General features: G+C 35.7%; 4 protein-coding genes, 3 long non-coding RNA genes, 1 other non-coding gene and 2 pseudogenes across 16 annotated transcripts; 2 read left to right on the plus strand and 8 right to left on the minus strand.

The window, feature by feature from the left end:
* Positions 1–13967: 13967 nt before the first annotated feature.
* Positions 13968–15863, plus strand: LOC115981313 (annotated as a pseudogene).
* Positions 15864–31815: 15952 nt separating this feature from the next.
* On the minus strand, positions 31816–37979 carry LOC115982975 (protein DNA-DAMAGE INDUCIBLE 1-like). The gene is made up of 13 exons (XM_031105745.1): positions 37900–37979; positions 37657–37765; positions 37155–37271; positions 36822–36887; positions 35814–35876; positions 35646–35690; positions 35375–35431; positions 34192–34221; positions 33657–33822; positions 32868–33046; positions 32541–32756; positions 32239–32337; positions 31816–32126 (listed from the first exon to the last, which is right to left on the minus strand). Exons 1-9 carry the CDS (start codon positions 37962–37964, stop codon positions 33811–33813), a joined length of 564 nt encoding a protein of 187 aa, XP_030961605.1. The 5' UTR covers positions 37965–37979; the 3' UTR covers positions 31816–32126; positions 32239–32337; positions 32541–32756; positions 32868–33046; positions 33657–33810.
* A 3235-nt stretch (positions 37980–41214) lies between these two features.
* On the minus strand, positions 41215–42547 carry LOC115982976. Its single transcript, XR_004089800.1, has 3 exons — positions 41957–42547; positions 41496–41586; positions 41215–41381 (listed from the first exon to the last, which is right to left on the minus strand). It is a non-coding gene; the product is annotated as an uncharacterized LOC115982976 (long non-coding RNA).
* Positions 42548–42564: 17 nt separating this feature from the next.
* LOC115982977 lies at positions 42565–49814 on the minus strand. Its single transcript, XR_004089801.1, has 3 exons — positions 49701–49814; positions 48001–48112; positions 42565–42720 (listed from the first exon to the last, which is right to left on the minus strand). It is a non-coding gene; the product is annotated as an uncharacterized LOC115982977 (long non-coding RNA).
* A 10714-nt stretch (positions 49815–60528) lies between these two features.
* On the minus strand, positions 60529–62553 carry LOC115979677 (UDP-glycosyltransferase 74B1-like). Its single transcript, XM_031101740.1, has 2 exons — positions 61839–62553; positions 60529–61474 (listed from the first exon to the last, which is right to left on the minus strand). Exons 1-2 carry the CDS (start codon positions 62478–62480, stop codon positions 60743–60745), a joined length of 1374 nt encoding a protein of 457 aa, XP_030957600.1. The 5' UTR covers positions 62481–62553; the 3' UTR covers positions 60529–60742.
* An 11292-nt stretch (positions 62554–73845) lies between these two features.
* On the plus strand, positions 73846–76023 carry LOC115982333 (annotated as a pseudogene).
* Positions 76024–100485: 24462 nt separating this feature from the next.
* On the minus strand, positions 100486–115768 carry LOC115982980. 8 transcript variants are annotated; one of them, XR_004089806.1, is made up of 9 exons: positions 115564–115766; positions 112739–112815; positions 110292–110418; positions 109140–109257; positions 108762–108970; positions 108330–108589; positions 105515–105918; positions 104373–104433; positions 100486–100572 (listed from the first exon to the last, which is right to left on the minus strand). It is a non-coding gene; the product is annotated as an uncharacterized LOC115982980 (long non-coding RNA). The 8 variants fall into 8 exon arrangements; XR_004089803.1 differs by lacking the exon at positions 100486–100572 and adding an exon at positions 102124–102565; XR_004089810.1 differs by lacking the exons at positions 100486–100572; positions 105515–105918 and adding an exon at positions 102124–102565 and having other exon boundaries at positions 115564–115768.
* A 4419-nt stretch (positions 115769–120187) lies between these two features.
* LOC115982979 (UDP-glycosyltransferase 74B1-like) lies at positions 120188–122107 on the minus strand. 2 transcript variants are annotated; one of them, XR_004089802.1, is made up of 3 exons: positions 121457–122107; positions 120268–121049; positions 120188–120221 (listed from the first exon to the last, which is right to left on the minus strand). XR_004089802.1 is itself a non-coding variant. In XM_031105748.1 (2 exons), exons 1-2 carry the CDS (start codon positions 122096–122098, stop codon positions 120318–120320), a joined length of 1374 nt encoding a protein of 457 aa, XP_030961608.1. In that variant the 5' UTR covers positions 122099–122107; the 3' UTR covers positions 120234–120317. The 2 variants fall into 2 exon arrangements, 1 of the variants encoding a protein (XP_030961608.1); XM_031105748.1 differs by lacking the exon at positions 120188–120221 and having other exon boundaries at positions 120234–121049.
* Positions 122108–141189: 19082 nt separating this feature from the next.
* Positions 141190–141262, minus strand: TRNAR-ACG. Its single transcript has one exon. It is a non-coding gene; the product is annotated as a tRNA-Arg (tRNA).
* Positions 141263–142556: 1294 nt separating this feature from the next.
* On the minus strand, positions 142557–144018 carry LOC115979185 (snakin-2-like). The gene is made up of 4 exons (XM_031101159.1): positions 143876–144018; positions 143728–143766; positions 143541–143580; positions 142557–142816 (listed from the first exon to the last, which is right to left on the minus strand). The coding sequence occupies exons 1-4, from the start codon at positions 143927–143929 to the stop codon at positions 142632–142634; spliced, it is 318 nt and encodes a 105-aa protein (XP_030957019.1). The 5' UTR covers positions 143930–144018; the 3' UTR covers positions 142557–142631.
* Positions 144019–144179: the final 161 nt, after the last annotated feature.

Below are 144179 nucleotides of genomic sequence, written 5' to 3' on the forward strand. Positions count from 1 at the left end.
ATAGTTACCATATATACATTCCATCATTGGATGCTTATGGTAAGAAGAACCTTATTTGGAATTGTATTGACAGTAATATTTTTATTAGTTTTAGAACTCTCACCACCTAAAATTTGGGGTGCTCTATTTAATTTTGAAAGCACACTAGTATAAATACTAGACCCCCAAATTTTAAATCACGGTTAGATTACTTTTAATCTATTCTAAGCAATGTTGAATAAGAGAGAGAAATACGTAATCAACTGTTACTACTGTCTAGCGTAAGGATAAACATAATGACAATTAAGTAAGAGCACAAGTAGTAAGGGAAGAAAGGAGCAAACACAAGATAACACTGTGAGATGTTATCGAATAAGAAAACCAGAGAACCCTGTAGAAAAACCTCTTTGCGGCTCGACCAGTCGAAATGATCCACTAGCAAATCAGTTGGAGTACTTAAATAAAAAGAGACCCTCTAAGCCTAATCTATCCACTGTATTTGAGTCCTCCAAGCCACAACTACCAACAGACTTCTTTGTGTCTTGTTTTTGCTAGCTTCCCGAATCCCGCAATTATCATCAATTGCTCCTACCAAAGATTGGTGTGAACCCCATGCTTCCTAAATGCTCCAAATTAACTCTCTACCCTCTGAATGGTTGTGGATTGTGTTTGGACTAAGTTCATCTCATTAGATATGGAAATTGAGAGGGAAGAAAGTGAAGAAAACTAAGAGAAATGTGTAGATGATTGTTGATTTGCAATATCTAACTCTACAATGGATTTCTACGGTTTTCTCTTTGAAATTCTTCTTACAATTTCTAGGGTAATTTGGGCTTGTATAGTGTGGGTAAAGAAAGAAAGGAAACCATCGAATTCTAGCAGTCAATGGGCTTTTGTGAGTCGGCCAAGTCATGAGCAAGTCATGAGATCCCCCTGACACATGAATCGTTTGAAATTCCATCATGTTCTTCTCACGTGCCCTTTTGTGGGTTGCAGCAGTCACGAGCTAGTCATAAACAAGTCATGTAATACCTTGTTCTTCACAGTTCTTCACCAAATTGAACATTATACCCATTAAATTTAATCCCACAAAAATACAAGTAAATGATTGAATGAATTACAATCAAATTTGACATAGAATTAATGCTAACATACAAGAATTGAAATCACAACTTTAAAAAATTATATGACATTTTTGCCATGTTGAGACCATTTTTAGCCCCTTGGGTATTATGACCTCTCTCTCTCTCTCTCTCTCTCTCTCTCAAGTGTGCTAGTTTTAGTATAAAGTAAAAAGAGCCTTCTTATTTTATTGAATTTTAATTTTAAATCTCTATTCGATATTGGGAACTTGAAGTTTACTATTAGCACAATTTTATGTAATGAGATCATTACCCGATACACTAACATGGTTGCTTCAACAAGTATGAATCTTATTGGTATTAACCTATAAGTGCATTATTTATATCATCTTGGTCCACCAAAGTTGAATGTTTTTCAAGAAATAAAAGAATAAACTTTAGCTGGGTAATTTTCTTTTTTTCACGGTATTACTCAATCTCAAGAATGATTTGTGCCTATGAAAGCTCAAATTGGAAGGACTTCTGGATTTTTAATAATGGAACAAAATTAAGTCAATCAAATTATCATGTTTTAGTCAAAGCTCACCCTGATTTGGTAAATCCTATAAAAAAAAATTTTGACCATTAGAACCAAATAAATAGTTAATTTAAGACTTGAATTTCTATCAAAACCCAAGGGCAGCCAAAATTCAGTATCTACACATCTTAATCTCCAATGCGCAATAAAAAAAAAATGGACACACATATTACTAAAACTGATGAACATTTACTCACAGAATTTAAACTTTTACAAAACATTAAACAACAAAAGCATCAACTTGCATTTAATTATTTTCCTAAATTTTAATTAATTCAATAATAAATTGTCCAAAGCTTAACATATTTTTAGACATAAATGTTAAATATATTAGCAATGCGATGTGTTATACCATGTTGTGTATGCTAGAGTAGATGCGGAAGAGGAAGCATAGAGGAGGAACACTGAGAACACGAGGGTTACGTGGTTCAGCCTTACGGCCTACATCCACGGAGGAATCCCTTAAGGGCTACATCTTTATTATATGAGAATGTAGTACAATAACTTCCTGTGTTACAATGAACTCTAACATGAGTATATATAGGCGACTAAACCCTAGACTACTAGTACAAGCAGGAATGGGTTTGGGCCTATTACACTGGGCTAATATGTCTAATATATATCTCTAACACCCTCCCTCAAACTCAAGGCGGAAGCTCGATGAAGACTTGAGGTTGGATAAGCATGAGAAGATCACTTGGAGATGCCTTGAAGAATGCCTTTGAAGAAACCACAATGAAGAATGTGCCAATTGTCCAATTTCGGAGTTTCAAATGAAGAAACGGAGGCCAAAATCGGAATCTACGCGAAAAACTGAGCAAGATAGGCCATTTCGGAACTTTTAACTTTTGGTCAAAAGTCAACGCAAAAAGTCAAAAGTCAAAGTCCAGAGTCAAGTCAACAGTCAAAGTGCTCACGGGTCAGATCCGGGTGGTCCGGGTCGGGTCGGTCCGGGTCGTGGTGCTGACGAGACGACACTGCTGACGTGGCTGATGACGTGTCGCTGACGTGGACTAGGGCTGACGTGGATGTGCTTGCGTGGCTGCTGACGTGGAGTGATGACGTCATCCAGATGACGTCAGATGACATCAGCAGCAGATTTCCGGCGAGTGGAAGGCGCGTGACGGAGTAGCCGGCGCGTGGAGGAGAAGCCGGAAAATAGGGAGGCGCGTGAAGGCGCGTGTGCGCTCGGTTGAGCCCCAGAATTTCAGGTTCTGTAGATCGGTAGACGAGGAGGCCGTCATGGCGGCGCGTGTACCAAGAACACGATCCGAAGTCAGAATCTGAGGCGGCGCGTGGATGATTTTCCGAAGACAACTGAGGCGCGTGGTGGCGCGTGGAAGGGCTTCGGGAGACCGGATTTCTGGGTTTTCCTCACGGGAGGCCGAGGAGCACGTCTGTGGTGTCGGTTTCGACAGGCGAAGGCTTGATGTGCACGGATCGAAGATTGATGTCACGGGTTTGCTCGAGTTTGTTGGATTTTGACACAGCACTAAGCCATGGTGGCTGCGAGATGTCATGGAGGCTAGATCCAGCAGAGAAATATGTGTGACTTCAGATGGTGGTATGCACGTGTGAATCTTCTTTGCTATGTAGAGATGTTTGTTTGATGCCAAGAACGAAGTTTGGCTCTGATACCATGTTAAGAATATTAGCAACGCGATGTGTTATACCATGTTGTGTATGCTAGAGTAGATGCGGAAGAGGAAGCATAGAGGAGGAACACTGAGAACACGAGGGTTACGTGGTTCAGCCTTACGGCCTACATCCACAGAGGAATCCCTTAAGGGCTACATCTTTATTATATGAGAATGTAGTACAATAACTTCCTGTGTTACAATGAACCCTAACATGAGTATATATAGGCGACTAAACCCTAGACTACTAGTACAAGCAGGAATGGGTTTGGGCCTATTACACTGGGCTAATATGTCTAATATATATCTCTAACTGTTAGAGATATATATCTCTAACAATAAACAAGTTGTTAAACATAACTCATAACAAATTAAAAAAATAAAATAAAATAATGTTCATTCCATGTGCATTTTCTTTTCCTTTGAACTGCACTACAAAATAATTTTTGAAATCTACAATATGAAAAAACAAAAATTTATAATAAGAAAAAAATGAAATAAAAGGGGAATCTATTTGTAACTTTCTCTTTTGCAAACATTCTTAGAATAAAAAATTGAGTCTATTTCATTCTTATTTTCAAAACCTTTACGCGTTTCTTCAAAGTATTTCATTCCAACCAACAATTCTATTGATCCATCTCGATCTGCTCTTTCTACTGTTAAGGCCCTCTTTTGTTGGCCCTTTTATAGATGAGTTGAGCCTTTTTCCCTATAACATTTTGGCGTGCCAACCTACCAACATCAAGAAATTTATTGTGGTTAACTGATAGCCATTGACACTTTATACAAAATTTCACTAGAATAGAAAGTGTAGTTGCACGATTTTCTTGGCCCAAATTCTAATGATCAGGCTTTGACCCAAGACGCAACCCACAATGAATGTTCGTAGAGAATGGGTGAAAGAACTTGGCTTCAGTGAGCCTGTTCGGTCGAATGCATGGATAAGGCGGTTGCAGAAGATAAAAGACACGGGGAGGATTTCTCAAGTCTCCTTCTATTCCTTTTCTCTTTAGGTCTTCATACAGTTTTTTCCGTCCCCTTCTTTGGGGGGACTGCATTACATTATATAGCTCTCCTTCTTTCATCTCAACCTTACACCTGTTGATCATCTAAGCATTCACTTGAGCGCCTGTCCCATCAGCCGCCCTCACCACTCCCTTTGTGAGTTGCAGAGGCCAAGGCGGTACTGTTCAGGGGTCTTTTCTTCATTAATGCGGCCATGAGGTTAGTTGGGGCGCAATTAATGTGGTGGTAGCTTTTCGAGGGATATTTTGGATTTTATTCATTTTATATGTCTGGAGGGTGAACTGAATTGGCTGGGGATGGCTCTTGGTCTGGGCTTCGTGATGTCCGAGGAGGAGTTACTCTTCGGACAGGCTTCCTGGGCGTTGCTGGGATTGAGTAACGCTTCATGCGTGGCCTCTCCTTGGAAAGGACGCTCCTCGGATGGGCCTGGATTTGGAGTGGCCCATTATTTTTGGGCCGGGCCCCACAATAGCCCCTCAAAACTCCGGTTTTTATCTCCTTCCAAGGAGAAAAGCGGGGTTTTGATGTTAATGAGTGGATAGGGATAAGGAGGACCTGGGGCGCGTGTGCAGATCGTGACCTTTGACGTGCCACAATTTTCGAGGCGTGGCCATTAATTTCCGGAGGCGTTATGTTCCCTTCATCCAACGGTGCGGCGCGGATCGAACGACCATCGTTCATTCGCGTATTTTTAGGCAGGAGTGATTTCTTCTCTCTCCTCTTGACTATATAAGGCGTCAGGGGGGGGTTCAGTTCCTTCTTTATCTGCGTTTCATAAACCTCAAAGGGCTCCAGAGATCTACAGCGAAACCCAGAGACATACAAGCACTTGCGCCCCTTACGCCGCCGTGACCATTTTCTGCGAAACGTCTCGTCCACGAGTGATTTCCAGGCATCCCATCAAGCATTTTGTGAAGGTACCAGTACATTTCGCTCATCTCGTCGTTTCAATTCTCTCCTCGGACCCTTCTTTTCTGCTCAGTCTTTACTTTCGTTTCCCAGTTCAGTTCAGATGGGTAGGTTCGAGAAACTAGTAAATACTCCGGCCGCTATGGAGGTCTTTAGGGCTAAATACCGCATCCCCCCGGGGGTTGGGCTGCGGTACTGTCCTCTTGAAGGAATAGTGACAGATAAACGTCTGGGAGAAGTTGTCATTCCCATGATTGCTTTCATAGAGGGAGGGATGACACTTCCCATGCGTAGGATTACCAGGGAATACTTGTTCAACCATAGGTTGGCGCCGCAACAGTGTGCCCCAAATATGTTCAAGATATTAGGCTGTGTAGATGTCCTAGATGAGCGGATGAACCTAGGCCTTACTTGGCACGATGTGGCCTATCTGTACGAGTGTCACCGCTTCGGGGATGAGGGGTATTATCTTAAATCCCGGAACGAGGACGTTAGGTTGATTTCTTGTCTCCCGGTATCCAATAAGACCGTGAAGAATGACTTCCTCATTGCTTCTGGGGAGTGGTTCGACGGTATTCATTGTCCAACTCGGGCAGGAAACCCAGGTGCGGCGTCCTTTAGGATCGGTCCTTGTTAGGAGAGGAATTAGTGTTGAGGGTTTATTTTTACTGCTTTCCTTATAACTGGTAGATTTCTTGAACTAACCCCACTCTTCTTGGTTGTTTGCAGATAAATCTCACGTAGCTCCTCGGCTTAGCCTTGTGAACGTGCCAGCGTTGAACTACCTTCTGAGGTCGGAGATTTACGTTTCCGAGGACGGACAGTTGCGGGCGGCTCATCTAGTTTTGGGCTATCAACCTTTAAGCAGCTCTTTCCAGGCGATCGGTCACGCTATAAGGGCTGGCAGTCCGAGGCTGGCCAGGATTGACGTGTCCAGGGACGGGTTCCTAGCCGACCACGATTTACCGCCAGTTGTGTTGCCCGGTGTTAGAAATCCCTACTTGGCAGAGCAGTTACCTCCGCCAGACGAGCCTGGCGTTGCCGTTCAAGTTGAAGAAGAAGCTGAGTCGTCTCGTCTCTCTCTTGAGGAAGAGATAGACGAGTTCCATTTTGAGGAGGAAGTCCAGCAATCCCCCTTAGCGGAATTTTCCGATCCCGAAGGAGAGCGGGATCGACATTCGGCGGTTGGTGCACCTTCCCTTGTTATCTGCTCGGACGACACTTCGGACGAAGAGACGGAGCCCATGGCAGGAAAGGGAAAAACTCTGAAGGAGCTGTTGGGTTCCAGAGGGAAAGGCCAATCATCGAAGGGACCTCCTTCACCACAAGCCAAGGCCCTTCCTCCCGTGGTCCCTCAAGGAACTTTGGAACCTGGTCTCAAGGTCAATCCGGACCTGAAGAAGAAGAGACCGGTTGACACCCCTGAGGAGGGTGAGGTGGCTGCTCAGCCCACCAAGCAGCAGAAGACTGCTCGGGCTCCGAGGAGCAGAAGGGGCAATTCCTCGGAGAGTAGGGACGAGGAGAGCCTTGCGGATGTACGGGTTACTCCGCGTGTATGGAGCCCCAAATTGGAGTTGGAGGGGGTTGCAATCCCTTACAATGCCTCGATCAGAGAGTACAACCGCGGCCGAGCTGGGTACGTGGCTGAGGCCTTAGAGCTGCCCCTGCTCCTTCCTCGGGACATGGAGGCTTACAGGCGTTTCTCTCAGTCCGAGATCTTCCTATCCCTTAAAAGGGATCTTGCGATGGTAAGTGATCCTTCTACTGTTTCATTAACTCTTTTGATCTCGTTAGATATTTTTAAAGCATTTTGGTTTTGTCTGTAGATTACTCAGCAGGTATTCGTGGCTGAGGAATTCTGCCGAAGTGAACGTAATCGGACTGAGGTCGAGATCCAGGCTCGGACGGAGGTGGAGAAGACCTTGGGGTCCCTCAGGCACGATCACCTTAAACTCACGAACGAGTTTAAGGAGTCGGAGCACCGGCGCAAGAGTGCAGAATCTGGTCTGAAGAGCGCCGAGACCCAGGCGGAGGACCAGCGCAAGGAGCTATACTCGACGCAGCTCAACCTTGTCACCGAGAGGCAGGCAGTGCAGGATCTCAAAACTGCCCTGCAAAAGGTCGAGGATGAACTGAGAAAGGTCAAAGAGGAGGCTCAGCTGATCCGAGAGGCTACAGAGGCCGAGAAGAATGCTGCTCGCCAGCTTGGGGCTGAGGAGACGGAGGCCAGGCTATCAGAGGAGGTCCCCGAGGTGTGCAGGGATTACTGCAGTATCTCCTGGGCTCATGCTCTCGATGCTGCAGGAGTTCCTGCGGATTCGGCACTAAGACTGCCCGAGAACATCTTCTATCCTCAGGAGATCCGAGCGAATCCTGATGGTGCCCAAGTGACTTCAGAGCAGGATTTGGCGGCGCCTGATACCGCCCTTGTGCCTGAGATGACGAAGAGTCCCGCCATAGACTTAGTCGTTGAGGCTCCTCCTCCTCAGCCCGAGCAGAAGGAAGATCCCCCTGTTGAGGCTTAGTCTTTTAGGCTTTTGTTTTTTTGTACTCTTTCTTTCTCTTTTTTTTTTTTTTATGAGAGCCGTCCTGTTTTTCCATTTTTTGTAAGGACCTCTCTTTCCAGTGTACTCGAAATATTAATCTGGAATGTTAGTTTGGCTCTCTATGGATATATGCCAGTAGCGTTTTACTTTAAATACTTGCAATGATGCAGATATGGCTCTCGATGGATGTGTGCCGCGCATGGAAATGATTTCCTTTAAGCGATAATCTCCCGATCTGTCACCAGTAGTAGTTTTCTCTAAGTCTGTGGTCCGAAGTGCCACGCAGGACTTAGGTTCTGTTTAGAACTTATGCGATTCTGCTTTTTTGTACTTGGTTTCCCCATAGGCTTGAGTCCGAGGACCATGCAAGACCTTGGTTCTGTCCAAGACTTACGCGATTTTTCTTTTTGTACTTGGTTTCCCCATAGGCTTGGGTCCGAGGACCATGCAAGACCTTGGTTCTGTCCAAGACTTACGCGATTTTTCTTTTTGTACTTGGTTTCCCCATAGGCTTGAGTCCGAGGACCATGCAAGACCTTGTCTGTCCAAGACTTACGCGATTTTTCTTTTTGTACTTGGTTTTTCCCCATAGCTGAGTCCGGGACCATGCAAGACCTTTGTTCTGTCCAAGACTTTACGCGATTTTTCTTTTCGTACTTGGTTTCCCATAGGCTTGAGTCCGAGGACCATGCAGACCTTGGTTCTGTCCAAGACTTTTACGCGACTTTTCTTTTTGTACTTGGTTTCCCCATAGCTTGAGTCCGAGGACCATGCAGACCTTGGTTCTGTCCAAGACTTTACGCGACTTTTCTTTTTGTACTTGGTTTCCCCATAGGCTTGAGTCCGAGGACCATGCAAGACCTTGGTTCTGTCCAAGACTTTTTACGCGATTTTTTGTACTTTGGTTTCTCCCATTAGGCTGAGTCTGAGGACCATGCAAGACCTTGGTTCTGTCCAAGACTACGCGATTTTTTCTTTGGTACTTTGGTTTTCATTGGTTGAGTCCGAGGACCATCAAGACCTTTGTTCTGTCCAAGATTACGCGAACTTTTCTTTTTGTTACTTGGTTCCCATAGGCTTGAGTCCGAGGACCATGCAAGACCTTGGTTCTGTCCAAGACTTACGCGATTTTTCTTTTTTGTACTTGGTTTCCCCATAGGCTTGAGTCCGAGGACCATGCAAGACCTTGGTTTTGTCCAAGACTTACGCGATTTTTCTTTTTTGTACTTGGTTTCCCCATAGGCTTGAGTCCGAGGACCATGCAAGACCTTGGTTCTGTCCAAGACTTACCGCGATTTTTCTTTTTGTACTTGGTTTCCCCATAGGCTTGAGTCCGAGGACCATGCAAGACCTTGGTTCTGTCCAAGACTTACGCGATTTTTCTTTTTGTACTTGGTTTCCCCATAGGCTTGAGTCCGAGGACCATGCAAGACCTTGGTTCTGTCCGAGACTTTACGCGACTTTTCTTTTTGTACTTGGTTTCCCCATAGGCTTGAGTCCGAGGACCATGCAAGACCTTGGTTCTGTCCGAGACTTACGCGATTTTTCTTTTTTGTACTTGGTTTCCCCATAGGCTTGAGTCCGAGGACCATGCAAGACCTTGGTTCTGTCCAAGACTTACGCGATTTTTCTTTTTTGTACTTGGTTTCCCCATAGGCTTGAGTCCTAGGACCATGCAAGACCTTGGTTCTGTCCAAGACTTACGCGATTTTACTTTTCGTACTTGGTTTCCCCATAGGCTTGAGTCCGAGGACCATGCAAGACCTTGGTTCTGTCCAAGACTTACGCGATTTTTCTTTTTGTACTTGGTTTCCCCATAGGCTTGAGTCCGAGGACCATGCAAGACCTTGGTTCTGTCCAAGAAACGCGATTTTTCTTTTTTGTACTTGGTTTCCCCATAGGCTTGAGTCCGAGGACCATGCAAGACCTTGGTTCTGTCCAAGACTTACGTGATTTTTCTTTTTTGTACTTGGTTTCCCCATAGGCTTGAGTCCGAGGACCATGCAAGACCTTGGTTCTGTCCAAGACTTACGCGATTTTTCTTTTTGTACTTGGTTTCCCCATAGGCTTGAGTCCGAGGACCATGCAAGACCTTGGTTCTGTCCGAGACTTTACGCGACTTTTCTTTTTGTACTTGGTTTCCCCATAGGCTTGAGTCCGAGGACCATGCAAGACCTTGGTTCTGTCCGAGACTTACGCGATTTTTCTTTTTTGTACTTGGTTTCCCCATAGGCTTGAGTCCGAGGACCATGCAAGACCTTGGTTCTGTCCAAGACTTAACGCGATTTTTCTTTTTGTACTTGTTAATCCTATCCCTCAGCTGATCGATGTTGGCAACCGGTTTACCAGTGAGGGATTTTCTCAAGCCATGGTCGGTGGGGAGCCCGCTCTTGAACGTGCTGATAGCGACCGCATCATGGTTGTCATCCAGGTCGTTGTACACCTCCCAGTATCTGTCCGAGTATGCTTTCAGAGTCTCTCCCTCGTGCATGGACAAGGACAGTAGCGAACCGAGGGGCCTGGGGACTCTGGTGCTGGTGATGAAGCGGGTGCAGAAATCCCGAGTGAGCTGCTTGTATGAGCTTACGGAATTTGCCTTTAGGCCATTGAACCACCTCATCGCCATTGATCCCAGGCTGGATGGGAAGATTTTACACATCAGGGCCTCATCTTTCGAGTAGATCGCCATCTTTTGGTTAAACTGGCTCACATGCTCTACCGGGTCTGTTCGACCGCTATAGATGGTGAACGTCGGCTGGTTGAACCGTCGAGGCAGCTTAGCCTCTTCAATTCTATACGTGAAGGGGGATCTCGAGACCTGGTCCAACGCCTTCTTCATGGCATCGTTTCCCGAGCCCCTGCTGGATGTGCTCTCATACTTCCGCACGTGGCGCGGTTCCTTTACGTAGGAAAAAGTTTCACTTGGGGGGGTCCTTGACCTCCGTCGGTAACTCACATCCTCCGCATTAGAGGACCCGTCTGAGTCTGAAGGAGATCGTTTTCGCTGGGTTCGTCGCAACTTTCTCTTCAGATCATCTATCTCTCTTTGCATGTCCTGGTGACTCTTTCGCCTCTGGGAAGCGTGGCTTCTTATCTGAGTGTGACTCTGGCTTGTCCGGATAGTTTGCACACTTCCCTCACGATCTCCCCTGTGGCCTGGGTTGACGGGGTTATTCTGCCTCTGGGACTCGACGAGTTGTGTCCGTTGGGAGTCGGCCTGGTGAGGATTCCCCTGGTGCGGATTTAGTTCTGCCATGCTTGACCGTTGTGCCTGCTGATGCCCTAGTTCTTCCCACAGACGGCGCCAATTGTAGTTGCACGATTTTCTTGGCCCAAATTCTAATGATCAGGCTTTGACCCAAGACGCAACCCACAATGAATGTTCGTAGAGAATGGGTGAAAAAACTTGGCTTCAGTGAGCCTGTTCGGTCGAATGCATGGATAAGGCGGTTGCAGAAGATAAAAGACACGGGGAGGATTTCTCAAGTCTCCTTCTATTCCTTTTCTCTTTAGGTCTTCATACAGTTTTTTCCGTCCCCTTCTTTGGGGGGACTGCATTACATTATATAGCTCTCCTTCTTTCATCTCAACCTTACACCTGTTGATCATCTAAGCATTCCCTTGAGCGCCTGTCCCATCAGCCGCCCTCACCACTCCCTTTGTGAGTTGCAGAGGCCAAGGCGGTACTGTTCAGGGGTCTTTTCCTCATTAATGCGGCCATGAGGTTAGTTGGGGCGCAATTAATGTGGTAGTAGCTTTTCGAGGGATATTTTGGATTTTATTCATTTTATATGTCTGGAGGGTGAACTGAATTGGCTGGGGATGGCTCTTGGTCTGGGCTTCGTGATGTCCGAGGAGGAGTTACTCCTCGGACAGGCTTCCTGGGCGTTGCTGGGATTGAGTAACGCTTCATGTGTGGCCTCTCCTTGGAAAGGACGCTCCTCGGATGGGCCTGGATTTGGAGTGGCCCATTATTTTTGGGCCGGGCCCCACAGTATCCATGCATATGCATGAGGCTACACACTAGTGTGTGTGTGTGTGTATTGCCAAAAACTAAGAGAACATTCAATTAGATTTTAATTAAAAAATGTGTAACTTTTACATTAGGTATAATTTGAAGAAAAATGTTATATCCACAACATTTTCACAACAAATCATACATGGTAAGTTATTATTGGTTGTAATAGGTTGACAAAAAAATAATTTAATTTCTAAATTCAAATTAAAACCAATAACAACTTAACATTTATGATTTTTTTAAAGAGGAATCACTTATGATTTGTTGTGAAAGTGTTATTAGCACTTCTCATCATTTTTAATCCATATCTATATAATAATAATAATAATAATAATAATAATAATAATAGGTGAAGTTAAGAGAAACTCAAATTAGAATTCCAAATTAGAGTTCCAATTTTGCGCTATGTGTCATAAATTATTTATTCTTAAAAAAATTTATTTCTTAATTTTAAAATAAAATGTAGGACCCATCATAAATATTCATTCAAGTGAGTTATTAAGTACAAAAATTAAAGAGTCTAAAATAAATGAATCGTTAAAAAAAAGAAAAGTGTTTCACAATAATCATTAAAAAAAAAATATGGACAATTTACATTTTATACATAATATTATCCTTACAAAATTTTTTTAAAGGGTTAACAAAATATAAAAATGACTATCAATAGTATTTAAATTATATATAAAAAAATTATATTTTTTTGAGAAGAAAGTAAGTGTAGTTTTATTAAAGGTAAAAAACAAATTAAGACAACTCGGATTGGAACACCTCGTCCAAATCCCCAGGTAGATCTTCTATCCAAACGTCAATATCTGCAGTTAAAACTGCTCGCCTAGCTAAACAATGAAGTGTTTCCATGTATATGCATGGAGTTATAAGCTAGTATATATAATTATACCATGTATATAACTCTAATTTGTAATAAATATTACTCATTAAAAATACATTTAGTGTGTGTTTGGCAAAAATTATTTTTACCATCTTATTTTACTATTCAGCTTATTTTTACTACTATTTATAGGTCCTACTCCATTTTTTTGTACAATTCATGGGTCCCACTATACTATTTCAGTTAACTTTTACATTTATCTACAATACTTTCAAGAAAATTTTTTCAACTTTAACAAAATTATCGAATTTCAAACATAACCTTAATATATACCTTTCACTAAATTAGATTTTAGATCAGCTAAACATCCAACGAAACCGACTTTACTTTTTTTCTTTTTTTAATTAGGCTTAACAGCTTAACCAGGGCTGGCTCAAGGCCTAGGCAAGTTAGGCCTAGGCCTAAGGCCCCACTAAAAAACAAAATTTTTCTTGAGAAAAAAGGCCCCATTTTTTTATAGTTAAAGGCCCAAATTTTTATAAAATTATATATATTTTTTAAAGGTTGTACTTTTTTTATTAGTGATGTACAAATTTTATTATTAGTTTACAAATTGTCATGTTATTAATTACAAAAAAATGTGATATAAACATTCATTAGTTAAATTGATGAAGTTCATCAATGAGAAACAACATCACATTATATTTTGAACATTTTATAGTACTTTTAATTAGCGCATTTTTCTTTTTCATTTCTATTAAGACTCTCAAAGTACGAGACAACCTTAACTCAATTGAAACCCTAAAATATTTCAAAAAGATGTTACAAATGTGTTAAATCATCAATTATAGATTAATCTCCCCCAATAGTTTTGAAACTTTGATTTTTGTAAACTAATATCCTACAAAACCATACACCAAATAATATATATATATATATATCTCTCTCTCTCTCTCTCTCTCTCTCTCTCTCTTAAAATTAAAATATAAAATTAAAAATTAGATTACAACTTTATTTAACTATGCATAGTCTTATATCCAAAATAAAGTATCTTTTTCAATCACAATATATTTTTATTTCTTTTTATTAATATTTATAATTCAACTATGATATTCAATTATCTATATGAAATTAACATTAGCCTAGTTGGTATTATTTATATATTTAATGTATCAAATTAACCTTAATTTAATTAGTATTAAATAATTTTGTTTAATTAATATTTACATATTAAAGATCGCGTATAAATTTTTCGCCTTAGGCCTCAAATTATGTTGGACCGCCCCTGAGCTTAACCGACTTACTTTACGTATATATATCATAGCTTATAGTGTTTATGTTTGAGTTTGTTGATGGAGACGAAGATGTTGAAATTTGGCAAGGGTAAGAGAGCGAGAGAGGACGATGACGAAGGCGATGAAGCTGGTGGTGGTTTTGGTGGGTTTGAGAGGCACACCAAAGGGATTGGCATGAAGTTGTTGCAGAAAATGGGGTACAAAGGCGGTGGACTTGGCAAGAATGCGCAAGGGATTCTCTCTCCGATCGAGCCCAAACTTCGCCCCAAGAACATGGGTATGGGGTTCAACGAGACAGAAGAGGAGAATAAGAAGAACAAGAAGGGTTTGTTGGGCAGTGACTGTGAGGGTGTAGAGAGAGTGAAGGAGAAGCAGCGGTTGTGGTGGTGGTCGTCGACGACGACGACGAGGACGAAGAAGAAGAAGAAGGAGGAGGTGGAGGAGGAGGATGAAGAGGAGGAGAAGGGGTCGTCAGTGGTGGTTCAGATGGTATATGATATGAGAGGACCGGAGGTTCGGTTGCTGACAAATTTGGAGAATTTGAAGAACGAAGTTCCAATGCCGGAGCTTCAGTACAATGTGAGGCTTGTTGTGGACTCGGTGGAGTTTGAAATGGAGAGAAGTGATAGGGACTTGAGAAGCGAGGAAGCTACATTGGAGAGGTTGAAGGAGGAGAAGGAGAGGTTGGTAGTTGTGGCTGAGAGGCAGAGGAAGCAGTTGTACAGTATGGGAGAGATATTGAGTGTGCTCGATCAATTGGAGGAGGAAGATGATTCGAAATTGGACTCGCTCACGGTCGCGGAGCAATTCATTGAGTTGAGGAGTAGATTTCCTGAGGACTTCAAGTTGTATAACCTGTCTTGCATTGCCTGCTCATATGCTCTGCCTTTGTTTATTAGAGAGTTTCAGGGATGGGATCCTCTTCAGAACCCATTTCACGGTTAGAGGCTGTGACTTTGTGGAAGAGTTTACTAGAGAGTAATCAAGAGTTTACTGCTTCCCCTTATTCCCAGTTGATATCCCATGTTGTTTTACCAGCTGTGGGAGTTTCTGTCATCAATACTTGGCAGGCTAGGGACCCTGAGCCAATGCTACGGTTTTTGGATTTCTGGGAAAATTTGTTACCTCCTTCGGTCCTCAATTATATATTTGATAATATTGTGATGCCGAAGTTGAGTAGTGCAGTTGGCTGTTGGGAACCGTTACTCGAAACTGTTCCAATCCACGTTTGGGTGCATCCGTGGTTACAATATTTGGGGCACAAATTGGAAGGTATTTTCGAGATTATACGTGTTAAGTTGAGTCAAGTTCTTGTTGCTTGGCACCCAAGTGATGCGTCTGCTTATACTCTATTGGCACCTTGGAAGACTGTGTTTGATTCAGCAAGTTGGGAACGCCTTATGGTTAGATCTAATGGTTGATATGATGGAAAGGTTCTTTTTTGCCAAGTGGTTACAGGTCTTATATCATTGGTTAAATGCTAGCCCAAACTTTGAGGAGATAACAAGATGGCATTTGGGTTGGAAGGAACTTCTTCCAAAGGAGCTTCTAGCAAATGCAAGTATCCGGTATCAGCTTAGTCGTGGTCTTAAGATGATGAACCAGGTTGTTGAAGGTTTGGAAGTGGTCCAACCTGGTTTGGAAGAGAACATTGGCTATTTTAGGGTAGCTGAGCAAAGGCAATTTGAGGCTCCACAGAAAGCAGAAACACAAGAAGCTGCCATGAGTTTTCGCATGGATGATATGAGTGTTAAGAAAGTTATTGAAGCCCATACCCAACAACACAGCTTACTATTCACGCCTAAACCAGGCCGGAGGCATAATGGTCACCAGATCTATGCCTTTGGTAATTTGAGTGTGATAATTGATGCTCTAAATCAAAAGGTGTATTCTCAAACTGAGGAAGGGTGGTCCCTTGTTTCCCTTCAAGACTTAGTGGACAAGCACCATAGTTCTCTTTCCTAGGGACGTTGAGCTCTGTGCTGAGATGGAAGAGTGTTATGGTTTTTGGACTATATTCATTAGGCATAGATTCACAGGTTAGCTCGACCTAATTGTTTCAGCTTGTCATGGCTGGGATTTTTGTTAGAAGAATAGATATTGAGAATTTTAATTGTAATTGTCATTGTCATTACCATAGTTTTCCAATTTGATTTTCTCTTGTATCAACATTTTCTCAATATTTGAGCCACATATGAGTAACATTTTGTCTGCTTCTGCTTTATCAAAAAAATTAAAATAATATTTATGTTAATCTTGCTTCAAACTAGTGGTTCCATCTATGGTATATGATGTTTAGAATAAGTTGGATAAACACAACGATTTTTTTTTTTCAACTGATGGTTGATATGCTGTTTCTCTTCTGGCCACTATTGTTGTTGAATTGAATATTGGCACTTATGTTGCCTAACATAATTTGGTTGTCATTGGTCATTTCCCATTAGTTGTTGTATTTCTTTGCTATTGATTCAAACAAGTAGCCTTCTATATATTGTCAACATTATGTTGAGGGAAACCCCTGGATTATGCATTAAAGCAGACAAAAAACACAAGTTTTTTATGTGCATTTGAAGTGTCTAGAATATAGAGAATGGTGAAGTTTCAACAGATGGTTGAAGTGCTACCCGGCATTAACAGAAGAAGAATATGAAGCCGGAAGTATTTATATTATAGTTATCTAGGTAAGAGGAAAATTAAAATAGAAGTGAAAATAATATTAAATTAATGAAAAATTGGTGATAATACTAATACTAATAATAATAACAAACTACCCGTACAGGAAAAACTTGCCTAAGGAGGGTGTTATTAAAGGTTGCCTTCTGTTATTCTGTCTGAAGTAGCAGACACCAATATTTTTACTAAATGTTATTACCATCTCTAGAATCACTCTAGATGATGTCCTTAAAACGCTGTCTTTATCATGAACTTGTAATAGAGAGTCAAATACGATCAGCTTTGATTGATTTCTTGATGGGCTTGTTGAGCTTGCTTTAACTGTCTCAATTTTGTCATCTCTTATATAAAGTTCAAGCAGTGAAATTAGAATAATGACCCTCCCCCTGAGACCCCCCTTGTGTGGTAAGTTGATCTCTTTATGAACTTTTTACATTGATTCATGAAACTGTAACCTGAGTGTATATGATTGTAAAATGAATGTAAACTGCTATTTTTCAGTGCTCTACCACTCATGGCAAGTACTTTTCTAGGCTCTAGTCTCAGATTTTTTATGTGATTTCTCTTGATATCCTTCTGCACGCTCTTTTTGAATTTTTAATCTTTTACAGCTTTGCACAATATTACCTTTGTTGAGTTTTGGTATATTTTGTTCTGTTATTTTTATAATAAAACTTTAAAAGCAATGATGAATTTGATGTTTGGTCTTACCATGAAGCATCAAGAGGTTTGGTGCCTTTGGCCGGAAAGAAATGCTAGAAAATTTGAGTGGTGTGAATGGACTATTTCAGACCTAAAATTGCAGTTTTTCAGAACCTTGTTTGAATGGATGACAGCGTCAGGATTCTTAATTGTGATGTACATCTAGTATATGTTCTCTGTCCTTGGTGCATTCCATTATATTCTAATCAAATTGATTATTTGTCAAAATTGAGGCATTAAGAGGTTCCAATGGGGTGGTTTTTCCATGGAAAAGTGTATGGCGTACTAAGGCTCCAAAAAATGTGGCTTTCTTTGTGTGAACTGCAGCATGAGGAAAAATTCCTACATTACAATTCTTTTAAGGAAAGGAATAATACTGGTTTAAGTGGAACTACATATACAAATGCAGTGGTGAAACAGTGGACCCCTTTATGCTATTGGCCCAGTATCTTCGATGTTTGGGGTACATTGGGTGATCTCAGGAGGAGTCATGGATGTAGTTTTTGGGTGGAAGAACTGGTTTGGAAAACATGGCGGCCCCTTTGCTTAGAATATAGCTCCTCTATGTTTTATGTGGGCAATGTGGAGAACGAGAGGAGCAACCACGCTTTAAATGGTGCAGGGAATTTAATTATTGAGAAGAAATCTTCATTCTTGAGTCTTGACGTCTTTGTTTGAGTAGTCTCGTAACCTTCAAACTAGTAATTTGCATTAGGTGTTATATTTCATTGATTCTCTTCATTTTAGATTGTAATTTTTTCCTCTGTAATTCTTTGGGAGAGTCTTTTGCATGCATCCTAAGTACTTAAAGCTGTTCCTCTTTTTGATAAAGGTTATTATTATATATATATATATATATATAATTTATATAGCCATGTGGTGCAATGAGACGCGGTCAACAAAAAGTCAAACGTTTCGACTATTAGTTATTATATATATATATATATATTTTTTTTTTTTCTATTACTAGTTTATGACAAGTGATTTACCTGAAAGAGATAAAGAAGATTATGAAACATCTACCAATGTATATATTAGTTGCATCTGTAGGTGGGGTGGAAGTGGAACCGATTAAGAGAGAGGTGTCTAAGGTGGTTTACACATGAAGAAACAAAAACCGATTAGTTGCATTTATAGCCAAAACTTGCTTTAAAAAAAAAAAAAAAAAAAGACTGATTATTGCATAAGTGAGAAATAGTAATATGATTAAAGTTGGAGTATGCTTTTCTTTTCTTCTTTTTTCATCATTTCATAGAAGTTATATATTCAATGTCAAGGTCTTTGTGTCAAGACTGGTCCTACATGTTATGATGTATTGATATTAAAAGTCCTTTAGCCATTTATCAGCATTAGGAGTATGCTTTTCTTCTTCTTCTTCTTCTTTTTTTGGGATCATTTCATAAAAGAAATATATTCAATACTAAGATCTTTTTGGTAGGACTGGTCCTCCGTGTTATGATGTATTGGTATTAGGAGTCCTTATTGCCATCTATTTATTTTACTGTCCTTTTATGGGTTTACTAATTATGATGTAGAATTTCAAGGGAAGAATCTAGCGTTTGGTAAATTAGGGTTAGGGTTTGTAGATGTTTAGTAATTTTGTTGAAGTTGAATGGGAATTAAGAACTCATAAATTTGATTGTACTTGTTGGAAATTTATAAACTTTGCAATGATTCTTGTTTTTGATGTATAATCAGAACTTGATAGCTGGATTTGAGTTTCTTAAACCCTAGAAGTTGTGCTTTCATTCGCTACAAGTGATTCCTAGGAACCTACAAGTATGATCTAGTAGTTATTTTATGCTTTTCTTCGTTATGCTTTTGATTTCCATAGCAATATTCCAGAACAATACAACCCTAACCCTAATTTCCTAAACTCTAGATTCTTCCCTTTGACATTCAACATCAACTAGTGTCACAGGGTCAATTTTTCACTCAAATTTTCTGCCCGTGATGGCACTAAGTCCCAGACTTAGTTTCAGCCAACACCACACACTCACTGCAATAACACTTAGAACAGATTATATAGAGACGTTTTAAACACACAGCACACATAATATTTACAGGGAATCCATTCCCAACCTTTATTACTTAATCTCAAGTACAAAGGAAACCCTTTTTCAAGCCCTAGAGAATTACACAAAACGTTCTCAAGGCCAAAATACACTCTGTTGTTAACACCCCTAACAGCCTTAAGGTTAAATACATAGAATTAACTATTATGACAGTTACACCTAGTAACAGCCTAGGTCTTGGACAATCTGCCACTTATGTTATGACTTAGGACACCTTTAACTGATGCTGTCTTGGCCTGTTCTCCACGTTTCCAGCCCCTACACAGCAGGTCTGAACATAAGGAAATCTAGGGACTGCTTCTTAATTGCCATTGCACATGTTGCACATGCACAGCCCATGTCTCAACATACCATAGAGCCTCTGCCCATCCTCCAAGAGCCCACACAACATGTTCTCACACGTTTTGGAGAGGCTTAGCCCATGCTCAAGGCCTCCCATTAGTACTGCAGCCCATACAGCATGCCCACATGCAGTACACAAATAACTGCCATCAGCCCACTATCACTTGTCCATGCATTCAGCCAACCCCCACTAGACCAATGCCTTGCACACAACATTTAATCATCACAGCAGCCCAGCCCTACCTTGCACTCAAGCCACCAAGCCCACACACACAAGGAACCAACAACTAAGCTACCAATGCTATGCACCACCACATGGGGTCAACACCACCTGTTGTTACCTATCATCATAACCATCTTTGCCCACCATGGCTGTAGTGATCCAAAAGGGGGGGGGGGGTCTTCCATTCCATGGAATCCCATATCGCCTAGGGAAGCACATGGAAATGTGTTTATAAGGAACTAGTCGCTAACCCGTGCGATGCACGGGTAAGTTCTTATAGAGTTAACCTGCACGGTGGAGTCGTACCATGGCTGCTAGAGTTTGTTCCTAAGGTTGGACTAAAAATTGTCAAAATTGGAATTTTGAACTTTTCAAGTGCCAATATTTTAGAGCATCTTGCTAGCTCTTTCATTGAGGCACCATGTCATTTGAGACAACAAAGTAACTATTATGAGAATTTGATAAGAGAATTCTATATTGCATTGAAAGAAAATGAATGTACATCAAGTATTTATATAAAGTCTGAGAGTAACTAACTTCTTACTAACTCTACAATATACGAATCTAGCCTCTACAACCAATCAAATTAATAAACGTGTATATAAATAATAACTATGAATTAAACTAATCCTAAAGTACAAGTAATATAGCTGTTTTAAATATAAACACTATCGTTTAAATAGTCACGGCTACAATTCTTCCATTGTTTTGTTCTGATACTCTACCCTGAGTCAACAGCTACAATCCAAACTTGCTCGACCTTCAACATGAGTCCTTGATCTTGTCCTTCTGATAACTATGAAACATCATTAGTTTCTTTGTCTTAATGGAATTGTCCAGGTGTGTGTAAAGATTGACAAAAACACAAAAGCTTAAAAGAAAATACTGACCTCACATAGATATGGAGAGTGCCACCTAATTGAAATATAAAAAAGTAACAAAACCAAGAAAATGAAAATTCCAAATAACAATTCAGGTAGAATTTGATCTTCTAGGTTTATACTTCTTTGACCCACATGAACTGCACTTGCACAGAACTCTAAGATGGGGGGAATATAAAATAATAAAGAAGCATCTTAATAAATCCTTAATGATCTCAGGTAGAACATTTTGTCCACTATTTTCTAAAGACCTACTTAAAAAATTGTCACAAAATTAGGCTTAAAACCTGATGATAAACTCCTTAGTCTATAAAGTCAAATATGCAATTGCCCCAAAAATCAACTGGAGGGAAAAGAATTGTACACACACACAAAAATAGGATAGACATACTTCACATTTGGCTGGTATTTTTCTGAAGCTATGACTCATAATTAGACTTTGCTTTACAATCTGCGCAATAGTAATCTACATTCTCTAGATACTTTAAACCATACACAAGTTAGTGAATAAACACATATGATAGGAATAGAAATTGACATCACAATTCATAAATCAAGTGTATTAAGCACACCTTGAAAAGCTTGCTGGAAATATTCTCACACTCGGCATGCACCCAAACATTACAACCCCATCACAACATACTTGATCAACATCTCTAAAAGCACAAAACATTGTAGAAGCTTACCCAAACTGTCTTTAACTAACCAAGTTCCCCTAGAGTTCTATGTACTATCTACATATAGAAAGAAGCCAAATGTTGCATAGTTGAAGATCCAAGCCAACAGATCAATTATGTATGTGCATATATATACACTATAAGGGAGAAAGATTCTCTAGTAATCCCAAATGAAAGATTGAATCTTATCCTAGAAAAGTATATATGATTTTAATTTAGAGTCACCATAGTGAAACAAAACAATTCACATTAATATTCCTATAAAACTGAACATGGGGTTCACTTCATTATGATATCTAGAAATTGAACAGTACATTTATAAAGCTGATATGTAGTAAACATTGCATATATCTCAAACAAAAAAAATTAAGAATCAAACATACCAAAGAAGAATGAGTGACTTTAATTTAGAATATTATTCTCCATAAACAGTAAAAGTAAGACATTGAAAGCATAATTACCACTACCGCAGAGGAACAACCAAGTTTCTCCATAAAAAAAAGTTCCTTTTGCCTGGTTATAAGCAGAGAAATCATCGCATAATTTGTCTTCATCCTTCATCCAATTACAAAAAAAAAATCAATTTTGTGTTACATAATTTTTCTTAGAAGATGAAGCTAATTATTGCAACATTTATCAAAGTAGTCTTGACAGCATTAAAGATAATAGTAAAGAATTGGACAAGGTAAAGTGTAGCATCTCAAAGTGATATTACCATGGAATAGAAGAAACAATTACCGCAAGGCATGATGAAAGCTCCAACAACATGAGATTCAATTGGGTATCTGAAGAGTCAAGAAGGTGTAATAAATAATCCATGTTGCAATAGAGTCAGGCTTTTTTGCATTGTTTTGTACCTTTTGAAGCAGGGATATCAATTAGATGAGCGGATAACAAACCAAACAATGGTTAAAGTGCAATATGTTAATCCTTAGGTTTCAAACTCAACATAATTCATAGGTAGATGAAGTTACACTACTTTCAAAAAACTATTCTGCTAAGTGCTAACTTGGTTGTGTGTTATTTAAATCTTATCTAGAAGAAATCTTAATGAGATATGGGCCACTTGCCCTATTTAGTCTTCAACAAATTCAGTAAGTAAAAGATCTTCCAAGATTAGATGCCAAGGAAATTTCTGTATACAATTGGATGCAAATTTGGCAGTAACTATAACATTTGAAGGCAATGAACAATAAAACTACAACAAAAAGCAAGCCTTACTCCCAAAATTTTGAGTTCAGCTATGAATCCTCAATGAACATAAATTTTGAATAAGAATAAGAATACCATAACACTTACACATAGCAAAACAGAAAAGTTTGGAAAAACTTGGGTCAATCGGACAGATTATGCATGTGTACATACATATATGTTATAAAGGAACTTGATTTTTTTTTTCCCAACCTGTACAGATTCAGGCACAAAATTGAGCATTTGGACAAGTCCTATTTTGGCCTCAATCAAGCATTTGGAAAAAAAATTCAGAAATAAACACACAGAGAGTATGTCACTACCTCCCCATTGATCACAACCCAATGACTAATTCCAGGCCCACAATCGACACATTTGATTCCCATGATCAAATATAGGTTTTCCCAAAAATGAAAACCCAGATAGTAATTTAAACTTTCTCACACTCATAAATTGATAAAAAACACCCATGTCAAAGCTCATTCTATTTAGACTTTCACAGATTTGCCCATCCGATTATCTTCATTCTATTTTTTCTATTGAAGTACTATCTGACTCTATTCCTAAACTGAATCAGCCCTGTGACTCTTTTTTTCCCCATTCAATACATAGGAAGCAATTTTCAATTATTTGAAATAAACTTTCTAAAGTCAGGTCCCTTTTTCAGTTTGGCTCAGGACAGATTTGCCCATCCGATTATCTTCATTCTATTTTTTCTATTGAAGTACTATCTGACTCTATTCCTAAACTGAATCAGCCCTGTGACTCTTTTTTTCCCCATTCAATACATAGGAAGCAATTTTCAATTATTTGAAATAAACTTTCTAAAGTCAGGTCCCTTTTTCAGTTTGGCTCAGGAATTTCGTCAAACACTTTAAGGGTGAAGGGTTGGGATTCTATTCTCTTCAGCCACACTCTCAAGTGGGGTTGTTCTGCCTCGGGGTGTTGGGGCTTCTTTGATTTCAATCAAAATACAGCCAAACGTAACCCTAAATCATACTTAACAGCCAAAAACAATAGAACAAAATTAAAAACTTACTGGTAATGTTTCTGGAGAAGTGACGGTGGTTGTGTGAGAATCTGAGTGGTGGCCATCTGTAGCGGCGGCGGCGACGGGGGAAGAATCTGAGTTTTGGGTTTTGATTTTGGAGGAAGGAAAGGGTGAGTTTTAGGTTTAGGGAAGGAGATGTTTTAGTGTGAGGCTGTGAGCAAAGAAGAGACGCTGCTGGTTTAGGGAAGGAAATGGTGGGAGATTGTAGGAAACTAGCATTAAAAAACTAACTATTCAGTTAGTTGGACCCGTTTGCAAACATTTTGTAGTTCTAACAACTCGAGGCTTAGAGGGTCGATTTAGGGCCTGTAAATCGACCCTCTAAGCCTCGGTTTACGTGAGTTAACATGCGAAAATTCCACGTGGAGTACAAGAGGAAATCGAGTGTCTGAGACTCGATTTCCGCGTGTACTCCACGTGGAAATCGAGTCTGTGAGACTCGATTTCGACGTGTTCTCCACGTAAAAATCGAGTCTCTGAGACTCGGTTTCCTAAAGGTTAAACCGAGTCTCAGACAGTCGATTTTTACACTTCCATTTTTCACACGTCTTGGTTTTCCATCAGCAGAGTATCCGACAGAGTATCTGACAGCCAGGCATTGGTCATGTCTGTTGGGCGCAGAGAATATTTCTAGGCATTGGTCATGTCTTTTTTGTTTTATTTCAAATGTGCAATGTTTGTCTAAAAGAGAAGGTCTTTGGGCGTGCAGAATACTAGCCAGGCATCGGTCATGTCTGTTGGGCGCAGAGAATATCTGACATTGGTCATGTCGTTTATGTTTTATTTTGAATGTGCAATGTTTGTCTAAAAGCTTATAAAGAAAAAGTCTTTGGGCGTGCAGAATATCTGACCAGCTATGCATTGGTCATGTCATGCCCATTTTTATGTCTATTTTGAATGTCCAAAGTCTCTGTGTTTTGTTTTTTGGGTGATTGGTCAGAAAAGAAAAAAACTCTCACACAACTCTCACACCTTCAGCAACTTCTATCACAGAACCTCTCTCAACAACTCTCACAAAACATCATACAACTCTCATAAACTCTCATACATCAGCAGCAAAACATTGCTCCTCTTACTCTCATACAATCTCAGCAGTATATTTGCTCATCCTCATGTCAAGTAAGGGTCTCCTCCTCACTCTCTAGTTGGTTGTTTAGTGTATATAGCTGCTTTAAAAAGTGTTGCTTGCATTGAATTTGTCATGCCATTTCTTGATAAAATATTTGTTTGTATTAAATATTTATATTTGTTTCCTAATAAGATATTTGTTTGTATTAAATATTTATATTTGTTTCCTGATAAGATATTTGTTTGTATTAAATATGTATATTTGTTTCATAATATTATTATTATTTTTTTTTGAGTAACCGGCCTGGAAGCCCAAGCAGGGCTCCTTATGTATATTAGTTGGTTGTTTAAATATGTGTATATATATTTATATTTATATATTTATACAACTATATGTTTAAATATTTATATAAATATATTTTGTATTTATATATTTATACAACTAAATGCAAATATAAATATAAATATATATTTATATAAATATATAGATTTATATTTATATTTATATTTATATATATATATATATTTATATATAATTATATATATTTATATTTATATATTTATATTTATATTTATATATTTATATTTATATATTTATATTTATATTTATATATTTATATTTATATATATATTTTTATATTTATATTTATATATTTATGTTTATAGATTTATATTTATATTTATATATATATATATATATATTTATATATTTATATATTTATATATATATATATAGTTATATATTTATATATTTATATATAATTATATATATTTATATATTTATATTTATATTTATATATTTATATTTATATTTATATTTATATATTTATGTTTATATATTTATATTTATATATTTATATTTATATATTTATACAACTATATATTTAAATATTTATATATTTATATAAATATATAAATAATAGACACATAAGGAAACAAAAAAGAAACAGGTTCAAAGAATTGTGCAACCTCCAACTTTTATGAAATTCCAACCATGAGAAAGACATTATTGAATACAGTAAAAGCTATGAAAATAATTGGGTCACCGGTCCAGTTGCACCTAATTAAGCAGCTAGCATTTTTCCATTTTCTGGATGACATATTAGCTGATCCGAAACAAATTTACTGTCATGACGGATTTTTTATTGTATGATTTTTATGACTACCATTGTCAAAATTTGAGTTTGTATATCACATCTAGTATATTTCACTGTATATTAATGCCTTGATTTTCAAATTAGATGATATGCCTAATTTGATTGATCATGATCATATTCACATTAGTGTTTTTTTTTTTTCTTTTGTCTGATGAACCCTGCTCTATGTTATTTCATTAATAGTAGTGTAATAGGGTATGCCATTAATTTCCGTAGCACTGGAATGATGATATTTTTATTTATATTTTTGTTAGAGCTGAGTTTAAAATTTGTAATGGGGGTGAGTTTTGTTTTTAGTTTTTTTATTTGTTTGAGTGTGTTTGTATGTGATGTGGGGTGAGTATATGCAATTGTTACACTTTTAGATCCGTTGTAATTTTTGTACTTTGAGTAGATAGAAAAAGTTTTGTAATTGATGTTAAATGAAAGAGATAAAATATGTCACTAACATAAATTTCCTTGGCTTGGCTCTCTAATAGGTTCACAATCTTTGAAGAATATTGATATAAATGTATACTTCGGTGGACCCCTTCACAATCCTGAAGGGATTGACGGATTCCCATTTAGAGGGGAGGGTATCGAATGCTACTACATGATGTTACGTCGTAAGTTGAAGACGTTGAATGATTTGAAGAGGAAAATAATGGACGAATTGAAATTGAATCCTGCTTGGTATGACATCAAGATTATTTATCGTTACCCACAAGAAGTCCTTCATGAACGGATAAATTATGGGTATATGGCGATCAAAGAAGATAAACATGTAAATATGATGTTTAATAGGATCCAGAAAATGCCCCAAGTAAATGCTGCTGAGTTGTATGTAAGTTTGGAGGCGCCTGCAGATAACACTACTGAGGTGGTGCAAGAGACAACTACGGCTTTACAATTTACAGCCCTAGATGATGGATGCACTACAATGGGAGGGTATACGATGGGAGGGTATACTGCACAAGGGTATACGATGGGAGGTTATACGCTCCCATCTCAAGATTATGTTGCTAATACTAGTGAAACCCTCTATCGTGAAGAGACACATTTAGAGGAGGAAGACGAAGACGAAGATCATGTTGCGAATGATGGTGAAAATGTTGAGGTTGTGGATGAGTACGAAGAGAGGATTGAGCAAGGCGACTTTGAGAACGATGTGGATGAACATGAAGTCGTTCCCAATTTTGAAGAGGAAAGTATGGAGGACCATGATGAAGGTGATGCAAATGATGATATTGGTGTCCAGCATAATAGAAATACGACCACTGGCTACAGACCTCCTGCTGAGTCATTCTACTCAAATACTTGGGAAGATATGGTTGATCCTTCACGTCTTCAGATACCATTTGTCTCTACTTGGGAAGATGGGATGCATTTTTCTAAAGGGTTGACTTTTGCAAATAAAGATGCGGTGAAACATGCATTGATAATATACGCAGCAAATGATAATAGAAATTTTATAATCCGGAGGTCGACCAAAACGAAATTGTGCGCCGCATGTGTTGATGACAACTGCAAGTGGTATGTTGGGGCATACATGAAGACTAAATTCAGTGGTATGTGGATGGTTACGTCTTATGTGGGTCCACACACTTGTATACCCTTTGGCCTAAAAAGAGATGGTAGAATGATGGATTCGCATTTTGTTGCATCAGAAATTGTGGGGAGATTGCAAAAAAATCACACTACACGTATTGATGACCTATGGGAGATCATACGTACTAAGTATAATCATGAGCTTTCTTACTATAAAGTATGGGACGCAAAACAAAAGGCAATTGCTAAGATATTTGGGGATTGGGAGGAGTCTTACCAAAAGTTGCGAAAGTTGTTGTTGGCATACTTGGATGAGGACTCAGGTACCCAGTACAGCTATCACACCATACCTAGGCCAGACGAAGGTACTGCTGTACTACGCTATGTATATTGGGCATTCGCTCCATGCATTGCTGCATTCCAATATTGCAGGCCAGTGATTAGTATTGACGGGACTCATCTGTATGGTAAATACAAAGGGGTATTGATGATTGCAATGGCAACCGATGCTAACCAAAAGGTTTTGCCTCTCGCCTTCGCTGTTGTGAACAAGGAGTCAGGGGCTAGTTGGGGGTGGTTTTTAGAGTGTCTCAGGACTTCCATAGAGCATGTCATACCTAACGATGGAATTTGTATTATTTCTGACCGACATAAAGGTATCAAATGTGCCATTCGAGAGTGGCCTAGACGTGAGGACGGAAGAGAACAGGTATATCACCGATATTGCCTTCGACATGTTGCTAGCAACTTCAACAGACACTTTGATAACCCGATTCTAAAGGCATTGGCCTTGAAAGCTGGATATGCGAGTAATGAAGCTAAATTTCAGTCCATAATGCAAACCATTAAGGAGGCCGAGATTAATTTACTGAGGGGTGTAGACCCTACTGATACGCGGATTGAACGTTATATGCCGTACACATATCTAGTGAGTGAGGAAGTGGAGAAATGGACCCAGTCACATGATGGTGGAAGACGTTACGGGGCAATGACAACCAATATCTCCGAGTGCTTTAATGGGGTACTTAAAGGTGCCCGCGGTTTGCCCATTGCTGCAATGGTTCATTTCACTTGGTGCAAACTTGTTGCATATTTCCACGATCGACATAAACAAATTACTTCTGATCTCTCTCGAGGTAAGCTGTGGAGTGATTATGCAATGGAGATCTATAGCAGAAATGAGCAAAAAAGTGCAGAACACACTGTGAGGAAATTTAATCATGCAGATGGTGTATATCAGGTGGTTACCTCGTACAATGACCATAGAGGTGGAGGGGGAAACCACAGTCATGAAGTGCGCATATTTGCTAGAACATGTGGTTGCAGAAAGTGGCAAAACTTGAAGATCCCTTATTCACATGCAATTAAAGTTCTTCAAGTTCTGCATCTTAATGCGACCAACTATATTGACCCATGTTACAGTTTGAACAACGCCATTCTCACATATTCACATAATTTTGTGGTACCAAAGTCAGAGTCTGAATGGAGGGACGTTTCCGGACCACGATGGGTGCCTGATCCACTGCTGTTACGGGGCATAGGTCGTCCTGTGAAGTCAAGAATAAGGAATGAAATGGATGGGGTACGGCGAGAACGGGGAAGCCGGAGGGAAGATCCGGACTTGAGGGAGACTCAACCGAGGCAACGATGCGGAGTGTGTCATCAAGAGGGGCATAACCGTAGAAGTTGTCCCAATTCCCGTGGGGCATCGACAAGTGGTACTGCTATAAACTAGGCAAGTGCCCTCACTGTTTTTATATAATATATTCAGAATTTCATTTTCTTATAGTTCTTTGCATTTGGAAACTAATGACCGTATTTTAATTTTTGGCAGGCAAGCGGAAACTCAGTTTTGCTAAGTGACATTGTACGTGGGACTTGTGGTTATCTTCTGTATTGACAAGTGCTAGGTGACTATGTAGAATCTGTTGTATCAGTATGGAGAAGTGCTTGGTGACTATGTAGAGTATGTTGTATCAGTATGGTTTTAGTATGGACAAGTGGTAGGCAAATATGGAGACTATGTTCTATTTATTAGTTGTTATTTTGGTTATTGTTGAATGTTGTTGTAATTGAACTATTTGCTGTCCATTGTACTTGTTACTATAGTTGCGTTGTGCAGCTGCCTATAATGCCAGCAATTATATTACTTTGGCATTAGTAGCTACTACTTTGGCAAATTCAACCACAGGGCCCTCCTTCAAAGCGATGATAGCTAGTATTGAATGTTTTTTGTCCGTTAATAGAGAACCTATAATGGTCATAGTAACTGTTTGAATCCAGCTGTTTGCATATGATGTACGAGCCATTTACCAGTATCATATGCTTGTATCTACTTGTTTACTGCTGCTCATGTTATGTGTTCTGGATCTAGTTTACTGCTGCAGGGGAAGGGAAACCAATTATGGTTTACTGCTGCACGAGTAGGTGCCAAAAACAAAAACAAAAAAAAAAATGGAAAAAAAAAAACCCAAGTAGAAATCGACTCCCTAATAGTCGATTTCCATAGGAAATCGACTCTCTGAGAGTCGATTTGGTATTAAAACACTCCACTTCCACTGGGGATTTCGAGTAGGTGCCAAACACCAAAAAAAAAAAAATCTTTAAAAATAGAAATCGACCATGTTATAGTCGATTTCCATACGAAATCGACTATCAGAGAGTCGATTTCCATAGGAAATCGACTATAAGATGGTCGACTTCCACTGGGGGAATTTTTTTTTTTTTTTAATCCCAAGTTGGGAACTAATTTCAACAGGCAAGTGAAAATGGGTATTTTTATAACTTATTGCTTTAAATATAAACGTATAGATGTAAAAAGTCACGACAGATATAACAATGAACTCAAGTTTCCTATTTTGTGCATAAAACTAAGTACAATGCTGAAATTAAATTGCAAGAGTCAAATTAAATGAATTAGGTTATTTGTCTCCATATATTGCAAGGACATACCTTAATGAAATTTTAGACTAAAGAGAACCACACCAAGTCTAAAAGCTCAAATTTGAAACTTTCTTACTTTATCACATAGGCTTTAATGTAAGACTTTGATAGACGGTATATTGTAACCGTCCTCATCTCAACGAATTCAAACGCCACTCATCTCAACGAATCATGCTATATTATTCAAATATTTGCATTCATATTTACGATAAAATCACAAGGCTGGTACAGTTTAAGTGCCAAAAGAGAAAGAAAAAAATTTGAGTAATGTTTTTTTACACATTAAAACATGTTATTTGAAATATAGTACCAAACACATTGACGTGTCTCTACGCCCCTTAGCATTCCAAGTGTCTCCCTAGTGGTGTAAGACATTCAGCTCTCCACAATCAGATTGATAGATCAACTCATTATTGAAGATTTCAAGCTTCCACTGACCCTTACGTGCCACCTAAAGCCTTGAAGTCACATCCTATGCACTACACATGACACCACCCAAATAGACTTATGGTGGGTTAGGTTGGGTTGTGTTGGTGGGTTGGATACACACTCTACACAGGAAGAGCAATAACGATAAATTTGAACTTAGATTATTATAATATTTTCTTATATACATGGAGAATATGTTATTATAGTGATTTTAAAAAAAAAATATTATAGTTAGTTGACTAATTTAAACATATCCAAGAAGATTTTTAAAAAATTGTACACCCCCATTCTATGGAATACATGTTACATATTACAATAAGTTTAAATTATTATATAATTTTAGAATTGTAGCATTTATTTTTTCTTTCCAAATATAATTATTATACCTATATTGTTGAAATTTTAATTTTCAGGTAATTTTTTGAATTTTTATTATTTTTATTGCTTTTCTAGGGCCCATATCTTTATTTCCAATACGTATTTTGTTTGTATTTTTTCACCTAAAACTAAAGAGTTTGACAGAAATAGAATAAAATTTCATGCTTTTCAACCTAAAAATTAAGAAAAATAAAATAAAACTTCGAGCCCAAAACTGAATTGGACTGAATGGACCTAAGTGGACCGAATAGGATTGAAGTGGACTAAAATAGACTGAATGAACCTAATAGACCGAATTGGACTGCAGTGAACCGAATGATTAAAACTATAATGGACGGAATGGACCTAAGTGGACCGAATTGGACCAAAATAGACCAAAAGGACCAAATATACTGAATTGGACCGAATTAACCAAAGTGGACCTAAGTGAACCAAATTAGACCGAAATGGACCAAATGGGACTTAACATAAAGTCATAACCCTTGTAGGTCTTGCATGAAATACATATGCCAGATCAAACGAGAGCTAAAGTTGATGCCAACTTAACATAAAGTCATAACCCATGTGTTTATAGAAATATTTGGATGAGGAAAAATTGGGGGGATAGCCTTAAGCAGCTAATACAGTATATTTCATTAGATGACCAGCTAAAATCAACTACAAGGTACAAAATACTGGAGTAGTTTCATTTATACAAATTCCAAAACTCTTCAGATCTAATATATTACCAATTCCATCAGTGAAACGATGAATTCTGAACCCTGATCCAAAAACAAGGGGATATAACAAACTAGTGCGCAAACTAGAGGCACTCCTTGCCCACACTACTGCTACACCGTAATTTAAAGGGGGATTCATCCCCCAAAAAAATTTCTTAATTTTATATTTCAATATCATTTCCTACGCTTTCCCTGCAACAAAAAGAACAAAATTAGCTTCAGTAAATCCATGGCTGGTAACTACCACATGAATAGAAAGCAAAATCATGATATATTTAGTAATCATGCAAAGACAGTAACATACTGAAGTAACATAGTCATCCATGGTCAATTGCTTCCGCTTCTTTAAGGAAGAGGGACTCTCAGTCTGCCTAGCCAGGGCTCGCTTTCATGGTGTCAAATTCTGAAACATACATTATTAAAGTATGAGATGTAGTGATATTGCATAAATTCGGATGGATGAAGATTGGCTTGATCAAATAAATGGAAGATTTATATGAAGGGATGCATGTCAGTGAGGTGGGTGAAGCCAATGTGTGACAGAAACCAGTTAAGAAGAATGTGCATAATGGTGTTCTAAGAAGTTTGGGCAGGAACAAATCGAACCTTGGCAAGCTTCTTCTCTTTACGAGCTTGTCTCTCCCTCTCGTCGTACTCTTGGTTTTCCTTCTCCACCAACCGAATTAGTGTATCACACCTCCTTGCAAGTTCTTGAGTTGTGCGAGACTTCACAAACCAATCAAAACGAAACAAGGGTGATGTGCGAAATGCAGCCTTTAACTCATCCCAGTTCCCATACCCAAGTTTGTGAACCATGCATATCTGCATATTGTGGCAGGCAAAAAATGTGTTTAAATAATTGAACATGGAACCTATACACCAAAGTTCACACAGGGAAGGGAGTGGAGGAAGAAGACTGCAAAGAAAGCACACCATGAAACGATCACATTCTTCATTGTACAATTTCCCTTTATTCTGACCATACTGAATCTTGAGTTCCAGCCATGGATTCTTGTACCGGTCCAATTTCTTCCCAATAGCTTTCATGATCTCGTCCTTTCGCGAAATTCTAGCCTCCCCCCTTTCGATATTCTTAATGATCCTATCATAATCTGGAGGAATCATTTTAGAGATAACAATTAGATCCAATGCTACCAAAGTTTTAATGAGATCATGAAATTGACAGTAAATAGTTCTACCATATCAACCACTTTTCACAGAGCTTAACCAAAGTACAGAAACAACTGCAATCTGTATCAGGTTCAACCACAAATATTATGTTTTCCTATAACCCAAAAAAAAAAAAAAACCAATGAAGACTAACTCAAGAAGCTGAACCAACCAAGCAGTGCTGCAGTTTAGCTCAAAACCAGGCACTAATGTGGCTCATCTCTTTCAATAACAGATGGCTCAACAACCCAGTTAAACCAGTTAAGACAATCTCTTCCCCTTAGCCAAACAGAAGAAAACAAAAACAAAATACAAAACCAAACAAAAACACACATTTATGGGTTATTTTTGCATGTACTAGGGGACTGGAGAACAGCAACTAATGCCATGGGATCGAAGGTCAAAGACGTTGAAGTTCATGGAAACAGATGTTACCAAAACCCAATACGAGAACTTTATGTACATATCTCAATAATTGAAGTTTACATTTGCTTCCCATTAGAATTTATTTTAACTTAAGGTAACAATGGTGTAAAATTGAATATTACTCACCATTTAACTCTTTCTATCTTTCTTTAAAGACCTTTGCGTATCTTTCAACTTCCTCCTCCGTTTTCCCTTCCATTTCAGAAGCAATACTTTTTATGTCATTTCGGCCATACTTCTCACAAGCCCTGATGAAAGTATTGAAATCTCTTCTACTCCATTAAGAAAATCCCTGAAATGCACCAATAGCCAAGCTTAGAAAAAACAATTTTTTTTTTTTTAACAAGAAAGGTGTGTTCCAAATCACTCATCACTAATACATTGCCAATGCCAACTGCTCCACACCAACATTCTTTCAAATTTCCTCTCAAGATATAAATTCTATGAAGCAGCTTAACAAGCTTGCAATTTCTTAAAGCAACAAAGTTTTTCAGCAATTAGATACTTCTGGAAAAGAAATACAGAAAATAATAATAATAAACAAAATAGATTCCAATATGTTTGACTGTAAGTCTGCTATAAGATGCTTCCAAAAAGAGAAAAGAATGAATACCACCTCTATTTGGCAATAAAAATAAGTAGAGAAAAGAATGAAGCTTACATGGTAATCATCCATGTAATCACGACGGTCCTGCATAACAAATTAAACCTTGAAGTTAGGACAAACTTTGAAACAATCATACAAGTCTTTTGAGTCCAACAAATAGGGAGAGTTTTAGAGAGCCAGGTAGGGGGGGGAAGCTCTCTAAAACTCTCCCTATATGGAATGTGGTCAACTTGTAAATAAAAAAATCATCAATCTGCATCAGTTTCCTATTATAAAATTCCATTAAAATAAAGAAGTGTTTCCATCAACTGATTGGCAGTACATTCAACATTATTTAGAATAAAGGCCAAAAGCTTCCAATGAAAATCTTGGTTGGACACAACCACAGAGGAAATTCATTGTATTATTATAGTTTAAATATAATAGTTTAAATTCATTGTATTATCATGAAGCATACAAGGAAAGATAACAAAAAGGTGGAATGATATAGTTTAAATATTCTTTGTCAATCATAAATAAATAATGCAATCCTATGCATACTTCCAGAATTTCTACAATTTAATGATAGGCTAACAAGAAAAGGCTAATGACCAAAAAGCAGAGCATAAGCCCAACTTCTGCATGAAGTACAAATTCAAGCAATAAAGATTAATTACCTGAGCCGCAGAAGTTGCACCATGCCGTTTTGGCAGCTTACTCCGATCAGGTGCAATAATTGGGTTCTCAAAGTTACTCACCAGTTCATCTTTCGGAGGTTAATATGGAGGCACGTTTTCAAGTTCTGCTTTACAAGCAGCAAGAAAAAGTTAGCTTTAATGATTCTTTGTTACCGAGATTCTTCTTGCAACCTCACGTGTTCCACTTCTTTATATTTCTTTCTAATACCCCTTAGGAAAAAATATAAAGAAATGGAAGACCTGAGGAAGCAAGAAGAATCTCGGAAACATAGAATAATTAAAGCTAACTTTATCTTGCTGCTGCTGAAGCAGAACTTGAAAACATGCCTCCATATGAACCTCCAAAAGATGAACTTGTGAGTAACTTTGAGAACCCAATTACTGATTTATGCCTCAGGTTGTGGGTTATGACGTGAACCCACGACCTGAAGCTTGAAGCCCATTTTGACGAAAATACTTTTCAGTAAAAAAAGATTAGAAACCTATTAGAAATAAGTCATGCCACGGAAAACAACACACCCACGAACCATTTACAAATTTAATTGTATGAAGTAACCAACCTCAGTATTAATCCTTGCTTTGGATATGGCATCATCCTTGAGCAACTTTTTCAATACCTGCACAAAGTTCACTAACCATTAGCATCACAAGTTGAAAATCTCTATACACTGCGAATAACCAAAAAACCTCAAAACATAGTCACTTGCCTTACGAAATGGAGAAACTATAAATAAATATAAGAGCTGAGGAAACAAGAAGAATATTGTCAACAAAGAATCATTGATGCAACAAGAATTATTCCTAAGATATTTTTCACCATCTAGTTGTTACCTTTAATGGGAAACCATTAACCTCCATGTCCACGTACAACATAACCTGAAGAGTTGCATAAGAAACTTTAAAATCAATACAAAAACAAATATATATATATATATATATATATATATTTATGTATGTAATAGTGATAGCCAGGGTTGAAGATAAATAGATAATACATACCACCCTTGCAAAAGCGTCACGGTTATGTTCCAAGGCAGCGGCCCAATTTTCATCAATTCCTTTCTGCAAATAATTTAGAAGTATTGTCAACACGAACTACCCATTTAATATATCTTCCTTCTTGGCGTGGAAAAAAAGATAATCGAAAAAAAATCAATTTTATGATTATATCAATAGTACTAAGATTATATTAAACAAAAAATAAAAAAGATATATGCCACAACTATCAAAGGATGAAAGAAATTTCAGAGTTGCAAGTAATAAATTAGTTGGCGTAAACATTAATGAATAAGATTTTATGCAAATATTATGAATCATTATAGTAAACATTGTAAAAGAATCACTTTTTGACAGTCCAATATCATTTTCTATCATCAGCAATCACATTCGTCATCAAAAATAAAATCAATAAATCAAAATGCACACTCCTCTTCTGAGAATTTAATGAATTCATCCTACAAGGAAAAGATTTATAATCACAGTTTCTAGCATGTAGGGCCATGCCTACTATTGGTCACAGAAAATATAATGCGTACATACAAAAAAATCCAATGAAGAAACTTCAAATAACAAAAGAATCCTAAGGCATAAAAGTCTCTCAGTTATTACTTATTAATGCACACCAATAAGTATTAACCAGTCCAAGGAATTTGTAGGAATGAAAAATTAGTTTCAAAGAGAAGTAACAGATGTTTCAACATAGCAAAGCCACTTGCAAACATCATTATAAGGTTAGAATTTTTGCACAACGAAAAATTAAATTACTATAGATTCCATAATTACAATGAACTTAAGATTTCAACAGACTAAAAAATCCGCAGAAAATCAAGAGTACAAAGAAAGGTTCTTTCTTTCACTTTTTTCCCCCTCTATCCAATGCTAAACAACACCCAGACCTATGACCTACCCTGATCCAGCGTACCTGTTGAACCCCTGAGCCAAAGCATCAGGGATAAAGGGCTTCTATTGATACATCAATGCCACATATGACAAAGAAATAACACTGACCTGGCGAATAGCAGCTTCAATCTTCTTTTGCGCTTCAACATCAAAAGGATCTGCATAAAGAAGGGCCTATATCACACAATAACAAGAACGTATATGTATCAGTTTCTCCATCTAATAATCATTATCAAATTAAATTATTTATGTAAGAAACTCAATGGTTACAATTTAACTACATCTGATCAGTAAATGGTAAGTACGTAAATACACACATATATTAGAGGCCAATATATTAGAACTTGAAAAGTACTTTATGTGGTACAAACTTAGCACCATGACATAAGCTATAAAGGCCAAGGAAGAGAAAGAGTTAGAGCCACCAGATAAGCAACTTACGAGCTCCTCTTCTTGTTGACGTCGTAAATCAGATTTTTGGCGATGACGCTCTCGTAAAAGGTCTTGCAGTTTATTTAGATCATTTCCTAGAACAGCTTGTGCTAGTTCAGGATCATTCTGTAAATTCAACATAAATTTTAGATTGCTAGAAACTCACCAGTGAAGAAAATAAATCATAGAAATCAAGAATGGATTACAAACAATCCAATCATTTTTATTTTTATTTTCACATATAATTTTATGCCAACTGCTACTGATTGGCATGGCATTTTCAGATAATAATCCAATTTTCAAAATCATCTCCAAATAGGCTCTAGCTCAAGAACACCATGAGGGTGCGGTAGTGCAAATAATATTAGAACCAACCTATTACCCAAGGAGTTAAGTTTCCAGACTTTATCTGATTCCAGACTTCTTCTTAACAGGAAAACCATATTTACATGCTTCAAACCCCAATTTGAAATGCAAAGAATAACTTTGAAGAAGAAGACCACAGTTTTACCTGAAACAACTGAGCCATAAGATTAGAATCACTTCGAATATGCTGCTGGAAAGCTCCAGGGTTCACAGCAGACCCATCTGGATTGAAGCTAAAATTATTGGTAGGTGCACTTAAATAATTTCAAATAATAAGAGTCAGAAAAAAGCTTTAGATTCCTGTTTAGTACCTAACAATTATTGAGATAAAATTACAAAAGTTATCTTAGTGTGCTTCATCTTGAGGAATATTAATATTTCCTTTTACCTGGGATCTAAAATGTGCATAGGGAATAAGCGTTTTTTTAAGGACGTAAACCCCAATATCCTCATATTGAACAAGAAGCATGAAAAAAATTGTTACAAAAAACATTTTTAAAAAAAATATTAAAAAACTAGGCAGGGATTTTGTGACAATAAAGTGACACACGTTTGACTATATCATAAGACAAGCCTATTTACATCTAACCTTTAGCTCCTTTATAGTAATATAAAGCATTAATAAATATTAGAAAGTAATAATAATAAATAAAAACAGCCCACAGTTATTGAAGTAAATGTAGTATTTGCTACCTCATCATCAAAAGAAGGTTCCATGCAGGCCATTTGGGGCCAGCAATTACCATCAGCTCCTAAAGCACCAAACTCACCTCTGCTTATAACTGCCTAGACAAATGAAAAGGAAATCAGAGTTCATTGCATTTTAGAAGCAAAACCTGGATTTACAAAAAAAAGCCACGCATAAATTATACCATCCAGACATAGGAAGCAAATGATCTACCAAACTTAAGCAGTCAAAGGAGTGAAAATATTTTGTTCATAGATGTAAATAGTTAATAAGTACATATTAAAAGTATTTGGGATAAAAAAGAAACATTAAAGGTACAACAAAGTAAACAACTCATGCAGGCCACTAACTTTTGCATAAGGATCCAATAGAATCCGAGAAGAATCATAGTAAAGCCCTTCGTCTGGGGAGAATTTTCCATCAAATTTGTAGCCATAAAGCATGTGTTTGAAGTCTCCTTTCAGGAATACATGCCAGACATCGCCTGTCATATTTGTCAATGGATCAAGTGAGATTTGCTCAGCCACTTTATTCTTCAGAGGTAAATGGCTAAAATTAGTTATACATGCACCACAAACTATGAGACTTAAAGACTCATAAGTTTGATCAATGACTCTTAAAAACAGTATTGTCGTTTCAAGAAGCTAATCTTTTAAGCCTCAAAACTCATGAAATATCTCTGCTAATTACGACATGCAACAACTCCTTGGTATAAGAATAAGAAGGCCATAAAAACTATCAATTTCCAAGATATACAACAATTCACATATTTCGTAAAGTAGCATATACATCCATGACGGTCCAATGAAATTCATAGATATGGGAAGAAGTCCTGTCAAATAGATATTTTTTTCTTTTGACCACCTCTTGAGCTTTTAGTTCCTATAGTAACGTGAGTATTGTTATTGTAATTTAGGATTACGAAATGTACAGATAAGGCCTACTTTTTTTCCCTCAAAAGGATCAATGAGTCCTAATCTATTTCTTTGAGGAATAATATGTCCTAAACTTTCTTTCCAAATAAGTTCAACCACCTATAATTAAAAGTAGAGTCGATAAGGGTTGCAAGACTTGATGGTTGAGAAGAGCAAGAGCTTTCAATATCTTTCAGCAATAATTCATAAGAGTTGAGAAATTAAAGAGAATATGAATCATAGGATAAGAGGCGAGTGGATGAAGTGGAGAGGCAAATCAGGAGTATAATGTGATCATAGAGTATCTATGTAGTTAGAAGAGAAAATTTTATAAGATTGATATGCTAAATGTACCTCGAAGATAACAGCAACAAGAATTGTATCATTCACAAACACATGAATATCTACCTCCAGCTAATGTCCCAACTGTACCTTTCACCTAGTTCAAATAATGTACATTAAATCATTTTGGCCACAAAAATAATTTTATGAACTTTTCAACACTAGCTTGAAATGTCCAGTTAAAGGAATAAGGTATCATTTGAGTTACCTTTTTTGAACCTTACGCTTTCTCGTATAATAAGGAGGAGGTCTTGCATGTCCTTCATCAGATGCCTCCGGCCCAGCGTTGTGTCCATGTTTGTGCCCCCCTGTCCCACAAGGAGGTGCCTTAGATATGCGTTTTGGCCGACCTTCTGCCGCTGCAGCTAACCCAACAGGCTGCTCAGGCTGAACATGGGGTGGGCCAATGGATGTACTGTGGGAAGGTGGGTCCTGTTGCAAGTCAGGAGGGGTTTGATCAAGACCCAGGTCAAATGATGGAATAGGTGATAGCTCAGGAAATGACCGTGGGGTGGGTGGACGAATGTCAGACCCAGGACAGGCATGTGGGGTGGGTGGAGGGATGGTGGGACTAGGGGACTCATGTGGGGTGGGTGGAGGGATGGTGGGACTAGGGGACTCATGTGGAGTGGCTAAAGGGATGGTAGGGGTAGGGGATGGATGTGAGGTGGGTGAAGGGATGGTCGGGCTAACGGATGGATGTGGGGTGGGTGAAGGGATGGTGGGGCTAAGGGATGGATGTGCGGTGGATGGAGAGCGATCGAGGGTAGGGACAACCTGAGGGGTAGCAACAGGCGGACGAGAGCAACGTCCGGCAGGAGCTGTGCTCGTGCTTGGGCTCTTAGTAGTGCTTGGCCTCTGAGTAGGCGCTGCCGCAGGAGTAGCTGCCTCCTCGTTCGGGGCCTCAGGTTCCCGAGGTCGTACACGGCCAATCTCATGCACTGCCTCCAGCACATTAATAATGTCATTGTGCTCCTCCGTGCCCACTGGGTGACGGCGCATCATACGGACATATCCTTCAATCTGCACATGGAAAAACCAAGTATATTAATAATGCAATATCAAAATGAAGAAAGCCAATCAATAGTATAATTTCAGGTTGGTTCCAAATTGATACGGCAACTAATAATTGGAAATTATAGGGACACCAAGTGTTACATTGGACTAAATTGAAATTAACTTTTGTATTAAAGATGTAGTTAGCGGATATCGTCTTCTGAAAAATGCAAATTGCCAATGCCAAATGAGGAAAAAAATTAAAAATAATAACAATGGAAAGATGAATGTATACCATAACTCTAAAGGCTGAAATACGAGATATGACCTTAGAGCATTCCAAATTAGATTTGTATATTCCCAACGTTCTCTATAAGGTAAATCAACTTCGATTGTCTATAAGCAATCTTAAGCAAACAACAATTTAAAAGGGAGGTTTGATGGTAAGCAAACATTTGACCACATAAGAAGAGTTCTCTAAACAGTGGTAAACTAAGTAACAAGTACGGTAAAATGTAGAAGACATGGAGAAGTTACCATTAGAATGAATCTAGCACCAGGGATATCGATAAACCTTCGAGTTATCCTTGTGAACCAATCGAAGTACTCGTGCTGTAGAGGCATATCACCAAGCACTGCTTCACAACGCCGTTGAAGGCGATGACCCCAGTCCGTGAGATGCATAGCATGTCTCCGCATCCAATCAACACCCATCTTCCCCCTCAAATCAATTGCATGAAGCACTGGGTCCATGTTAACATGGCGGGGAATTTCTTGGATCATCCCAAATTGCCGAACGACACGATCCGGTGTATGTTTCTCTACTAGATGGAAACATACAAGCGGCACGATTGCCGTCCACACTGCCCTCCCTACAACGCACCACGGCGGAAGGTTATCGTATTCATCTTCATACGGCTGTCACACCACCTACAACAGCCCAAAAACAAATATGCAACACATTAGGCAACTATCTTTCTATTTAAAAGTTCAGCAAATAAATATATCTTGTACTTGAACATGTTGAACAAAGCATTTTCATACCTGGTTTGGCAACATTAAAGCTATTTGCTCCCGATACCTGTCCCTGAAGACCTGGGCGGGCCTATTTTTCTTATTTGGGACCCACACCCACCTACAATCAAGAACAGGGAATCAATATCTACAACTTCCCAAGTAAGATAATATTATGATTAAAACTATAATGTAATCAAATATAACTACTAATAGAATCTTATAGAAATTGCCTCAATTAATAATATCACTAGAATGAAAAAAGTCCTTATAAAAACAAAGCACATACAAGCCATATGACAATGACAAAATTAGAGTATATTAACGTAATCATATATATTGAAACTCTGTTTAACATTTTTAAATGTTGACATATATGCTTCGTACAACCCTTTTAAATAAAAATAAAAAATTTATATTTTAAATTACATGATTGTAAGCTTAGGTAATGATCACATATTGTAAATGAAGTTACTAAGGTACAGACTTACTTAAGGGACAGTGGACCACGCACTGGAGGACCATAAGCACCCACTGGTGGGCCACGCTCAACTGCCGGGCACAAAAAGGGGAATCTGGCCCACGCCCAATACTGGACCAACAATAAACACCCACCAATCTGACTAGCTTTCTTATCGCTTGCCCTGCATAACTGTCGGTACAACCATGCAAGGCAAGCACTTCCCCAACTATACCTTCATGGGTTGCGAAGGTCTTCCAACTGCTGCACCCACATTAGATGCACCCTATCACCGGATTTGTCCATGAAGATTGTGTCCCCCAATAGCGCTAGGATGTAGCATCGTGCGTACCTATGCACTTCATCGTCTTCAGCATTAGGCGGCAGTGGATGGGCAACTTGCTCCAAAAGCCGTTTTATGAGAATCCTTTGGCCAGCACGTTCCAGATGGTCTTCATTGGTAGGTCGAAAGCCAAGGTACTCATCACACACATTCTCCCATTCTTTTTGTGTGCTCCCAGTTACAACGTCACCATCAACAGGAAGTCCAAGAAGAACCTCCACATCCTGCAGTGTGATGGTGACCTCACCATGCGGCATGTGGAATGTGTGAGTCTCGGGCCGCCATCGCTTCACTAAGGCCGTTATCAGGCCATGATCAATCTCTCTACCCGGAGTCCTGAGAAGTCCCTCCAAACCAAGTGCCTTAATGATGTCAATGACTCGATCGTCCACCATTGGCTCTCGATTCGAGAACTCTTCACTACGGGCACGACATTTAAGGGACCCTGGATCCTGCACAAAACATAACCATGGATTAACATATGACAACAAGTTGAGTGCAATAGAAGTTGTTTATAGTATTTATAACACCCACCATGGACTAACATGTGGGGTGGATTAACATACAACTTATAAACATACAACTTATTATTAATTTCTGAAAACTAGTTAATGAGTTGATGCTAACTAATAAAATTACACTTTAAAAATATTTAAATCATAAAATCTCTTATTGGCATCAATGTTAAACATTCATTTTTTCTAAATAAACATGTAATATTCATAGAAAGAAAAGACTTAGAAACAAATCACAGGGGGAGGGAATTAATCCCTTCTCTATCTTGTGATTTAAAACGAAAAATTAGTGAGGAAGAGATAGTGTTAAAATGTAGACACAAACCCGATTATGTATGTGCAATTTTGGAAATTGACCATATTATAGATGCATGCAGAAGTACCTTAGAAAATAAAGAAAGGATTTGAAGTGCTGCACTTGTACTTCTGCACAGTTTTAATATATACATGTTTGTAAGTAAGAATCCTCAAGGCCATGTGTTTGTACTACACGCAAGGCAAGTGCACTAAGGTAAGCCTTAACTCCTAACCCACCAACCCCATCACTCTTAAACCCCCATTTTTTGCTGCATTTGATGTTTATCTATCTCTCTAGCTTCAGTTTTCTTCAATTCGTGTATTTTGAGATGGGGGACAGCGCATGAGTAAGGTGTTTTCATGATATATGGTGTGAGAATTTATCTCTAAGAGACTTGTACCCTGACCTATACGCCTGATCAGCTGATCAGAATGCCTTAGTTCATTGAAAAGAGTCACATTCTTAGTATTACTTACTATACTTAACATTATTTCAATAAATCGACTGGGTCTAGTGGAGTTATGGATAGCTAGTTATAAGGGGAAGGGCGGATTTGAAATCTGAAATTTCACACAGATTTTCATGATTGGGAATTGGAGTTAGTTAATTCTTTCCTAGATCTAATATACTCCAAATTCCCTACGAAGGTGGGGTGTGATAAGATGAGATGGAGTTTGAGAGGGAGTGGTGGCTTTAATGTTTAGTCCTATTATGAGGCTACTTGAGGTACGCTGACTAACTCTTTCCCTTAGTAGAGTATTTGATGTGTTAAGTCCCCTAAGAAGGTCTCATTCTTTATTTGGACAGCATCTTTGGGGGAAGATTTTTTACTTGTGATAATCTCATCAAGCGATGTAGATTTTTTTGCTTGTAAGTCCTTTGATATAGTGTTCCCACTAACTGTGATATTATACTTTTCCTTGTTCAATTTATTCTTAGGTTTTGGTCCTCGTTAGCTGTTTGAAGGCATTAGTTTTGGTGTGGTTGGCTTTCCTCGATCGATTTGGTTCTTGTCTATAGGAGCACGATTCCTTATTGTTGGCTTGCTGGTAATTATGAGTTTTAAAAAGTTAAAATAACATTGTAAAAAAAAAAACTGCTGCTTCCATTTTGTGTATTTTCATCTCAACATTACTTGCCATTTTTGTTCCAGTCCCTTTTTCTAACTGCCATCTACATGCACTTATTACTACTTTTAAGAACCTAAGATTGTCAATTTTGTCATTGGGCAGTCATATAATGTAAGAGCTGCCACCTTTAAAAAAGGTTGTTTGAATGTCAAAAAATATAAGATTATATTTGTATGGATGAGTTCTTCTACTCGTTATGTAACTTTTGCAATTGTAGGTGCATGTGAAAAAGTCTCTATGGAATATTTTTTTTGTGCTTGGCAGCTTAAGGAGTGTTGATCTTGTTGGCAGTTTAAGTGATGGAGTATAGTTTGGCGATAAGCAATCTTTTCTTTCCCCCTTGTTTTCTTTATTCTCTCCTTCAATCATAGGGAGGGTATAAGTTTATTTTCCCTATTATTTTCTAATATTAGGCAACATATGCTTTTTTTTAGGATTTGGTTTCCTTGAGGATTATAAATTTTAGTCACTCAACAAGGGTTCGAAAGTTCCATTGAAATTCTTGTCCTGTTTTCTAGTTCGACTTTAGTCATTCTATTTTGGCAAGCTTATATCTAATTCGGATGTGGTAATACCTTTTATTAGTGTGGGTCGTGGGAAAGTAACTTTGATATTTCTTTATCCTGTAGTGATGAGCATGAGGAGTGCTTTCTGGAATTAACTTATCCCTCTGGATTTGCATCATAATTGTAATCTTGAATTGTAGTTGATTTGATTTTGTAGTCATTGAAAATGAGAAAATACTGTCAACGTCCTGCCTAATCCTTTGTTAGTCTGAAGGTTTTGCTATTTTGGACTCAAATTCACTAAACAACAATATTCTTCTTTATAGGCTGCCAATGTTTGTTTTATAAATTTGTGAGGGTCATGTTTGGTGTTGTTGATAACAATATGTCTACAGGAGGGGAAAATTGTGATTTGGACTTTAACATACCTGAGCAGGAGTTTGTGCTGTGTTGACTGCAACAATAAGCAATCTCCTCCCTTTTCACCAATTTTCCTTTTGCTTATTAGTCTTTTAAAACACTGTTTGCCCAAACATGATACTATTCAGTATTTTTGTTCAATTTATTTTATAGATTTTGGTGCTGGCTGTTTGTTGCAGCAAAGGTACACTACTCTACCTCGTACTTTGTATCTATCCATCTATATGAGTCTTTCATGATGTTTTTGCATACCCTTTTCTTAAATTTCACTGCTTTTTTGGATACATGGATTGCTTTTCCTGTTCTTTTCAATACCCATGTGCTGAATTGGATTATTTGTACGATTATATGTATATATGACTGAGAATTTGAAGCCTTTGCTTCATTTGAATTTTCGGGTTTTTTTTTTGTTTGTTTATATGTTTAGATATATTAAGATCTTATAGTTTGAGAATTTACGTTGTCTATGGGAAAACTCTGCCCTCAAATTTCCATGCCCAAATTTCTGGACAATTTTTTTTTATGGGATTTGTTTTAATGTACCACAATGTTGCTAACGATCAGATATCTAGAAAGGTATTTATTGTTAATGAAATTACAGTATATAATTCACGTCATATAAAAATTTGAGAGTTACATTTGTTATATTAATATAAATGGGGTTCAGCAATATATTTTTTGTTTTTGAAGGCAGGCAGGATATTGAGATAAGAACTGCAACATATGTAATGAATTATGACACTTAATCTTACACAAGTTTGCAAGTGATAGGCAATTTTTTTATATTAACACTCTATATTTTGTGTTTCCTTTGTTACGTTTTAATCACATTAAACATCTTTCCATAGGTTAGTAGGTTTTCTTTGGAAAAAGAATACATGTTGCAGACCCTGATTAGTCTAACAAGTGTCCATAAAAAGGTCATACTTAATGCACAAAGCTCCCACTTTTGTGATGTCTAGGAGTGGTGATTGGTAGGTAGCCTTATTCCCAATTTTGTTGGAGAGGCTGATTCCTGCATTCAAATCTGCATTTGTCACTTTTGGTGGAAGGCACTTACCATTGCACTAAGGCTTGAACCTAAAATTTTGGGACTAAGGCTTGGTTGTTGTTAGTAGTTCGTCTTTGGAAAAAAAATGGGAAGGATATGAAAGCTTCAAATTGTTGGAAGACTTCTTAACTTTGATGACAGGAAAGTTGCTGCATGTTTTCAGGAGTTGCTAAGTTCTCTCTACAATATGTCATGTTTGTGTGTTCATCACATTTACCTATGAAGCAACCTTTCCAGTTTTTATCTATTGGAAATCTCTACCATAGGTTCAATTCATTAAATAAGTCCTGGAAATTAAAAGAAAATAACTGGTCAGCTAGAGAGAGTGAATCCCATTGAAATTAAACCTATGTTAAAATCTTATACCATTTAAGGCTTAGCTTTTAGTGCCATCCCTGTTTTGAAGACTTTTGAGATTTCTTTTCCCTTGAAACTGGAAAACCCTTGGATGAACCTGAATTCTATTGGTTTTTGAGTGCCCTTATTGCATTCAAAAAGTCATTCATTTTTTCTTTTTATTAGTACATAATTACATATCTATTGGCTTGTTTAATTTCTTTGGAAATATATAGTTCTTTCATTCGTTGTTTTGCAACTTTTGCAATTCACATGTTAAAAATCCATTCTTTGTTTGTCTACAGGAACTAGGTTTTTTAAATTTTTTGTTTTTGTGCTTAAGAATTATAAATTTTTTGTCTTTTTTTAATTCTTTCTATTACTGTGCTTGTAAATTCTTTCTTAGGCTTTGGTTTCCTTGACAGCCATCATTTGTTGATCCCTAGTGATATTGCATATGCTTTATGGATCTAGTATTTAGAGCATTTGGGATTTAATGGGTGTTACCAAGAAGGGTAGTTGATCTCTTGTTCACTTGGAGGAATTAGTTCAGGGAGCACTTATCAAATATTTGTAACTTTTCCCGTTATGTTTGATGTGGCTATGGTGGAAGGACTAAGATAGTCGTACTTTTTAAGATTCAGAATAATTAAAGGTCTAGTTGGAATCATTGCTAATTTGAACTCATGTTTGATTGGTCTGCAGCGTTGGGTCTTACATGTAGTAACTCCCTTCTAGAAATTAATAAACTGAGAAACTATTACTTAGAATTCACTAGCCATCAATAAAACAATATATCATGTTTCCAGCCTATGATTCTTGTTGTGAAACAAAACTTGGTCAGCTTACAATAATCATGGACATTAATTCAAACTTTCCCCCGACTACTAATTAAAGGTTTAGCTTCAGAATTTGAATCATCTTTACTTTCTGGAGGATGATTCTAACAGAGTTCTGTAAATGTATAATTGGTAGGTGTAAAAAACAATCCACACAAACTTTTTGTTGAATTTTCAAGGACATAGAGGGATGAAAATGAGACTATGATGCTGTTGACTGTGAAGATTCCATGAAGATGCTGATGATGGAGGAAATGATTACGTTTTTGTCATGGCATTACCAGTTCAATTGCAAAAGTACTAAATTAGCAAAATTCCCAATATGTATTAGTTCAATCTATATGCTGCTTTAGCATAAAAAGTAGTTTGGAAGATGATTTTTATGTATCTTTTTCTATTTATTTATTATTAATTTCTAAAAGCTAGTTAATGACTTCATGCTAACTAAGACAATTACACTTTAAAAATATTTAGGTCAAAAAATCTCTTATTGGCATCAATGTTAAACATTCGTTTTTTCTAAATAAACATGTAATATTCATAGAAAGAAAAGACTTAGAAACAAACTAAACTCCAGGTTCAAAAAACGAAATTCACCACACACAAAAAAAGTGAAATCTTTAGTGGTGTGTTTTACCTGCCCATTCCAAATGGCTTCTGATCGATGGTTGGGCTGCAACGTCAACACTGACGTGTCAATGGGGCCAGGCTGCGCATGGTTAATCTGTCCAGCATTTGCAGCAGCCATACTGCACAAAAATGATAAGCAATTAGCACATACTAGACATTATTGAAAACAAAAACAAACACAATACGCAGCTTTAGAAGGAAATCTAGCTTCATTCTACTTTAACCACGACATCTACATGAATAGTATAAGTGTATAACTGTTGAAGAGCCTCCCCAGTTATGATAAGCAACTTAATAGATGCAAGTGAAAGTAACTTGCTAAAGAGCTAATTGCAGGCCTTATAGGATAGTGGTAATGAATCAGTTCAAAGTTATTATCTCTCTAAAGCAAGTAAAAAGACAACACAAAGTAAGAGTAACCTTTTTGGAAGAACATCAACCTTGTATCCGTGAACTTATCATAAGACATTGCAGAAAACCAATTTAATGGTCATACAGAGTTAATTAGTGAATTTAATGGTCAATTGCAATTGTCTTAAAAAGAAAAGAAAAAAAATGCAAACCAATTTCCTAATTTCACCATGGCCCCCCTCATACTATCAGCAAACAGAAAGGTTTTGATACTACAGAAATTCAGAAAGATGTGTGCTCCTTGGCCACCAATGTTTGTCCTAGTTTATTTTATTGATTGCATGTCATTATTTTGTAATACCAATATATTTCAGTTCAAAATCACAGATTTTTATAGCTGTGAAAGGAAGCAGACAGAAAGGGATCATCAAAAAGCTTTGATAATTGTATGTCTTATGAGTGTCTGATCTTTGTTTATGTAACAAACAATTATAAAGCATGTAATGTGATATGGTAACCTTATTTCAAATTTATTACCATATAATATGTTCCACAAAAAGAAAAACATACTGCATTAGTGTGCATGCAGGGGTTAGCTTGGGATACACATGGCCTTAGGTAAAGTTAAAGTCAGTTAATTTTGTAGTATTTAGGCCTGACACTAGGTCTGTAAAGTTCATCCTTAGTCTACCTAGTGGGTAAACAGCTAGGGTGGTTCAGTACAACCTGATGTTTGCAGCCTAAGTAACAGAGACTAATAAGTGAGCTAACAAGGGACACTGAAATTACAGAAATTCTTGTTTCTACCCAAAAAAAATATGTAAAAAAAGGAATATTCAATTGGAAGAGTTGTAGGTTTATAAAATCTGTCTTAGGAAGCATAATATTTCCATCAGCTGAATTATCCTACACCTTAGAGCATTTGTGGTAGTGGAGTTAAATCTACTAAATATACATAACCATTGGATACATTTTACAGGAGACAAGATTTAACACATATCTCAGATGAATCTGAAGCATGTGTGTTATCTGCAATCAAATACCATAATTCAACCCCTTCAAAGCTACACCACATGTCATGCCATTTTTTTGTCCTCCTTCATCACAATAATATACTCAAACAAAAAAAAAATAAAAAATACTGATGTTATCTAAAATGGGTCTTCGAAATTTGTCTTCAGAACATAAAATTCGAATCTAAAAAAGTAAGTGAGAAATAGCATACTTGAAAAATGGGAAGGAATTGAAGCAACAATCTGGGAATGAAGAAGAATGCTTCTTATACAAAAAAAAAAAAAAAAAATACAAACAAACAAAACGAACTGATTACATTGCAAGATGCATAAAGGGACTTACCTTTTGTTCTTCTATTTGCTTCAGATACCGCGTAGGTGAGCGAGAGAGTGACTGAGACTGGGTCGGTGAGGCTGAGAGGGTGAGTGGGTTGGGGCCGTCGTCGGCGACGGTGACGCTGAGAGAGTGAGAGGAGGAGAGGGTGAGTGAGAGTGTCAGTTTGCTGAGAGGGTAAGTGAGGCGTTTGACTGATGAGGGAGAGTGAGTGGGTGGGTGACTGAAAGAGAGTGACTGGGTTAGGGCCGGCGTCGTCGACGGTGACGCTGAGAGAGTGAGAGAAGGAGAGGGTGAGTGAGGGTGAGTGAGGGTGAGCGAGAGTGTCCGTCTGATGAGGGAGAGTGAGTGGGTGGGTGATTGAAAGAGAGAGCAAATTCAAAAATACCATATTAGAAATCGACCTTCACACACTCGGTTTCCAGGTCATGCTCCACGTCAAGGGCACGTGACACCAACATGGAAATCGACTCTCTGATGGTCGATTTTTAGATGGCTGCCACCTGGCAATAACGCCACATCAGATGTCACGGACAACCAAAACCGACTCTGTGAGAGTCGATTTACAAGGCCCAAAATCGACTGTCATAAAGTCGAGATGTTACTAACCCAATTTCTTTCAAAACCGGACCTATTAACTAGATAGTTGGAAAATTAGGGCTATTTTCCAATTTCGTTCGAAATGGTGAGTTTTACTTTTTGGTTTTGAAAGAGTTATCGGGTTTTGTGGGTTTTGTAACAGGGAAAAAATTAGGTTTAATTTTAAATCAAATTTAAAAAATAAAAAAATTAAATTAAATACTGACGTGGAAAATTATGGAAGCTACAAAAGCTTCGGTTTTATATATATATATATAGATGACCTTCCTTCAATGTGTAGAGACCTTTTCTCCTACTGCTGTGTGCTTTGGGGGAGAATAAAACCTTGAGGGGTATGGCTCTAAAGCGGACAATATCTACACAAGTGGGGTGGGGTCGTTACATATGGTATTAGAGTCATGCCTTAGCTGGAAGTGTGGGCCCCACACGCGAGGATGCGTGTGCCCGTAAGGGGGGTGGATTGTAGTAACCCAGAAAGGGGAGTCTTCCATTCTATGGAATCCCACATCGCCTAGGGAAGCACATGAGAATGTGTTTATAAGGAATGACATTCCTTCAATGTGTATAGGTCTTTTTTCTCACCGCTATATGCTTTGGGGGAGAACAAAATCGTGAGGGGTATGAGCCCTAAAGCGGACAATATTTACACAGGTGGGGTGGGGTCGTAGGGAGACTTGGCAGGTCCCCCTTAAAGAGCCCTTAGGAGCATCACTAGTCAAGCATGAGGAGCCATGAGTATGTTGAGAAAAAATGAAGCCATGTGATTGACTCAATGATACCCAAGCACCCTCATTCCTCATGCCATCATCAGCAACACATAATGCTCCTAACAACTAGTTAATATGTTTTACTGTAATATAAATTATTAATACACAATTAATGGGCTAATGGTTCTTATCTGTTTTTGTAAATAATAACTAATACTCATCCCATCAAAAAAAGAAAAGAAAAAACTAATACTCTTGTTTAAAACAAAACTCCTTACAGATTATCAAGGTTTTATTGCAATTTACTATTTGACTTATGAAGTTCCCTGACTTCCCTCATTTCTATATGGTAATATTAATATGTATATTTAGTTGGATATTTCATGCAATTTGAACATGTCTTGATTCATATAGCAGTTACTGTACATATAACAAGTATTTCTCTTGTCCATATGTTTATATATTCATCTGTGTGTGTTTGGCCTGTTCTAAATATCAAGGTTGACATTCACCCGGGTGGAGGGTATTGGTTTGCTGCTAACCTCTCTCCAATGTAAGCCTCCCATTCCTTCAATTATTCCATCATTTTGATTGCTGGAGGTTGTTCGTTTCTATTGTTATGATATCAATATTTATATTAACTTTAGTATGTAATATGTAGGACTCTTCTCATTAAGAGTAAGTTTCTGGTGATCTAATGACTAAACTACAATTGCTAAATGCCAGTATGGTCATTTACTTTAGCCCACTATAATAATGTTTACAACCAAGAAAAAGAATTATATTATGGTGCCATAGCGCATGAATTGATGAAATCACACATGGGTTGAGATGTTAACTCCATGCATTATGTTCGTATATGTACGCATACATGTCTACATCTAAATGTCCATGGTGATCCTTTTGATTCTCCTTGTTGATGCCTAAATGCTATCAGTAGACACGAGTTCAGATTATAAATTTTGGACCATTTTAGGGCAGTAATTGACAATTTAATGCCTTGTTTGATAAATTGAAGTATTCTGAAGATGAGCATTATTAATTCTTCTGTGTAATAAGGAAATGTTGGATAATAGAATTGAAAGGGATAGACAGGGCATATATATGAAATTTGTGATACATGCCAATATCTAATGCACATTTTGATTTCCTCCTCTTTAAGAGATCCTTAGGACCTTAGCCAACTCATTGGCAAATGCTTTAACAATAACTTGATTGCATTTCCAATCGTTCGTGTAGAATTTCAGGTGAGGCCTTGCATGCTTGTGGGGTGAAGCCCTATAGGTGTGCAGCCATTATCACGTGATTAGCTCATGGAAACTAGTGTGGATTAAGAATGGGAGGGGTCAGGAGGAGGGAATTAAACCTCAAATAATACTTAAGGTGGAAAAAACATGCAACTCCAGTGATTTACAGTGAGATATTTCTTCTTGTTTTCCAGTTCTAGCCGAACAGTGTGGCCTTGTTATCAAGTAAAGACTTAGATAGGGAACTCACTATTTTCTTTTTGCCACACCAATCCTGAAACATTTAGCCTTGAGTTGAAAATTACTGAATCATTCTGTTGTGGTTAATGACAGGATATGATTGTTTGCATTATGGTGTGAACTCATGCACTCAATGTATATACATAATTGGTTAAAGATGCAATGTTATACAAATAACATTCTTTGATTTAACATGTAATCTTGCCTTGAAGAGGCTTCTGGCCATAAATAATTTATATAAAAAAGAAGTATTCTTACTATTCTGCAATATAACTGCAAAATAACCTCTTTGATGTTATGATGCATGTGGTAATGCATGAAAGTTGGTGATTATTGATTCAATTCCATTTCATATTGAAGCAGAGGGGTGGATTGAAGTTACAACTGAGACTCAGGTGGATGAACTCACAAATGCTGAAAATCAAGGTTTTAAATCTAAAACTCTTGAATTCCAAACCATGGTGTTTGCGAACACTGTTAAGGCTGTGGAAGCAATGACAAATATATTGTTGAAAGCTGGGATTCACTGTTACTGCTAGCGTTACCATAAGGATGTCTCCTTGGAGTGGTGAGTAAACAATTAGTCACTTTACTAACTCCATGCCATTAGAGTAAATTTAAATAGGAAAACAAAATTATAATATGGACACAGTTGTCCAAAATTAAATAATATGATGGACACATATTTCTAAAACTAGTACATGACAATAAAATTAGAAGTTTCTCAATATCAGAAAATTTTTGAACCCCCCTCCCCCCAAAAAATGTATATATCACCATGAGCACTTTGTAGCCAGAGGAAACTATGAAAAACATTCTTAGTATTAGTGAGATTAGGCTTAGTATGGATCCTACAGTTAGAAACTCCAGATGATCTTTCGTTTTTCTCGTCTGCTTTTCCGTCATGTGACCTCTTGTACTATTAAAAGTAGCATGCTTCCTTCAAATTGTTTTTACAATTTTGTTTTCTATTTGTTCAACATTTTCTGTGGGTGTTTATGAATAGATAGAGGACTTGGAACTACTGAAATTTATCTATCTATTCCAGGTAGACTTTGCTACTTCTGTTGTAGAATTTTTTCATAGGGTTGGTCGCAGTGCTGGAGTGGTCAGTTTGGACTTGTCACTATCCTGTACACTGAATCCAAATGGGATCTTGTTGCTGCAGTTCGTCAAGTAGAGGAACTTGGTCAGCCTGTAGTAATTCTTGAAACTTGTAATTTGATACTTGAAATGTGTTTCAGATGAATATGTAGATTTTATGCTACTTAGGCCCAGATTTTAAACAACTAACAATGATCCAACAATTCTATTTATTCCCCCTAAAGTAGTGGTGTTTAATGTGATGTTGGATACTTAGTAATGTACAACTTAGTCAAAATTAAAATTCTCATTGATTTTTTTATCATACATGAATGCAAGTCTTAGTTTTTTTTTTTTATCATACATGAATGCAAGTCATTGTTTGCTACTGATGGATTGCAAATTCCATATGTGGTTAATATTTGCACCTTCTTGAATGGTGGCCAGTTATTTTCTTATGTCTGCAGGAGGCAGCATTTAGCAGGAAAAGAAGCTTCCAAAACAAGCTTAAGAAGAGAGGTAACACTGTAACTTTGATTTGGGAAATGATTATATCTGCATAAACATGAAGCGTATGTACTGCAAATATATGAAAGGATAAACTAACACATCAAACGTGGTAGTAGAATAAAATATGCATTTTTTTTTTATTTGGGTACAAATAATCTGAAATTTCCAATAACTAGAGAAGTACAGTTTTGTTATGATACTAAATTTGAGCTAATACTTATGATTTAGCGGGTCTGACCAAAGTCAGAGACGTGTCAATTGTTGAAGAGAATGTGTCATAGGATAAAATGACTAGATTATGAGGAACTTGGTATGTAAAGAAACATAACTTGTCTTTATATTTACAAAGGAATCCTAGCAATGTAAATGGTACTCCCCTTGTCACAAATTGTTTGTCTTGTTTGAAAAGTCAAATTTTTTAAAAGAACATAATTTATTGTCTTGTCTGCCTTAAAAAAATTTATAAGTTTACAAAACTACTCTTAAATAAATTTATCAGTTTTTTTTTTTATAAAAGAGTTATTCTTAATAAGGCAACTAAAAAGGTGTCCCAATTAGATAGATTTTTTAAAGTATTTGTTAGTTTTCTTTTCAAATAGTTTTGAAAATAAAGTAGGGGTATAATAGGAACATTAGTAAATTAATGACTCTTATTTTTAGAAACAAGACAATATTTTGGGACATTCCAAAATGGAATAGAAGACAAACAAACTGGGACGGAGGGAGTATAATATTTATCTCTTTGAATTATATATATCTAATTAATACACAAGTCACAAAGTGATATCTCTCTCTCTAAATTTGAAATCTCTCTCTCTAAATTTGAAATCTCTCTCTCTAAATTTAATACACAAAGTGATATCTCTCTCTCTCTCTCTAAACATAACTTTCTTGGTCCAAAAATGTTCACTTTATAGAGTCCTTGGGTCAATTATTAGAGTTGCATTCTACATCTTTAGGCAGACTCCCATTTAAAAATGTTCCTTTCACTCTTGTTACTAAATGTTCCCATTTTACTTCCCCAGTCATCTTAGGTTGCATTTTAATATCTTCAAGTAACCACCTATTAATTCTTATGTTAGTTATTAATGATGGAGGACCTCTTGTCTTTCCATATTTACATGAGTTGATATGTAGATATGTAGCTCCAGTTCGTGGGTCTAATAGAATCTAGAGGTTAAGATCTAACTCAAACGCATTCCACAGGCCTGTTAACTGTTAAGTGATGATTTCTTTTGCATAGGCTGATAATTTAATGGAACTAATTTACTGTGTGATACACTTTGTGGTTATGCAAATTGATTTTGTTGGACCTGATTGATGCTGATTGATTGAGCAATCAGACTATCAGAGAGATTTATTTCCATATTTAATGTAATTTTATTATGAGTTATTTCCTTTCCATGTATGGTGTAATTTGGAACCTTACTTAAAGGGTCCTATAATTTCACTTTTATAGAGGCTTGACCATGGATTAATAAAATTTTATTTATAAATTTTCTTCCAATGCTTGGTGTCTACTCCAACCAAACCAAGATACTAAAGCCTAGATTTCATTTTTTTTCTTCTTTCACCAGTTGATGCCAACTGTAAGTAACTCTAATTGAGTACTCCTAGGCTATTCCCTTTTGAGAGTTCATTGTGTTGCATCACTTTGATCTTGAAAGCTCCCTACCTCTCTTTCTTGTATGTTTTAAGGTAAGTTTGGAAGATCAGTTTACTAAAGCAATTCTATAAAATTTTATTTCTGTTAATCCTACAAACATTGAAGTTGGATAGCTTGAATGAAAATGAAGTCGGGATAATTGTTGGGAAAAGTGTAGTTGTGAAACTTGTTGAGAATTATAGAACACAGGTTTGAGGTCATTTGGGGTGTGAGAAAGAGATTTTTTCCCCATTGTTGTTGCACATTACGGCCTTTCTTATTTAGTTATTTGCATTCATTCATAGCTTAGCAATACAAATTCTTCCACAAAGTTGTTATATTGTATGAGATTGAGGGTCTTGTTGGTTGTCACTCCCTATATTGTATTTACATATGCAATATGATATCAGTATAAAACATGGGACATGTTTTGTTCATGGACGTATCTGCCTTCTTCACGCTCCAAACTCAAAACACTTCAATTCATGTAAAACTACAACAAATTTAGCTGTCATGTTATGAAATGACGCACACTTTAATAACCATCAAATGACACACACATGATAGTTTAATAACAACCACACCCGTGTGTTATGAAACAACACACAATATCTCGGTAATGCAAAAGACACCAAAAAAAAATTACGATTTATTGAGGTGTCAAAGTGATTCATATATAACATCATATTGACATGAGCCACACCATACCGCATTATAGCTTATTTGGATTGAGGGCGAGAGAGGGGGAATAGGGTAGAGTTGGCCAAAAATTCACCTAATTTCTGGTCAACTCTACTTTACTCTTCATCAATTCAAACAAGATATTAATTTATGCTAATTAGAGCTTTTAATATCAACCATTTGTGAATTTTTTTAGGCTAGTCTTATTGAATGTTTTTTCAAAAGTGGAATAGGGACAAAATATGTGATGCCAAATTTGGGCTTTGTGGCTTTGGGCACTCGATGTGTCAACCACTCAACCTCTAGTTTTCCAATGGTAGAATAGGATTCCAAACGACAACACGTGGTGGACTTTTGCTGTTTCAGACATGAGAGCCACTGGTCGTCAGTAGATCCTTTTTTAGGTTGATTAGATAAGGCTTTTTAGCTAGGTATGTCTTTGATATTTGTGGACACGATTGATTTATTTACTGGGCAAGTATGCTCATCTAGAAGAAATATTAGGCCTTGATAGGTATCTGACTGCATGTAATGGAGAATAGATTCAATCAACAGATATCCCCCCCCCCCGTGTTGATTGAATTGTATTCATATCTAATAGTGGGATTCCAGCAGCAGGACAATGCTGAAAACTATGTTTAAATTAATGTTAGACTCAAAAAAATTTCACGTGATTCATCAATAAGTGGAATTTAAGGAGAACAAAGAAGATGTATTTAAGACGGAAAGTGGAATTTTAACGTACATGTTGATAATGTGTGAAATGAAATGGCTAAATGTATTAATTAAAAGAGGGGCTAAAGACGTACCTTGGAGAATTTGAAGATGAATAGGGAGAAAAGAATTTGAACATGTTGTCACTTATGATAAATTATATCGCAAGTTGAAGATGAAGAGGGGGAAAAGAATATTTAGGCTATGTTTGTTTTGGGTGAAAATCACTTCCGGAAATGCTTTTCCGTAAATGCGGGTGTTTGGTTGCGCATGGAAAATAAATTTTCTGGAAATGCTTTTCAGTTGACCGTGTGTTGGGGTGTAAAATGATTTCCGTTTTTATTTTACCTTCAAATATCATTTTTTGGAAAACAGAGAGAGAGCTGAGTGAGAGTGAGATTGCGCCCGCACGCCGAGAGAGAGAGAGAGAGAGAGAGAGAGAGAGAGAGAAGAGACCGAACCCAGAAATCGACTCCAACGAACCCAGAAAACGCAAGACCGAGCTCGTTCGTCAAGCAATGCCCAAACCCATTCGTCAAACCCAGAAAACCCATTCGATCGCACCATCTCAGACCCTCATCGCGCTGATCGCACCACCGACGAGATCGATCGCACCATCTCAGACCCTCATCGCGTTGATCACACCACCGGCAAGATCGTCGCACCCCAGCATCGATCCACCCAAAATCGATCGTTCTCGTCGCACCCCAAAACCGATCGTCCTTGACCCAGATTCGTAGTCCCTGACCCAGCTTCGTCGTCCCCATTCATCGAACCTAGTCGCCTCTCTCTCTCTCTCAATTTGACCGGATTTGATGAATTATTTTTGTTGGGATTTGTTTCTTTTGTGTTTATTTACTGAGAAATGATATTAATATTTGTTTGGAAGCTGAGAAAATGTGAGAAACATGATAAAAATGGGTTTTCTAGAGCATTTTCAAGAATACAACCAAACACCAGAAAATATTTTCCAAAATATTTTTTGAAATGCAACCAAACACTTGAAAATATTTTCTTTTCTCGAAAATAGCATTTCCGGAAAATATTTTACGGGTACCAAACATAGCCTTATAAACTTGCTAAACAATGGAAATGAAAACAAGAAACTTAAATGGTGTTTGGTACATTAAAAATGAAGATCAAGGAGTGAAGAGATGGAAAAGTTTTTCTTACAAACATGTTTATGAAAGCGAAGTGAAAAATTGGAGAGATTTGGGTAGAGGATAAAAACTGTAGATTTGCTTGAAGAATTAGGATAAATAATGTAAGGGATGCAAAAAGCTGGGGGACCAAATGAAATCCCCATTGAAGTTTGGAAGTGCCTAGGTGATGCAAGATGTATATTGGTTCACAAGCTTTTTTAATAAGATCTTAACTATTAACAAAAATGTCTAGTAAGTGGTTGAGAAGTACTTTAATATCTATGTACAAGAACAAAAGAGATATTCAAAATTGTATAAATTACCATGAAATTAAACTTATGAGCCACACTATGAAACTTTAAGAGAGAGTGAGTGACATAGATTAAGACATGAAACCACAATATCAAATAATCAATTTGGTTTTATGCAAGGATAATCTACTATGCTAGTTGTTTTCTTACTTACATTTATTGGAAAAATATAAAGAGGTCTGTAAAGATCTTGACATGATTTTTATTGACCTAGAGAAAAGTGGCCAAAATGGGCATTTGCCCTTTTCGCCCAAAACAAGTAGTAAATACCCTGTTCTGAAACTATCTAGCAAAATGCTCCTATTTTGATCAATGAAAAACTCGATTTAATGAAAATCGAGTTACTTGCAAAATGATTCATAGAACTCGAGTTCCATGTAATTTTTTTTTTAAAGTTTTTTGCCTATAACTCAATTTTCTAAAAATCGAGTTTAAAATAGAGGCATATGGCTAAATAGTTTCAGAACATAGGTATTTTGCTACTTGTTTTGGGCGAAAGGGACAAATGCACATTTTGGCCTAGAGAAAGCATATGATAGCACCCTTAAAGAGTTTATGTTATGGGCTTTGGAAAAGAAAGAAGTTCATCTATATTATACTAAATTGATTAAAGAAATGTGTGATGGAGCTGTAACTAATATGAGAACTAGTGGAGACATTACAAGTGAGTTTCCTATAATTATATGTTTGCATCAAGGATCATCATTATGTCTATATTTTTTTGCAAGAGTAATGATGAGCTCACTAAATCAATTTAAGAGAAAGTACCTTGGTTAATGCTATTTACAAATAATATAGTTTTAGTAGATGAATTTAAAAGTAGAGTTAATTCTAAGTTAGAAATTTGGAGAGAAACTCTAGAATCTAAAGGCTTTTTGACTATGTAGGACTAGAACAAAGTACATGAAATGAAAGTTTGGTAAATGTCGAAACAAAGATGAAAAGGCTATGAGACTGAATAATCAAGAGATACATAAGAATGATAGCTTTCGATATCCTAGATTAATAATTCATAAAGATGAAGAGATCAAAGAGAATGTGAATCATAGAATAAAAGTAAGGTGGATGAAGTAGAGAAGCGTATCAAGAGTATTGCGTAATCATAGAATATTTATTGAGTAAAATGTAAAATTTTATAAAATTGTTATAAGACCAACTATGCTCTATGGTTTGTTAGATTGTTAGGAAGTAAAATACTAATAAAATAAGTATAGCTGAAATGAGAATGTTAAGATAAATAAATGGAAATGCATGAAAATATAAAACTCAAAATGAGTAAAACACCTTAAAGATATGGGTTACCATTATTGATGAAAAGACAAGAAAAAATTGGTTGAGATGATTTGGTCATATTTAGATGAGAATGTTAACACATCAATAAGAAAGACATGTCGGTAAAAAAAAAAAAAGTACGACTGTACATTTAAACAGTTAATCTTTTAAATTATAAATGTCGGTAAAATAAACTCATCCACACGCTTTCTAATGTTCTGAATGTAAACTTATATCCCTTTATTATTGCTGATTGATAACTTTTGGAAAGAGAGAGGTTGCCGCCCCTTGTAATTGTGTATCACGTTCTACACTTATAGTCTCAATAGCTGTCCCTAACTTCCGGAAAATTTGACCATGGTTTATTATTGTTTCAAATGAATTTTTAAGTGACTTTCTTTGAGTGATCATTAATGATAGCTGATCCAGGGAACTAAATTAGCATCTGGGCTGGATACTTTCAGAAAAAGAAAAGAAAAACTTTTATGCAAAAATGAAAAAATTAAAGCATGTACGGGGAAAAAAGAACATCATTGGTAATTCTTCATTAGCTAAAACAGGGACAATATGAAAGAATTCCCATTTAAATACATTCCAATGAAACGAATCTACCAAAACAATGACAGGACAGGGAAAACAAGTCACACATTGACCTAAAACAAATTCACATGACCATACACACACAAACACTAATAATTTATTTTATGCATTCGACTTATGTATTAGTTTTTTCATAGCATTTGAATCTTATAGTTATACTAGATTCTCATATTATGAGAGACGATACATTTATCAAATGCATGAGATACATTCTCCTCACTTACACACAATAAAACACAATTGCATAATTGCTAGGAAGGTCAATCTAAACTACACCAAATGGTGACTATTAGAAAAGTTCATTGCCTATCCTTTTGTACCAAATGCTGAACAAATTCATTGATATTCTTGTCAGAGCTCCCTCCTTCACTGACTGCTTTCTTGGCCAACTCCCTCCATTTACTAGCATTCTTCTTAATCTGCTGGCTCCTCTCTCCTTCCGTCACTTCCTTCAAACACATTACAAGCTCTTCTTTTCTCACAACTCCCTTATCATCCTCCTTGGCTCTTAGCCCCACACCCCAAATCTCCTCCACAAACTTTGCATCTGTCAATTGGTCAGCCCACTTTGGCACTCCCACCATAGGTACCCCAAGGCTCAACCCTTCTAGTGTTGAGTTCCACCCACAGTGTGTTACAAAGCAACCAATGGCTTGGTTTTCCAGCATTTCTAGTTGGTTGCACCATGTCACAATCAAACCCTTTTCTTTTGTTGAGTCCATAAACCCATCAGGCAATTTATCTTGGTCAGATTCTTTTACAACCCACAGGAAATGCAAGCCACTCTCCTTCAAACCCCATGCAATTTCTTCCATTTCTTCGAATGTCAAGGAGACCATGCTTCCAAAAGAGACATACACTACTGACTTAGGTGACTTTGTTTCTAGCCATTTGACGTAATCATCACTAAGAGGCTCCCACAGACTTGCTCCATATCCTTTGTCATCTTCAATCCTACCATCCAAGTAAGCCGCTGGGACCATTGGTCCGATCAACTTTGCTGGCCAGAGCTTTGATATGCTTCTCGCTTCCTACTCAAACATAAAACACGAAATATTTTTGTTTTAGTAAGCATATAATAAGAAAAAGAAAAGGTCATTTTATGGTACACAATTTTTTTTTGGGTAGGTAAATACTTACCTAATACCGCTAATATTCTAAATATATATTAAATAAGACAATATACAATATTAACTTGTTAGAACCCCTTTTTATTGTTTCTATGAAAACAAAAAAGCTTGTGTACAAATAAAAAAGAAGTATATACTGTAAAATTCTATTTTTTCACGCTGCTTCTATGCTAGTGAGAAGAATGACTACAATAACTTGATGGTTTGATGGTAAAATATCAGTAAGTTAACATGATAATTGATAATGGTGATGTTGGTCACATACCTCGGCTTCTAATTCTTCGAAAGTGTTACTAAATATCCAATCAGCCATGTCCAAGTTGGAAAACTGACTTAATTTCATTGCCAAGTACGCTGGATAACTTTCTGGCAACTTAAGAAAACTTGGTAGGTCAGGGGAGTTCAATGGAGGTAGGCCAGGAATGAGTAGTGGTGTAGTTTCAAGCTTCAATGGCAACGAAAGTTTGCCATGGTGTATGAGACAGAATATGTGGGTTACAGTGGCTGAATTGGTAAAGAATGGTGCTCCGTAAATGCCATGTTGCTTAGCAACATCAAGAGCCCATGGCAAAAATGAATCATACACAACACAACTCACAGGAGAACTAGAGTCTTGAAACTTTTGGATGAGTTCAGATAGAGTTCTTGAGCCATTGGCCTTGAATGACTTCAGGAACAAGTCCACTTCTTTTGCTTGTGCAAAGCCATTCTCATCAAACCCATCGGAGATGGGCTCAACACCAACGTTTGCTGTACAAATGGACTTGAGAGTATAACGAGTTGTAGCTATTGTGGCCTTGACCCCTTTTGAGGCTAAACGTTTTGCAAATTGGAGGAGAGGGTTAATGTGACCCTGGCTTGGATATGGGAGCACCACAACGTGACCTCTATACTCTGTTTCCTCCATTTCTTTATGTTATTGTTGTTTCTCCTCAACGATCCTTATTTATAGGCTAGTGAAACTTGTTTTACAGTAAATTTTATCCTAAAATACTAGGACCACAAACTTTTGGCAAATTAAGGGTGGCAGAAAAAATGTGATGGATTCATGTAAAAGTGTAATTACAATTAATTTACCACATAAGATGGTCGTGGTAAATGTTGAGATCAGAGAATAACTCATTTTACCCAATAATTAATTAGCTAACATCTTATCTATACTTTCGTTTTTTCAATAAGAGAAATGCTAACGGATGATGCCCTTAGATCAATGGTTTATAATCCATTTAAAGAAAGTTTTTATAAGAAAAAAAAAAGTAATTAATGTTTTGATAGCTTTTTCCATTTCTCATAAAAGTTGTGTCAAAACTTTCCTAAAATAGATTGTTAATAAATCATGATCCTTTTTATAAAAAGTCTTATTAACGGGTGCAAGTAAGAATATTGTTAATAAATCATTTTAGAAAAGTTTTGATATCACTTTTCTAAGAAATATAAAAAATTGTCAAAACAATTAATTGCTTTTGTTCTTTTCCCATAAAAAACTCCTTAAAATAATTTCTAAAAACCAATACCTTTAGGCCATCCATTAACATTTCTCTCTTTTATAAATAATTTAATTTAATTTTATATGAATAATTCAATATCTAGGAGAGGAGGATTTGAATCTTATCTATGCTTCTTATCATATATCAAAACCGAAGTTTTGGACTTTTATTGAAACTAGCCGCGAACCCACGCGTTGCGCGTGATAATTATTTTTATGGTGGTTTTATTAATTTTTTTTTTTTTTTACAATTTAAACTAATCTAATAATAAGTAATGTATTTCGTAATTATATTTTTATTTATTATAGGAAAAATCATAAATGTAATATAGGAACAATCCAAAACAAAAAAAAAAAAAAAACTTAACAATGATTAATTGAACCAATATTAGGATAAAATTTTATTTTTGATAATCTATTAAGGTTATTTTCTTTGTAGAAATTATAGTTTCGGCCGCCCAAAACATATTATCAAATAAACAATTATTAGCAAAATCTAAGAATTAAATTTCTATACATGCATTTTTATAAAATAATAATAATAAAAATAAAATTGCAAAAGTTAAAATTTGTCACCTACCAATTATTTTCGTTTGGCTAACCTTTACTTTTCTTTAAATAAATGGTATTATAGAGTACTTCTAATATAACTATTAAGAGTACTTTGTACACCACAAAGGATTAGAAAATAAACAAAAATTAGTAAAGTCTCATAGTTTAACATCTACATTGAGCACTATAAAAAATCATGCTATGTAACAGAATAGATACCAAATTATCCAAATCGTGCTTTGTAATAGAATAATATTATATTTTTATATGCTATATTTAATTTTTTAGAATGCAATAGGATAACATTTAACAATCAAAAAGAAAAAAAAAAAATTTAAAAACAAAACTAAATCGTATTAACCCAAAATAGAGTTTTAAAGAATATAAAAAATTATCAACGTAAAGTAGAAATGCAAGAAAAAAAATCCACCAAAAAATTTAGAGAGAGAGAGGGAACCTTTTTTTTTTTTTTTGTGAGGAAAAACTATGCATAGAATAGAAGAGATAGTGACAAATTTATAGTAAGAGGGTGTGAATAAGAAAAGACAAAAATAAAGGAAGATGAAAGGAAAGAGGAAGAATGATATTAATGTAGAGGGTAGTTGGGAGATGAAAAGGTAAGGGAGGGAGAAAGATTGAAGAAGTAGTGGAGAGATGAAATGGTAAGGGAGAGAGAAAGGTTGGAGTAGTGTAAATATTAAAAAAAAATAAATGTTAAAAACAATTATAAGAAAATTGGAAAAAAAAAACCCCCTAAAGCTTGAAAGGCTACAACGTTTTGTTTTGTTTTTTTTTTTTTAAGCTAAAAAGGCTTACACAAAACCCTAAAACTGAATTGAAAATGCTTTGGGTTGGGTTTGATAGTGGAACTAAATAAATAAGAGGTGAGCTAGATTAATTATATAGATTTATTATAGGGTGATAGTGGAAGTAAATAAATAAGTAGTGGGCTGCATTTATTATAGGGTGGTAATGGAAGTAAATAAATAAGTAGTGAACTGCATTTATAGGGCTAAAAATTGTAAAAACCATTTTAAAATTGTAGGACAAATTATATTTTAAAAAAGAAAAGAAAAAAAAGAATGATGTGGCAGCTGATGTGGCGTCACGTGAGAGCAACAGCATTAAACGCTACGCTTCGGCTTTTAGTAATATATAGATATAGATATAGATTTGTTCATATGAATGCTGCCACTGTGCCACATGGAAATTATTGTGGAAGGGCATTAATTGTTTTTCCTTACTATTTACTTGCTCATTTTGCATTCACATTAATTAATTTTCCTTTTTTCCTCTTGCCTAATTATTTGGAAATTATTGTGGAAGGGCATTAATTATTGGGAAATGTTAACCAATGCTCTTAGCATTAATTATTTGGTTTAGCAATTATTTTTAGAAACATTTTATTTGGAGAATGATAAAACAATAAATATTTTTGACAATTCTCTATATTTTCTATGCTATGAAAATGGTGTAAAAAATTGCCTATTATAGTTTATTAACAATTGTTTTAAGGGCATCTGTTAACATGATCCTTAATTATTTTTCTTTACTATTTACTTGTTCATTCAGCATTCACATTAATTTTATTTTTCCTTATTCTCAAAATTTTTTATTTTTTATTTTTCCTTTGTTCCTCCTTACGAGTTACGATGCTCTATTTTTTCGAAATGAGAAAAATTAACAAATACCCTAAGAGCATTAGTTTAGCAATTATTTTTAGAAACTTTTTTGTGGGAAAAGAAAAAAGTAATTGTTTTTTTCACAAATTTTTATATTTTCCATGAAAGTGGTATTAAAACTTTTCTAAAATTGTCTATTAACAAATGCTCTAAGTGGTATTAAAATTTTGGGTCATGCTAACGAGTACCCTTAGGGCAATGGTTAACAATTCATTTTAGGAATGTTTTGACACATAAAGATAATTAATGTGAATATTGAATGAGCTTCTAATAAATAAGGATAAACTGTGTAAGAGTCCTTGTATCGCTTGACTTGCTAAGTGAGTGATCTCATCAAAGTCCGACGATACACGTGGTATTACTCGTTGTCGTCACGCGAGTCGTGACATGGGGTTGATGAGTCCACATCAAAGACCCCATTTTTTTATTCAAAAAAGAAAAAAGAAATAAAAAAGATAAACTGCCCATGCCCTTCCAAATAAAAGGTATATAAAGACGGAAAAAGAAATGATAATTAATGTGAATGAGCTTCCATATAAGGAAAAACTGTTAATGCATTTTCAAATAAAAGAGCACCTAAAGAGAAAAATAAAGAAAAATAATTAATGTGAATGTTGAATGAGCAAGTAAATAGTAAGGAAAAACAATTAATGCCCTTCCACACAAGTAAAAATATAAAAAATCTATTTTTAAAAAAATTAGCTAACCACTTTTCAAAATACCTTAATAATTCTCTATCCAATACTCTATTTTATTAAAATATTATTTATTTATTTTTATTATTTTTATCACTTTTCAAAACATTAACTTTTCTTTATTTCAATTACCTAAACACAAAAAAAGAATAAATTAAGTATTTGAGAGGAATGAACATTGTTTTCTTAAATATAGAGAAACACTTAAGCAAAAGGGTATTTTAGAAGATTATAGGTATGATTTTAAAAACTTGATCAGATAGGCCTATTAAATTGAAACTAAGCCCTAGTTTTTTTTGATAAAAATCATAAAAATTAAAAGCTCGATCTTAAAAAATGAAGTCAAAACTTTAAAAAAAAATAATAATAATAATTTACCAGTCTAGTTCATGGTTTTTAAACTTGAACTAGACTGGCAGATCCGACTAGGTTAACCGTGAACCAATTATGAAACCAGTTTTTTATATGCAAGAACCTAACTTTTAATAGATTTGAGGGAACCGTGTGAACCGAGGTTCAACTTGAAAAACCGACCGAACTATGGGTCGGTTCAATCGGGTCAATTGATTGTATTTAATTTGAAAAAAAAAATATGATAAAGGAGTTATTAGGTGTTGAACCTGAGACCTCCCCCCATTTTAAGCATTATGGCTGACACCGTGACCAACAGACCAGGTAAGCTCCTTGTGAGTTGTGGCTTGTGAGCTGTGGAGGGACGAACCTCTCCACTAGAAGGTATTGTTCGCTTTGGGAATGGGCGCAGAGCCAATGCCACCCTCACAGATTTGTTTAGTCCCACATCGGGGAGAGACGCCTCCCACCCGTAGCATATAAGCATGAGCTCACATGTGGGGTGTACCACTCATGTGATTTGTATAAATTTTAAAAAGTAGGAGGATAGAAAATATTTTAATTTTTCTCATTTGTGTTTGGTTGAGTGATGGAATAGTAGAAAAAGACAAAAATCAAATTAAAGAAGAAATAAGAATAAAACCAAAGAAAAAGAAAATGAGAAAAAAAGGAAAATGACCAAACCCATGTGTACATTTCACATGGGTATTTTGGTTTTCATTGGCACGGAAAAATAATTTCATGTTTTCTTTTTAATTTTCTTCCCAATTTGGATAGAAAGCATATTGGTAGACTCAGGCTGTGTTTGTTTTGGGTGTAAATGATTTTCGGAAAATATTTTACACCTGGGTCCATGTTTAGCACTACCTGAAAATAAAGTCAAACTGAAAATAGAATTCAGTTTGATCGAAAAAATCCTTGCCAACCCCGTAAAATCATTTCCGTTCCCATTTTACCTTCAAATGCTTTCCAGAATTACTCACTCCTCACACACTCCTCTCACACACGCACCAACCTCATTTCAGCTCCAGCCCATAAACCAACCTTAACTCCACACTCAGTCCGACGCCAAGCTCCGGTCGTCCAGCCAAGCCAAGGCCAGCCCAGATCGTGCCGCCCCCACCGTCACCCCCTCTGCCCAAATCACGCCGCACCATCGAGATCACACCCCAGCATCGGCTTGTTCACACCGAGATCGCACCCTAGCACCGGCGAGCTCGCACCCTAGCACCGACGAGATCGCACCCACTCAACCTCACCGCCATGCTCCACCGCTTCTGTCTCTGATCCACCACTGCCATCACCCAAGCCCTCCTCCATGAGCTCCGATCCACATCTAAGCTACCCATCTACCCACATAACCCAATCCCCATTTTGGCAAACCCACACCCACCTTGCCCAATCCACACCCACCCGATCTAGCTGCCACCGTCCTCCGTTGATACCAATCTCTCTCTTTCTCGATCTATCTCTCACTCTTTCTTCCTCCTCTCACCGAGTATATTATGTATATATTGTGAATAAATGATTTTATTTTGATTTTTTGTTATGTTAAATGAAATTTTCTGTTATAAAATTTGTTTGGAAGCTGAGAAAATGACTGAGAAAATATGAAGCATTTGTAGGAAAATAGCATTTTCAGAATGTTATCAAACACCGAAAATTGTTTTCCGGACTATTTTTCATTGCATAACCAAACACCCGGATTTCATTTTCCTTACGGAAATTTATTTTCCCCTGCATTCATTTTACACTCGGAATTCAGTTTACATCGAACCATACGCAACCTCAGGTTCTACTAGTTTTTCCTCTTTCCATCTCTCCAACCAAACATCTTCAAAAATCATATTCTTTCTATTTTTCTCTTCTCATTTTTCCATCCTTCTAAAATCCACCAAATCAAACAGACCCTTAAACTATACTCAACTCAAACCCACTCCCGCCTTTCCTCTCAAGCTATTCTAGGACTTACTGTTAGGATTCTGGGATGTTCGCGTAGCACCTTTCTATGTTAGACTCAAAGCTGAACACGACAAGCTATTTGAGGTTGACATTGACATACAGTAACAGGATCTAGACCATTCAAGAAAACGAAAAATTATGTCCCACATATATGTGGGATCCATTTGCTACGAAAGAGATGGTTTATACACCAGAAACAGAGTATGCAGTCTCTTAGAAAACATGAGAAGACTAACGAACATTCAAGAAATGACTAGTAAACACAAGTTATTGCACCCAAAATTGTGACTTGTGTGCATCAGGTAGTGTGTAAGATCATATGTCAATTTGTAGATATGCAAGGTGTACATACATAACTAGAGTTTTTGTGTGAGGGACTGTTTTTAGTCATAAGCCTAATTAAATTTCTTTCTCTTTCATTACGTAGAACAGAAAAATTCATCCAAAAAACAAAAGTAGAACAGAAATCTGTCATTAAAAAGTGATTTAATTTGTGCAAGTCGGCGGGGATCCTATGGGTCAATGATTAACATTTGCTGTTTGCAACATTAGGACATGGTTTGTACTTTGTAGTGACCATTTTTAAGGTTGATTATCCCAGAGTTCTAATTCAACTTAATTGCAGGTTCTAACTTCTAAGGGTATTTTTTTTTTTTTTTTTTTGAGAAGATAAACTCTAAGGTTGATTATCCCAGAGCTCTAATTTAACTTTAATTGCAGGTTCCAAATTCTAATCCTGGGTGTTGTTGACTTGTAGTAAAGTCTTGAACATTTTTTATTATAAAATTTGGGGTAAGGTTAATGGGTACTTTTAAAGTATTTGTTAATAAAAAATTTTAAGAAATATTTAATTCATTTATACGGAAAATATAAAAAAAAGTATCAAAATATTTATTTACTTTTTTATTTTTCTATGCATAAAATGTGTTTAAAAATAACTTTTAAACAGATGTTTTTAACTTTTTTATTTTAATATTTTTTAGATCATTTATTTATTCTAATAATGGTTTTTTTACCCTTCGCATGATCTAAATCTTTGAAGTAAAAATGTATTTTGTATTAAATGATAAATTTACTCTCTTTTTTATTTTATTATTTTTATTTAAGATAAGGTGTGGCCCTCTAGCGTGCCGTTTTATGATTTTATCACCCAAAAATACAATATAAAAAACAAAAACAAAGCAAATGATAAAACAAAACAAGAGAGTAGTAAGAGATAAGGTTTAGCCTTGATCACGTATTTCGATGTCGACGTCAAGGTTGGGTGAAGGAAGTGGAACACTACAATTTTGATTTTGCTGCTGTAAAGAATTTTCTTTCTTTCTTTCTATGATCTTCTTCTTTTCTATTACTTTTTTTATTTTATTAAATAAAGGAGGAAAATTTAAATTCGAATTCTCTTAAGACAATATCACTAAACTTTTAAGAATTTTGGCATAACCATAAAAAAACTCTACTTTGGATTTTAACATTTGAAGTTTTTTTTTTTTTTTTTTTTTGATTAACATTTGAAGTTTGATCTAGCCTTAAAATTCATTTAGCTATAAACTATACAATTTTTTTTTTTTTTTTAACCTTAAAGTTTAATCTAGCCTTAAAATTCATTTCACTATATATAAACAATAATAAACGTTTTTTTTTTTTGGGCCCTTGGTTTGTGACGTTATTGAAGGCATGAAAAAAAGTTTTTTTATTTTTTATGTGTAGCATTTACATAGCCCACAAGTTCTATAAATTTTTGTGGTATATATTATTATATTATTTTTAACATTATTATTTTACTATAAATTATTATTCTTTTCGATATTAATAATTTTTGAAAACTATCTTATTTTCTTATGTTTAGTAGCAATTTTAAAATGAATTAGAAAATTATCTTTTAACTTTCCTTATTTAGTTTTTTGTTTTTCTTATTTAGTTTTGCATGAGATAGGCAATTGTTTTTTAGAAAATTTTAACATAAAACAATTTTATTTTATGTCAATCTAAATAAAGAAAGTTAAAACTTTTTTTTTTTGATAGTCAAGAAAGTTAAAACTTAAGAGATAGTTTTCTTCTAATCCATTTTCATAGGATACTACTAAACATTAATGGTATATATTGAAACAAACGGAGTAATATATTCTCTCTTGTCCTGGAGTCCCGGCAATTGGCCGTACTGCCTCAGCTGTACACAACCTTCTAAAATACTTATAATCTCTCTTTTCACTTTTCACTTTGCTTACTCAAACTCACATGGAAAAATTATGTTAGTTGTGCGGAATTTTTTCTAGGGTAATTAATATTTATGGAGAATAAAAGTGGTAGTAACAAACTAACAATATGTTCATATTAAATCTTATTGTCCACTAATTATGACTTGTCACCTTTATGAAGTTCAATAGGTATCAATTATTAATTTTACAAGATCAAAGCCTCACCAATCTAGATTCTAGCTTTTTGTTGTTAGTTTTAATAACTGTGATATATTTTTCAATATTTTTTTATATTTTAATAAAAAATTGAAAAAAAAAATGATTGACATATTTTTTGGATGGGAGAGTTTATACATATATTGCGAAACATCACAAACGCGTTGTTAATGCTTTCAAAGATTGATTTGAGGACAGCCCATGGAAAATGGCCAATTGCCGCTGATTGTGGTCGCAATCTTGCTAAGCGAATTATTCAAACTTTTTAATGTGAAAAAGGGGGAAATTATTTTTATCATAATAGCATGGCTTCTGTAAAGATACTAAGAGCAAGGTTAGAGCAGTAGATCAAAGTGAAGTACGAAGCAAATGATGCTGCAAGTGAAGTGGTGCTGCAACAGTGAAGTGAAGTGCTAGTGGAGTAAAGAAGAAGTGACAATATAATGCATAAAATGACATAAGAAGCTATGCTACCTATAGTTTAGTTTGTATTAGTTATTTATGTTCACACATGGGAGATACATGTGCTATACTGTAACTAATGTACTTACTTTGCGCATAGTTTGGAAATTAGTTTTTCTTCTGTTAGTATATATGCAGGATCTCTGTACAGTTACAATTCAATTCATTCCAGTAATAACAGAAACATTCTAGAAGCTCTCCCTCTCTCTCTCTCTTTCTTTCTCTCAGTCTTTGTAGCTCTTTGTTCTTCTTTATGTTATTCTCTGTTTTCAATTCTTACATGGTATCAGAGCTTGAATCGCTTTCAATGGCGTCCAATTCTCAACAAACTTCATCTTCAACCTCACAGCGTTAGCTTTCACCATTGCAGGATCCTCGTAGCTTGTTCTTTTTACATCACGGTGAATCACCTGATGCGATCTTGGTTTCAAAACCATTAATAGAGGATAATTATCCTACCTGGGCTTGTGCTATGAAGATGGCTTTGGATGCCAAAAGCAAACTCGGTTTTGTTGATGGATCAATTACTACTTCAATGGCAGTTACTCCTCTAGAGAAGCAAGCATGGTCTAAGTGCAATTCAATGATTTCTTCTTGGATCTTGAATTGTGTCTCGCCTCATATCACTGCTAGTGTGATCTATAGGAACAAAGCTCTTGAGGTTTGGAATGCACTCAAGAATCGTTTCTCTCAGGCTAATGGACCACGAATTTCACAGCTACAGAAGCAAATTTCTACTGTGATGCAAGGTGATTCAACATTCACCTCTTATTTCACAAGGCTTCAAGCTTCGTGGGAACCATTGCTGAATTTTAGACCTTTGCCTTGTTGTTCTTGTGGCAAGTGCACTTGTGGTGTGAATGATAAGATCAAGACTCTTCAGCATCAAGATTCACTAATGCAGTTTCTTAATGGATTTAGTGATGCTTATTCTCAAGTGCATACTCAGATTCTCATGATGGAACCTACTCCTTCTATAGACAAGGCTTTCTCTTTAGTGATTCAAGAAAAGAGACAAAGATCCTTAGGTTTCAATCTGGGCTCATTAGTTGAAACAACTGTTATTGCTGTTAAAAATCAAAGCTTTACTCATGGCTCTGGTTTTGAAAGCAATTCTAGCAAGAACTTCAAAGGCAATGTTGGGAATATGTGCAATTATTGTGGCAAACTTGGTCATATCAAGGGGAAGTGTTACAAACTGGTTGGTTTTCCACCAGGTTATAAGCAGAAGGGCAAGGCTCCAATGGCAAATCAAATCAGTCTTAAGGGTGATCAATCTCAGACTAGAGAAGCACAGCTAAGTGGTGGCAATTTTCCATTTAATTCTGACCAATGCCAACAGTTGATTTCTTTACTCAACACTCATGCCTTCTCATCTGATTCCTGTGAAGGTGTTCATTCAGCCAATTCTGCAATAACTTCCATTGCTGCCTCAAGTAATACTTGTCATTTGTTTCAAGCAAATTTGACACGGAATAAAGCCAACTAATAATTGAATAAATTCAACCTTACAAATTCTATTGTCCTCAAGGTCTGATTTCCGTTTAAATGGATATACTGATGTAGATTAGGCAGCATATGTGGATACTAGAAGATCAACAATTGGATATTACATCTTTCTAGGTGATTCTTTGGTGTCATGGAAGTCTAAAAAGCAGTCCATTATGTCCAGATCTTCTGCAAAGGCAGAGTATAAGGCAATGGCTATGACAGTATGTGAGATAACCTGGTTGCTAGCACTGTTGAAGGATCTTGAGGTCTATCATCCACAACCAACCTTGCTTTTCTGTGATAATCAAGCTGCCATATATATAGGGGAGAATCCTGTGTTCCATGAACGTACAAAACATATTGAGATAGGCTGTCATTTGGTTAGAGACAAAGTGCAAGATCGAGTGATTAAGTTATTTTACACTCCAACTCACACACATTTAGCAGACTTATTGACAAAGGCACTTAATGCTCAACAATTGTTTTCTTTACTTGTCAAAATGAGCATAATCAATATTCATGGACCTGAAGCTAACCTTGAGGGGGCTGTAAAGATACTAAGAGCAAGGTTAGAGTAGTAGATCAAAGTGAAGTAAGAAGCAAATGATGCTGCAAGTGAAGTGGTGCTACAACAGTGAAGTGAAGTGCTAGTGGAGTAAAGGAGAATGAAGCAAGTGACAATATAATGCATAAAACGACATAAGAAGCTATGCTACCTATAGTTTAGTTTGTATTAGTTATTTATGTTCACACGTGGGAGATACACGTGCTATACTGTAACTGATGTACTTACTTTGTGCATAGTTTGGAAATTAGTTTTTCTTCCGTTAGTATATACGTAGGATCTCTGTATAGTTACAATTCAATTCATTCCAGTAATAACAGAAACATTCTAGAAGCTCTCTCTCTCTCTCTCTCTCTCTTTCTTTCTTTCTCTCAGTCTTCGTAGCTTTTTGGTCTTCTTTCTGTTATTCTCTATTTCAATTCTTATAGCTTCGTAAGATTACATTTTTTGTTGCAGAATCTCAACTTTTTTTTTTTTTTGGATGAAATTTCATTCATCATTTCATTAAAAAAAGGAAGAAGTAAGATTCTGCAACAAAAAATGCTTTCACACTAAATTTTTGCTAAGCATTTTTTTTTTCTTTCTTTTTTTGATAAGGCTTAACCAACTTACTTAAACTTTACATATTTTATATATTATAGCATGCAGTGTAAGCTTAGTGTTTATGTTTGAGTTTGTTGATGGAGACGGAGATGTTGAAATTTGGCAAGGGTAAGAGAGCGAGAGAGGACGATGAAGCCGGTGGTGGTTTTGGTGGGTTTGAGAAGCACGCCAAAGGGGTTGGCATTAAGTTGTTGTAGAAAACGGGGTACAAAGGCGGTGGACTTTGGCAAGAATGCGCAAGGGACTCTCACTCCGATCGAGCCCAAACTTCGCCCAAAGAACATGGGTATGGGGTTCAACGATTTTAACGAGACAGAAGAGGAGAATAAGAAGAAGAAGAAGGGTTTGTAGGGCAGTGACTGTGAGGGTGTAGAGAGAGTGAAGGAGAAGCAGCGGTTGTGGTGGTCGTCGACGACGACGACGACGACGAAGAGGAAGAAGAAGAAGGAGGAGGTGGAGGAGGAGGATGAAGAGGAGGAGAAGGAGTCGTCGGTGGTGGTTCAGATGGTGTATGATATGAGAGGATCGGAGGTTCGGTTGCTGACAAATTTGAAGAATGAAGTTCCAATGCCGGAGCTTCAGTACAATGTTAGGCTTGTTGTGGACTCGGTGGAGCTTGAAATGGAGGGAATTGATAGGGATTTGAGGAGCGAGGAAGCCACATTGGAGAGGTTGAAGGAGGAGAAGGAGAGGTTGGTAGTTGTGGCTGAGAGGCAGAGGAAGCAGTTGTACAGTATGGGAGAGATATTGAGTGGGCCCGATCAATTGGGGGAGGAAGAGGATTCGACATTGGACTCGCTCGCGGTCGCGGAGCAATTCATTGAGTTGAGTAGATTTCCTGAGGAGTTGTATAACCTGTCTTGCATTGCCTGCTCATATGCTTTGCCTTTGTTTATTAGAGAGTTTCAGGGATGGGATCCTCTTCAGAACCCGTTTCACGGGTTAGAGGCTGTGACATTGTGGAAGAGTTTACTAGAGAGTGATCAAGAGTTTACTGCTTCCCCTTATTCCCAGTTGATATCCCATGTTGTTTTACCAGCTGTGAGAGTTTCTATCATCAATACTTGGTAGGCTAGGGACCCCGAGCCAATGCTACGGTTTTGGATTTCTGGGAAAATTTGTTACCTCCTTCGTTCCTCAGTTATATATTTGATAATATTGTGATGCCGAAGTTGAGTAGTGCAGTGGGCTGTTGGGAACCGTTACGCAAAACTGTTCCAATCCACATTTGGGGCACAATATTTGGGGCACAAATTGAAAGGTGTTAAGTTGAGTCAAGTTCTTGTTGCTTGGCACCCAAGTGATGCGTCTGCTTATACTCTATTGGCACCTTGGAAGACTGTGTTTGATTCAGCAAGTTGGGAACGCCTTATGGTTAGATCTGTAGTTCCAAAGTTGCAGCTTATTCTGCAGGAGTTTGAAATAAACCCAACAAACCAGAAACTAGATGAGTTTTATTGGGTTATGAAGTGGGCTTCTGATATACCAATTCATCTTATGGTTGATATGATGGAGAGGTTCTTTCTTGCCAAGTGGCTATAGGGCTCGTATCATTGGTTACAAGCTAGCCCAAACTTTGAGGAGATAACAAGATGGTATTTGGGTTGGAAGGAACTTCTTCCGAAGGAGCTTCTTGCAAATCAAAATACCCGGTATCAGCTTAGTTGTGGTCTTGAGATGATGAATCAGGCTGTTGAAGGTTTGGAGGTTGTCCAACCTGGGTTGGAAGAGAACATTGGCTATTATAGGGTACCTGAGCAAAGTCATTTTGAGCTCAACAGAAAGCAGTAACACAACAAACTGCCATGAGTGTTAAGGAAGTAATTGAAGCCCATGCCCAAGAACACGGCTTACTATTCAAGCCTAAACCAGGCTGGAGGCATGATGGTCACCAGATCTATGCCTTTGGTAATTTGAGTGTGATAATTGATTCTCTAAATCAAAAGTTATATGCTCAAACTGAGGAAGGGTGGTCCCTTATATCCCTTCAAGACTTGGTGGACAAGCACCATAGTTCTCTTTTGTAGAGACGTTGAGCTCTGTGCTGAGATGGAGTAGCGTTTCTGATTTTTAGATTGTATTCATTAGGCATACATTCTCAGGTTAGCTTGTGCTAATTGTTTCAGCTTATCATGGCTGGGATTTTTGTTAGAAGAATAGATATCGAGAATTTAATTGTCATTGACATTAACATGGTTTTCCATTTTGATTTTCTCTTGTATCAACATTTTCTCAATATTTGAGCCATATATGAGAAACATTTAGTCTGCTTTTGCTTTATCAAGAAATTAAAATAATATTTATGTTAATCTTGCTTTAAACAAGTGGTTCCATCTATAATATATGATGTTTAGAATAAGTTGGATAAACACAACGAGTGTTTTTTCCCCCTTTGTTTCCAACCCCTTGAAGTAGTTAATTGTGTAATTAAATAGATATGAATGGTATTGATATGCTGTTTCTCTTCTGGCCACGAATTGAATATTGGCACTTATATTGCTTTACATAATTTGGTTGTCATTAGTCATTTCCTATTAGTTTGTTGTATTTCTTTGCTATTGTTTCAAACAGCACGCAGCCTTCTATAAATTATCAACATTTTGTAGAGGGCAACCCAAAACCACAAGTAAGTTTTTTATGTGCATTAAGTGTCCAGAATATAGAGGATGGTGAAGTTTCAACAAATGGCCGAAGTGCTACCCAGCATTAACAGAAGAAGAATATGAAGCTGGAAGCATTTATATTATAGTTATCTAGGTAAGAGGAAAATCAAAATAGAAGTGAAAATAATATTAAATTAATGAAAAGTTGGTGATAATACTGATACTAATAATAAAAATAAATATCAAAGATGAAAAAATCTTGTAAAATCCCTGACTAATCCTTGTTTTACCTTTTCCCCTTGGAGAGATTCCCTTTATGTTCGTTTTTCCCCCTATTGGATAGTTGTGGTTGCTTATTTCTTTTCAGAGGGAAGAAAATGCTAGTGATTGGAAAAGAGGATTTCAATCCTAAGAATCTTGAAGCAATTGTCACAAACTACCCATACAGAAAGAACTTGCCTAAAATAGATGTTATAAAAGGTTATCTTCTGTTACTGTCTGAAGTTGCAGACACCAATATATTCACTAAATGTTCCTACCATCTCTAAATGATGTCCTTAACGGCTGTCTTTATCATGAACTTGTAACAGAAAGTCGAATACGATTAGCTTTGATTGATTTCTTGATGGACTTGTTGAGTTTGCTTCAACTGTGTCAATTTTGTCATCTCTTAAATAAAGTTCAAGCAGTGAAATTATATGCATGCAGGCTTCAAAGCACCCTTTTGTCACAGGGAAACCTTTCACATGTTCTAATGAGCTTCCCCCAGAGACCCCCCTTGTGTGGTAAGTTGATCTCTTTATGAACTTTGTACATTGGTTCATGAAACTGTAACCTGAGTGTACATGATTGTAAATGAATGTAAACACTAAACAGCTATTTTTAGTGCCCTACCACGCATGAAGAGTACTTTTCTAGACTCTAGACTCAGATTTTTTATGTGATTTCTCTTGATATCCTTTTGCACGTTCTTTTTGAATTAGTAATCCTTTTAAGCTTTGCACAATATTACCATTGTTGAGTTTTGGTATATTTTGTTCTGTTATTTTAATAATAAAACTATAAAAGCAATGGTGAATTTGATGTTTGTTCTTACAATGAAGCATTAAGAGGTTTGGTGCCTTTGGCCGGAAAGAAATGCTAGAAAATTTGAGTGAAGTGAATGGACTATTTTAGAACTGAAATTGCAGTTTTGAGAATCTTGTTTGAATGGATGACAGCGTCAGGGTTCTTTTATTTTTAAAACTTATTAGCTTTTATTGGTCAGTGTAATGCTAGAGCTTAGTTGTGATGTACATCTAGTATATGTTCTCTGTACTTGGTGCATTCCATTATATTCTAATAAAATTGATTATTTGTCAAAAAATGAGGCATTAATTGGTTCCAATGGGGTGGTTTTTCCATGGAAAAGTGTAAGGCGTACTAAGGCTCCAAAAAACTTGGTTGTCTTTGTGTGAATTGCAGCATGAGGAAAAATTCCTATATTACAATTTTTCAAGGAAAGGAATAATACTGGTTTAAGTGGAGCTGCATCTACAAGTGCAGTGGTGAAACAGTGGATCCCTTTATTAGTGCACTATGCTATTGCCCCAGTATCTTCGATGTTGGGGGTACATTGGGTGATCTCAGGGGGAGTCATGGATGTAGTTTTTGGGTGGAAGAACTGGTTTGGTAAACATGGCACCCCTTTGCTTAGAATATAGCTCCTCTATGTTTTATGTGGGCAATGTGGAGAGCAAGAGGAGCAACCATACTTTAAATGGTGCAGGGAATTTAATTATGGAGAAGAAATCTTCATTCTTGAGTCTTGACGTCTTTGTTTGAGTGGTCTCGTAACCTTCAAACTAGTAATTTGCATTAGGCGTTAGATTTCATTGATTCTCTTCATTTTAGATTGTAATTTTTTGTCTGTAATTCTTTGGATGCATCCTAAGTACTTAAAGCTGTTCCTCTTTTTGATAAAGGTTATCACGTCTTCTTCTTCTTTTCCCTTTACTAGTTTATGACAAGTGATTTACCTGAAAGAGACAAAGAAGATTATGAAACATCTACCAATGTATATATTAGTTGCATTTGTAGGTGGAGTGGAAGTGGAACCGATTAAGAGAGAGGTGTCTAAGGTGGTTTACACATGAAGAAACAAAGACTGATGATTCCCTCCCCTTATAGCCAAAACTCGCTTATAAAACCCCAAAAAAAAAAAAAAAAAAAAAAAAAAAAGACTGATTATTGCATAAGTGAGAAATAGTAATATGATAAAAATTGGAGTATGCTTTTCTTTTCTTCTTTTTTCGTCATTTCATAGAAGATATATGTTCAATGCCAAGGTCTTATAATTTGTCAGGAGTAGTCCTACATGTTATGATGTATTGATATTTAGAGTGCTTTAGCCATTTATCATTAGGAGTATGCTTTTCTTCTTTCTTTCTTCCCTTCTTCTTCTTCTTCTTCTTCTTCTTCTTCTTCTTCTTCTTCTTCTTCTTCTTCTTTTAATTTTTATCATTTCATAAAAGAAATATATGCAATACTAAGATCTTTTTGGTAGGACTGGTCCTCCATGTTATGATGTAATGGTATTAGGAGTCCTTTTTGCCATTTTTTTAATTTACTCTCCTTTTATGGGTTTACTAATGATGATGTAGAATTTCAAGGGAAGAATCTAGCATTTGGTAAATTAGGGTTAGGGTTTGTAGAAATTTAGGAATGTTGTTGAAGTTGAATGGGAATTAAGAACTCACAAATTTGATTGTACTTGCTGGAAATTTATGAACTTTGCAATGATTCTTGTTTTTGATGTATAATCAGAACTTGATAGCTGGATTTGAGTTTATTAAACTCTAGAAGTTGTGGTGCTTTCATTCACTACGAGTGATTCCTAGGAACCTACAAGTATGATCTAGTAGTTATTTTATGCTTTTCTTCGTTATGCTTTTGATTTCCATAGCAATATTCCGGAACTATACAAACCCTAACCCTAATTTCCTAAATTCTAGAATCTTCCCTTTGACATTTAACATCAACTAGTTAATATGTTTTACTGTATTATGAATTATTATTACACAATTAATGGGCTAATGGTACTTATCTGTTTTTGTAAATAATAACTAATACTCATCCCATCAAAAAAAAAAAAAAAAACTAATACTCTTGTTTAAAACCAAACTCCTTTCAGATTATTAAGGTTTTATTGCAATATACTATTTGACTTATGAAGTTCCCTGACTTCCCTCATTTCTATATGTTAATATTAATATGCATATCCAGCTGGATATTTCATGCAATTTGTACATTTTTTATTCATATAGAAGTTAGTGCACATATAGCAAGTATTTCTCGTCCATGTGTTTGTATATTCATCTGTGTGTGTGTGTGTTTAGCCTGTTGCTCAAAATTTCAAGGTTGACCATCACCCAGGTGGAGGGCATTGGTTTGCTGCTGGTCTCTCTCCTAATGTTAGCCTCCCATTCCTTCAATTATTCCATCGTTTTGATTGTTGGAGGTTGTTCGTTTCTATTGATATGTCTCATATAGCATTACCACATTATATCAATATTTATATTAACTTTAGTATGTACTATGTAGGACTCTTCTCATTAAGAGTAAGCTTGTGGTGATCTAATGACTAAACTACAATTGCTAAATGCCAGTTTGGTCACTTACTTTAGCCCAATATAAGAATGTTTACAGCCATGCAAAAGAATTATATTATGGTGCCATAGCACATGAAATGATGAAATCACACATGGGTTGAGATGTATGCTTTGTGCATTATGTTCATATATGTATGCATATACGTCTACATCTAAATGTCCATGGTGATCCTTTTGATTCTCCTTGTTGATGCCTAAATGCTATCAGTGGACACAAGTTCAGATTATAAATTTTGGACCATTTCAGGGCAGTAAATGACAATTTAATGCCTTGCTTGGTAAATTGAAGTATTCTATAGATGAACATTATTAATTCTTCTGTGTAATAAGGAAATGTTGGATAATAGAATTGAAAGGGATAGTCAGGGTATATATATGAAATTTGTGATACCAATCGAGATGCACGTACTGTGTGGGTTAAAATTATGATTTCCTCCACTTTAAAAGATCCTTAGCCAACTCTTTGGCAAATGCTTTAACAATAACTTGATTGCATTTCCAATCGTTCATGTAGAATTTCAGGAGAGGCCTTGCATGCTTGTTCGGTGAAGCCCTATAAGTATGCAGCCATTATCACATGATTAACTCATGGAAACTAGTGGGATTAAGAATGTGATGGGTTAGGAGGAGGCAATTAAACCTCAAATAACACTTAAGGTGGAAAAAAACATGCAACTCCAGTGATTTACAGTGAGATATTTATTCTTGTTTTCCAGTTCTAGCCAAACAGTGCGGCCTTGTAATCAAGTAAAGACTTAGATGGGAACTCACTGTTTTCTTTTTGCCACACCGATCCTAAAACATTTAGCCTTGAGTTGAAAATTACTGAATAATTTTGTTATAGTTGATGACAGGATATGATTGTTTGCATTATGATGTGAACTCATGCACATGTATATACACAATTGGTTAAAGATGTAATACTATACAAATAATAATCTTTGATTTAATATGTATTCTTTCCCTGAAGAGGCTCTTCGTCATAAATAATTATAAATAAAGAAAGGTATTCTTACTATTCTGCAATTTAATTGCAAAATAACCTCTTTGATGTTACGATGCATGTGGTAATACATGAGAGTTGGTGATTATTGATTCAATTCCATTTCATATTGAAGCAGAGGTGGATTGAAGTTACAACTGAGACTCAGGTGGATGAACTCATAAGTGCTGAAAATCAAGTTTTTTATATCTAAAACTCTTGAATTCCAAACCATGGTGTTTGCAAACACTGTTGAGGCTGTGGAAGCAATGGCAAATATATTGTTGAAAGCTGGGATTCACTGTACTGTTACCATAAGGATGTCTCCTTGGAGTGGTGAGTAAACAATTAGTCACTTTAATAACTCCATGTCAATAGAGTAAATCTAAATAGGAAAAAAAATTCTATAATATGATGGACACTCTGTAAAGTGACGGGCTATGCTAGTAGTGTTGGGCTGCTTCCTACGGCACTAAGCCCAAGTTTTCTGGATAAGGGAGTTGGGACCGGTCCAGCTACAACTCAAGTTGGTCCGGCCTGTGCGCAAACTAGGCCAGGTCTGCCAGAAACGTGCTTACGACAGGTAGAACTGTTTCAGGCAAGTTATGGCAGACAGACATAATAATAATAAAATAAACAAAATATCTGGCCACTCAGTGGGAAATGACCAAACAGCCCTTGAACACAATTACAGCAGCAATATTAATCATTTTACGAAAGGGAAGGAACAGAACAGAAGTTAACAAGTATTAATATGTATGGGTTAATCAGAATGTTAGAAAAATCAACTAAAGTTCGGTCCGCAGAAGCAAAGCCAAAGAGGAAAGAACGTTCCTTCTCAATGCAATTAATCTCTCAGGAAATAGTCCTGCCATGGAGATTAACTGCCCTGAGGGAAACGGACTTGAATGGTTTTTGCACAGAGGCTCTTGAGGTTTTCACAAAGAGCAGGATTTCATGAGGGAGAGAGGAAATCAATCTACCAATGCATACTTGCCGTTCTAATTCTCACTTTGTCTTTCTTTCTGGTCGTTTTCTTTCTTTCTTTCCCACTCGTTTCTTTTTGTATTTCTCAATTTCTCTTTTCAAGTTCCTATTTCTTAGTCAAAGTTCCCGTCGTTCCTCCCTTTTTTTGCTCATGGCAAGACCCTCTTTTTATAGTGTCTACCATGACCGGATTTTACTATTTTAGCCCTTAATTTCCTTTGTCTGGTCTGGGTGTACTAGCCGACCATCACTGTTTCGTCTATGTGCCATCCTCCCACCACCAAACAAGGAAGAGTATTTTGTTTGCTTGTCTGCTGTGGCACCCTTTCCTGCTACGGTCTGGGTTCTTTCTCTCTCTCTATCCCTCATGGCATGCACCTAGTGGTTCAAACTTAGCTTGCCTCTTTTGGTTAGTAAGTCATCTCAACAGGACATCTCTTCAAAAGAGCCTAAGCTGGAACCTTCAAAATAGATTTTTCCCCTCCCCACCACCAAACCATGCCCTCTGAATCTCTGACCCCGACCTCACCATGCTCTGTATTGGCTGGTACAAGCTGGTGGTGCCTGGGCCTTGCGTGTGCCTTCCTTCCATATGTGTCCAAAATCTGTCTGCTGCCCATTCTTCTGCCGTGGTCTAGAGGCTTGCCTGCCATCCGTTTTCTTTGACCTTTTATGTGGGCTGCTTTTTAATTTCCCGCTCCTCTTAGGAGCTGGGCTTTATTTGATGATGGGTCTTATATTTCTTTAACCCACTTCTTGGTTTCCCTCATTTCCTGCCATATTTATTCTATTATTCCTGCTGTAATGATTTAATCCTGCTGGGCCTCTTTAGGCCAGCCGTTTACTCTTTCTCCTAGTGGCTTGGTATGACCATTGGTTTTTTCTTACTTACGGGCTCCTGTGTCCCTTTTGTCTTTCTCTTGGACGTCCTTGGCCCATTTGCTTTCTTTGGACTTCCTTAGCCCTTTTGCTAATTCTACATTCCCATGGGCTTTTACTAACTTCATTGGGCTTCCCCGACCCAATAACCTTATTCTCATCCTTAGGGCTTATGGGCCTGTCATAAACCCCTTATTTTCTTAGTTTGCATTACTTTTGGCCTGCGGCGGCCCTTTCTCACTTTTCTATATCATACACTGCCCATGGGATGCTATTTCTCTCTTTTCGGGTTTTTTTAAGCCCACTTGCTTCTTCAAGGCCCATTTGTCTATTTCTTGGGCCTGTAATCCATTATTCCTGCTGCTTGGGCCTAATGGTTTTGCTGTCTGCTTGCCAATTCTTTGCTCCTCTTGTTATTGGGCTTTCCTTCTTTCTACCTGGATTCTCACAGATGGCCCTCAACATTTAGCCTCTTGAACATATGAAACGTTCCTGCAGTTCATATGTGAATGAAAAGACGTTTTTGTCCTCTTTCCTCTCTTCTTTCTTTTTTCTTTCTTCACTGGCCTTTTTAAGTAGTGGACCCCTCCTCATATATATATATATATATATATATATTTTCTTTCCTACCACGAATAGGGTTGTCTCTTCGAATTTCCCAATTTGGCAATTATTCTCTAAGCATAGCCACCGTTTCATTAATTTCATCCCATTTTGATGGCTGACCCATCGCCTTCACGCCTTCCTTCATGCCGTTATTAATGACCTGGGTATTTAAAGAGGAGTCCTTCTACACATTAAATACAAACTCCTTCTTTTCCAAGAAAACATTCTCTCCGTCTCCTGCTCTTCACTATCTTTTTCTTTTCAAACACTCATACCCATCTTCTCTGGTCAAGCCCTCTTACCATGGCATCGATGAAAAGTCAAGGCTCTTCCCACCGTAAAGGGAAAGAAATCGCTTCCAACCCTCCTGCCGTTCTTGATGTAAGCGAGGAGGCAGAACACTCTGAGTCAGAGCAATCCGCTAAGGAAGATACACAGCGCGACCCCGACAGTGAATGCGCCTTTCTGATTGATCCGTGATACGAAGTCCACCCTCACTTCCCAAAGGTCCCTAGCGAATATACGCCACTGCTGTCGAGTCACGTAGGGCTTGACCTTGGCCGGGGGAACCCCGATGTCTCTTGGGCTCCGTTAGCATCCTCAATCCCTGATCTAGCCTTTCGCCAAGGCAACTCACTTCCCGTGCCCATCCATTTCAAATTTGGGTCGAGTACTGCCTTGGGTTGGAGAGAATAGGTAGATAATGAGTTATCTGATGTAGGTTTCATGGGGTTGTTGCAATGAGCCGGTGTCCTAAAAGCCATCGTCTCATCTCGCTGCCTGTCAAACTTCTGGGACCTCTACAACCTTCGACACTTGGTCCGACGGTGGTGTATCACCACCCATACCTTCTTTTTCTCGTGCAGCGAACTCACCGTTACCCTTGAAGACGTGGCCAATTAGTTACTTCTACCTATTCTCAGTGATGCCGATCCTGCCACTCTAGAATTTTCTTCAAAAGAAGAGGCTATTGAGGCCGAATTGAGGAAAAGGATGGCTGGAAACGCAAAACTGTCATATTGGGTTAGTTCTTCTTCTAAGTTCTCTGTAGCTACTCGCCGCACAGCTTTTGTGGCGTTTTGGCTTTGTAAATTTGTTTTTGGGTCCCACCCCCACTATACCATAAAGCCCTTATACTTTCGTTTAGCCATCAAAATATCTGCTGGGGTGAGCCTGCCGTTGGCCCCCATGTTCTTGGGCATCTATATGTCCAACTAGACATCCTGCGGAATGACGAGAGTCAAGCGGGATCCTGTCATATAGTTACCTCTTCCGTCCACTGTACTATTCTGCAACAGTTGTTATTTGAGTGTTGTTCCCAATATTTGACAAAGTGTAGACCTGCTCGTTTTGCTAAAGATAAGTACCAAACATGTCCGAGGGTAATCACTGATTTTTGTGGTAGATTTGAGTCTGATTTTCCGCTTGCTTTCCACTGGTCTGGCTTGAAGCCCATTGGTTATTCTGTTGTTGAGTCTTTTGATGAAGGTGTTGGTTTTTCTTGGAGGGCTTAGAGAAATTTGGGCGCAAATTATACATGCATAGATTCTGCCATGGTTTCATTTGTTGATATTGTTGGGACTACTACTCCCTTGGCTGGTTTTGATGAGACAGGGATCACTTATTTGGTGGCCACTAATGCCAAATAGCTACCTTACTTAGCCGATGAAGGCATTAGGTTCGTTCGTTATCCTGCTAACTAAGTAAGAAGACAGTTTGGGCTAGATCAGGATATTCCTGATGACATTTCCTTCCATATGGAGTCTCCTACTTCGGTTCGCCCTTTTCTACGGCATATTGCCTTTGAATTCTGGAGGCAGCGTTTCAGTGCAGTTACAGTTCCCGGTTTACTAAGGGAGGGCCTCTGCACTCCTCCCATGCATGGTTATTGGCAAGTGGTGATGACTACATTCGAGAATGAGCTAGTGGGTAGTCGCAGCTTCTCTCTTATTCCCCCTGATGGGCTCAGTATGGTCATCTCGATTAACCCTCACTTACTTCTTCCTTCCAAATCTGCTTTGGCATATGCCAGAAAACAAAACCGGTTAGCCATCTTCAAATGGGATGCAGAGAAAGAGGGATGGTATTGGCACGCTAGCGATTATCCTCCCGGTTGGGAGAAAAAGGTTAAAGTGACAAACATTTCTGCACCAAGTAAGAAAGCTCCTGCCAAGCTTAAATCTGCCGGTAAATCCAAGTCTGCCACTCCACTGCCACCTACAGGTGTTTCCCTAGCCAGCAGAACCCGAGGCAGCAAAAGGAAGCCAATTCCTCATCCCGTGTCTGCTGTTGAGCGGAGGGTAAGTTATCTTCTTTTTTTAGAAAATACCTCTTAACTTTCTTGTGGTTAACCTTGTTAATTTCCTCCTCCTCTTTTCTTTTAATCTAAGCATAAGGAGGACTCGTCAGTTATCCGCCTTATATTACTTGATGAGCCCGAGTCTGAGGTACGTCTCTTTTCTTCACTTCTCTTTTTTTTTTTCTTTGCACGTGCTCCCTCTGCCACATGTCTTTTGTTTGGCTCATATAGTTAATAGTTCATTTGGTCTTCACATTAGTATTTATATTCCCCTTCTCTTTTTTTTTAGGAGGAGCTCGAACCTCTCTCTGTATATCGCCCTACTGCCAAGGAGATCTCTGCTTTCATGGGTGTACCCATGGAGAGCTTTTTTGATGGAGCTGATGTGGCATTCGCAACACCCACTCCCTTTACTGCTGCACATAAGGTTCCTGCCAAAACTCCCACCCCTTCTGCCGAGCCGGTACCCAGAGAAAAGGGTACTCATACTGAAGGGGTTGGTGAGACTACACCTTTGTCCATCGAGACACCTGCTTCTCCAGAGAGAGCCATTTCTCCTGCTATCGTTTAGACCAAGACTGCTTCCTCTGTTCTGCCACTTGTTATTTCCACCAGTGACCCCTTTGCGGCTCTCTCCCAGGCTACAAAGGACGGTGCTTCTCTAGTTGTTACTCCTTTCTCCATTCCTGGTTCCGCTACACATGGTCTTGACACAGACTTATCCTTTGAGAGATCCGATGACATTCTTGAGGATCTTGATGATGCACCTATCCTGAAAAAGAGGATTTCTGATTCTGACGAAGAGGAGAGTGCTCCACTCGAGCCTGACTTTATGGGTATGTGTCTTCTCTTCTTTTCTGCTAAGTTCACTCCCTTTTTTTTAATATGTACTTGCATTTCATCTGTACGCCTATCTCCCTGCTTGTAGAGACTTTTGAGTGGCCAAGAGTCGCAGCAGGCATAGGAATGCCTGCTCCTGCCATACCCATAGCACCCATTCCTGCTGCACTTTCTGTACCTTTTTCTGCCGTACCTATTGCACCTACTTATGCTGTACCCACAGTACTTGTTTCTACTGTACCCGAATTGCAATTTGGTATGGATAAAGGATCTTCCTATGTTATACTATTTAATTCTCGACAATGAATCAATTAATTTGATAGCTCAGATATTGTTATTCACAATATTGATCTGATTCAATATCATCGAGATGTAATTCATACCTACTAGTGGGGTGACAGCCAGTTTTAGTATGTTGGGCGATATCATTATTGCCGAACCCAATGCCTACATTGCATTTGCGGGTAAAAGAGTAATTGAACAAACATTGAATACGACAGTACTTGAGGGCAATTGAATTTAATAAAAAATAAAAATAAAAACTTTAACAATTATTTCTATTAATTGGTTTCCATCTTAGTGTCCGTCCGCCCCAACGTCTATACAAAGGATTACGCATGGGAAATAGTGAAACCGTCCTTTCCAGCAGTATCGCTGCTGTCTTTTTTGCCGCTTTTGTTGTTGCTGGAACTATGTGGTATGGTTCAGCAACTACCCCGATTGAATTAATGAAATTGAGCACAATTTTGCAAAGAAATAGCCCACTTTTTTCTCGAGAAGAGATAGGAAACATGCTCAATATCATTTGATTGAATAGTTTACCCAGCTACTTGTTGTTTGAAGAAACCCTCCACTTCAATTGGTATTTTTTCATGAAAAGCAATTAGGAAGGGTCCTTTTTCTTTTGCTCGAAAGGAATGCGGTTTCTTTCATTTAGTTTGTTTAGTCACTAATTAAAAAAAAAATGTTGTCCGGAAAGAGGAGGACTCAATGATTATTCGTTCGCCGGAACCAAAAGTAAAAATTTTGGTAGATAAGGATCCCATAAAAACTTCTTTCGAGGAATGGGCCAGACTCGGCCATTTCTCAAGAACAATAGCTAAAGGTCCTGGCCCCCATGAGTAGGACTTCGGCCATAACATAATTGGCAAATCCAAGATGTACTACTACAAGTAAAAGGGGTTCGAATAGATATTGGTTGTGTTTGAAAGGTTATAAATCGATTAACAAGTCCAATCCCAATATCTTGATTTCTAACGGCAATGCATCGTGGGCCCATATATATATCATCTCCTAATACACGACCAATTAATGTTTGTATAAAAATCCTTTCCGATATCGTCCCATTTTGGTTTAGGTTCGACCTCAATGGGAAAATAAAACGGAGCACCTAACAACGTATCTTCACAGACCAAGAACTACGAGATCGCCCCTTTTAGGTGTAACGATCTGGGCACTGTCTCGGAGAGAGACTCGGTGAAATAGACATGTCTGTGAAGATGCGGACTACCTGCACCTGGACAGAAAAACCCTATGAAGCTTCACTATTCCCTCCCGTTCGTCTATCCAAAAAAATTCAAGATTCAATTAATAAGCATTAGTAATAGAAGAGTTGTCATATCAAGATTTAACGATCCCTTTTCAATATTCACTAATATAATCTTTCTGCAAGGATTTACATCATTTTAGAGAACAGAACCGCCGGAGATGCTTATAGAATCAAGCAAGTATCAAGAGGACTTTTCTTTTTATTTTGGGGTGGGCAGGAGGAAAAGAAGGGAATAGTATAGAAGTGGAAAGGATAGAACCACTCTACTATCACTGTCAACTATACTTAATTCTCTATCCTATTAAAAAAAAAATGAACCCATTACCCTGGGCAGATAGCGGGAATCGAACCCGCATCTTCTCCTTGGCAAAGAGAAATTTTACCATTGCTGGTCCCGGTAAGTTTCCTTTCCCCTTTATTTTCTCCTTCATTTTTTTTTCGTAAATCTTTTCTTCCTAGACCATGGTTTCTCATTTAGCCTTGGGTTTTCTTTATAGGTCTGCTTCCCACTACCCCTTCTCAGTTTGAGGTGGGCAGCAGTTCTACCGCCATCCCAGACCCTGTGAATGATGCTGCAACCTTCTTTGCCCGCTTTGATCAGCCAGAGGTTAATGACCATGGCCCGACAAACTTCTGGGCTTCTGGTCCTCCTTACATGGATTTTTATGGTTTCCGAGTTCCCGAGGATTGCGTTTCCCACTTGGAGATGATCTACAGTAGCCATGGCGATTTTATGCAAGAATTTCATCTTGGCCGTTCTGCTAAGGAGCATTGCTTGAAGATGTTGGGATGCATGCTGAATGACATTGAGCACATCTTTGTTGACACTGTCTCTACCGAGAGGATCCTGCAATGGAGAGCCACAATTCAAGAGCTTATTAGCGTGGGTTTTGCTGTGGGGTTTGTTCTAGATCACCTTCGTGAGGTTGCCCAAGCCCTTTTTATGAGGAAGGTTCAGCCAGCTGTTGATGTTATAGATGCCCAGATCGAGATTCTGAAGAAGGAGGTGGTAGACTTGGAGGGTTGTCGCGAGCGCCTTCTTTCTGGCATTGGTGGGCCAGTTGTTTTGGAGACCAGACTCTCATTTTCGGACTCCATTGATGATGATGCAGTTCCCTTCCCCTTTTTTGCTTTCCTTCTTTTATTATGTCGTCCAGAACACTTATATGTTTCCTATAGCATTTATTTGGCATGTGTTTGTCACAGTTTGGGTTTGTAATCATGATGCTACACTTTGCAACTACTTTTACTATTGTTATGATATGGTGCTAATACTTCGTACTTTTTCATTACATATTCATGAAAGCACGTTATAATTTTTTTTTCCTATGACATAATCACTTAAAGGAAGAAAAAAAAGTAGAGGAAACATAAAAGCTTTTAGCAAGAAAAAAGAAAAGGGACAACCATATAACTCTTTTCCCCAGGCATAATAACGTTTCAGCCACTTCCCATTGATAGGATCCATTAAGTCTCTGCCATCCATTTGAGTTAGATGGTAATACCCACTTTGATGTGTTTCCCTTATCACAAGGGGTCCTTTCCACTTTGGTGCAAACTTAGATGGTCCTATCAGGCCTCACCTGACATAATCTGCCACCTTTAGCACAAGTTGTCCTTTTGCGAACACTCTTTCCTTGGTCATCCTGCCATAAGTTTCAATCATCTTTTGTCTGTATCTACGGCTGCATTCCTGGGCCTTTTCTTTCTTTTCATCAAGTCCTTCTAGATCTTCGCACCTTTCTGCCGAAAACACTTCTCCCTCCTTTTCTTTTTCTCACATCTGCATGACTCTCAGGGACGGTGTCATTATTTCTACCGGGCTTACTACCTCAGTTCCATAGACTAAGGAAAAAGGTGAAAAGCTTGTAACTAACTTTGGTGATTTTCTGTAAGCCCAAAGAACGTCTGGCAGGTGCATTGCCCATCCTCCTGTATACTATTGGCTCATTTTACTGATAATCTTTATGAGAGTTTTGTTTGTTGCCTCTGCTTGCCCATTCCCTTGAGGGTAATAAGGCGATGACCGGTAGTGCTTGATTTGGTAGAACCCTAGCATCTCCCTTACATCACTGTTGACAAATGATGTGCCATTGTTACTGATGATATTGTGGGGCACCCTAAACCTTACAATTATATTTTCTTTGATGAAATTTGCCATTACTCCTCTTATGGCCTTACGGAGTGGTATTGCCTCTGACCACTTAGTAAAATACTTTGTAGCCACTAATATCCATATGTATCCACGTGATGGTGGGTTAACTGACCCAACTAAATCTAGCCCCCAAGTGTGGAAGGGCCATGGGGTGACCATGCTATGTAAATTCTACGGATGGGTATGAATCAAGTTGGCTTGTACTTGACAACTATGACACTTTTTTACAAATTCTGCCGCATCTCTTTTCATGGTAGGCTAGTTGTAACCCATCTGCAGCAGGCATTTGTAAAGCTTTTCTTCCCCTGGTGTTCACCACATTCCCTTGAATGTACTTCTTTTATCATTTATTTTGCTTCTTCAAGGCCCAAGCACCTAAAAGGGTCCTCATCATATCCTTTTTTGAAAAGGACCACGTTATGCAAGAAGTAACGTGTTGCCAACCTCTTAAGCTTGTATCTTTCACTATACTTTTGTGGCAGGATGCCTTCTGTTAGGTACTGTATGAAAGGGCTTCTCCAGTCCTCGCTGACGAATACAGCATAACTTTCCTCCCTGTTTGCCGTAAACTGGCACGTCTCACACTGGGTTTGGACTTGATCTGCATCTTTACCCATACTTGGCCAATAGAAGCCTACCTTTTGAAGTATGCAGTAAAGGCTGGCTTCCCCGCAGGACCTGCAAGTCTTGTTGTGTACTTCTTTCAATTTTCTCTAGGCTTCCTCCTACCCCACGCATCTGGACAAGACCCCACCTGGCATCCTGCGGTACAACTCTTCTCTTACCAAGGCGTAGTCTTTTAGTATCTTTAATTATGTGGCATCTTCTCCGTTTATCAAGACTTCCTTTATGGGGATTCGCCAATCCCCTCCGCCCTGTTCCTCTCGAAACTTTTCCTTCAACACCTCAATGATGGATTCTTCCATTTTACTGACTTCTATCCTGACGCTATCCCTGTTGAAAATTATTTGTGACCCTAGTGCAGCTAATGTGCCTACAAACTGGTTTTCGTTTCTTGGAGCATGCTCTATTTCGAAGGTTGAGAATTTTTCTTCTATCCTCTAGGCCATCGCTATGTATGGGGCTAAGCTGGGCTCTTTTAAGGAAAAGCTTCCCTTGGCCTGGCAAACGACCAAGTTCGAATCTCCCAATACTCTCAAATGTTTAACTCCCATTTCGAGAGCCGTAGCTAGCCCGGTTAGGTAGGCTTCATATTCCGCTGTGTTGTTTGAACAGGGGAATTCTAGCTTGAATGATAGCGCCACTGCCTTGTCTTCTTCATGATACAAAACTGCTCCCACCCCTCTAGACTGGGTAGTTGAAGACCTATCAAACTTCATTACCCATTGTTCTCTGACTTCTTCCGCCACGGCTACTTCCTTTGGAACTCCATCATCCAGTGGGAATTCTTCCTCTCTCAGAAACTATACCAATAGATCCGTTATAGCTTGACTTTTCACTGCCTTGGGTGTCCCCATTCTCAAGTCGTATTGTGACAATTGTAACAACCACTGGGTTATTCTGCTAGAGAGGATTGGTTACTGTAACAAAGCTTTAATGGCATGGGACTTAGTCATTAGCCATACTTCGTAGGCCAAGAAATAATGACGCAATCTCTGCGAAGCATATACAATGGCCAGGCATGCTCTCTCTGCCCTTGGGTAACGAGTTTCTTTATCCTTTATGGATAGGGGCCTGCACCGTGGGGAGGTTCATCATTATCTGTTGTAGCCTTTTGAAGGCCATCTGCTGTGCTTCTCCCCACTCAAAACTTTGCCACTTCTTGAGCAGCTTGGTGAAAGTAGAAGTGATTGATGCCAACCCAGGAATGAATCTCCGGATATATGAGACTTTTCCTAAGAAACTTTTTAACTCTTTTACTGTGATCGGAGGTCTCATAGTCGCTATAGCTGTAACTTTGGCCGGGTCCACATCTATCCCCCTATTGTGAACCAAGAAACCCAAGAATTTCCCAGAGGATATCCCAAATGTGCACTTAAGGGGGTTCATTCTTAGCTTGAAGGCTCTGCATCTTTCGAATACCCTTTTCAACACGTAGAAGTGTTCTTCTCTCATCTTTGATTTAACCACTATATCATCCACATAGTCCTCCAGTTCCTGGTGCATCATGTCGTGAAATGTGACCATCATTACTCGTTGATAAGTCGCACCTGAATTTTTTAACCTGAAGGGCATCATAGTATAGTAGAAATTGCCCATAAGCGTTCTGAAAGCAGTTTTCTCTGCATCCTTTGGTGCCATTCTGATCTAATTGTATCCGCTGAAACCATCCATGAACGAAAACATGGCGCTTCCTGCTGCAGAATCTATTAGTAAATCCATGTTTGGCAATGGGAACTCGTCCTTTGGACAGGCTTTGTTGAGATTTCTGAAATCTACACAGCATCTTATCTAGCCGTTCTTCTTCTTTACTGGTACTATGTTGGATAGCTAGCGAGGATGTTAAATAGGCTTGATGAATCCTACAGCTAGCAAATTATGCACTTCTTTGACTATCTACCTTTCTATTTCTGTGTGAAATATCCTGGTAGGCTGGGCCACCGGCTTGGGCTTTGGGTCTACATTTAATGTATGCGCAACTAACTCAGGGTCTAATCCTAGCATTTCACTATAGTCCCAAGCGAAAACATCTTTGAACTCTTTCAACAGTAGTATCAGTTCTGACTTTTCTTTTTCTGTTAGACTTGCACTAATTGAGATAGGCCTTGGTTCTTGTGAATCAGATCCTAGGTCAACTTCTTCCAATTCTTCTTCTGCCACAACCTGTGCATCTTTTTCTGCCACAACTTCCCCATCCTTTTCTTCTTCTTCCTTTCCCAAACTTTCTTGAGCGACACAACACGCCAAACTCCCGTGTTGCCATTCTTGGGTGGGGCCCCCTTGCATCTCACGCGCCTTCATAACTTATACATAATCCTACCATCAAGGCCTCGGAACTTGATGCACTGGGGTGTGTTATCTGATTCTCCGACAGGCGCTTCTTTTCTTTTCTTCTTTCGCGCCAGTAGCTCCCTTAGATCAGGTTCTGGGTCACCTTGGATATCTTCCCATCTAGGCACGAAGGTACCTCATGGCTTTGAAATCGAGCTTTCCCCGAATGGAGCCCATTAGTCGTAAAACATGGTTTCCACTAAGTGAGCTTCTGCTTGCTCAAATGGCGAGGGGTTTGCAGCTATACATATCATCCTGCCATTTAATCTTCCTTTCACACATTGATGATAGGTGGATGGGACCAATCAATGTTTGTGCAGCCAGGGCCTTCCCAAAAGCACATGATAGGATACTTCCGTTTTGACCACATGGAAACAAGCTAAAGAAGCTATATGACCTACTTTCAACCATAACTGAATGTGGCCTGCAGTGTACTCGCCTCTTCCGCCAAACCTTGTTCCATCGGGCATCCTTGGATCTTTCTTTCTGAAATTCCTGCTACTTGCAAGGTGCTCAACGGAATGAGGTTTACAGAAGCACATGTATCTACCAAGGCCCTCTTGATGGGGATTTGGTTTATGGATGTTGCCAAATAGAGAGGCCTCCTGTGATCTGGGTATCCCACCTCCATATCCTCATTGTTAAACGTGATCTCTGTTGATTCCTGTAAGAGGGCTCTGTCTTCTAGCATTTTTGCTGATAAGCACTCTACCCCTGCCCCAGAGGCAATACTCACCAAAGCCTCTATGGCTATCTTCCTTTACTTTACTGTAAGTCCCAACTGGTCAAACAAATTTTTGAATTTGACACTTTGCTATAGATTGGTAATTGCTGCGGCAGGCAGGGCCAAGTTCTCCTCCTCGTCCTTCCCCGAGTCTGCGCATATTACCACTGCTGCTATACCCTTTCCCTTGTGGTTCGGGAGTGGGTTTTTTTGGACTTTCTATTGGGTTAACTCTAATGTATCTTCTTTAATCCTGCGGTGCACCATTCTACGGAGCACCTAGCATTCTGCGGTGGGATGTTGTACATAGTTGTGCAGGCAACAGAAGCGAGGATCTCTTCTTTCTTCCTTCGTGGGTTCTCTAGAAACCTGGTTGGGTTTAAAGATTCCGTCCGCTATCCATTTGTCTAGAAGCACATCCAGCTCCTTAGGAGTAGATGGTATGGGTAGGGGCGTATCATATTCCCTCCCTTCAGTTTTCCTTCTCCGTTCTCCAATGGACACTGCCATAGCCTGTGGGGTGTTTCTTTTGTTTGAACTTGGTTTTATGGACTGGGCCGTCTTCCTGGCTTTCTGTAATAACTGTGCAAACTGGGAAATTTCTAGATTTTCCAAGACAGCTCTGAATTCCTGAATCATGTTAGTCGTGCACATTTCTACTAAGGTCCTTTCTTCACAATGGTCATAGCAGTCAAGTGCTATGTCCCTGAACCTTTTGATGAATTCCATCAAATTTTCGCCATTCCTTTACTTGGTCACTTGCAGGGTTGCGAGCATTACTGTTTTCTCTCCGTGGAAGTACTTAGTGCAAAATACATCCACCATGTCATCCCAAGTTGGGATCGATCTTGGTTTTAAGCCGATGTACTAGGTGTATGCCCGGTCACATAGTGACTTTGAAAATTCTTGCAGACATAAGTCTTCGTCTGCAGCGTAAGGGCCAAGGGTATCAATAAACTTGCTCACGTGCTCAATTGCACTTCCCTTCGTGCCATCGTATTGTGCAAAGGCCCTCGGCTCATACCTCTCGAGGTATGATTTGCTGAGTACTTTTAGTGGGTAAGGAGGCCTTCATGCGTAAAACCTCTCCTTGGGTGTTCATGCTCTCTCTTGTTTCAGGAGAGCCACTACTTCAGCCATAGTGATGAAGCACTGTTCTGCATTCTGTGGGACACCTCCTACTAGCGTCTCTTCCCTGTCTGCCGCATGCTTTGGGTCATCTTGGCTTACCTTTCTCCTTCATCTTCTCTGCTTTTATTGCTGTGAGTACTGCAGTGATTGCAATACTTCAATAAAAATACTGACGTTGTCCATGGGAATTCTTGGCTGTGGCTGAGGATTAGCCCCTATTCCATTAGCACCTTCCATTTGGTTAAGTTGCTATTGGTGAGATATCGTTGGCCTGGACTCTGCTTGCGAGGGCACGACACTCATATTTCATGTCGTTCTGGACTTTGGTGGCATTGTTTGCGAGGGGTTCTATTTTTTCACCCCTATCTATTTCCCGACTCCCTAGTGGAGTTGCCATTTGTAAAGTGGTGGGCTGTACTAGTGGTATTGGGCTACTTCCTGCTGCACTAAACCCAAGTTTTCTAGATAAGGGAGTTGGGACCGGTCCAGCTGCAACTCAAGTTAGTTCGGCTTATGCACAAATTAGGCCAAGTCTGCCAGAAACGTGCTTACGATAGGCAGAACTGTTTCAGGCAAGTTGTGGCAGACAGACATAATAATAATAAAATAAACAAAATATTTGGCCACTCAGTGGGAAATGACCAAACAACCCTTGAACACAATTACAACAGCAATATTAATCATTTTACGAAAGGGAAGGAACAGAACAAAATTTAACAAATATTAATATGTATGGGTTAATCAGAATGTTAGGAAAATCAACTAAAGTCCGGTCCATAGGAGCAAAGCTAGAGAGGAAAGAACGTTCCTTCTCAACACAATTAATCTCTCAGGAAAAAGTTCTACCATGGAGATTAACTGCCCTGAGGGAAACGGACATGAGTGGTTTTTGCACAGAGGCTCCTTAAGGTTTTCACAGAGAGCAGGATTTCATAAGGGAGAGAGGGAATCAATTTACCGGTGCATGCCTGCCATTCTAATTCTCACTTTGTCTTTCTTTTTGGTTATTTTCTTTCTTTCTTTCCCACTCGTTTCTTTTTCTATTTCTTAGTTTCTCTTTTCAAGTTCCTATTTCTTAGTTAAAGTTCCCGTCGTTCCTCCCTTTTTTTGCTCACGGTAAGAGCCTCTTTTTATAGTGTCTGTCGTGACCAAATTTTACTATTTTAGCCCTTAACTTCCTTTGTCTGTCTGGGTATACTGACCGACCATCACTGTTCCGTCTATGTGCCACCCTTCCATCACCAGACAAGAAAGAGTATTTTGTTTGCTTGTCTGCCATGGCACCCTTTCCTGCTACGGTCTAGGTTCTTTCTCTCTCCCTATCACTCATAGCATGCACCTAGTGGTTCCAACTCATCTTACTTCTTTTGGGTAGTAAGTCATCCCAGCAGGACACCTCCCCGAAAAAGCCTGAGCCAAAACCTTCAAAATAGATTTTTCCCCTCTCCATCACCAAACCATGCCCTTTGAATCTCTAACCCCCGACCTCACCATGCTCTGTATTGGCTGGGTACAGATTGGTGGTGTCTGGGCCTTGCGTGTGCCTTCTTCCCATATGTGTCCAAAATTTGCCTATTGCCCATTCGTCTGCCGCTGTCTAGAGGCTTGCCTGCATTGCTTGCCGTCCGTTTTCTTTGACCTTTAGTGTGAGCTGCTTTTTGATTTTCCGCTCCTCTTAGGAGCTGGGCTTTATTTGATGATGGGCGTTATATTTCTTTGACCCACTTCTTGGTTTCCTTCATTTCCTACCATATTTGTTCTGTTATTCCTGCTGTAATGATTTAATCCTGCTGGGCCTCTTTAGGCCAGCCGTTTACTCTTTCTCCCAGTGACTTGGTATGGCCACTGGTTTTTTCTTACTTAAGGGCTCCTATGTCCTTTTTGTCTTTCTCTTAGGCGTCCTTGGCCCATTTGCTTTCTTTGGGCTTCCTTGATCCTTTTGCTAATTTTGCATTCCCATGGGCTTTTACTAACTTCATTGGGCTACCCCAATCCAATAACCTTATTCTCATCCTTGGGTTTTATAGGCTTGCCATAAACCCCTTACTTTCTTAGTTTACATTACTTTGGGCCTACGGCAACCCTTTCTCACTTTTCTACATCATACACTGTCCATGGGATACTATTTCTCTCTTTCCGGACTTCTTTAAGCTCACTTGCCTCTTCAAAGCCCATTTGTTTATTTCTTAGACCTGTAATCTATTATTCCTACCGTTTCGGTCTAATGGTTTTGCCGTCTGCTTGCCAATTCTTTGCTACCCTTGTTATTGGGCTTTCCTTCTTTCTACCTGGATTCTCACAAATGGCCCTCAACACACTCTTATCCAAAATTAACTAATATGATGGACATAGATTTCTAAAACTAATGCAAGACAATAAAATTAGAAGTTTCTCAATATCAAAAAATTTTTGAACCCCCCTCCCCCCAAAAAATGTATATATCACCATGAGCACTTTGTAGCCAGAGGAAGCTATGAAAAACATTCTTAGTATTAGTGAGATTAGGCTTAGTATGGGATCCTACAGTTGGAAACTCCAGCTGATCTTTCGTTTTTCTCTTGCATGCTCTTCCGTCATGTGACCTCTTGTACTATTAAAAGTAGCACGCTTCCTTCAAATTGTTTTTACAATTTCGTTTTCTATTTGTTCAACATATTCTGTGGGGGGTTTATGAATAGATAAGAGGACTTAGAACTATTGAAATTTATCTATCTATTCCAGGCAGACTTTGCTACTTTTGCTGTAGAATTTTTTCATAGGGTTGGTCGCAGTGCTAGAGTGGTCAATTTGGACTTGTCACTATCCTGTACACTGAATCCAAATGGGATCTTGTTGCTGCAGTTCGTTGAGCAAAGGAACTTGGCCAGCCTGTAGTAATTCTTGAAACTTGTAATTTGATACTTGAAGATGTGTTTCTGATGAATAGGCTGATTTTATGCTACTTAGGCCCAAATTTTAAACAACTAACAATGATCCAGCAATTCTATTTATTCCCCCTAAAGTAGTGTTGTTTAATGTGATGTTGGATACTTAGTAATGTACAACTTAGTCAAAATTACAATTCTCATTGATTTTTTTTTTCATACATGAATGCAAGTCTTAGTTTTCTTTATCATACATGAATGTAAGTCTTAGTTTGCTACTGATGGATTGCAAATTCCATGTGTGGTTCCATATCTTTTTGTTGCCAATATTTGAACCTTCATATGTTTGCAGGAGGCAACATTTAGCAGGAAAAAAAGCTTCCAAAACAAGCTTAAGAAGAGAGGTAACACTGTAACTTTGATTTGGGAAAATTATCATATCTGCATAAACATGAAATGTATATACTGCAAATATATTAAATGATGCACTCACACTTCAAATTTTATAGTAGAATAAAATTTGCATTTTTTATTTGGGTACAAATACTCTGAAATTTCCAATAACTAGAGAAGTACAGTTTTGTTATGATAATAAATTTGAGCTTATACTTATGATTTAGCAGGTCTAGCCAAAGCCAGGGACGTGTCAATTGTTGAAGAGAATGTGTTCTAGGATAAAATGACTAGATTATGAGGAACTTGGTATGTAAAGAAACATAACTTGTCTTTATATATACAAAGGAATCCTAGCATTGTAAATGGTACAATATTTATCTCTTTGAATTATATATATCTAATTAATACAAAGGTCACAAAGTGATCTCTCTCTCTCTAGATTTGAATGTGTTCCTTACTTTCTTGGTCCAAAAATGTTCACTTCATACAGTCCTTGGGTCAATTATTAGAGTTGCATTCTACATCTTTAGGCAGACTCCCATTTAAAAATGTTCCTTACACTCTTGTTACTAAATGTTCCCATTTTACTTCCCCAATCATCTTAGGTTGCATTTTAATATCAAGCAGCCACCCATTGTGGTTATGCTAATTGATTTTGTTGGACCTGGTCGATGCTGATTGATTGAGCAATTAGACTATCAGAGAGATTTATTTCCATATTTAATGTAATTTTATTATGAGTTATTTCCTTTCCATGTATGGTGTAATTTGGAACCTTCCTTAAAGGTTCCCAGAATTTCACTTTTATAGAGGCTTGACCATGGATTAATAAAATTTTATTTATAAATTTTCTTCCAATGCTTGGTGTCTACTCCAACCAAACCAAGATACTAAAGCCTAGATTTCATTTTTTTTTCCTTTCACCAGTTGATGCTAACTGTAAGTAACTCTAATTGAGTACTCCTAGGTAGGCTAGGTTATTCCCTTTTGAGAGTTCATTGTGTTGCATCACTTTGATCTTGAAAGCTCCCCACCTCTCCTTCTTGTATGTTTTAAGGTAAGTTTGGAAGATTAGTTTACTAAAGCAATTCTATAAAATTTTATTTCTGTTAATCCTACAAACATTGAAGTTGGATAGCTTGAATGAAAATGAATTCGGGATAATTGTTTGGAAAAGTGCAGTTCTGAAACATGTTGAGAATTATAGAACACAGCTTTGAGGCCATTTGGGGTGTGAGAAAAAGAGATTTTTTCCCCATTGTTGCTACACATTACGGCCTTTCTTATTTAGTTATTTGCATTCATTCATAGCTTAGCAATACAAATTCTTCCACAAAGTTATTATATTGTATGAGATTGAGGGTCTTGTTGGCTGTCACTCCCCATATTGTATTTACATATGCAATATGGTATCAGTACAAAACATGGGACATGTTTTGTTCATGGACGTATCTGCCTTCTTCACGCTCCAAACTCAAAACACTTCAATTCATGTAAAACTACGACGAAATTTAGCTGTCATGTTATGAAACGACACACACTTTAATAACCATCAAATGACACACACATGATAGTTTAATAACACCCACATACGTGTGTTATGAAACAACACACAATATCTTGATAATGCAAAAGACACCCAAAAAAAAATTACAATTTATTGAGGTGTTAGAGTGATTCATATATAACATCATATTGACATGAGCCACACCATACCACATTATAGCTTATTTGGATTGAGGATGAGAGAGGGGAAGTAAGGTAGAGTTGGCCTGAAATTAGCCTAATTTCTGGTCAACTCTACTAGAGCCATTAATTTACGCTAATTAGAGCTTTTAATATCAACCATTTGTGAATTTTTTTAGGCTAGTCTTATTGAATGTTTTTTTAAAAGTGGAACAGGAACAAAATATGTGATGCCAGATTTGGGCTCTGTGGCTTTGGGCACTCGATGTGTCAACCACTCAACCTCCAGTTTTCCAATGGTAGAATAGGATTCCAACGGACAACACGTGGTGGACTTTTGCTGTTTCAGACATGAGAGCTACTGGCCGTCAGTAGATCCTTTTTTAGGTTGAGTATGCTCATCTAGAAGAAATATTAGGCCTTGATAGGTATCTGACTGCATATAATGGAGAATAGATTCAATCAACAGATATCCCCCCTCCCCCTATTGATTGAATTGTATTCATATCTAACAGTGGGATTCCAGCAGCAAGACAATGCTGAAAACTATATTTAAATTAATGTTAGACTAAAAAAAATTTCACGTGATTCGTCAATAAGTACTGGTGGGGTTTTAAGGAGAACAAAGAAGATGTATTTAAGACGGAAAGTGGAATTTAAACGTACATGTTGATAATGTGTGAAATGAAATGGCTAATGTATTAATTAAAAGAGTGGCTAAAGACGTACCTTGGAGAATTTGAAGATGAAGAGGGAGAAAAGATGTTGAACATGTTGTCACTTATGATAAATTATATCGCAAGTTGAAGATGAAGAGGGAGAAAAGAATATTTGTAAACTTGCTAAAAAATGGAAATGAAAACAAGAAACTTAAATGGTGTTTGGTACATTAAAAATGAAGATCAAGGAGTGAAGAGATGGAAAAGTTTTTCTTAAAAACATGTTTATGAAAGCGAAGTGAAAAATTGGAGAGATTTGAGTAGAGGATAGAAACTGTAGATTTGCTTGAAGAATTAGGATAAATAATGTAAGGGGATGCAAAAAGATAGCGGACCAAATGAAATCCCCATTGAAGTTTGGAAGTGCCTAGGGGATGCAAGATGTATATTGGTTCACAAGCTTTTTCAATAAGATCTTAACTATTAACAAAAACTAGTGTTTAACCCGCGCAATGCGCATGATTCTTTTACATATTAAATAACGTAGTATATTTAAGCATATAGTGTCCAATATCCCCTAAATTTTTAGAAATTAGTTTCTTCAAATCACTCGTGTGTACTTCCCTGTTATGAGAGATTAAAAAAAAAAAAAATCTGACTCTAAGCAATTAAAACTTACATGACAATTTCAAATAGCAAGTCTGCTATTCCTAGGAACCACAATGAAATAAACCATGAGGTTAGAGAATTTTACAACCAAAATGTTTAAAAGAGAAAAATGGCTACTGGTTTGTGAAACAGAAAGTCAAGAAAATATTAGTCAAATAATAATGCATAATCAATAGTACATTGGAATATCAAATTCTAAAACCAAACCAATATATAACCCTTAAAAGGGACATTGCAAAAGAAAAAAAAAGTTGTAGTGCATAATCAAGCCACAATATATAAACAAAACAGAATTCCACCTACAACAAATAAAATGCATAATCAATAGTAGATGGGAATCTCAAATTCTAAAACCAAACCAATTCATAAGTCATAACCCATAAAAACAACATTGAATCTTAATCTTGACCCTAAATTTCAATTGCAACCAAAAAAAAAAAAAAAAAATTCACAATCCCAAAAAAGCTGCAATGATACAGAGAAAATTTGTTAACAACAAGCCTCGTAGTGATAAACAAAATAGATATATTAGATTATACACACACCCAAGTTATGGAATTCATGAAACTTTTCACCCATTATTATGTAATCATCTATTCATAAAATAAATAAATAAAAGTAAATCATCTATAAGTACTCAAATCCAAAACACTAAGACATACACAATAAAAACAATCATACCGTAGATTATTCTTTTGAAGGTAGCCACATATATTTTTTGTTTTATTTCAATAATCTATAGGAAGTGAATCTTATGATTCACAATATTCATTATTGTGGAATTGACTAATCTCTGTCTTATTTACACTAAATGTATCACTTTTTGTAAATACAGGACTTCGTGTCCATTTTCTATTGTAACCTCTCTCAAGCCCATAGATATTAGAACCAAGTAGCCTAAAGCTAAACTATTTTTGTCAGTCCTACTCAAACTGTGGAAGCTTTCCCTCCAAACAGTAGCTAAGATGGGAATTCTACATCTAGGAACTTGCAAGATGGAAAAGCACATGACTCTTGTCCTTATCTTAACTCTAAAACTATAAAAGAGCAAGGTTCCTATACAGTTGTAGATTTCACATAACACAACCAATCAGCTTTGACCTGAGGAAGAAAAAAAATATATAGATAAGAGAAAGATTGGAGAGAGAAAAAAAAGTTATCATAATGAACCAACTGCAAATTATCTACCACATCAAGCATCAGTGCTACATAATGAAATATTGCAGATACTTAATTTTTTTTAGTATTCTCCTCAAGAAAATTCCAAATCTTCATTAAAGTAGAAGAGCCCAACAATCTAACATACATCATCCAAAATACGAAACCTATCAAACTCTAAGATGCATACTATAAGCCAATTAACAATGTGTCTGTTACCTAACCAAATCACCTTTCAAACCCAAGAAAAACCAGAATAAAAGGCTTCCAATCAGACAGACCAAGGGTACATACAAAAAATGTACATAACTCTATAGTGGAGGAGAAGTCACTAAGAAAGTCCTCACAAATTTCGTACACAATCATAAAGTAATCCCATTTCTATCTTAACAAAAAATACTCCAATGCTAAATAACAAAATGATACCAAAAAGTATAAAAATATACCTTAATATAAAAACATAACTTAATGCTTATTCCAGTGGCAAAAGCCTTAAAAAATGGACTTAGTACTAGGGGGGAGGATGAATACTATCAATGAAATTTTAAACTCTATCCCTAGTAACATACCAACCCCTTTTATCAGCAACATTTTCAAACCAATCTTTGACAACGCATGATTGCCAAAGTTCGCACATTGCCTTACTATCTGAATTTTTTTTTTAATAATAATTCTACTATTTAAGCCAGATGACTAAAGCAACCTTTACATAATATTTGGTACATTTATTTGTCTTCACTCTCTAAAAAAGTCCTTTGATTCATCTAAAGGTTGAGACTATATAACATTATTGGTCATTCACATATTAGACGACAATCAAAACTTATATAGTTGTTTGTCTTTTAAATATTTTCAAAGAAATTTACACTTAGCTCAATATACTTCACCTACTTTTTTTTGGAAAATGTCATCCAATAATGTAACATGACATTATTTATAAATAGCAAACCTAAAGCCAAGCAATATATTGATTATTAAATCCTTTCTATAAAATAGACATATATGTGACATGTCAATTTCTAACAGATTATATACCATCCCAAACCCAATAATATGGCACATTTATTCATGACCAATCTATTGTTAGATCCTATAAATAAATAAATAAAATTAAAAATTAAAAATAAAAAAAAAATAAAAAAAAAATAAAAACACCTATAAGAAATAAGGGAAAAGTAAGCAAGAAATACAGAAAGAAAATATGTGCAAAAAACATAAGAAAAAGAAAAGGGCTATCATGCCAACAACTGGCTGCTCTTTCATTTCCTAGTAAGTTTTCATTTTAATTTTTTGTACTCTTCCCTCACCTTAACTAATTAGTCACATAATAAATAATCTTCATTTGGATGTTGGCCCATATGCTTAATTTGAAAATAATAGTCTGACCTGTGTTAATTTGATAATCTTTATTTTGTTTTTGTTTTTGAATTTTTTGTTCTTTGTCATAAATCTATGTTTTGATGTTTTGTTTTACTTCCCATTTGATCAATTCCTTCCTTTCTCCTGACAATAGTTCCTCCAACGTTTTCTACCTTAACATAAAAACCTTAAATGTACCCATCTATTTTAAGTTCCAATTAAGTTCTTAAAATCTCCTCTTCTAAGATTTTCTTTTCCCAGAAAACATTTGCACTTATAGTCTTATTTGTGTTGCTGTTAAGGAAATCTTTGTCCTAAATCAAAGCAATTGCAAACGGAAAAGAGATTTCATTGAACAATGAAATAAGGTGGAAAATTTAGGCTATCATACCTTTCATTTTATTGTAGAGAACCCAACAGTAATTCTCCTATTAGAGAATCCAGTAACTTTTCTGGCAGGGAAAAAAATTTAAATTAGTGATTTAGATAAATGACATTTGAAAGTTTGAGAAGATATGCTAACTACCCATGAGGCGTTCAACAAAACCAAACGATGCCAACGAATTGCAGTCTGCAGTATTTACAAAGTTTTTTTTTTTTTTTTAAGATAAAGATAGAAATTTTTTTTGATAAAAGGGAAATCCATGTAAAAACACATAACAACCTTGTAAGCATAAATACAGGGGAACAAAGACCTATTCTGCAGAAAACAAAATATGCAACAAAATAAATACAGTCCATGGACATACAATACAAAAACAGCAATAGATATTAGAATTACCCCCTGTAAGCACAGATTATGCAGAAAATCCTAAACCTGTTCTGCAGAAAACAAAATATGTAGCAACAAAAATACAGCCCATGGACATACATCACAGAAACAGCAACAAATATTACACTCAGTCCCCTGTAAATAGAATTCAACAGATATTACACTCATAGCATTCTCAATTTTCATCAATCTTGTATTCCCAAAATAAGGCTGCACTGAACAGAACGGCAATCTAAGGCAAATGAATTGCAATCTACATTTACAATCGAGTTCAAATTTAGAATCACATATATTACAACACTTGCAATTCATGTTGATATAAGAGTCTTAGGATGCTCAGAGATTATAAAACCATAACCTATATACAGAAAAATTAAATCTCTCATAATCTGAAATAAAACAGAAAATTAAGTAAATAAGAAAAGGGTATGAAGAAAAGAAATTGGTGCATAACTCTTAACCTTTGTTATGCTACAATTTAATGAATTCAAATTTCAGGTGCAAACAAGAACTAAACCTAACAAAAATCTACCAAACAGGGGAAAAAAAGTTCTAATCAAAAAACAATAATCAACAAAACAAAACCCAAGAAATTAAAATTAAGAACAGAATTTCCAATGATTTGCCTTTCCATCTACAAACCCAAAAAAAGAAAAGCTAAAGAAAAACCCATTACTTTTTTATTACACAGATCGGAATTGAAATCAATCAATGACAAATGAAATCTACAACTGAATCCAAGAGAGAGTTAAAACAAAAACCTAAATTTGTACTTGGAGTGCGGAGTGAAACGATTGGAAGCCAGATCCACATCAACAACATCCCCTGCTATAGGCAGCGGCTATAGTGCTCTTTGAATCCTCGCCGTACTTCGCATCGGAATCGACAGTGGTTACAGAAGGCTGATCGGAAGCCTCATCGGTTGGTTCTTCCTTTTCTTCTTCTTCGAGGCGCTCTGATGGGCGTGACAGCAGTAGTAGTGTCATCGTCTAGGGTTTGTTTAGGGTTTTCGTCTGTAGTAGTAGTAGGGTTGAGATTGAGTTGGTCTAATGAATCGGTGGCCAATGTGTGAGAGAATCGGAGATGGCACCTCTGATCGCTTACTTCTTTCTCATCTAAGTTTTGGATTTTGTTTTTCATCTTCCTTCTTCTTCTGCTTCTTTTTCTGGAAAAATCGAAAAGCAAAAAGATCGTTTTAGCGTAACTGGAAACAAAGTGTTTTTGAAAGGAACTGGGAAGCGGGTTTTTTTTTTTTTTTTTTTTTTTTATTGGAAACTATGGGCTCTCGCTCTCTGTTTATCAGACTCTCTCTCAGTCTCTTTCAATTTAATGGTGTTTCTGTTTTTAAACTGTGCACGGTAAATGGGTAAAATTTAAGGCGCTCAAACAGTGAAACGTACGCTGTTTTGTAACTTTAAATTGCACACGTGTCTAAATTTAAGATAGACAAATTATCCTATTTGCCAACACTTCCTTAATTGTAAGAATTCACTTTCTCTCAGCTTCTGCTATTATATATACTAGTGTTTAACCCGCGCAATGCGCGGGATCATTTAAAATCTCATAAGTAGAAGAAAATACAGCTGATTGCTTTTAATATATACTATACATTGTAAAGACTCTTAGTCATCACAACCCTATTTTTGATGGTATTTACGAAGGATCCTGACAAATTACATTGAAATAAACAGACATGTTTTTTAATGTATAACTAACCCTCCTAAAAAACTTAAATCAAAACCAACCCAACCAAAACACTCTGAACTAACTGATATTTCTTAGTTCGTAACGAAATTAAAGGGAAAAAAAAAAAAAGATAGTAACGTTCAATTTCACTTATGCTGTACTTAATTCACCAAAATGACTCAATACAACATCATTTACATATTCACTAAATTATTGACAGCCTTGTTCTAAATTAAGTGTTAACAATTCCAAATTAGCAATTGGTACACAGGAATAAAGTAATATAGATTTAAAAATAAAAATAGAAACTTCATAAAAAAATTTATAAACTTGAATCACAGTAGATTTAAAATGTACTTGAAAAATGTGATATTCTTATGTACCATTCCTATGAACCACAATGAACAAAAGATTTCAATTTTAACTAAAGAAAAAACTGCTTGTGGAGGTAATCTGCTTTGATGCAGTAGCTGAACAAACATAACTTAAAATAATTGTCAACACATCATACTTCTTACTTTACAACAGAACAATAGGGGAAAATGTAATTTTTGGGAATATACAATGGCCTTATTGAATGTAATTTTTGTGATTTCTAATCTTTAAATGTCGTCCAAACTCAGGACCTTTGAGTTTTAGATACAAAAGTATATATATGTCAAAAGAAAGACTAAAGCAATCAGGTTTGTTCTTTGTTTTCATTCTGAGAATCCAATTGACTTTGTTGTTGGCAAGCAGATCAACTTCAATAATTTGTTGTTTAACATGACAAATAACCTGTAAAATATTTAATTTCTAAGCGTGAATCATGTTGGTAGCCTACAGGACTGGTATTATAGTAGGGATGTTAGGCAATTTTTTATTTAATTAGGTAGCATAACCATTATTTGAATGAAAGTTACAGATCTTGTTGCCAGAGCACATGCTCTTGGCCTACAGGTTCATATATTTTATTGGTGCAGTAGAATTTTTAGCAAATTAAAAGAAGTATATGTAAATCAATCAAATGTTTGATACGCCTTTGCAGCTTCAGTTTTGTGGTCATGCCACATTGGCTGCTGCACATACAATCTTTGAAAGTATTCTACAGTATGAAACTCAAAGAAAAAGAGGTGTGCTCCAACCAAACATGATCTACTAATTGAATTACAAACAATTTCTGTCAATTTAATAGTAATTACATTCATTGTTTTATAAATGAAAATTCACCTACCAGCAACCATAAAGTTACAACAACAAAAATACATTACACTTTCAGATTTCAAAGTCTTACAATTTTAATCGCTATTCAAAAACAGTAGATCAGGTAAGATGGAAAACAGTTTGAAATAGTGATAATGCTTTCTTTTTTTTAGCGCTCTGTCTCCCCTTGAATAGTAAGCAGTAAGTCATTGGTTTATTTTCAATAATAAGTAAAATGGGCTGAAACTGCTGTTTTTGTTAGGATGACAGCAAGTACAGACTGGCAGTTAATGAGTCCCCTATTAAAAAAAATGAACCTTAAGATCAATAGGATGCCAAAAAAAGAAAAAAAAAAGAAAAAGAAGGAAAGTGTAATAAGCAGGAAATCAAATGGTATCAAATTATTTTGCTCAATCAATCCAAAGAAATATAAAAAGCAATACAAATTCTGTTAAGTTCAAACAGTAATATAATAATTGATAAGAAGTAAATTACAGTCCAAACTCTAGCCATGGTTTAATAGTTTAGGAATTTTTAGATATGAAGTTCAGATTTCTTTTTTTCCTTTTCAAGTGAGGGAGGGGAGAGATATGAAATCAGGTTCACCCAATGAGGAAACAGGACAGTGCAACCAACCGACAAAGCTCATTGTTAACTTTGATTTAATTCGTCAAAAAAATTAAACAGAATTAGTTGAAGGCCAGTTACCTGGAGTCTCTAAGGTCAATATTGTAAAGTCCTTTATCCTCTCAACAAAATTACAAAAATCATTCGATTTTCCACTGAGCAGTTGATATATATGGAAATGCAGTCTTTAATTTCCCAAGCTGCTTCTGATGTAATATTTGTAAACTCTTTTATCCTCTCATTTGAAACCTTTCGATTTTCCACTGAGCAGTTCATATATATGGCCCAGAACAACACAGAAGTTAAGGGCAATCCATAGAAGAGAGATAAACCAACATGTTCTGCATGAAGTCAGAATAAATGAATTAGTTCATTTTCTTCTTTTACACTAAGATTTTCCCATTATCAGTACTCTTCTTGTTACTACTAAATCTGAGATCTCTTATTAAATCTGAAATGTTTTAGATAATCCTTTCAAGCATTGTATTACAGCAGATATTAGTTTTTCGATACCTTATCAGATTTAGACCGTCATGCTGACTGGGAAGTAACATACTGTAGAGTCTGAAAAAAATTTGTTTGATCAAAATTCACAGCTTTTTGCCAATACAGAATTGTAATATTCCCAGCATTAACTCTCATCTACAATAAGATGTGATCAATTTCCCCTTGATGTTTAACCATATAAGGCCGAAGAAAGAATTATAAACATATAATGTTCCCTGGAAACAATTAAAAATACTTATGTCAAAGAAAATGTTAGGAATGTATAAGTTAATTAAACAAAATAGTTCTGTAAGTTGAAGATGCAGATATGAAAAAAAAAATTTAGATTTCTGTATCCATTTTTTTTTAATATTATTTTTTGTTTAAAAAAAAATTAAAACTTACCTATTAGTCAACCAAGATCATAGCAATATTGATCAGATCATGGTTGTTTGTTACGTTAACTGCATCTCACATTCTTTGATATCTGCTTCAAAGTTTTGTACTTCGTTGCGATATGAATCTATAATATTAGAACATTTTAAACATTAGTAAAGTTTATATATAACAATGTAGTAAAGTTTTGTACTTCTTTGTTTCTCATTGTCCCTAATAACAGTAAATAATTAAAGATTATAACTTGAGGCCAAAACATTGAAAGAAAGAGAATAAACGTCCGGATTTTTATTCAAATTCAAATAACAAAAAATAGCAGTGAGGATGTGAAATAAGAACTGAAATTAATGATTACATAATCATCACAAAAGAAATTCAAATCCTTCAAAACCAACACAATTTAATCATTGAGCTACACTGAATAGTAAAATTTAACAAAAACAAATAAGCCAAAATTAATAATTAACCCCCAATTGATTCTCCAAATAAAAACCAAAAACCCTTAATTTTTTAGTTTAAAGAAAACTTTACAGGAAGCGATTCCGGTAGTCTGATAGCGGATGGAGGCTTACGGTGATGACAGAACTTGTGGTGGTGCCCCTTTCTCAATCCATGGCACATTAACTTAACAGTCTAATGATTATTCTTCCTATTCTTCCAAAAAAAAATCCAATCGGTCGATCTCTCTGAACTCTATGACTAACCGACTCTCTCTCTACCGTTCTCGGACTTTTGGCCTCTAAACCTTGATTATCCAAAGCCAATTGTAAATACGCTAAAGCCAAACCAAAATCGAACACAAAATTAATTGAATCCAAATACTCCCAAAAGTTTTTAGTATTCTGAGAAACTAAATCAAATGAAAACCTAATGTAACCCAAATACCTAAATACAAATCAATTCAACCAAATTTCTCAAAACTGTCAAAACCTATCGGATGTTTGATTGTATTTAGCTTTGACGGATGCCGATTCCACTGGTTCGCAGAGTCTGAAGAGGAGATCGCTAGGGTTTTAATCGCAAAACAGATCTAGAATATTCCGTAAATTGATGGAAACAGGGGAAAATTATCCCGAAATCACAGAGAAGTTTCAAAACCGAATCAAACAACAAAAACTCATAGAGAGAAGGAGAGGGAGAGGGAGAGAGAGCAGAACGTACCTGGAAAACTCAAAAGGGGATAGCGATGGTCGGCCAATCGAATCTCCAGTGTGGCGCAAGTTTTTTTTTTTTTGTTTTTTCTCCTAGCTGAGTTTGATGTGAAGAGATCGCCTCTATCGCAGTATGGCTAGGGTTTTTTTACAGAGAAAAAATGTTAAAAAGACTGATGTGAAGAGGGTAGCGTTTTTTCCTTTTTCCCTTTCTCTGTATCACAATATTGGCAGGGTTTTTTAATTTCTACGTTTTTTTTTTAATTTCATAGAGATCGGTAGATATTTTTTACTTTCTACGTTTTCTTTTTCCTTTAACAGCTTTTTTTTTTTTGTTAATATAAACAATTACAACCAAACGGTGTTAATTTTTTGAAAACAATATAATGTATCGCTTTTTAAAGTTACACATGTCTGAATTTTAGATAGGGATTTTTCCTATTTGTCATTACCTCCTTAATTCTAGGAACTCATTTTCTCTCAGCTTCCGCTATTATATATATATATATATAGATATAGACTAGTGTTTAACCCGCGCAATGCGCGGATCATTTAAAATCTCATAAGTATAAGAAAATACAGGTAATTGCTTTAAATATATGTTATACATTGTTAAGACTCTTAGCCATTACAACTCTATTTTTTATGGTATTTACGAAGGATCCTGACAAATTAAATTGAAATAAACAGACATGTTTTTCACTCTATAACTAACCCTCCTAAAAAAATAAGAGATCAAAATGATAACCTGTGTATAGCTATAAAAATGGTTTCATTAGAAGTAATAAAGTTGTAAGAATTAGATATCTTTATATTTCTTTTAAAATAAAAAGGAAGAGAGGAAAAGAAATGGGAAGAAAAATTTAGATTGTTATATTTATATATCTGAACCATGGCATACTATTTTAAAAAAAACTTGTTTTAACTTATTATATTTCTTAGGTAAAACTCCATAGTGTTCCATTAAGCAATTGAGATGGAAAAATAGCACAATTGACATTATAAGGAAAATTTTGATGTATTCAAGCAGATATATAACTGATCCAAACAGCCATAATACAATTATATACACTATATTGAGTTAGTTGAAAAATTAAAGTAACCAAAAAAATAGAGATGTAGTAGCTGAACACACATAACTTTTTACTTTACAATAACAGAACAATAGGGGAAAATCTATTTATTTTAATAAAGCAAATCCTGTTGTCTACATTCTTCATTCAGCTTATACACTTTGAAATCAACCGTTTTGGGACCATCACAGTGTCTAATATACCAAATTGTGAAATATAATTACATTTTATAGTAACGCTGTTCTAATCTGTCAGCTTTATTCAGTACATTGAGTTTACTCTTCTAAAGGAAAAAAAATAATAATTAACAATACTATGAAATACATAAAGACTTGTAGAGTAAGGTAGTATATACAATAGAGTTCATTTTTTTTTTCTTCTTTGTAGCAATTTGCTTAGTACTTTTTTGACGTTTTTGAAGCATTTGGAGCGGCATTCTTTCAGGTCTTTGAACAGATGTTTCTCCTATTTCTATTTTTTGATTGGCTATGTACACTAACACTAAGATACACACAATAAAAATAAATAGGTAAACAAAATAAATAAAGCTAACAACAACATTTAAAAAAGCCTCCCAATAAATTGAGTGTAATAGTCTGAGTAGTACAAAAATTAAAAGAAACAAAGACTTATAAGCATTCTAGTAAATTAAAGACATATATCAATAAGGAAATAACAATAAATTTTACATTAAAAACTCAGTAATTAACATTAAAAATAAAAAAATTTACTTACTAAAAATTACAAAATAATTTTACTCCTCAAACATTCAGTTCTTAAACCATCCATCTTACAAAACGTAAAGACAATCAGAAAAGAAAAGTGAGATAAACGAAGAACCCAAGAAATGGATCTAACAACCATATATAAAAGAAAAGCCAATAGGAAATAAGAAAATTAAAGATTATAACTTGAGGCCAAAACATTGAGTGAAAGAGAATAAATGTCCGGATTTTAATTCAATTCCAAATAACAAAAATAACGTTGAGGATGTGAAATAAGAACTGAAATTAATGATTACATAATCATCACAAATAGAAATTCAAATCCTTCAAAACCAACATAATGTAATCATTGAGCTACACTGAATAGTAAAATACCCCAAAAACTGATCCACATATCTTAAGAAATAGGATTGGATGATTTGCAAGTTTTGGCAAGTAACAAAAATTAAAAAGTGAAGTTCCAAACTTTAAGAAAAATAAGACAGACAATACTTTTACAGGTCAATTTACTGAAGAAAAAAAATTTAATTGAAACCAAATACTTCAAAAACAATTCTAACTATATTGTGCAGGGAAAAAATTAATTCAAACCCAAAGACATCAAATGAAAAAAACGTAACCCAAAAAAAAGAGAGAGACAAAAGGAAAGTCAGGCTAACCTAAACCTTTCAATATGATTCGGCATCTCTTCTTGCAAAATACTAAACCATCGTATCTGGTAGAGAACTGCGTAAATCTGTAAAAGAAGAGAGATGAAGAGAGACTATAAAAGAAGCGGACGCAAACATTATAATATGGTTTGAGTTGCAAAAAATATGAAAGATTGTTTTACTTTTTAATAATCTATTACCTATTTCTAATATGATGATGGTAAGAATTTGGCTTCCATTAGCCAAGGATAAATATAAATAAATACTTAAAGCACATCAAACAGTAAAACTTAAAGCAAAATTTACAATATATTTTGTAAATAAAACATAATAGTTCAATGTCATATGACCAGTGACTTTTATGAATAAGTAAACTTAGTATATATTTACACCCATTCAAAATAACAGAAACAGCCAATAGCCTAAGGTAAATTGTAATTGCCAACTTCTAAATTTTAGTATGTATTTAGTGCTTTAAATTAATTCCATGAGAAAACAAAGAACCATAAACTTTGCATATGAAAAAGAATCCAACAAATTTAGACAATATTTATACATTTTGGTGAATATTATCTTGAACAACATTGAACAAACAATTTTAATTTTAATCAAATGTTTGATACCCCTTTGCAGCTTCACTTTTGTGGTCATGCCACATTGGCTGCTGCACATACAATCTTTGTAAGTATTCTACAGTATGAAACTCAAAGAAAAAGAGGTGTGCTCCAACCAAACATGATCTACTAAATGAATTACAAACAATTTCTGTCAATTTAATAGTAATTACATTCATTGTTTTATAAATGAAAATTCACCTACCAGCAACCATAAAGTTACAACAACAAAAATACATTACACTTTCAGATTTCAAAATCTTACAATCCAATCTAACCAACAACACAAATATACATCAGAATTGAATCTCACACCAAATACCCAAAACAAAATCAATTATAACCCAAACACCTTCGGTTTTACGAATCAAGTTTGTACCCATATAAAATTATATATATGGCAAGCCACAGTATCCGAAACTTGAATTAATATATCACATACATCAATCACAGCACACAGATTTATCGAACAATAGTTCTTAAACGAAATTATGCAGGAAAATTCTTGTAGAAATTTGAACAATCAATTTTCACAACAAAGCACCAAAAGGGGAAAAATGAACTCAGAGAATTGATGCGTATATTTCATCCAATTTTCACAACAAAGCACTCCAAAAAGGTAGAATGAAGACACAGAGAATATTCTGTAAATTGACGGAAACAGGGGAAACTTATCCCGAAATCACAGAGAAGTTTCAAAACCGAATCAAAACAACAAAAACTCATACAGAGAAGGAGAGAAAGTGAGGTGATTCCAAGATTATATTCCTAACAGATTATATTCCAGCTCAAACACAATAAAATGGCACATTTATTCATCACCAATCTGCGGTTAGATCCTATCCAGAAAAGAAAAAAAAAATCTGCAGTTAGAAAACATTGAGCAAAAGAATTAAAATTAAATCTATAGTCAACTAAAATTTAGCAAAAAAAAAAAATGCTATAAGTTTAAGAGAAGGGCTGTCAAGGCCCTTAAATGCCAACAACTGGCTCCTCTTTCATTTCCTAGTGAGTTTTCATTTTAATTTTTTGTACTCTTCCCTCACCTTCACTAATTAGTCACATAATAGATAATCTTCATTTTGATGTTGGCCCATATGCTTAATAAACTTTGTCATAATCTATGTTTTGAAGTTTGGTTTTACTCCCCATTTGTTCAATTCCTTCCTCTCTCCCGACAATAGTTCCTCCAATGTTTTCTAACTTAAAAGTAAAACCTTGAATGTACTCATCTATTTTAAGTTCCAGTTAAGTTCTCAAAATCTCTTTTTTTAAGATTTTCTTTTCCCATAAAACTTTTGCACTCATAGTCTTATTTGTGTTGCTGTTAAGGAAATCTTTGTTCTAAATCAAAGCAATTGCACAAAGCAATTGCAAATGGAAAAGAGATTTCATTGAACAATGAAACAAAGAGGAAAATTTAAGCTATCATACCTTTCATTTTATTGTAGAAAACCCAACGGTAATTCTTCTATTAGAGAACCCAGTAACTTTTCTGGTAGGGAAAAAATTAAATTAACAATTGAGATAAATGACATTTGAAAGTTTGAGAAGATATTCTAACTACCCATGAGGCGTTCAACAAAACCAAACGATGCCAACAAATTGCAGTTGGCAGTACTTACGAAGTTTTTTTTTTTTTTGGGATAACGATAGAAATTTTATTTGATAAAAGGAAAATACATGTACAAACACAACAACCTTGTAAGCATAAATACAGGGGAACAAAGACATGTTCTGCCGAAAACAAAATATGCAACAAAATAAATACAGCCCATGGAAATAGAATACAGAAACAGCAACAGATATTACAATTACCCCCTGTAAGCACAAATTATGCAGATAATCCTGAACCTGTTCTACAGAAAACAAAATATGCAGCAACAGAAATACAACCCGTGGACATACATAACAGAAACAACAACAATAGTTCTTAAACGAAATTATGCAGGAAAATTCCTGCAGAAATTTGAACAATCAATTTTCACAACAAAGCACCAAAAGGGGAAAAATGAACACAGAGAATTGATGCGTATATTTCGTCCAATTTTCACAACAAAGCACTCCAAAAACGTAGAATGAACACACACAGAATATTCCGTAAATTGACGGAAACAGGGGAAACTTATCCCGAAATCATAGAGAATTTTCAAAACCGAATCAAAACAACAAAAACTCATACAGAGAAGGAGAGGGAGAGGGAGAGAGAGAAGAATGTACCTGGAAAACTCAAAAGGGGATAGCGATGATCAATCGAATCTCCAGTGTGGCGCAAGTAATTTTTTTTTTTTTCCTCCTAGCGGAGTTTGATGTGAAGAGATCGCCTCTATCGTAGTACGGCTAGGGTTTTTTTTTAGAGAAAAAAAAGTTAAGAAGACTGATGTGAAGAGGGTAGGATTAATTTTTCCCTTTTTCCCTTTCTCTGTATCGCAATATTGGCATTTTTTTTTTTTAAAGAAAGAGAAAATGTTAAGTGATCTGAAGGGATCGGCAGATATTTTAAAATTTCTACGTTTTTTTTTTTTCTTTTAATAGATTTTTTTTTTTTTTTGTTAATATAAAAAATTACAGCCAAACGGTGTTAATATTTTGAAAACAATATAATGTATCGCTTTTTAAACTTACACAAGTCTAAATTTTAAGTAGGGACTTTTCCTATTTGTCATTACCTCCTTAATTTTAGGAACTCATTTCCTCTCAGCTTCCTATTATATATATATAGATATAGATATAGATATAGATATAGATATATATATATATACTCCCTCCGTCCCATTTTGTTTGTCCTGTTTGAAAAGTCAAATTTTTTAAGGGAACATTATTTATTGTCTTGTCTACATTTAAAAAATGTATAAGTTTCCAAAACTACCCTTAAATAAATTTATCAAAAATTTAAATTATTAATAAAATAAGGGTATAATAGGGACATCAGTAAATTAATAACTTTTATTTTTAGAAACAGGACAATATTTTGGGACATCCCAAAATGGAATAGAGGACAAACAAAGTGGGATGAAGGGAGTATCTATTTACAAGAACAAAAGAGATATTCAAAATTGTATAAATTACCATGAAATTAAACTTATGAGCCACAGTATGAAACTTTAAGAGAGAGTGAGTGAACATAGATTAAGACATGAAACCACAATATCAAATAATCAATTTGGTTTTATGCAAGGATAATCTATTATGCTAGATGTTTTCTTACTTACATTTATTGGAAAAATATAAAGAGGTCTGTAAAGATCTTGACATGATTTTTATTGACCTAGAGAAAAGCGGCCAAAATAGGCATTTGCCCCTTTCGCCCAAAACAAGTAGTAAATGCCACTATTCTGAAACTATTTAACAAAATGCTCATGTTTTGATCAATGAAAAACTTGATTTAATGAAAATCGAGTTACTTGCAAAATGTTACATAGAACTCGAGTTCCATGTAATTTTTTTTAAAAAAGTTTTTTGCCTATAACTCGATTTTCTAAAAATTGAGTTTTTCATTGAAACTCAATTTTTAGAAAATCGAGTTTAAAATAGAGGTATATGGCTAAATAATTTCAGAACATGGGCATTTTGCTACTTGTTTTAGACGAAAAGGGCAAATGCCCATTTTGGCCTAGAGAAAGCATATGATAGCACCCTTGAAGAGGTTATGTTATGGGCTTTGGAAAAGAAAGAAGTTCATCTATACTATACTAAATTGATTAAAGATATGTGTGATGGAGCTGTAACTAATATGAGAACTAGTGGAGACATTATAAGTGAGTTTCCTATAATTATATGTTTGCATCAAGGATCATCATTATGTCTATATTTTTTTACAAGAGTAATGATGAGCTCACTAAATCAATTTAAGATAAAGTACCTTGGTTAATGCTATTTACAAATAATATAGTTTTAGTAGATGAATTTAAAAGTAGAGTTAATTCTCAAGGTTTTGACACCTGAACTGGACCGTACGATCTGACTGAAAAAACCTCGAACCGCTCATTTTTGCTATTCTTTTAGCCTCAAGAACCGCTCTATGGGAAAAAAGCAAGGAGTCGTGCGAACCGCGATCAGACCTCACGGTTTTAAGAACCATGAACGGTTCTCATAGGTCCCTTTTTAAAAAAAAAAAAAAAAATGAAAGCCTTAAACGGCACCATATTGGAATATTTACTATTTTTGGTTGGGAAAAAAATCCACTGGTAAAGAATTTGAATAAAAGTAAAAAGAAATTAGAAAATGTCTTATTTGACCCAGAAAATGTCTGATCTTTTTTTCAGTCTCTTTGCTTCACTCTAAAAAACGTCTCACATAATCCAAACACAAAACAAAATCCAATTCTTACAATAAAGTTGAATCAGATCAAGCAAATATGAAAAAAAAAAAAAAAAAAAAAAAAAAAAAAAAAAGGCAAACAAGTTGATTTGACCCATTCTGGTGGTGGGGAGGAGGATGAACGGCGGTGGGGCGGCGGACGAGGTAGTGATGCATGGTGAATGCCGATCTCCATCAGCTTTGTCCTTTCAACGACCTCAATATCGCTGGCCTTCGATTTGTGCACCTCGATCTCCATCGGTGCTTCAGATTCTCCTCTCTCTCTCTTCTCTTTTCTCTGATGTGAATATGTGAATGTGATAATTGTGAAGTAAATGTGAGGTTATGAGTTGAGTAATAAATTGGGTCCGTATGAAAATGTGTGGTGGTCTTTATCCCTCTACCACAATATTTTCACAATAAATTTTAAGTAATAGATTGTTATTAGCTAATACTGGTGAGTAAAAAAAAAAATTAGTAGTGGGTTCAAATTAGAACTAGTAACAACTTTCTACATAAGATTTTGATGTAATTCTTGTGAAAATATTTCGAAAAATATTATAGATATAACATAACAATTCTTTCTTCATCTGCTTTTTTTTGTATTGCTTTTTTATCTCTTCTTTTAATTTCATTTACTTTTGTTTTTAGTGCTTTTTTAGGTTTGTGAATGTGAGCTAGATAGCTGGTCACGTGGGCATTGGAAAGTGGAAATTGGAAAGACAATCTGATGCTTTTAATTTTCTTTTTATAAAAAAATGGTTATTATTATTATTGGATAGATATTTCATATTTGGGCTATAGATGGATATATTAGACATAGTTAAAATATGGATTTATAGTTTTAATTGGACTATTTTAGTTAATTTTTCTATTTTTTACTAATTTAATATTTTTATATATATTTAAAATAATTATTAAATTAATTATAACATTATCACGGTTCGACCCTAGTTCGATCTCGGTTCGACATCAAAAACCTTGAACCTCTCCCTTTTACGATTCAATGAACGGTCTGAGTCTGAAAACCTTGTTAATTCTAAGTTAGAAATTTGGAGAGAAACTCTAGAATCTAAAGGCTTTTTGACTATGTAGGACTAGAACAAAGTACATGAAATAAAAGTTTGGTAAATGTCGAAACAAAGATGAAAAGGCTATGAGACTGAATAATCAAGAAATATATAAGAATGATAGCTTTCGATATCCTAGATTAATAATTCATAAAGATGAAGAGATCAAAGAGAATGTGAATCATAGAATAAAAGTAAGGTGGATGAAGTAGAGAAGCATATCAAGAGTATTGCATAATTATAGAATATTTATTGAGTAAAATGTAAAATTTTATAAAATTGCTATAAGACCAACTATGCTCTATGGTTTGTTAGATTGTTAGGAAGTAACATATTAATAAAATGAGTATAGCTAAAATGAGAATGTTAAGATAAATAAATGGAAATGCATGAAAATATAGAACTCAAAATGAGTAAAACACCTTAAAGATATGGGTTACAATTATTGATGAAAAGATGAAAAAAAATTGGTTGAGATGATTTGGTTATATTCAAATGAGAATGTTAATACATCAATAAGAAAAAATATGTCGAAAAAAAAAAAGTACGACTGTACATTTAAACAGTTAATCTTTTAAATTAAATATGTCGGTAAAATAAACTCATCCAGACACTTTCTAATGTTCTGAATGTAAACTTATATCCCTTCATTGTTGCTGATTGATAACTTTTGGAAAGAGAGGTTGCCGCCCCTTGTAATTGTGTATCACGTTCTACACTTATAGTCTCAATAGCTGTCCATAACTTCCGGAAAATTTGACCATGGTTTATTATTGTTTCAAATGAATTTTTAAGTGACTTTCTTTGAGTGATCATTAATGATAGCTGATCCAGGGAACTAAATTAGCATCTCGGCTGGATATGCTTTCAGAAAAAGAAAAGAGCCACTCTAGCTGTTGTTCAAAGTTGAAACTCCCAACTCAACTCACTTTTCCTTTGCCAACCTCTTGCTTACCTTTCCTATCTTAATAAACTATTTTGCTTTCCCTAATATCACATACACAGCTTCTAACTTAACTAGCACTTGTTTTCAACGAAAACATTCAAGTTCAAATGCTCCATTCTCCTCTTATAACTGTTGAATTTATTCCAAAAAAATAAAAATAAAAGAAAACCTTTTATGCAAAAATGAAAATATTAAAGAATGTACGGGGAAAAAGAATTTCATTAGTAATTCTTCATTAGCTAAACAGGGACTATATGAAAGAATTCCCATTTAAATTACATTCCAATGAAACGAATCTAACAAAACAATGACAGGACTGGGAAAACAAGACACACGTTGACCTAACTAAAACAAATTCACATGACCATTCGCACGCAATCACTAATAATTTATTTTATACATTCAACATATGTATTAGTTTTTTTCATAGCATGTGAATCTTATAGTTATATTAGATTCTCATATTGTAAATCTTATAATTATATTAAATTCTCATATTGCAAAAGACGATTCATCTAACCAATGCCTCCTCACTTCCACACAATAAAACACAATTGCATAATTTCTCCAAAAAAAAAAAAAACACACACACACACACAATTGCATAATTGCTAGGAAGGTCAATCTAAACTACACCAAATGGTAACTATTAGAAAAGTTCATTGCCTATCCTTTTGTACCAAATGCTGAACAAATTCATTGATATTCTTGTCAGAGCTCCCTCCTTCACTGACTGCTTTCTTAGCCAACTCCCTCCATTTACTAGCATTCTTCTTAATCTGCTGGCTCCTCTCTCCTTCCATCACTTCCTTCAAACACATTACAAGCTCTTCTTTTCTCACAACTCCCTTATCATCCTCCTTGGCTCTTAGCCCCACACCCCAAATCTCCTCCACAAACTTTGCATCTGTCAATTGGTCAGCCCACTTTGGCACTCCCACCATAGGTACCCCAAGGCTCAACCCTTCTAGTGTTGAGTTCCACCCACAGTGTGTTACAAAGCAACCAATGGCTTGGTTTTCCAGTATTTCTAGTTGGTTGCACCATGACACAATCAAACCCTTTTCTTTTGTTGAGTCCACAAACCCATCAGGCAATTTATCTTGCTCAGATTCTTTTACAACCCACAGGAAATGCAAGCCACTCTCCTTCAAGCCCCATACAATTTCTTCCATTTCTTCTAATGTCAAGGAGACCATGCTTCCAAAAGAGACATACACTACTGTCTTAGGTGGCTTTGTTTCTAGCCATTTGATGCAATCATCACTAAAAGGCTCCCATAGACTTGCTCCATATCCTTTGTCATCTTCAATCCGACCATCTAAGTAAGCCGCTGGGACCATTGGTCCGATCAACTTTGCTGGCCAGAGCTTTGATATGCTTCTCGCTTCCTACTCAAACATAAAACACGAAAATTTTTTGTTTTAGTAAGCGTATAATAAGAAAAAGAAAGGGTCATTTTATGGTAAACAAATTTTTTTTTTTTTGGTAGGTAAATATATATATATATATATATTTTGCTAGGTAAATATTTACCTAATACCAATAATATTATAAAATATATATTAAATAAGACAATATCCAATATTAACTTGTTAGAACCCCTTTTTGTTTTTCTTGTGTGTGATGGTTTCTAAGAAAACAAAAAAACTTGTGTACAAATAAAAGAAGTATATACTGTAAAATTCTGTTCTTTCATGCTACTTCTATGCTAGTGAGAAGAATGACTACATTGAATTGATGGTAAAATATCTGTAAGTTAACATGATAATTGATAATGGTGATGTTAGTCACATACCTCGGCTTCTAATTCTTCGAAAGTGTTACTAAATATCCAATCAGCCATGTCCAAGTTGGAAAACTGACTTAATTTCATTGCCAAGTATGCTGGATAACTTTCTGGCAACTTAAGAAAACTTGGTAGGTCAGGGAAGTTCAATGGAGGTAGGCCAGGAATGATTAGTGGTGTAGTTTCAAGTTTCAATGGCAACGAAAGTTTGCCATGGTGTATGAGACAGAATATGTGGGATACAGTGGCTGAATTGGTAAAGAATGGTGCTCCATAAATGCCATGTTGCTTAGCAACATCAAGAGCCCATGGCAAAAATGAATCATACACAACACAACTCACAGGAGAACCAGAGTCTTGAAACTTTTGGATGAGTTCAGATAGAGTTCTTGAGCCATTGGCCTTGAATGACTTCAGGAACAAGTCCACGTTTTTTGCTTGTGCAAAGCCACTCTCATCAAACCCATCGGAGATGGGCTCAACACCAACGTTTGCTGTACAAATGGACTTGAGAGTATAACGAGTTGTAGCTATTGTGGCCTTGACCCCTTTTGAGGCTAAACGTTTTGCAAATTGGAGGAGAGGGTTAATGTGACCCTGGCTTGGATATGGGATCACCACAACGTGACCTCTATACTCTGTTTCCTCCATTTCTTTATGTTATTGTTGTTTCTCCTTAACTATCCTTATTTATAGGCTACAGAGAAACTTGTTTTACAGTAAATTTTGTATATGTTTGGATAGAACTTATTTTGTTGAAACTGAAAATTGAAAACTGAAAACACTGTAGCAAAATAATTTTTAAATGTGTGAATAGTACCGTGGGACCTATTTTTAATGAAAAAGTTACTGAAAAGTATAATTTGTGGGTCCATGAACAGTACATACGTGCACTGTTCACCGCAGAAAGTCAACATTTACGGTTACTGTTCAATGAACAATAACCACAATACTCCAAAACGCGTGAACAAAAAAAAAAAAAACAAAAACGCAGGAACAAAACCCACATACTTTTGGCAAACTGAGGGTGGCCAACAAAATGTGATGAATTCATGTAAAAGTGTAATTACAATTAATTTACCACATAATTGTGGTAAATGTTGAGATCATAAAATAACTCATTTTACTCAATAATTAATTAGCTAGCATCTTATCTATACTTTCGTTTTTTTATTAGGGAAATGTTAATGGATGATCTTAGAGCAGTGGTTAATAATTAATTTAAAGAAATTTTTTATGGGAAAAGAAAACAAAAGTAATTAATGTTTTGATAGTTTTTTCTATTTCTCATAAACGTGTTGTCAAAATTTTTCTAAAATAAATTGTTAACCATTGTCCTAAAGGCACCCGTTAGCATGACCCTTTTTATAGAGGGTCCTATTAACGGATGCCCTTAGGACAATTGTTAATAAATAATTTTAGAAAAATTTTAACACCACTTTTATGGGAAATATAAAAAATTGTCAAAACAATTAATTGCTTTTGTTCTTTTTCCATAAAAAGTTTCTTAAAATAATTTCTAAAAACCAATATCTTTAGGGCATCCGTTAATATTTCCCTCTTTTATAAATAATTTAATTTTCTTTTATATGAATAATTCAAGGATTTGAATCTTATCTATGCTTCTTACCATATATCAAAACCGATGTTTTGAACTTTTATTGAAATTTGTTCATAACTTCATATGAATGCTGCCACTGTGCCACATAAGACATGGAAATTATTGTGGAAGGGCATTAATTGTTTTTCCTTACTATTTACTTGCTCATTTTGCATTCACATTAATTAATTTTATTTTTTTCCTCTTGCCTTATTATTTGGAAATTATTGTGGAAGGGCATTAATTATTGGGAAATGTTAACCAATGCTCTTAGTATTAATTATTTGGTTTAGTAGCTATTTTTAGAAACATTTTATTTGGAGATTGATAAAACAATAAATATTGTTGACAATTTTCTATATTTTCTATGCTATGAAAAGTATGTCAAAATTTTTCTATTATAGTTTATTAACAATTGCCCTAAGCACATCTATTAACATGACCCTTAATTATTTTTTTTTACTATTTACTTGTTCATTCAGCATTCACATTAATTTTTTTTTTCCTTATTCTCAAAAAAAAAAAAATTTATTTTTCCTTTTTTCCTCCTTACGAGTTACAATGCTCTATATTTTCGAAATAGGAAAAATTAATAAATGCCCTAAGAGTATTAGTTTAGCAATTATTTTTAGAAACTTTTAATGGGAAAAGAAAAAAGTAATTGATTTTTTCACAAATTTTTATATTTTCCATAAAAGTTGTATTAAAATTTTTCTAAAATTATCTATTAACAAATGCTCTAAGTGGTATTAAAATTTGGGGTCATGCCAACGAGTGCCCTTAGGGCAATGATTAACAATCTATTTTAAGAAAGTTTTAATACCACTTTTATAGGAAATGGAAAAAACTGTCAAAATATTAATTTTTTTTCTTCTAAAAACTTTCTTTAAATGGATTGTTAATCATTGCTCTAAGGCATTCATTAGTATTTCCCTAAAACTTTATATGCTCTATATTATTTCTTGAATGAGAGATTAAGAGATTCAAGAAACAATAAATGTATAGTAATAAAAGAGCACATAAAGATAAGATAATTAATGTGAATATTAAATGAGCTTCTTTTTTTGAGAGGGGTAGCTAAGACTGCACTGTATATTGAATGAGCTTATTTATATTGAATGAGCTTCTAATAAATTGTGTATTGAATGAGACTGCATTGTATATTGAATGAGCTTCTTTTTTTTTTTTTTGGGAGAAATTATAATATCCACATGATGGACAAGTGACGTGGTCCACTATTCCACTAAAAAACTTCAACTTGTTTAAAATTGTTAGTTAGAAAATTTTTTTAAACAGAAATTAATTACTGACTCAGCAATTTTAAACAAGTTGAAGTTTTTTAATGGAATGGTGGACAAATAACGTGGTTCACCAGAGGACTCTATAATTTCTCCTTTTTTTGAGAGGCGCAGCTAAGACTGCACTGTATATTGAATGAGCTTCTAATAAATAAGGATAAACTGTGTAAGGATCCTCATATTGCTTCACTTGGTGAGCAAGTGATCTTATCAAAATCCTGATGGTACGGTACACGTGGTATCACTCATTGTCATCACGTGAGTCGTGACATAAGGTTAATGAGTCCACATTAAAGACCCCATTTTTTAATTCAAAAAAACATAAACTGCCCATGCCCTTCCAAATAGAAGGTATATAAGACGGAAAAGAAATGATAATTAATGTGAATGTTGAATGAGCAAGTAAATACATAGTAAGGAAAAACAATTAATGCCCTTCCACACAAGTAAAAATATATTTTTTTTAAATCTATTTAAAAAAAAATTAGCTAACCACTTTTCATAATACCTTAATGTAATTCTCTATCCTGTACTCTATTTAATTAAAATATTATTTATTTTTTTATTTGTATTATTTTTCTCACTTTTCAAAACATTAACTTTTCTTTATTTCAATAACCTAAACACCAAAAAAAAAAATAATAAATAAATTAAGTATTAATAAGAAACACTTAAGCAAAAGGGTATTTTAGAAGATTATAGGTATGATTTTAAAATTTTGATCAGACAGGCCTATTAAATTGAAACCAAACCCTAGTTTTTTCTGATAAAAATTGTAAAAATTAAAAGCTCAGTCGTAAAAACTGAAATCAAAACTTTTAAAAAGATTTCTTTTTTTCTACTAGTCTCATTTGGTACATGTGTTTAAATACATGTTTTCAATTTTTAAACAACATTATACACAGTTTTACACACTTTTTTATTCACACGTATTTCTAAAAAATATAAACAACATTATTAGAACCCAACGCATATATAAAGAACCCAACGCATGGGTCTTTTTCTTTACTTGGGGAATTCATTCCTTGAATCAGTTTCTTTTACCCTATCGATGTTGCCAAGCTCCATGTCATGTCATAATCTAGCATGACTTGTATTGTTTAAATAAAACAAATCATGACGTAATCTCATTGGAAATGAGCATGACTTGTATTGTTAAAAAAAAAAAAAAAAAAGAAATCGGACGGATTCTAATGTTTGGTAAAAAATACACCGAAATGTAACAATTCATTAGGTAAGATCTCAACAAATCTATTTAATTTCATTGTGTTGTCGTATCTAGTTTTTTTTTTTTTTTTTTTTTTTTTTTTTTTTTTTTTTTTTTTAACTTTCTTACTTCTTAATCCTATAAACTTTCTTATTTTAATTTTCACTTTCATTTTAGTATTGTAATTCTTTTAATTAAAAAAAATGTAAATACCTTTTGTTAAGGTATATGTAAGGCGAAAAAGCATTAATCAACTTATGGAAATAAATTACGGTTTTACTATTTGCTATCACAATAAATTTGTTTAAAGATGGGAAGTCTAAATTGTTTATGATATCCAATGCACGAACTAAGAAGGTTTACGTCATAGAATTGAATAAGAAATCATGCTTCTTTTATTAATTCACAGTTTAAGAACTGGTTAAGAAAACATACAAGTGTTGGTGCTTGGGTCTAGTTCAAGGTTTGAGTTACAGATGAATAGATTCTATTCTTTCTTTTTTGGCTCCCCCTTCATCTCAATCTTCTCCTTGCTTTTGTATCCAGCTATAACTTATCTGAATCTTACTAGTAACATACTAGCAAGCTTTACACTATAATCTTAGATGTTCCACTACTATTCATGGTCATTTTCTCATTAATGCAATCGGAATAGTGGTTGTCTTGTATTTAATGCGGAGGGAATGGTTTCTATACCCTTCTTTCTTCATCCTTCTTGTATTCAGTGCCAAGTTTGCTTTTTTTTCCCTTTTGATGTTTTAACTTTATGCATCTCACATAACTAGTGCTCGTCCCTGATGTTTGATGTGCGTCCTCGGAAATAACATTAACTATCCATTTAAATTAGATTTGGGATCCTCGTCTCCATAGTATATATGTGTCAAGTATATATTAAGTGACAATTTTTAAATATATATAAAATATGCGAAGACATTATATATTATTAAGAAATCTAAATATGCATTCTACAATCACTTTTTTTTTTTTAACTTCAGCAAATTTTTTTTTTTTTTTTAAATTTATATAACAATGCTTAAAGTTATATCAGTTGTAACTTAAGGTGTTTGATTAGGGATAGAAGAGCGAGAGCATAGAAAATGGAAAAAATGTTAAAAAATGAGAGGATAGAAAATATTTTAATTTCTTTTATTTGTGTTTGGTTGAGAGATGGAATAGTAGAGGAATGGAAAATTTTTTATTATTTGGTTGAGAAGAAAAATGAAAAGATAGAAAATGTGGTTTGTATAAATTTATTATCAGGCCTATTAAATAAAAAAAGTAAATAAGATGAAAAAAAAAAAATACTGACTAATAAGTATTAGAAAAAGACAAAAATCAAATTAAAGAAGAAATAAGAATAAAACCAAAGAAAAAGAAAAGGAGGAAAAAAAAAAAAAGGAAAATGACCAAACCCATGTGTACATTTCACATGGGTATTTTGGTTTTCACTTGGACGGAAAAATAATTTCATGTTTTCTTTTTAATTTTCTTTCCAATTTTGATAGAAAACATTTTGATAGACTCAGGTTCTACCAGTTTTTCCTCATTTCATCTCTCCAACCAAACATCTTCAAAAATCATATTCTTTCTATTTTTCTCTTCTCATTTTTCCATCCTTCCAAAATCCACCAAATCAAACGGATCTTAGGTTGCGTTTGGTTCAGTGTAAAATATTTTCCAGGTGTAAAATATTTTCAGGTGCAAATATTTTCGGGAAAGGAAAATATTTTCTAGCGTTTGGTTGTATTTTAAAAATTATATTAGAAAACCATTTTCAGTGTTTGGTAACATTCTGAAAATGCTATTTTCCTACAAAATTTTCACATTTTCTCAACCATTTTCTTAGCATCCAAACAAATTTTATTACAAAAATTTCAATATATACACTTTAAAGAAACAAAAATCTGCTCAAAACAATTCATTGAACTTCATACAAATTTGGTCAAACTGAGAGAGGGAGGAAGAGAGAATGATCGAAAACTTCAAGGATAGAGAGACAACGACGAGATCGAGACGACGAGATCATTGGTGCAATGAGATCAAGACGACGAGATCGGCAACGCCGATGAGCTTTGGGTCAAGAACGAGAACGAGATCGGTAACGACGGTGCCGATGAGCTTTGGGTCAAGAACGAGATCAGTAACGACGATGCCGATGAGCTTTGGGTCGAGAACGACGGCGCCGATGATCACAGCGGCGCGAACTCGATGGCGCGTCTGGGGTGGGGCACGATCTCTCTCTCTCTCTCTCTCTCTCTCTCTCTCTGTGAGCCCGAAAATGATTTGAAGGTTATGATTTGAAAGTAAAACAGAACCTGCATTCATTTCCGGGTCAAAGGGTCAAAGGTCTTAATTTTACGGTCAAAGTAAATGATTTTCCAGAAAACTCTATTTCCATGCGCAACCAAACAGATGAAAGGATGTAAAAGGATTTCCGGAAATCGTTTGAAGTCAAAACAAACGCAGCCTTAAACTACACTCAACTCAAACCCACTCCCGCCTTTCCTCTCAAGCTATTCTAAGACTTACTGTTAGGATTCTGGGATGTTCGCGTAGCACCTTTCTATGTTAGACTCAGAGCTGAACATGACAAGCTATTTGAGGTTGACATTGACATACAGTAACAGGATCTAGACCATTCAAGAAAACAAAAAATTATGTCCCACATATCTGTGGGATCCATTTGCTACGAAAGAGATGGTATATACAGCAGAAACAGAGTATACAATCTCTTAGAAAGGATGAGTAAGACTAACGAACATTCGAGAAATGACTAGTAAACACAAGTTATTGCATCCAAATTTGTGACTTGTGTGTATCAGGTAGTGTGTAAGATCATATATCAATCGGTAGATATGCAAGGTGTACATACATAACTAGAGTTTTTGTGTGAGGGACTGTTTTATAGTCATAAGTCAAAGTAAATTTCTTTTTCTCTTTCGTTACGTAGAGCAGAAAAATTCATCCAAAAAACAAAAGTAGAACAGAAATCTGTCATTAAAAACTGATTTAATTAGTGCAAGTCGGCGGGGATCCTATGGGTCAATGAATAACATTTGCTGTTTGCAACATTAGGACATGGTTTGTACTTTGTAGTGACCATTTTTAAGGTTGATGACTTTAAGTAAAGTCTTGAACCTTTTTTATAATAAATTTTGGGTAATGTTAACGGGTATTTTTAGAGTATTTGTTAATAAATAAGTTTAGTAAAGATTTAATTTATTTTTAATGAAAATATAAAAAATAATCAAAATATTTATTTACTTTTTTTATTTTTCTATGCATAAAATGTTTTTAAAAATAACTTTTAAACAGATATGTTTAACTTTTTTATTTATTTTTTTTAGGAGAGCATTTATTTATTCTAATAATGTTTTTTTTTTATCCTTCATATAATCTAGATTTTTGAAGTGAAAATGTATTTTGTATCAAATAATACTAAATCAGTAGTATTAAAATTCAATAAATGATGAATATATCTACAAAAAATAACTATCCTACTAACAATTGGAAAACATATGTTAGTGAATAGTTATTTTTGTACATATTAAATTTTAATATTGTATCATTTGATATAGAATAATTTTTCAAATGATAAAACAAAACAAGAGAGTAGTAAGAGATAAGGTCTAAGCCTTGATCACGTATTTCGGTGTCGACGTCAAGGTCTAGCCTTGATTTTGCTCGGCTGTAAAGAATTTTATTTCTTTCTACGATCTTCTTCTTTTCTATTACTTTTTCATTTTATTAAATAAAGGAGGAAAATTTAAATTCGAATTCTCTTATGAAGAAAAATAAGACAATATGACTAAACTTTTAAGACTTTTGGCATAACCATTGTAAGGACACGATTTGGTGACGAACCTAAACAGTATTGGGTTCGTACGTAAAAGGCCCAGACAATATGATTTGTAGAGCGTGGGTGTAAAGAGCTAGATTAACGGTGGTATCTACCTCCGAAATTTTCTTTCAAGCCCATACCATGTTTTCCTTCTCTTTTGTTGGTATAATCAACGTCTTTTCTTAAATCCCTAGTGTTACTCTCTCTCCCTCTCTTCTTCCTTCTTTCTCTTCAGTTTTATGTGTGTTCTCCTTTTTTTCTCGATCCCCTTCTCCATGTTCCTCTTTTAGTTTATATACTCCCCTGCGCGATCCATCTTCACCGAACACGTGTAGATTGTGCCCGGGGGATTTCTTTCTGTCCCATCTGGCGCCTCCTGGAACTTCCTATGGGCAGCTGTAAGGCTGCTTTCCTGCTGCTCAGGTATCACCTCCACATTAATGCGGCCAGAGAGTTGGTTGAGAGGTCATTAATGCGGAGGCAGCTATAGTTTTAGATATTTGTTGGCCTTATCTCTTTCATCTTTAGTCGGCTACTCTACCCCTTGAGATGACCTACTTCTGAGGTCTGATCGTGGTGATACCACGTCCTGATCGTCTTCGGACGCGATCGTCCTCGAACGCATACTGCCGAGGAGGATGGCGTCCTCGGACGGGTGCACGACCTCGGATGGGCCACTGGCCCAACAATCCTCAACCAATTCTGAATCCTATGGGCCTATCGACTGAATGATCCCCACAACCATAAAAAAAACACTACTTTGGATTTTAACATTTGAAGTTTGATCTAGCCTTAAAATTCATTTTGCTATAAACAATATAAACTATTTTTTTTTTTTTTTAACCTTAAAGTTTAATCTAGCCTTAAAATCCATTTCACTATCAACAATAATAAACGGTTTTGTTTTTAGACAAAATTTAACTACAAAATTGATTGTACCTTACTTCATAAAATAAATATTATTATATATATATTAAAAATCTAATCGTTGAGTTGTATATTCTTTATACTCTTAATAAAACATGTCAAATTTTGTGTTAATCAGACATTATTTACTATATGATCTATAAATTTATATTTTATGTATAATTTTAAACTACAAAAACTTGTAATTTAAATAATTTATTGATAATATAATTATTAATCTTTACTTTTTAAAAAAAAAAATTCAAATATAGAGAATATAAAAAAAATATAATTCTATAATACATTTATCAAAATTCACCTCGAAAATATTAAATAAAGTTTTAGTTTTAAACTGCAGCTAAATTTTGTAAGGCTTTGGGTTGGCATGAAGAATTATCCCCTGTCAGCTAACTACCACTTTTATTCTCCCCTGTCAGCTTTCACGTGATCCTTCTCCCCTTGACAGGGGATCACGGCTTGTAATTCACGTCAATTTTTCAGTTTTGCAGGTATTATTCAAATTTTTTTGACTTTTTCTAACGTTTTTTTTTTCTTGTCTGCAGTTAACCAGCACCAGGCGGTGCTGGTTAACATTCTCCAATTATAATTACCCTCGAAAAAATTCTACACAGCGAACATAATTTTTCCATGTGAGTTTGAGTAACCAAAGTCAAAAGTGAAAAGAAAGATTATAAGTATTTTAGAAGGTTGTGTACAGCTGGAGGCAGTACAGACAATTGCCGGCACTCCAGGACAAGAGAGAATTAGCGTGTGTTGGGTTCCACTTTTAGAGTCAAATTACACTTTTTAGAGTCAAATTACACTTTTTTTCAGCTGAAAATCCAAACTGTATTTAATAAGAAATTATCCCATTATATATTAATTAAATAAAATGTAAAAATTAAAATTTATTATTATTTATTATTTTATTATTATATATTTAAAATAACAAAAAATATCCAATTAAAAAAGTATTAAAAGTAAATTAAACCCTCATAAAAAAAGTTAATTTTCCAAATATATGTGGTAGTTGGTTGTTGGGGGAGTTATAATTGCAAAAGATCACAAGCGCGTTGTTAACGCTTTCGAAGATTGATTTGAGGACAGCCCATGGAAAATGGCCAATTGCCGCTGATTGTGGTCACAATATTGCTAGGCGAATTATTCAAACTTTTTAATGTGGAAAAGGGGAAAATTATTTTTATCTTAGTAGCATGGCTTCGTAAGATTCTGCAACAAAAATTATGTGGACATTATACATCTGCGCTTGAACATATACACGGCTATACACACACAAACACTTTAATTTATGTAATTCATGTTTATTTTTAATTGATATTTGAATATAAGAACACCAACAAAATAATGGTAGATTCATTATATTTTGTTTACCTATAAAAGGATTTTTTGTATGAATAGTTATATTTTGATTTTTGTTTTCAAAGTAAAATTTTCACTTATGAATGAAAAGATATTTAACTGTAGATAGACACTAATTATAATTTATATAAATTTTTGTTATTATGTAATTCTCCTAAAATTTTATTGTTTATTACATAAATTTTATGAAAAAGAATAAATGATTACATAAAGAATATAAGGTCCTACTATTTTTTTTTTTTTTTGGTTTGTGTGTTTGTTATAATATCACTTTTGAAAGATACAATTTTCCCCTTTTGCTAAACTCTAACTGCATTATTATTATAATATATATATATATATATATATATATATATATACTCACAATGTTATCCACTTGGCATACTTGATAGTACTAGCTCCGACCCAATTATTTTGTTTACCAAACTGCAACTTGTCTAAAAGAAGAGGCTGCCACGTGAATCTTGTCCAATATATGCCCCTGCATAACAAAATCATGGTTGTGTTATTGTTAACCCAATTTTGTTTAACATATGGATAGCTTGAAAGAGTAATGCTGCCATAATTTCACAGCAACTTCATAACAAATTTTAGGTGACAAATTATTATTAGAACACTAACATTAGATGTGCTAAATATCGAATATTTTATTTGCCCATCTCTTTCACACACTGTCTTTCTGCTCTCACTCTCTCTGTCTTCCCTCTCCTCTTTGCTTGCTTTGTTTATTTGAGCTCTCTCTATCTTTTCCCTTAACTCTTTGCTACCCTCACCAATCAAGCCTAGGTTTGAAGTCGCCACCACCGTCGGTTTGAAGCCCATCTCAACCACGATCTAAAGTCAGTCTAATCCACTACTACCGAACTAAAACCACCATTGTCAATAGCAAAAGCCACCATCGGTCGAATTTCTCTAGCTCTCATACCAACTTGTTTTTATTTTTAATATGGTGGCTTTTTTTTTTTTGGGTAGTTTTGGTTGATTTGATTTTTGGTGTGTTAAAATATGATTTTTTTTTTTTTTTTTTTAACTTCTGATACTAATGTTCTTAGTTCTAATTTGGATCTGTTACTAACATCTTTTTTTATCCACTAATAATAATTTACTACTTCAAATTTATTATGTAATTATTATAAAAATGTTGTGAACATAATATTACTCGAATTGAAATTTCCATAGTTTTTGAATTTTTTTGATCGGCCTAAGGGGCAATAGCCATGGATGATGGAACCCAAAAAAAAGGATAGGGTTGGGGGAGGAGGGGGAGCAATCATAGTTTTTAAACTAAACTATCCTTATTCACAAAAAATTCTTAGGTACTCTCGAAGTACGAAGAAATGAAACTCTCTCTTCTCACATTCATTGTGAAATCCACCATGAATGTGAAATGAATGTGAGAGGAGGGAACACCATTATCCGTACTCCTTGAGAATTATGTCCCCATTAAATAAATAAATAAAGTAACACATTTTTTTATTCAAAAAATTGTGTATGTACACTTCAAAATTTTAAAAAATAAAAATAAAAAAAATAGCACAAGCCAAAGGAAGATGAGCACATAAAAAAATAATAATAATAAAACACTACTAAGTACAAGAAAAACCAAAAAACAAAGAAGTAGAAAAAAAAAGAATAAGGAAAGAAGAAAAAAAAGGGCAAGAACGATGCCTAGAAGAAAAAGAAATAAATAAATAAAAACTGCCAAGAACAATGCCCAGAAAAGAAAAAAAAAACAAAAAACAAAAGGCACACAAATGGCAAGAACAACGCCCATGTGCACTATGCATATGGGCATTTTGATAGGCTCAAATTGAGATTTTTTCCCCGCCCCCCTTCCCTAGTTTTCTCCCCATTTTAGGGAGAACATTTTGGTGGGGATGAGTGAGAGAAAACACCCGGGCCCCATTACTTTTTTCCCCTCGTCCCTTCCTAGCCAAACAACCACTTAAAATGCTATCTCTCCACTTTTCTCTTCTAAATTTTCCATCCTCACTAAAATCCCTCCAAACAAACATACCCTAAGTTTCCAAGTTTTAACAAAGTTTTATAATTAGAAACATAAAAGCATTAGCATCTGGGGATACCAAAAAAAAAAAAAAAACACTTATTTTGCATTATCAAACACTACTTTATCTATTTTACCAACTCATTTTATAATCCACCCTACATCCCAGTTTTTATTTTTACATATAATCCAATAAAATAATATAAATTACCTAATAAAATAATAAAAAGTTTTATTTTCTCTCTTTTTCCCCACTCACTTTTTTTCTTCACACAACCACATATTAAAATAATATATATATATATATATATATATATTTTTACAACCTATGAACAATAAGCACTATCATTTTTGGGGGGGGGGGGGGTTGTAAACACCCCTAGTTGCTATTTTACAACCCAAACTACCCAAAACCCACTCCATCCGAGTTTGCAAACTTAAAATAAATAAATAAATAAAAAATGCAACCTATAAACAGTTTGGTTGCAATTATGCAACCTTACTTTTCATAGGTTGTAAAAAAAAAATATATTATTTTAATCTTATAATTGTGTGTGAAAAGAAAAAGTGAGTATGAGGAAAAAGAGAGAGAATATTACTTTTTATTATTTTATTAGGTAGTTTATATTATTTTATTGGATTGTATGTAAAAATAAAAACTAGAATGTAGGATGAGTTGTAAAATGGGTTGGTAAAATAGATAAAGTAATGTTTGATGATGCAAAATATATATATATATATATATATTTTTTTTTTTTTTGCATTCCTGGATGCTAATGCTTAAGGTTTCATATATGCAACCTTACTATTCATAGGTTGCAAATTTTTTAAGTTTACAAACGCTAATGGAGTGAGTTTTTGGTGGCTTAGGTTGTAAAATAGCAACTAATGGGTATTTACGTTTTTTATCTTTTTTTGATGAATAACTATTGGGTATTTACACCCCAATGCGAGTGCCCTAAATACATAAATTTTGAATCTATTCTCAGGCCAGTGGTGACTTGTCGTACTAGTGAACTCAAAAAGGTGCTTTAAGACCTTCAAGAATCCAATCTACTTAAAAAGTCATTGAGTTAAGCTTTACATTGTTCTAGCCTAACCTAAACCTTTAACCTTTCTTATATTTTAATAAATGTAATAAGATTTGATTCCAAATTTGATTCCAAATTTCTCCTTTGACGGCAAATGACTTTACAATTACGAGTTGATTTAATTAATTGAAAGTTTGAAACCACACTTATCTCCTCTGTATGTGATCTAAAATCAACTCATGCTCCACCCTTTAAATTAGTGTCATGTATGATGATCCATTTGAAAGGAAGTTCTTTGTTGAACTTGAACCCTTTTCCCAGATCATACGTGCCCAACTCTGCTTCCCTTTAATGACTTATTACAGGTTAATATTGTTGAATGGGACACCCCTTCTTTCTTTTTTTCCTTTTTTTGAGTTTTTATCTTTCCCTTTTAGTGAGATAGTGATTCAGTTCAAGATACCATCGGGCTAATGGAACCAGAGGTTACAAAGTTTTCTTGCATTTATTTGGTTGTGGCCCTTGGTCACAGATTAAGACAGCGAAACAACTGAACAGCACCATGTAGTACTTATTCTCTTTTCTTTTTCTTGTCTCACTTTTTTTTCATGGTTTGCTAACTCAAATTGGAAACCATCGAATTCGAAGACACTCATAATTTCTTTTACAAGTCAATGATCCACCATTGGATTACATCTTCTTCTTATATTTTCCACACCTGCAAAATGTCTAAAAAATTAAAGATCAATAGCTATGTCATCAACAAATTGTTTAAATTGCAAATTTTTGTAGTTTAAAATTATGTATAAAATATAAGCTTATAGATCATATAATAAATAATATCCGATTAACACAAAATTTTACATGTATATTAAGAGAGTAAAGAACATGTAATTCAACGATTAGATTTTCAAAATGTGTAACAATGTTTATTTTATTACGTAATGTTGTAACGTTAAACTACAACCAATTTTGTAACTAAATTTTATCCATGAATCAAATGACCTTTTTAATTGTTGGATTCTTTGAGCAAACTCTTTATTTAAGGGCCAATTATTAATTTTTTGACTCAAACTTTTATTTAAGGGGCCATGGCCCCTTTGGTGTCTCCATAAGTCTCTATCCATGCCGACAAAGTATAGTCATTAGCCTTCGCAATCAACTCAAACAACTCTTTTTAGCAAAATTTTCAAAGCTCTAATATGTCAATAATTAGGGTTATAAATAAACTAAGTCATTCATAAACAACATGAGTTTAACTTAATAAAGAACTCGTTTATGTTTGTTTGTTTGTAAATAAGTCAAGCTTGAACTTTATTTTTAAGCTTGTTTAATAAACAAGTCGAGTCCAAGTAATAAAAATAAAATAAAAATTGTTCGTGAATATGTTCATGAACAATAGGGCTTGATAAAAAAGTAAGTTAAGCCTAGGCTCGTTTATAAACTTGGTAAACTTTGTATGGGCTTAAAAAATGAATTCATATATTATTAAACTTTGGTGGATCCCAATTTACTTAACTAGTAAAGTCTCTTATCGTAGAACAAGAGGTCTAGGGTCCAAACATTGCTTACATAAAAAACCAATTGATGTCTTAGTTTGATGATAAAGAACAATTATTGTAGAGTAGATGCTATAAGTTGAAATTTTATCGTATATATACATGGGCCCGGTTAATGTATGTTATGCCCTTAGGGCATATATTAATAATCCATTTTAGAAAAATTTTTATAGAGAATTGTAAAAGTTGTCAAAATAATTAATCACTTTTTCATTTTTCCATAAAAAGTTTCCTAAAATGGTTTAATAAAACCCTATATATATTGTAGTGGGCATTTTTTACAATGTTAGGCTATGCTGTCTCCTGCGATATTAAGCCCAAGTGTTCTAAGTAAGGGAGTCAGGACCGGTCCAACTGCAACTTACTTTGGTCCGGCTTGTGCACAAACTATGCCCCGTTTGCCAGGCTTTGATCACAAGCCCATGGCAGGTAGAGCTGCTGTGGGTAAGTTATGACAGACAGATATAATAAAGATAACACAAGAAATAGTAGACAAAATGAATAAAAGGGAGCAACAAGAGGCACCTCGTAGGCCGAAACTAGAGAAATAAATGAGGAATAATAATAATGGGGTTATTGAATTAAAGAGTGAAAAATTAGTCTGCCATGCCAAGTAATGCTGCGGAGCTGAAACTAAGAAGGTAAACCACTTCCTCAATGCAACTAATCTCCCAGGGGAAAGAAATTAATTGCTTTGAGGGAATGGGCTTGAATGGTTTATGTTTAATGAGGATCCTCTGTCTTTTTGATAGAGAGCAGGGCTTTAGAAGGAGAGAGGAGATCAACCTATTGGTGCATGCCTACCATTCTATACTCCCTATTCTCTATCCTTCCTAGTTTTTTCTTTCTTTCTTTCTTTCTTCCTTTTCTTTCTCAGTGTTTACTTATTTTTGTTGCGATTCTCTCCTAGAGGTTGATATTACAGTGCTTGTGATTGTGATATTGACCATGATCCCCTGTTGTGCATGGCAAGGCCCTTTTTTATAGTGCCCATCGTGATCTGATTTTACTATTTTAACCTTTAACAACCTTTGTCTGGTTTGGGTGTCCTTGCCGACCACTTATTGGTTTGTCAGTCGCTTGACCATCACCACTTACCTGTGCTAGCTATAACACCAAACAAAGAAAGCTATTTTGTTTGTTTACCTGTCGTGCTACAATGTGAGTGCTCTCTCTCTCTCTTCCTATCCCTCATAGCATGCACCTAGTGGTCCTAGCTCATCCTTGCTTCCTTTAGGTGGTATGTCATCCCAGTAAGATGTTTCCCCCAAAAGAGCCTGAGCAGGAACCCCAAAATAGGTTTTCCCATCTCCCCACTACTAGACCATGCCCTCTTACCTCTGACCCATGACCTTACCACCTCCTATGTTGGCTGGGTACAGGCTGGTGATATCTGGGCCTTGCGCATGCTTCACTTCCATGTATATCCGAAATCTGCCTGCTGCTCACGCGTCTGCCGTGGTCTGGAGGCTTGTCTGCACATCCTGCCGCCCATCCTTTGCTTCTTATGGCGTGAGCCATTTTCTGGCTTCTCATTCTTTAAAGCCTGCTCCTTTCGGGGCTGGGCTTTTGCTTGGCCATGGGCTTTTCCTCCTTTAGCCCACTCTCTTGCTCTTTTCTGCAGTCTTTGCATGTCCTACCGTACTGCTCTGCCGTTCCTGCTGTGGCATTATTTAACCTAAGTCTGCTAAGCCTCTTTGGGCTTGTTGCTTATTCTTCCCTCAATGACTTAGTATAGTCATTTGGGCTTTTTGGTTACATTGGGCATCCTTGGCCCATTTACTTTCCTTGGGCCTTTTTGGACCTTTTCCTAGCTCTGCATTCCCATGGGCTTTTATTAACTCCTTTGGACTTCCTTAACCCAATTACCTTATCCTTCATCCTTAGGGCTCATGGACTTTCTATCAACCCCTTTCTTTTCTTACTTTCATTACTTCAGGCCTACTATGGCCTATTCTCACTTTTCTACATCACATTTTGCCCATAGGTTTGCTTCTTCTCTCTTTCTGGGCTCCTTTAGGTCTATCTACTTCCTGAAGGCCCATTTGTTTATTTCATGGGCCTGCAATCCATTATTCCTACCGTTTGGGCTTAATGGTTTTTCTATCCACTTACTAACTCTTTTCTACCCATGTTGCTAGGCTTCTTCTTTCTCTTGGGCTTCTGAGAATGATCATCAACATATATATATATATATATATATGTGTGTGTGTGTGTGTGTGTGTGTGTGTGTGAAATGAGTTCAAGTTACACTTGGTGTAACTCTTGTAAAGTTACACATTTTTTACACCAAATGCCTTTGTAACTGAATTGGCACTTCCTCATGCACAAAGTGCTTGGGGGTCTAAAGGGGAAAGGGTTCGAGCTGCAAAGTTAGCAGCATGTTGTAATTATTTCTTTAAAAAAAAAAAATGATTTCTAAGAAATCTAATAGTTTAAATTATTGCTTTCCATTTTTGTCTCTCTCCTTATTTATTGTTCTTCACTTGATTAAAGGGCACTTGCCATTTTCAACAACCTACTTTTTAAATGATTCTTCCTAAAAAAGAAATTAAATAATTTGAAAAGATTTTTTATTATATGACGAGCAAACCAACAACCCTTTATAAGAAAAGATTTTTGTGGTTGTGATTCTTAGATTTGGGCTATATATGCAACCTTTTTAAAAATTTAAAAAAGAAAGAAAAAATCCTCATGCAACTTGGGAATCTTAGATTTGGGCTAATCTGTTTGTAACATAACTTGTAAGTCTAAACAATCTATTTAGAATTTCATGGTTTAGTACAGTATCCAAATTTTATAGCATATAGCATTACTAGAACCACGAACACAGGGTTTCAATCTTTAATTGTGTCTAATCTTCAATCAACGGCAGCAACATGAGTTTCTACCTTTAATGCTTCATTTTTCACATATTGATTCAAGAATCACAACCACAAACACAGACCCTACCGTTGGACCTTTTGATTTTTCAACAAATATCAGTCCTTTCTTGTTGAAATAAAAAGCAGTGGATTACTTTTAAATTCAATTGTATATATAATTGTATAAATTTAATTTCAAATAATTTAATTTTATCATCAAATATCTATTTAATTTCTCTTTTAGATGAATCATTTGAAAAGTAGGTTGTTGAAAATTACAAATGTCCTTTAATCAAGTAAAAAACAATAAATAAGGAGAGAGACAAAAGTGGAAAATAATAACATTTGTTGATTACTTTTTTAACTGTTAGATCTCTTAGAAATTTGCGGTGTAAAATAAGTGTAATTTTGCAAGAATTACACTAAGGGTCCGTTTGGATTGAGCTTATTGTTGCTGAAACTGAAAACTGAAAACTGAAAACTGAAAACACTGTAGCAAAATAATTTTTAAATGTGTAAATAGTATCGTGGGACCCATTTTTAATATTTTTTAATATGTAAACAGTAATAGCACAGTGCGTGAACAGTGCATTTACTGTTCACAATAGTGAAATTTGTCTCCCAAAGTCAACAAAAGCAGGCCAAAAAAAAAAAAAAAAATAGAAAACGCGAACTGGAAAAACGCAGACGCAGCGGACGCGGAGCCCAAACGCTCACTAAATGTAACTTAAACCCTTCTCTCTCTCTCTCTCTCTCTCTCTCTCTCTCTCTCTATATATATATATATATATTAATTATTAAACCTTTAATTAATTGGGAGTTGAAACCACTCATTCAAATTAATCAAATGTGCTTGATAATATACTTAAAATTGGCTTTATATTGTACTTATCTTGACCAATTAATCAAGCCTAGCTCAAGCTATGGTGCTTTTTGACAAACTCGAGCTTGAATACTGTATGTAAGCTTGATCAATTAATTAATGAGGTACTTAGCTTTGCAATATTTTTGTTGAGGGGATGGGGATGAACTTGTTGGGAAAAAAGAAGAAGATATTTGTTGAGTTCATTATGCTCACATGCAGAACTTTGAATCGTAGGTCTAGTACTGCAGATCATAGAGACAGAGAAAAAGGAAATTAATTAATAGTAGGCTAAGAAACATGAGTCATATACAAGAATCTCCAGACACACCATCTGCGAGTCCATGAGAAACTCAATTAATTAAAGCAAGAAAAGGAAGCACTAAGCAGGGCCGTGCAGCTAGAAAAACAAAAGGTGACAATGAAACATGTTGAATGAATCTCAACATCGATCTCCCTAAACAAAAGGTGACAATGAAACATGTTGAGATTCATTCAACAACTCTCACTTTAATTAAACAGACCAATTGATACACACGGTGCAAAAAATAGTAGGGAGATCGATGTTGAGATTCATTCAACAACTCTCACTTTAATTAAACAGACCAATTGATACACACGATGCCAAAAAATAGTCATATATATACCTAATACATAGATTAATTTCAACACCTAAATGCTTGAAAAGATAAGTGGAGAGAGAGGGACATTATTATTATTATTTTGAGCTGTACTTTATCCCCTTCCATTAATTTCAACACCTAATGCTTGATGTTGTTGCACCCTTTCCCTAGTTTTTCTTCATTGAAAAGTATTCCAAAAACAAACAAACAAAACTAATGCTTGAAATCATTGTGAATGCTCTTATAGTGACTTAAGCTTATAACAAATCATGTGTGTGTGTATATATATATATATATATATACACTCATATACATATACATATACATATATAACAATTAATAAATATATAAATAAACATGGAAGAAGAATTGGAATAACCTTGCGATGGTCATTGGTGGGGTACTCTCGACTCAGGTCTCAACTTAAGCTTATGTACTTGGGCTTTCAGTCAATCCAAGGCCCAGTGTATGAAGTATGAAGTGGACAGGAAAAACAAACCTAAAAAGAAAAACGAATGAGAAAAACGATGGAAAACGAACCTAAAAAGAAAAACGAATGAGAAAAACGACTCCACTGGGGATCGAACCCAGAATCTCTGGTTTCGTAGACCAGCGCCTTATCCATTGGGCCATGGAGTCCAGTTGGTCCTACATATTCTATATTTATTTAATATTCATATGGCGTTTGCTCGAAAACTACAAAACAAAAGAGAAAGCGACAAAAGAATGGCAACCAAAATTGTGACCTGTATTCGGTTTTCCCGAAAATAGAGTTATAGATATAGATCCCCTAAATGCGTTCGATATTGGACCCCCATTCTTTACTGAAGTCATTGGGAATTGTTGAGAAAGACGAGGCTGTCGAAGTTAGGCCAGCCCAATTTTCTAATTCTGACTAAATGTGGCCCAACAAATTTGGTCTTGCATTTTAGTTATACACCATGGAACAACCTTGATATCTCTTTTAATTTTTTTAATTGCTAAGGAGAAATATGTCAAGAAGTAACAAAGAGTATGATTCCGAATAGAACAAAGAGTATGATTCCGAACATAATAGAATAGTGAAAAATATATATTTGGTCAACTCTCGTTACTTTGTTTGAGTATATTAGACTCCAAGATTTAGGATTAAAATTTGGTTATTATTGTTGTTACTTGTTAGTTGTTATTACTACTAATTAGAACGTTGACTCTATCCTAAGGACCTTGTAAAACCTGAGACTAGATGTACAACCACAATGCTATTTCTTATTTCCTTATGGAAAATGCAATCTTCAAATCAATTAAGGTTTTGGCATAATAATAAAAGATAATCATCATAGAACGAACATCATATATTCAAATATTTTTATATAATAATAATAATAAGAGCAAGACTTAGATACAATACTTAAGTGATGTTCTTTAGATTCCTCTTTTAAAATTTTGCCATGTACATTTTTGCTCATGAGATGGAAATATATTTTTTAGTAAAGTAGTCACATAACTGAATCTTAAGAAGGAAATCTAAAAAACAACACCTAACATACTATACCTAAATTTTGTCCTAATAATAAAATGTGAGTTTAGTTTAATAGGAAAATTTGTTAATTGCCAAATCTATTATTACCAAAAATGTGAGTATAAAGCCACATTTTTTAGTTTAAAATCGTGACTTAAAGTCACGTTTTCAGTTATAAATTAATTGGTATGTAAACACATACAGCATGAACAAGAAGTTTTTTCCTTACAAATTTAATATTTTTCTCCGCCTGTTTAGTTGGTTGTAGCCACCAGGAATGCACGTAAAATTTATAGTATCTTTCTTTTTTTTATAATGTGCTACAGTAGGTTAGCTAAATATAATGAGAGAGAGAGGCATCGAAATTTTATTACATTGACAAAGGGCTCAAAAGCTACGTACTTGTCTAAAATATATTTTAACAAGTGGAACATACAAAAAGAAAGCCTGGCAATATATATGCATTTCACAGAAAGAGACTCGGCTCTGTTTAGTAGTAATGGGGGCCTAAGGGCACTTGGGCTTGTTGCGATGAGTGGTCATATCGGTATAGCACCTCCCACACATTTCTCTGTTCCCTGAGGTCCCCGGTGGAACACACTTGCACCTTGCACAGCAAGTGCCACAAGCTCTGGTGCACACGTTTGGCCTCGAGTGTAACCTGCACCTCACCTTGCACAACCCTCCACAGTCTGCATTATTTAGTTATACACCAACATATAAATACATATAGATTAGAGAGGATTTTTATTCTACAAAGCAATGCTAAGTAGTACTAGAAAAGATGGGAGGTATATAACTCCTATATGATAAATATAGTATTTTAGAGAAAATATGAATAAGAAAATTAACAAAGAAAAGACTTTTGAAAGAAAGACGGAGAAGAGATAGAATTACATGGTTTGACTTTAAAGGTCTACACAAAAAATTATGTCTTTAATGATAAGATTTGAACTACAAATAGGATTAGGATTATTTTGCTTGACCTCTAAGTAAAGGTGTAGAACTGGCCAAAGGTTTTTTTTTTTTTTTTTTGCATGTACTTCAAATAATATTTAGATAAGATCAACTTGAACAACATATTTGAGCCTTGTATAAGATTGAAACTTGATATCTATAAACCTAAAAACACAACAACTTTCACAACTTATAAAGTAGCTAGCAGATTGTCATGATCATTAGTGTAATATCACTAATATTACTTTGCATAATATCAACAACATTATTATGGTGCCAATCACAAATGTAACATCCCAACATTTGCAAAAAAAAAAAAAAAAAAAAAAAAAAAATTGTTTTACTAAGCTGATTGATATATAAAACACCCAAAACTAGACCTACAGTGCAGCTCATGCCCAAGCCCAAGCCCAAGCCCCATCCCCAGGAAATCTATAGAAAAGATGAAAAAGACCATACCCACGAAAGGCAAAAGCCTTCTATTAGCTCCTTTCACCACCTGAAACAATAATAATAAAAAATTATATACATATATATATAAATAAATAAAAAGGCACTAATAAAAGAGAAGTTTTTTTTTTTTGAGAAACTAATAAAAGAGAAGTTGGTGGTGATATTTGTGGGAGGTATTGATGAATATATATACCTGGGTTTGCTGCTCTTCAATCTTGGCATCAGATGAAACCTGCAAAAAGATGAAGTAAAATTATCAGAAAAAATGAAACATATATACACTATCAGTTTTAATTTGTTAGGTGTTTCTAAAAAGATCATCACAGAATCACCCTCTCTACCTGGGCTACGCAGAAGAGCAAAACTACCAAAACAAGAAGAAAGCGTAACGCCATTTGGTAGGAGAGAAGCACTAGCTAGAGCTATAGCATGCAATTAATCAAAGAGAGCAGAGGAGCTGAGACTACTGCTGGGCTTACAAGTTTGGAACAGTGACTTGCTTTATATAGTCGGTTCTTTGTGAACTCCCCTCTCTCATCTAAATAATAGGTCTTATTTTATGAATCTATTTAATATGATCATTATTATTATTATTGCTTCAAATTTAGTATGATTATTATTACACAAATGGAATAAGTATTGTTT

This window comes from Quercus lobata, chromosome 3 (assembly GCF_001633185.2).
Source record: "Quercus lobata isolate SW786 chromosome 3, ValleyOak3.0 Primary Assembly, whole genome shotgun sequence".
Lineage (NCBI taxonomy): Eukaryota > Viridiplantae > Streptophyta > Magnoliopsida > Fagales > Fagaceae > Quercus > Quercus lobata.

Coding starts and splice junctions, on each gene's coding strand:
- LOC115982975 (XM_031105745.1), bottom strand. CDS start 37,964: ATGAGGATATTGGGGTTTACGTCCTTAAAAAAACGCTTATTCCCTATG. Junction 35,877..36,821: donor TTGAAGCTGCTATTCGCCAG/GTCAGTGTTATT, acceptor AATTATTTGCAG/AAAGGAATTGATGAAAATTG. Junction 35,691..35,813: donor GTGACGCTTTTGCAAGGGTG/GTATGTATTATC, acceptor GCAACTCTTCAG/GTTATGTTGTACGTGGACAT.
- LOC115979677 (XM_031101740.1), bottom strand. CDS start 62,480: ATGGAGGAAACAGAGTATAGAGGTCACGTTGTGGTGCTCCCATATCCA. Junction 61,475..61,838: donor TCGAAGAATTAGAAGCCGAG/GTATGTGACCAA, acceptor ATGTTTGAGTAG/GAAGCGAGAAGCATATCAAA.
- LOC115982979 (XM_031105748.1), bottom strand. CDS start 122,098: ATGGAGGAAACAGAGTATAGAGGTCACGTTGTGGTGATCCCATATCCA. Junction 121,050..121,456: donor TCGAAGAATTAGAAGCCGAG/GTATGTGACTAA, acceptor ATGTTTGAGTAG/GAAGCGAGAAGCATATCAAA.
- LOC115979185 (XM_031101159.1), bottom strand. CDS start 143,929: ATGGCGTTACGCTTTCTTCTTGTTTTGGTAGTTTTGCTCTTCTGCGTA. Junction 143,581..143,727: donor TTGAAGAGCAGCAAACCCAG/GTATATATATTC, acceptor TTATTGTTTCAG/GTGGTGAAAGGAGCTAATAG. Junction 142,817..143,540: donor AAGGCTTTTGCCTTTCGTGG/GTATGGTCTTTT, acceptor TAAATAATGCAG/ACTGTGGAGGGTTGTGCAAG.